This window comes from Schistocerca americana, chromosome 8 (genome assembly GCF_021461395.2).
Source record: "Schistocerca americana isolate TAMUIC-IGC-003095 chromosome 8, iqSchAmer2.1, whole genome shotgun sequence".
Taxonomy (NCBI): Eukaryota; Metazoa; Arthropoda; class Insecta; order Orthoptera; family Acrididae; genus Schistocerca; species Schistocerca americana.
In genome coordinates, this window is record NC_060126.1 from 377,123,915 (window position 1) to 377,260,510 (window position 136,596).

At 41.1% G+C, this 136,596-nt stretch overlaps 1 protein-coding gene across 1 annotated transcript; it reads left to right on the forward strand.

Annotated features, from left to right (window-relative positions):
- Window positions 1-82,526: 82,526 nt before the first annotated feature.
- Window positions 82,527-121,454, forward strand: LOC124545865 (sentrin-specific protease 1-like; the record flags this gene model as incomplete). Its single annotated transcript, XM_047124824.1, has 7 exons — window positions 82,527-82,577; window positions 90,468-90,635; window positions 90,725-90,847; window positions 90,929-91,066; window positions 98,596-98,733; window positions 120,944-121,030; window positions 121,293-121,454. Coding segments are annotated over 7 exons (867 nt in total), but the record flags the coding sequence as incomplete, so codon positions are not given.
- Between the last annotated feature and the right edge of the window lie 15,142 nt (window positions 121,455-136,596).

Here is a 136,596-nt window from a genome sequence, read left to right on the forward strand (position 1 = left end):
GAGCTCCCAATCACTAATAAACCCCTCCCCCCTGTGTGCCTGCTCGGACCTTGCTGAAGGAGTGGCCAGGTGATCACTCACAGGCAGAGCGGGCGATGCCACGCAGCCAGCCTCCACATTGACCTTCCACCTCATGCGATGCAAACGCCGCTGAGCCCGCCACTCCACTTGGGGAGAGGGTGGCCCAACCGCGACCAGTACCCGTGGAGATGTCTTGACAGCAGGGACCGTGGGTGAAGCATGTAACACCTGGGGTGTACCGTGCAACGCACCAGACTCCCCACTGCCGCCACACTCCGAGGCAGTAGTCTGAAGACGGCTGACCGCGGCATCAGCACGTTCAGCTGTTCGCGAACAGTGGCCAGCACCTCCTGTGTCCGTACACAGCAGTCACACATCCTATCCATCCTATGAAATCAACAATTTACTGTAGAGAGGTAAGTAATCAACTTTTAACTAGAGTGCTAATTCACAAAGGCGGCTGATAGCTGACTAAACTGTGGTTACTAGACACTTCTTGTTGGACGCAATGAAAATAAGCACTAACTGTCTCTGGACTGTATTCAAAACAAACACGAAATCTGTGGAACACTATTACTAGTACTCGAAAATTAAAACTTTCTAAAAGCAAAAACACACGGAAAAAGAAGTGACAAGTAAGAAAAACACATTTAATACTTAAATTTACGTATCTTGCTCCACAGGAGATGTGAAGTAGACGGCAGTTAGGACGATGATAAAAAGATACACATTTTGGACATCACACGTTGTTAAAAAAATCGGGCAAAAAATGGCGCACTCTAGCGCCATCGTATGAAATTACATAAGTATGACTTACCAACAGCATTAAACCAAGAGAAATATAACGAAATGTACGATAGCGGTAATAGTTTACCGGAAAGTGTAATGTAAAGAAAATTACACGATAAAATACGCAGCATTTTCATTGTGACGATTGACGAGTGTACAAGTGCTCAACACCAGATGGCGTCGCATATGCAAGTATGACGCCACATAGTGATCTATTATAATTGGTTGTATATACAAATATAGTACTTCGAAATGTGACACCACTCGCAATAAAAATAAGCTTGCTTGTTGATGTCAAGCGCTATACAGAGAACCAGAACAGTATGTTTACCTGCTCGTCACAAATGAAAAGTAACGTCCATAAATACTAAAACAGCTGTATGCTCTGTATGGCGTAAGTAGTGAAAGGAATTACACTTTTAGTACCGAGATGTAAGCACAGTGAAACATCTACCAGTTCTGGATGATGAGCTGTGTATATAAGCTCTAAAACAGCTACAAGCTGTAAATAGTTAGCCCACATCTAGTGGTCGTGCGGTAGCGTTCTCGCTTCCCACGCCCGGGTTCCCGGTTTCGATTCCCGGCGGGGTCAGGGATTTTCTCTGACTTGTGATGGCTGGGTGTTGTGTGATGTCCTTAGGTTAGTTAGGTTTAAGTAGTTCAAAGTCCTAGGGGACTGATGACCATAGATGTTAAGTCCCATAGTGCTCACAAGGGAACCTCCCCATCGCACCCCCCTCAGATTTAGTTATAAGTTGGCACAGTGGATAGGCCTTGAAAAACTGAACACAGATCAATTGAGAAAACAGGAAGAAGTTGTGTGGAACTGTGAAAAAATAAGCAAAATATACAAACTGAGTAGTTCATGGGAAGATATTCAACATCAAGGACACTTCGAACGCAGGAGTGCTGTGGTCTCGTGGTAACGTGAGCAGCTGCGGAACGAGAGGTTCTTGGTTCAAATCTACTATCGAGTGAAAAGTTTAATTTTTTATTTTCAGTTTATGTGATAAACTCTTATGTTTTCATCACTTTTTTGGGAGTGATTATCACATCCACAAAAAAACCTAAATCGGGCAAGGTAGAAGAATCTTTTTACCGATTCGCCAAGTGTACAAGTTAGGTGGGTCGACAACATATGCCTGTCATGTGACGCACATGCCGTCACTAGTGTCGTATAGAATATATCAGACATGTTTTCCTGTGGAGGAATCGGTTGACTTATGACCTTGCGATCAAATGTTTTCGGTTCCCATTGGAGAGGCACGTCCTTTCGTCTACTAATCGCATGGTTTTGCGATGCGGTCGCAAAACACAGACACTAAACTTATTACAGTGAACAGAGACGTCAATGAACGAACGGACAGATAATAACTATGCAAAAATAAAGAAAGTAAAATTTTCACTCGAGGGAAGACATGAACCAAAGACCTCTTGCTCTGCAGCTGCTCACGCTACCACGGGACCACGGCGCTACTGAGCTCACATTGTCATGATGTTGCCTATGTGGCCCATGGACTACTCAGTTTGTATATGTTGCTTATTTTTTCACAGTTCCACATAACTTCTTCCTGTTTTCTCAATTGATCCGTGTTCAGTTTATCAAGGCCTATCCACTGTGCCAACTTATAACTAAATCTGAGGGGGGTGAGATCGGGAGGTTACCTTGTCAGAGCCATTTGAACCATTTTTTTTTTTTGTAAATAGTTACAAGGAAATAAACATCTAGAGCCGACATATTAGCATAACAAAACAGTAAATTCTCTGCCTGCACAAAGTAAAAACTAGCGTACATCAGCGCTAAAGCAGTTAGATGCACTCAATGGCGTAAAAGATTTACATTCGCAGTGCCGAAATACCAGCACAATAAAGCAAAATATAACATGTTCATGAGAATGAGTATAATCATAATGAGCAAGCATTGAGGTGCTATCAAGAGTAATCCTCAGAGCAGTTACTGTGTAGTATTTTGTTAATGCCTGACGAAACAATGTTAAAACGAGCATAGTCTCCCATACACAATTAGACACGAAAGCCAAAAACATAGTAATCTGTTATGAGCACACATATGGAGTGTAGATAATATGAAAAAGGTGAGGGGAGTGGGTGTAGTTAAAATCTTGACAAAAAGAAGGAAACGAGAATGGAGGTACGGTAGGCCTACTGACGTAAGGGAGACCAAACGAGATATCTGTATCCAATAAATCGTTGTATAATATCCACAAACCTTATACGATCAGCTGATTCACTCGCTTAGTGCGTTGTGTGTTACTCCTGTAATTTTTGTAAATTTAAAGTTCTTAAAGTACGTATAATTCTATAATTTTCGACTCAAAGTGCAAGACGGACATCACACTTTATAGCTAGCTAAGTGACATCACAGGGCAGCCCGTCCTTACAATTACGCTCGCTAAATCTAATCCCGAAGTCACGACCAGCCTGCCCCACGTACATACGATGCAGGTTTCGCATGCAACTTTGTAAACACCTGACTTTGAAAATTTATCTAAGTTTTGGTCTTCTGAGGCTTGCAAGATGGAGAAGAGTTCCTTCCATATATGGAAGTCAATTTGTACTTTGGACTTTCTGAAAGCACTAGCGATTAATTCAAAAAATTGACCGCAAAATGAGATAGAGGCATACTGAATGTTGTCATCAGTTACAACAGGGCTGAAAGTCTGCTAATGAAAAACAGCTTTGCCCATGTTAAGAATAAATACCCGTTGTCCAAACCTATTTGCACAATAACATCAACTTCCATATCTGTGCAATCGCTATCAAGGTGCAGTTTTGCTAGTCTATCAAACACTGCTTGAAAAGATGCTCGTTTCTATACACGGGGGTGGCACAAATCAGCACCCAGCACCAATGATTTTGTTTGTAGTAACAGGCTTATGAAAACTATGTGAACCAAACCCTTTACCTTCTCCTTTAATTTTCAGATCAAGTTAGTTGAGCCGTCCATTACTTTCTATTTAAAATGTAAATTGTGCGAAGGATATACATTCATCACGATGAAAATACTGTATACTTCACTTCGTAATTTTCTTTTCATTATACTTATTATTACTTTAATTACTGTTATTGTACATTTCGTTGTATTTCTCTTGGTTTAATGCTGTTGGTGATTCATACGTAATTTCATACGATGGTGCTGTAGAGCACCACGCCCACTCATGTAATGCCATCTACTCCCTGCAGGTCTGGCGTTAGAATAAGCCCATGGTATTCCTGCCTGTCGTAAGAGACAACTAAATGGAGTCTCGCGCTTTTTGTCACTATGAGTTCAGGTCCCATTCTATGGTTTGACCCGCCACTTCAAAAATTCTACAGAAGTGCGGGCCATATGGGGAAGGATGCCTTACGTGGTGCACGCGAGTGCCCTTAGATTCGATCTCCGAATCTCTTGTCATGGCTTTGCATCTCCACCTGTGATCCAACTATTTGGCGAGGACACTTACAAGGGTATGTAATTTTCTTCTGTTGTCTCCTGTCCTCTTTCGCCCCCATGACAATAATGGATTCCTTTGCATCAGATATCCCGCACAGTAGCCAGTCCGTTGTGGTGGGGCCGTCATGTACCCATTTGGTGGTAGCTCTCTGACAACACAGAGATCACACTGCTGATGGTTGAGCTGTAAACTCCCAACATATGCCAAGGAGTAGATGACTGTCCTCCTGAGGCATCAGGACTCCCGGTAACAGCCATCATGCCAGATGGCCTTTGCTGTGACTGGGTGATGCCCGTGTGGAGAGCCCCTAGTCAGAGTGGGTAGCATCAGGGCGGATGACCAGCAATGAAGCGGTTTAAGTCACCTGTTGCTGGTGACTGTATGGCACCAACAGTCTCTAAGAAGGGCCCCCCCAGGGGGTCCACAACTCTTTTGTGGATACGTGCGTGGCGAGCACGGGGCCCCGAGCCATTGCAGCCTTCTTTCTCTCCCGGGCTGCATTTCCTTTGCCTTCCCTTCCTTTCCCCTCCATGCTCCTTTCCCCTCGCCCTCTCCTCTCCCTCTATTGGTGTCCTTGCTTATGTTGGCCCCCGCTATCCTCCTGGTTCTGTTGGGTTTTACACTCCAGCTTTGTTGCGTAATCATCTCCTCCTTTTGGCATTCCTTGGTCCCCCTCTGGGGTTTGACCTCCATTACAAAATTTCTCCTCCGTAGTCTGAGCCATTTGGGGAAGAGCACCTTACCTAGTGTCTCCGACGTGCACCCTCCTAGTACATTCCACCTTTTCTTTCACGTCGTTGTCTGATGCTAGGGTGCATAGCCAGCACGGTAGCTAGCCCGTGTGGTGGGGTCGCTATGTACCCATTTGGTTGAGCCCCCTGAACACACAGGGATCACACTTCTGATACCTGAGCTGTGACCTCCTCATGCATGCCTTGGAGTGGTTGCTCATCATCCTGGAGCATCGGAACTCCCGGCAATGGCCGCCGTGCCAGACAGCCCTTGCTGTGGCTGGGTGGTGCCCGTGAGGAGAGCCCCTGATCGGAGTGGGTGGTATCAGGGCGGACACTATGCAGATGAAACGCATACGGGTCCAAAACTCTGGCCGTTCTTCTGCGGCCATCTCTCTGCGTGGAACTGATTCCTCAAGTGCTGCTTCTCTTGCCCCTTTGGCCTTCCCTTCCATGGCTACCCCCTGGGAAGAGGGTCAGGCCCATCGTCTAGGGGCAAAACCTTTCCCCCGTTATCTAGTTTGCACCAGGACTGATGGAGATACTTTCACCAGTGTCAAACCTTTATTCTTTGTGGAACACATTGAAGACAAGTTTGGCGAAGTGGACTCCCTGAGCAAGATGCGGTCGGGTTCGTTGCTGATAAAAACTGCTTCAGCTGCCCAATCTGCGGCCCTTCGTGCCTGTACCCATCTTGGCACAATTCCTGTGTCCATTACCCCTCACCAGTCTCTAAATATGGTACAAGGTGTGATTTTTCACAGGGACCTCATCCTTCAAACTGATGAGGAACTTCGGGACAATCTCGGATGGTGGGGTGTTCACTTTGTTCGGCGTGTTCAGAAGGCTCCTAAAGATAATCGTATTGATACTGGTGCCTTTATCATGGCATTTGAAGGGGAGACCCTCCCTGAGAAAGTTAAGATTATGGTCTATCGCTGTGATGTGAAGCCGTACATCCCACCTCCTATGAGGTGTTTTAAGTGCTTGCGTTTTGGCCACGTCTTCTCGCTGTTCCCAGGCCCCTCTCTGTGGTGACTGTGGACGTCCACTCCATGAGGGGAGTCCCTGTGTTCCCCCTCCTGTATGTGTAAATTGTCATGGTAGTCATTCTCCACGTTCACCAGATTGCCCAGTATATAAGAAAGAAAAAAAGATACAGGAGTATAAGTCCCTCGATCGTTTAACCTATACAGAGGCCCGTAAGAAATATGCACGACTGCACCCTGTGTCCATGACATCTAGTTACGCCTTGGTTACATCTTCACCCCTTCCTCCCCCTTCCTTACCCCCATCCCGGACCCCTCTCCTCCCCCCTTTCCCTGCGGCTCCCACACCTTCTCCTATGGGCGCTGCTCCCCCTCCCCAGTCGGAGAAGTGTCCCACTCCTTCGGCGTCTGCCGGTCAAGGGCGCCTCTCCCGGGATGCCCCTTCCCGGCACCTTCCAGGTCAAAGGTCTGTTGCCGCGTGACGACCGCGAGAGCCGCGGTCTGTCGGCCCCCAGGTCGCCCGGTCTCTTTCTGTTCCTGATCTTGCTGCAGCTGGCTCCTTTATGCCACACAGCCCTCCTCGATCTCAGCCTGAAAAGAAGAAGAAACATAAGTCCCGGGACAAAGAGCCTCTGGTGTCACCGGAGGTCCCTTCCCCGACTTCACAACTGGATTCTGACCTGTCGTTCATGGATGTCGACCCCTCCTTGTCGGTGACGGGTGGGGACCCAGCGGTATGACTGGATTTAGCGTGTTCAGCCCTCATATAAACCATCGTTCTGTGGTTCTCCAATGGAATTGTAATGGATACTATCGTCACCTTCCGGAATTGAAATCCCTTCTTTCGTCCTACTCTGCAGCTTGTGTGGTTCTCCAGGAATCTCATTTTTCTGATGCTCACTCACCGATCCTCCGTGGGTTCTGTGTGTTCTGTCGAAATCGGGTCGGACCCTTGCGGGCTTCTGTTGGCGTTTGTACGTTGGTCCGTACAGACATTGCTAGCTCGTGGATTCCTCTCCAAACTACATTGGAAGCGGTTGCTGTTAGGGTCCACTTAGACTCTGCAGTCACAGTTTGCAATTTTTATCTCCCTCCTGACAGGACTCTTACACCTGCTGCCTTAACCACCCTCCTTCAGCAACTTCCTCCTCCCTTCCTCCTCCTTGGGGATTTTAATGCTCATCATCCTTTGTGGGGCAGTGCCTTTCCATCTAGACGAGGTCTTCTTATAGACCAATTTATTGCAGACCACGACCTGTGCCTTCTTAATGATGGCTCCCCTACTCATTTCAGTGCCGGTCATGGTACCTTTTCTGCCATTGATCTTTCTCTTTCTTCTCCCTCTCTCCTCCCTTCATTACACTGGTCGCCACACGACAACCTTTGTGATAGTGACCATTTCCCGTTGATTATCACGCTCCCTTCCCGCTCCCCGATGGACGGGTTACCTCGTTGGTCTTTCCACCGCGCCGATTGGCCTCTATACACTGCACAGGTCGAGTTTTCTCCCTCTTTGTCTGGTTGTATTGATGGCGTCCTACGTGACGTGTCTGACGCGATTGTTCGCGCTGCTAGCCTTGCTGTCCCGCGCTCATCTGGACCATTTCGTCGCCGGCAAGTCCCGTGGTGGAGTACGGCCATTGCCATTGCCATCCGTGATCGCCGTCGAGCTTTGCAACACTTTAAGAGGCACCCATCCATAGCCATCCTTACTACCTTTAAACGCCTCCGTGCTAAAGCCCGTTATTTAATCAAACAGGGTAAGCGGATATGTTGGGAACGATTCGTTTCTGCCCTTGGTGTTGTGTCTAGACAAGACAGCCTAGACACAATGAGAGGAAGCCGAAAGGCACGCGCTACGCTCATGCAGATGGGCGTGAGGTCTGAAACAGGATACGTAATGAATGCTATAAAGAAAAGTACGTAGCTTCTGACATACTTAACTTTAATCCATCCTTTTGGTACATCTGGAGATTGTGGCGATACAAGTGAGACTCTTTAGATACATGCAATGTTACTAATGGCGCCTTGCTAGGTCGTAGCCATTGACTTAGCTGAAAGCTATTCTAACTATCTGCTCTGCAAATGAGCGAGGCTTCGTCAGTGTAGTCGCTAGCTACGTCGTCCGTACAACTGGGGCGAGTGCTAGTCCGTATCTCGAGACCTGCCTTGTAGTGGCGCTTGGTCTGCGATCACACAGTGGCGACACGTGGGTCCGACATGTACTAGTGGACCGCGGCCGATTTAAAGCTACCACCCAGCAAGTGTGGTGTCTGGCGGTGACACCACACTCGGTTCTACTGTCCCTCTGTCACGGGTATGGGCTACACTTCGTTCTCTCCAAGGTTGCCATCGGTAGTCCACCCTCCCAGGCCTTCACCTCCCAGATGGCATTTGTACGGACCCATTAGTTCTTGCAGAACATCTTGCGACCCATTTTGCAGTGGCGTCAGCGTCAGCCTCCTATCCAGCTGCTTTCCTTCATCAAAAACAGCTGGCTGAAGCTTCCGCCTTACGTTTCACCCCTTGTGAGTCAGAATCTTACAACGAACCTTTTACTGAATGGGAATTTCTTTCTGCTCTATCTTCTTCTCATGATACGGCCCCTGGCCCAGATTCCATTCATAACCAACTGCTCCAACATCTCAGTGCTCCACAACGGCAACATCATCTTCGGGTGTTTAACCGTATCTGGCTCCAGGGTGACTTCCCTTCTCAGTGGAGGGATAGCATTGTGGTTCCTGTCCTTAAGCCTGGTAAGAACCCCCTATCTGTTGACAGCTATCGTCCAATTAGTTTGACCAATGTTGTTTGTAAGTTACTTGAACGGATGGTAGCCCGTCGGCTCAATTTGGTCCTCGAATCTTGGGATCCATTGTCGCCTTACCCGTGTGGCTTTCGAGAGGGACGGTCTTCAATCGATCATTTACTTCGCTTGGAATCTGCAGTTCGGCAGGCTTTTTCCCAGCGCCGCCATTTGGTTGCAGTGTTTTTTGACCTTTGCAAGGCCTATGACACGGCCTGGCGCCATCACATCTTACTTAACCTTCATCAGTGGGGTCTTCGGGGCCCACTCCCGATTTTTATCCGCCAGTTCCTGATCCATCGGTCATTCAGAGTTCGAGTTGGTACTGCTTTTAGTTCTCCACAGACCCAGGAGACAGGCATCCCACAGGGTTCTGTCTTGAGTGTCCTTCTTTTCCTCATTGTTCTCGATGGACTTGTGGCCTCTGTCGGACCCTTGGTCGCCCCTGCCCTGTATGTGGATGATTTCTGCATTTGGGTTAGTTCCTCCTCGATGGCATCTGCAGAGTGGCAGCTCCAGGTAGCTATATGGTGTGCCTCTGCATGGACCCTCTCACACGGGTTTCAATTCTCTCCTTTAAAATCGCGAGTGGTCCACTTCTGTCGCCGTACTACGATCCGCCCTGATCCAGAGCTCTATCTCGCTCCACAACGATTGCCTGTGGTCCCACAGTTTCGTTTCGTGGGTCTTCTTTTCGACAACAAGCTCACTTGGCTGCCCCATACCAGACTCCTGAAGGTAGGATGTTTCCGTAAACTCAATGTCCTTAACTTCCTTGCCAACTCCTCTTGGGGTGTGGACCGTTCCCTCCTCCTCTGTCTTTATCGTGCTCTAGTTCTGTCTCGCTTGGACTATGGTTGTCAAGTTTATGGTTCAGCTGCTCCTTCCACACTGCACGTGCTGGATCCAGTCCACCATCGTGGTATCCATTTGGCCACCAGTGCCTTCCCTACTAGCCCTGTTGATAGTCTCCTGGTTGAAGCTGGGATCCCCCCCCCCCCCCCTTTCTGTTCGGCGGTCCCAGCTTCTGGTGTCTTATGCACTCACTATCCATTCCTCTCCCACTCATCCTTCCTATTCTATCCTGTTCCCAGACCATGGACGTCACCCACCCGACTCCCGCCCTCGGGCGGGTTTACCGGTTGGGCTGCGCCTTGCGTCTCTTTGCCGCGATTTTCAGCTTCCTTCTTTGTCCTGTCTTCCTCGCTCCCTCCCCTCCACTCCTCCTTGGTTAGTTCCTCGGCCTCGACTTCAGATGGATCTCCGCCGTGCTCCGAAAGATTCCATCCCCCCAGTGGTGTTCCGTTCCTTCTTCCGCCAAATTTTATGGGAGTTTCGGGATGCTGTTGTTTTTTACACTGATGGCTCTTAATCTGCTGATCGTGTTGGGTATGCCTTCACGTCCTCTGTTGGAACAGAAAGTCATCTGCTGTCACCTACATGTGGGGTGTTTACTGCGGAATTGATGGCAGTTTCCCAGGCCCTTACCTTTATTAAACAGTCCCAACACAACTGCGTTTTGTTATGCATGGACTCGATGAGTGGCCTTCTTGCTATTGACCGGTGTTTTTCGCGCCATCCCTTGGTCTCTGCCATCCATGACCATCTCACTGATATTCACCGTGCTGCTTGTTCTATTGACTTCCTTTGGGTCCCTGGCCATGTGGGTATCCCGGGTAATGAGCTCGCTGATCGTTTGGCTGGGGGAGCAGTTACTTACCCCCCCGTTTTCTGTAGCCCCTCCTGCAGCGGATTTACGGCTTCACATCAAATCCCACTTCGCACAGTCATGGGCCAATTCTTGGGAGGCTACTCCCCTGTCTAATAAACTTCGTACAATTAAGGTGACACCAGGCCCGTGGCGTTCTTCCTTTCGCATCTCCCGAAAGGACTCGACCACACTGTGTCGTCTCCGCATTGGCCATACTCGGTTGACCCATGGTTTTCTTTTGCGTGATGAGCCACCCGCACTATGTGGTTGTGGAGCCTTCCAGTCAGTAGCCCACATTTTGGTTGAATGCCCCCTTCTTTTGGCTCTGCGTGCTAAGTACAGGCTCCCCCACACTTTACCTTTGATGTTGGCTGACGATTCCTGGATGGTCTCTCTGGTTCTCGGTTTCCTCCGGGAAAGTGGTTTTTATTCTCAGTTTTAAGGTTTTTAATCTCTCTCTGGTGTTGGGGCAGGGCGGTGAGTGTTTGGGTGTCTCCCACTGTAAGCAGTGTTCGGAGATTCCTGATTCACCTCCCTGACCGAATTCCTCTTTTCTTCCCCTTTTACTCTGTTTCTACCCTTTTTTTTAAGGCTTGGTTAGTCTTTCTATTCCCATACGTACTTTCTACATTATAGCAGTTGTACCTTTTAAGTCACAGGTGGTCTTGCCTATGCTGCTTCAGCATAGTGTTGGGTTCGTTCTCTTGCCGACTTCGCTCATTTTGTTTTTTACCAATGACAACATGACTGCCTTTTTACGTTTTTTCCCTTTTTCCGTTTTATTGTTCTGACTTTACTGAGTTGTCCCATTAGCGAATGGCGCATATTTGAAATAAGGGACTGATGACCTTGCTGTTTGGTCCCTTAAACCTCAACCAACCAACCATCTAAGAACGACAAGATCTAGTACAATGCCGACAGGTATGACCCTAAATCGTTTCCCTCCCTCACTACTATATGGGAGGAATGTAGAGCTACAGAACAGCGAGAGCCATATTCACCTCGGTTTTTAGTCTGTAGCAGAACCGATGGGAACTCTTTTCTACTAATGAAGCCTCAGTTTTTCGTTGAACACCTTGAGGATAAGTTTGGAGAAGTCACAGCGCTGTCATAGATGCGAAACGGCGCAGTCTTGATTCAGACAGCATACCCAGCCCAATCCCAAGCGTTACTCACCTGTGACAAGCTGGGCGATATTCCTGTTTCCTTCACTCCCAATAAAAGCCTCAACATGATCCAGAGGATCATTTTCCATCGTGACCTCCTCTTGCAGTCTGACAACAAGCTCTGCGCCAATTTAGAATGGCAGAGTGTTCATTTCATCCAGAGCATTTACAGGGGACCCAAAGACAACACAGTTGCTACAGGTGCCTTCATCTTGGCGTTTGAGGGTGACTAATTACCTGAAGAGTTCAAGGTGATGGTTTACCACTGTGACGTTAAACCATACATCCCTTCACATATGTAGTGCTTTAAGTGCAGGAAGTTCGGGCAAATGTCTTCTCGCTGCAGTTCCAGCACCACATGTTCAGACTACGTACATCCACTGCTCCCAGATACTCCCTGTGTGACACCTCACACTTGCATCAGCTGTGGAGAGTATCACTCCCCTGCTCGCCAGACTGCCCAGTACTCCAAAAGGAGTGGAAAATTATGGAATACAAGATCCTGGACCGGTTGACTTACACAGAGGCTAAATGTAAATTCGATAGATTACATCCCATTCGGTTGAAGTCGACATATGCTGCCGCTACATCACCATCACTGTCCCAAGTGCCAATGGTTCCTCACTCTGTGCCACAAACAGTGGGCCCTCTGGGCCACCAAGGTACATTCGCCCCCTTGGTGGTAGGGGGAAAATCTTCCTCCGTTGCTCCCAAAGGACGTACTTTGGGAGCAAAGGCGCCTCCCCCCCCCCCCCCCAAATGTAGGGGATATCGGTCCCCTACCCCCTGCTGGAGAAGCAAGTCTCCTTTGCCTCCACTCACGCAGAACGAGTCCCTTAGGGCTCTCTCTTCCAAGGTCTCCACCAATGCTACGGAGGACACTCACCAGTGGCTCAAGGAGCCAAAAGCTGCTGGTCAAAGAGCTTAATGCTCTTCCTCCATGCCTGAAGCTGCTTCAGAGAAACCTTCCCAGCAAGCCCCTAAAAAGAAGTGAGAGAGCAAGTAAACTCAGTAGTAGTCTGCTAAAAAAACAAGACCCTCTGATGGCCCCAAAACCACCACTCCCTATCAATTCTGCATTTGTGAATGCAGTGGAGATCTCAGCGTCCCTTGCAGACCTGGATCTCACTGATGTCTCATCCATCATACAAATGGCTACGAATACGCAGTCAGAGGCAGCAGGTGACCCTGAAGCACAACCTGCCGCCTTACACACTTCTTGCCTTCTCAGATTCATGATATCATCCTCCAGTGGAATTGTGGCGGTTTCTTCCACCACCTGGCTGAGCTATGGAAAGTGTTCAGCTTTACACCTACTTTCGGCATTGCCCTCTAGGAAACCTGGTTCCCGGCAACGCAGACCCCTGCCCTCCATGGCTATAAGGGATATTACAGGAACTGTAGCAACTATAGTAGAGTGTCAGGTGGAGTTTTGCGTCTATGTCCTGAACTCAGTATGCAGTGTAGGGGCACCTCTTCAAACTCCTCTTGAAGCTGTGGCTGTCAGGATAAGGATGACGCCGGAAATAACTGTCTGCAATGTATATCTTACTCGAGAGGGTGCATCGCCTCTGAAAGCATTGGCTGCACTGATCGATCAACTCCCTAAACCTTTCCTACTTTTAGGAGATTTTAACGCTCATAATCCCTTTTGGGGCGTCCAGTTCTTACAAGCTCAGGCAGAGATGTCGAAAATTTACTGTCGCAACTCGACCGCTGCCTCTTAAATACTGGGGCCGCCACACATTTCAGTGTGGCACATGGCACATATTCGGCCATTGACGTCTCGGTTTGCAGTCCTGGCGTTCTCCCATCTATCCACTGGAGAGCACATGACGAGCTGCGTGATAGTGACCACTTCCCCATCTTCCTGTCACTGCTCCGGCATCAGGCCCATGGACGCCTGCCCAGATGGGCTTTAAACAAGGCATACTGGGAAACTTTCACCTCTGCTGTCACCATTGAAACTCCCCCACATGATAACATCATTGTGGTGGTTGAGCAGGTAACTAGAACGATCATTTCTGCGGCGGAAAAGGCGATCCCTCAATCTTTAGGATGCCCCCAGTGAAAGACAGTCCCTTGATGGTCGCCGGAAGTCACTGAGGTAATAAAGTAGTGCCGGTGAACTCTACAGCGGCATAAGCGGCACCGATCACTGGAGCACCTGACAGCTCTGTGCCCGCATTCGCCAGCTTCTCTAAAGGTGGAAACAGGAGTGTTGGGAGAGGTACATGTCGGGCATTGGGTGCCATACGTCACCTTCCCAAGTCTGGGCAAAGATAAAACGAGTTTTTGAGTACCATACCCCAACAGGTGTTCCTTGTGTTAGCATAAGATGCGTGTTATCTACCAACACAAACGCGACTGCCGAGCACTTTGCTGAACACTATGCTCGCACCCCTGCATCGGAGAATTATCCCCCAGCCTTTCACTCTCTCAACAGTGGATAGCAGAGAAATTCCTCTCGTTCACTACACGCCACAGTGAACCCTATAACGCCTCATTTATGGAGTGGGAACTCCTCAGTGACCTTGTACATTTCCCTAACACAGCTCCTGGGCCGAATTGGCTCCACAGACAGATGATTAAACATCTCTCGTCTGACTACAAGCGACATCTCCTTGTGATTTCAACCAGATCTGGTGCGATGACGCCTTTCCATCACACTGGTGGGACAGCAACGTCACACCAGTTCTCAAACTCGGTAAGAACTCGCTTGATGTGGATAGCTATTGGCCCATCAGCCTCACCAACGTACTTTGTAAGCTGCTGGAACGTATGGTGTGTCAGTGGTTGGGCTGGGTCCTGGAGTCACGTGGCCTGCTGGCTCCGTGACAGGGTGGTTTCTGCCTGGGACGCTCTACCACTGATAATCTTGTGTCCCTCGAGTCTCCCATCCTAACAGCCTTTTCCAGAACCCTACACCTTGTTGCCATGTTTTTTTATTTACGGAGAGCATATGTCACCACCTAGCGACATCATATCCTTGGCACATAGTACTAGTGGGGTATCCAATGCCCGCTCCAGATTTTTGTCCAGAATTTCCTGTCGCTTCATACTTTACGTGTTCAAGTTGGTGCCTCCCATAGTTCTCCCCATATTCAGGAGAATGGGGTCCTGCAGGTGTCTGTATTGAGTGTCTTTTAATTTTTAGTGGCTATTAATGGTCTAGCAGCAGCTGTAGTGTGGTCTGTCTCACCCTCTCTGTATGCAGACAACTTCTGGATTTCATACTGCTCCACCAGTACTCATGTTGCTGAGCGGCGCCTACAGGGAGCCATCCAGAAGGCGCAGTCGTGGGCTCAAGCTCACAGATAGCAGATTTTGGCAGCAAAGTCGTGTGTTATGCACTTCTGTCGGCGTTGTACCGTTCATCCGGAACAACTACTTTACCTTACTGCCTCTGTAGTGAATATGTATCGATTTTTAGGACTGGTTTTCGCCGTCCAATCGACTTGCCTTCCTCACTTTCGTCAGCTTAAGTGGAAGTGCTGGCAGCACCTTAATGCCCTCCACTGCCTGAGCAACACCAACTGGGGTGCAGATCACTCTACACTGCTGCAGTTATACAGAGCCCTTGTTCAATCCCGCCTTGACTATGGGAGTCTGGTTTATGTTTCGGCAGCACCCTCAGTGTTGCGTTTACTCAACCCAGTGCACCACTGTGGTGTTTGACTAGCGGCAGGAGCTTTTAGGACCAGTCCGGTGACCAGCATACTGGTGGGTGCCCGAGTCCCTCCATTGCAGGTCAGGTGTGCAGAACTGCTCGCCAGTTACGTTGCACATGTTCATAGTTCTCCTGCACATCCGAATTACCGTCTCCTTTTCCCACCCATAGCAGTCCATCTTCCATATTGGTGGCCGAGGTCAGGGCTTCCAATTGCAGTTCACGTCTGATTCCTTCTGTCTGAACTGGAGCCCTTACCCTTACCACCTATACTCGAGGTCCAGTCACGTACACCTCCATGGTGTACATCTAGGCCTCAGCTTCACCTGGACCTTTCGCATGGCCCAAAGGACACAGTTCACCCTGCGGCCCTCCACTGCCACTTCATCTCGATTCTTCACATGTACTGAGGCCATGAAATGATTTACAGTGACGGCTCGGTGGCTGATGGCCATGTCGGCTTAGCATATGTCCAGGGAGGATATAATGAACAGTATTCCTTGCCCAATGGATGCAGTGTTTTGACTGCAGTGCTGGTGGCTATATCTCGTGTTCATGAGCACATCCTTTCATGCCCTGGGGAGTCGTTTCTTCCGTGTACAGACTCCTTGAGCAGCCTACAAACTACCCTCGTCATCCTTTGGTAGCATCCATCCAGGAGTCCATCTGGCCCTGGAATGGTTCAGTCATTCAGTGGTGTTTGTGTGAACCCCAGGACATGTCAGAATCCCTGGCAGTGAACTTGCTGACAGGCTGGACAAACAGGCTACACGGAAACCGCTTATGGAGATAACTGACCTACATTCTTTTTTATGTCACCAGGTTTTTTTGGCTTTGGGAGACAGAATGGCATAGTCTGAATATGCACAACAAATTCTGTGCCATTAAGGAGACTACGAATGTGTGGCAGTCCTTGATTAGGGCCTCTCGCAGGGACTCTGTGGTTCTCTGCCAGCTCCACATTGGCCACATTTGGGCGACCCACAGCTATTTCCTGGTCTCTGAAGACCCGCCTCAGTGTCGATGTGGCACCCAGTTCACAGTGCCCATATTCTGGTGCACTGTCCCAATTTGACTGCCATGCATTAAAGTCTTTGGTTACCAGACTCATTACCACTAATTTTATCTGACATTGCCTCACTGGCTCATTTAGTTTTACGTTTTATTTGTGAGGGTGGGTTCTATCACTAGATCTAAATTTTAGTGCATTTCCTTTGTCCCTCTGTGTCCTCCACCCTAGTGCTTTTAGGGTGGAAGTTTTGATGTGTTGCAGTGTGACTGGCTTCTCGTTTTTATTCTCATGGTCTGCCAGCCATGGTAATCTGTTTTATCATTTTAATCACTTCTACCTGTTTCTTGTGTTCCTGTGGTTTTCTTTTCCCCTTTTTTCCATTTAAGTGTTTGTTGCCCTTCTGTTGATCTTGTGATTTTTCCTTTCTCTCCATTTTGTGTTTTCAGTCTTGCTTGTTTTATTCTCACCCTTGTGGCATGGTTTTGTTCAGAACAAGGGACCAATGACATAGCTGTTAGGTCCCTTCCCCTCTCTTTTAAAACAACCAACCAACCTACCTACCAGTGCCATCTCGTGTTCAAAATTTATATCCTGCTATGATAATGGTCAGTAATCTTGTATCAGTCTTCTCAGGTCTTTCATTGTATCTTTACAATGTGTAACTACTACGTTCACTAGTACATGTAACTACTATATCATCATTGATGGGAGACTAAATGCTGATGTTCATTCCACTTCTTTATTGAAATAATCGTCCTTTTTCAAAACAATTTCTGAATTTGGCACATGGTACAAGGTTTATTACACTGTAATTGTTCTGAAGAAATATCTTTACAGTAGAGTATATGTGGAATTGGAAAGCAAAAGTAGAGAAACAAAGGAAAACTTAATTCTGCTAAAATTTTAAATTTACAGAAACTAGCAAATCCTTCCTGTCATTCAGCTTTTACCATCTTGAGAGATGTGGGTTCATATTTGGAAGTATTTGTAGTAGAATTTTGTGCAAGTTCTCCTTATTATTGTAGGGATGATTCTCGCTGATCTTGCCTCACTGTAACACAATTTTGTAACTGGATTAAGAATGCAATGAGAATGCCACTGTTAAAATGCAGATGATTGCAGATGAGTGGAAGGGAAATATTGAAGGCCTTCAAGTGGGGGAGAACTTGTCTCATAACATCTTAGAAGAAAGAAGGGGAAAAATACTGGAAGAAATGGGGATCCAGAATTAGAATCGGAATGTAAGAGAGCCGTGGAAGACTTAAGATCAGAGAAGACACTAGGGATAGATAACATTCCATTGGAATGTCCAAAATTATAGTGGAAGTGGCAACAAAATGGCTATTCATTTTGGTCTGCTGATTGCATGACCTTGATGATTGACCATCAGAATTCTGGAAGAACATCCACACACTTCTCAAGATTCCAGGAGTCAGAAAGCGTGTAAATTATTGCACAATCTGCTTAACAGCTCATGCATCAAAGTTGCTGATAAGAATGATATACAGAAGAACAGAAGAAGAAATGTGGAATCTGCTAGAAGGCAATAAATTTGCCTTTGTCAAAGGTAAAGGCACCAGAGAGGCAGTTTTGATGTTGGTATTGTTACTGTAAGTATGGCTGACATAAAATAAAGACACACAAATAGGATCTGTCAGCCTGGAAAAAGCATTAGGCCTAGTGTCAAATGGTACAAGATGTTAGAAATTCTGAGGTACATGCATACAGGGAAAGATTAGTAATACACAATATATACAAGAACCAGGAAGGAACAATAAGAGTGGAAGACCAAGAATGAAGTGATTGGATTAAAAAAGGTGTGAGGCAGGGGTTTTGTCTTTCACCCTCTACTCTTCAATCTGTACTTCAAAGAAGAAATGATGAAAATAAAACTAAAAGTGGAAGAATATCAATATGATTTGCTGATGACATTGCTAACCTCAGTGAAAGTGGAGAAGAATTACTGGATATGTTGAATGGAATGAACAGTCTGAGACCAGAATATGATTTCAGAGTAAATCGAAGGCAAAAGTAATGAGTAGTAGCAGAAATTAGAACAGTGAGAAACTTGACATCATCAGAATTTGGGATAAGAAAGTAGGTGAAGTTAAGGAATTCTCCTACTTAGGCAGCAAAAAGTTGATAATGGATGGAGTGAGGAGGACATAAACAGCAGCCTAGCACTGGTAAAAGGAGCGTTCCTGGCCAAGAGAAGTTTACATCTATCAAACATAGGCCTAAAGGTGAGGAAGCAATTTCTGAAAATGTACATGTGGAGCACAAAATTGTACAATAGTGAAGCATGGACTGTGGGAATAGTAGAATGGGAGTTGAAGTATTTGAAATATGGTGCTACAGAAGAATGATAAAAATTGGGTGAATTAATAAAGTAAAGAATGAAGTTGTTTTCTGCAGAATCTGCAAAGAACTGAATATATGATCTTTCCCGCAATTGGTAAGTGGTTTATTTTAACACGGGTAATGTACACTCCTGGAAATTGAAATAAGAACACCGTGAATTCACTGTCCCAGGAAGGGGAAACTTTATTGACACATTCCTGGGGTCAGATACATCACATGATCACACTACAGAACCACAGACACATAGACACAGGCAACAGAGCATGCACAATGTCGGCACTAGTACAGTGTATATCCACCTTTCGCAGCAATGCAGGCTGCTATTCTCCCATGGAGACGATCGTAGAGATGCTGGATGTAGTCCTGTGGAACGGCTTGCCATGCCATTTCCACCTGGTGCCTCAGTTGGACCAGCGTTCGTGCTGGACGTGCAGACCACGTGAGACGACGCTTCATCCAGTCCCAAACATGCTCAATGGGGGACAGATCCGGAGATCTTGCTGGCCAGGGTAGTTGACTTACACCTTCTAGAGCACGTTGGGTGGCACGGGATACATGCGGACATGCATTGTCCTGTTGGAACAGCAAGTTCCCTTGCCGGTCTAGGAATGGTAGAACGATGGGTTCGATGACGGTTTGGATGTACCGTGCACTATTCAGTGTCCCCTCGACGATCACCAGTGGTGTACGGCCAGTGTAGGAGATCGCTCCCCACACCATGAAGCCGGGTGTTGGCCCTGTGTGCCTCGGTCGTATGCAGTCCTGATTGTGGCACTCACCTGCACGGCGCCAAAAACGCATACGACCATCATTGGCACCAAGGCAGAAGCGACTCTCATCGCTGAAGACGACACGTCTCCATTCGTCCCTCCATTCACGCCTTTCGCGACACCACTGGAGGCGGGCTGCACGATGTTGGGGCGTGAGCGGAAGACGGCCTAACGGTGTGCGGGACCGTAGCCCAGCTTCATGGAGACGGTTGCGAATGGTCCTCGCCGATACCCCAGGAGCAACAGTGTCCCTAATTTGCTGGGAAGTGGCGGTGCGGTCCCCTACGGCACTGCGTAGGATCCTACGGTCTTGGCGTGCATCCGTGCGTCGCTGCGGTCCGGTCCCAGGTCGACGGGCACGTGCACCTTCCGCCGACCACTGGCGACAACATCGATGTACTGTGGAGACCTCACGCCCCACGTGTTGAGCAATTCGGCGGTACGTCCACCCGGCCTCCCGCATGCCCACTATACGCCCTCGCTCAAAGTCTGTCAACTGCACATACGGTTCACGTCCACGCTGTCGCGGCATGCTACCAGTGTTAAAGACTGCGATGGAGCTCCGTATGCCACGGCAAACTGGCTGACACTGACGGCGGCGGTGCACAAATGCTGCGCAGCTAGCGCCATTCGACGGCCAACACCGCGGTTCCTGGTGTGTCCGCTGTGCCGTGCGTGTGATCATTGCTTGTACAGCCCTCTCGCAGTGTCCGGAGCAAGTATGGTGGGTCTGACACACCGGTGTCAATGTGTTCTTTTTTCCATTTCCAGGAGTGTATCATGAAGCATATACCGTCCGCACTGGCAGAATGTTACGTGATACCGTGTACTTATATGTTTGTAACTATTACAGTGCCATCTATCACAAAGTGAAAAAAGTGGCCCAACTAAAACATCCATATTTCTTTACGTACTACATGCATATGTAATAAAAAAGTGGGGGGTTCCTTCTCAAAAAAAAAAAAAAAAAAAAAAAAATTTGTTGATATCCATTTGACATATGGCAGTGCCATCTAGCAGGCCAACCATAACGCCATCTGGTTTCCCCCTTCAAGATAGATGAGTTTTGTTCTTTGTAGTTTTTTCATTTGATGCTTATTTCGTGAGATATTTGGCCCGGTCACTATCAATGGACCACCCTGTATATTTACACCATGCACAAAATCTTATCATTCTTATCAACCAATCTTTATAACAAAACCATTATTCTGCTTAATTAGATTATATAATTAAATACATACATACACATAAAATAAAAGCTAGTCAGACAACTTGGTCAATTTTACTAAAACTATTAAACACCACTACTTTAGCAAAATAGCCATTGTAACTTATGGCACAGAAGTTATGTGCCTAATTAGATACTTAAATTGAAGTAGAAGTCTAGTTTTATCTAAGAATATATCTAAAAACAAAGAAGCTGTAACTTACCAAACAAAAGCATTGGTGTGTAGTTAGAGACAATCAAACACACACACACACACACACACACACACACACACACACACACACACACACACACACACAAATTTCAAGATTTCGCAACCCAAGGTTGCTTCATCAGGGAAGAGTGAAGAGGGAAAGAGAGAGACAAAAGGATGTGGGTTTTAAGGGAGAGGGTAAGGAGTCATTCCAATCCTGGGAGCAGAAAGACTTACCTTAGGGGGGAAAAAGGCATCTTTCCCTCTCCTTCCCTCTTTCCTGATGAAGCAACCTTCGGTTGCGAAAGCTTCAAATTTTTTACATGGAATGTTTCCCTCTATTATATTCATATCATTTATCTAAGAATACATTGATGATTATGAATTTTTGTTTAGAGAGATTATGACGTATAACTACAAATTTGGACAAAATTCCAGGTATCCATTAATGCTGTAGAAGCTGTTGTTTATTAGTAGACTTTTAGTTCTTTTTTAAATGTATTAATATTTCATAATTGTGACTCAATATTCAAATATGAAACTTGATGGTTTTTGATGATGCAGATACTTTGAAATATAAATATAGAAGGTAATGCCATGGTTTTTAATTCCTTAAATATACCTCTACATGTTTCTCTGTAAGCAACATCACTTACTAACTTCCCAGCTTCCTTTTGAATTTAGTAAGACTGCTTTGCAAAAGAGGAATTTTTCTAGAATACTATACCGTACCTCAATAGATTACACATGTACGTGTAATAAGCTCTTAACATTGTTTCAGTATTGCAGAAATCTAAGCAGCCTTAATATGTAACAATACATGCTTAATTATTTTGTTAAGCATGTCTACATTTTTTCCATCTTAGATGCTCATCCTCCCATAATCCTAAAAAATTTATGCAATTCTTTTGCTGAATTTGGTTATATGACCATATGAGTTTCACATTGGTCCTATTTTTGTTCCTTATATGGTTGAAGTTCATCCATACTTCTGCTGTTTTGTCTGTTATTGCTTCATCTCACAATCATTCTTCCCTTTCATAAGGAAACTGGTATCATCAGCAAATAATATAGTATCAGCTATTGAAAACTGTTGTTGTAGGTCGATAATAATGATAATAATGATGATGATATTAATAATAATAATAATAATAATAATAATAATAATAATAATAATTCCCGTGGAGGCCCGGGAAAAGAATAGGCCTCCGGTGTTCTGCCAGTCGTAAAAGGCGACGAAAAGAAAAAATCACTAATAGGGCTAACCCCCCTTTTAGTCTGATTAGTTGGTTCAGCACAGAACTAAAGAAGCCTCGGACAAGTGCTGTCATGGTCGGGGACGGCACTTGAACCCTATGTCCGCCCACAATGGTAACGACACTGCTAGCCAACTGGAAAATGATTTAAATCCAAATAGAGGTGTTTTGCAGGATATGCTTCCTGCAACCACTCTAGAAGGAAAACAAAGACAGAGGATGAGATGGTCAGATGAAGTTAACAGATACCTCATGTTCTGTTATTACCAAGCAACAAACTTAGGAACCAACACAACTGGATACAGATCCCAAGTATACACAACATTTATTACCAGATACCCAGAATTAAAATTTTTAACAGAACAATGACTAGCTGATCAGATCCGTGTAATAATCAAAAATAGCAGGACACCCCAGTCAGAATTAGAAAACATCAAACAACAAGTACAACAAATACTGGAACAAAACAATGTGCAATCAGAAGAAGAAGAAGAAGAAAATACAGTAATGGACTCAAACATCCCAGAGCAAACAAACAAAGAACAACGCACACCAATTAAACAATCAGAGGAAAACGAAATCTTAAGACAGCCACCGGAACAAGCACAAATAGAACACGAAGTGACACACATGTTAGATATAGAAGAAAAATTTCAGCTGACATATATAGAATACAAAGACACAAATACAGATACTAGACCATTCTTGCATAGACCGCCAAATAACCCACAAGTCGAAACAACAATAACAACTATCAACACAATCATACACAACAAAATACATGAAAATACAACTATGGAAGAGTTACAACTACTGGTTTATATAGGAGCACTCACTACACTAAATATTCACACTAGGCAGAGATCAGAACCAACCAACACACAGAAGAAACCCACAAAACCAGCATGGCAACACAGGCTACAGATCAGAATAGAAAAACTGAGAAAAGACATCAGACAGCTAACACAATTTATAAGAAATGAAATATCGGACAAGAAACAAAAAAGGTTAGGTAAAATCTCACAACAAGAAGCGATAGAGCAATTAGATGAAAAGAAGCAGAAATTACAAGCATTGGCCAAACGACTTAGAAGATACAAAAAAAAGTGAAAATAGAAGGAAACAAAACCAGACATTCAACACAAACTAAACGAAATTTTACCAGACAATAGATAACACACACATTAAAATAGACAATCCACCAAACATAACAGACATGGAACACTTCTGGAGCAACATATGGTCAAACCTGGTACAACATAACAGACATGCACAGTGGATACAAGCAGAAACAGACACATACAAGATGACACCACAAATGCCTGAAGTGATAATTTTGCAACATGAAGTCACCCGAGCAATTAATTCTACTCACAATTCGAAAGCCCCTGGAAAAGATAAAATAGCAAATTTCAGGCTAAAGAAATTCACCGCAACACATTCACATCTAACTAAATTATTTAACAGTTACATTGCAGACCCATACACAGTCCCTGATACACTTACACAAGGAATAACTTATCTGAAACGTAAAGATCAAGCAGACACAGAAAATTCAGCAAAATATCGCCCCATACCACGCTTACCAACAATATACAAAATATTAACTTCAGTCATTACACAGAAATTAATGACGCATACAACACAGAACAAAATTATCAATGAAGAACAAAAAGGCTGCTGCAAAGGAGCACGAGGATGTAAAGAGCAACTGATAATAGATGCATAGGTGACGTATCAAGCTAAAACTAAACAAAGGTTGCTACACTATGCATACATTGATTACTGAAAAGCTTTTGATAGTGTACCCCATTTATGGTTACTACAAATACTGGAAATATACAAAGTAGATCCTAAACTGATACAGATCCAAAACATAGTAATGAAAAATTGGAAAACCACAATTAATATCCAAACAAATTCAAATATAACATCACAGCCAATACAGATTAAGTGTGGAATACACCAAGGAGACTCATTAAGTCCTTTTTGGTTCTGCCATGCTCTGAACCCACTGTCCAACATCCTAAATAATGCAAATTATGGATATAATATTAGTGGAACATACCAACACAAAATCACACAATTGCTATGCATGGATGATCTAAAACTACTGGCAGCAACAAATCAACAACCCAACCAATTACTAAAGATGACAGAAGTATTCAGCAATGATATAAATGTGGCTTCTGGAACACATAAATGTAAGAAAAATAGCATAGTCAAGGGAAAACACACTAAACAAGAAGATTACATATTGGATAACCACAGTGAGTGCATAGAAGTGATAGAAAAAACTGATGCCTATAAATATCTAGGATACAGGCAAAAAATAGGAATAGATAATACAAATATTAAAGAAGAACTATAAGAAAAATATAGACAAAGACTAACAAAAATACTGAAAACAGAATTGACAGCAAGAAACAAGACAAAAGCTATAAATACTTATGCTATACCAATATTGACCTACTCATTTGGAGTAGTGAAATGGAGTAACACAGAACTAGAAGCACTCAATACACTTACACGATCACAATGCCACAAATATAGAATACATCACATACATTCAGCAACTGAAAGATTCACATTAAGCAGAAAGGAAGGAGGAAGGGGATTTACAGACATAAAAAACCTACATTACGGACAGGTAGACAATTTAAGAAAATTCTTTCTAGAACGAGCAGAAACTAGCAAAATACACAAAGCAATCACTCATATAAATACATCGGCTACACCATTGCAATTTCATAACCACTCCTACAACCCTTTAGATCACATAACATCAACAAATTCAAAGAAAGTAAATTGGAAAAAGAAAACACTACATGGCAAGCACCCATATCATCTAACACAGCCACACATTGATGAAGATGCATCCAACACATGGCTAAGATAAGAAAATATATACAGTGAGATGGAAGGATTCATTATTGCAATACAGCCTCAAACAATAAACACCAGATATTACAGCAAGCATATTATTAAAGATCCCAATACCACAACAGATAAGTGCAGACTTTGCAAACAGTAAATAGAAACAGTAGATCACATCACAAGCAGATGTACAATACTAGCAAATACAGAATACCGCAGAAGACATGACAATGTAGCAAAAATAATACATCAAAAATTTGCCATACAGCATAAACTAATAAAACTGGAACAGAACCATTACAACAGATAAAACACTAACACATAACAAACCTGACATCATACTCACCAATAAAAAGAAGAAATTAACACAACTAATCAAAATATCCATACCTAATACAAGAAATATACAGAAGAAAACAGGATAAAAAATTTCAAATACATTCAACTGGCTGAGGAAGTCAAGAACATGTGGCATCAGGATAAAGTTGACATTATACCAATTATACTAACAGCTGCAGGAGTCATACCACACAATATCCACCAGTACATGAACGCAATACAGCTACATCCAAACTTATATATACAACTACAGAAATCTGTAATTATTGATACCTGTTCAATTACCCGAAAGTTCCTAAATGCAATATAACATATACCGTACAGTTAAAAGGAAGTTATGCTTGATCAAGATCCATGTCACTTTTCATTTTTAACCAGACATAGCATCTGAGAAAGGAAAACTTTGAATGTCGTGTACAGTTCTGCCACTGGGCACAAGAGAAAATACGGGACAATGACAGATTTTTTGCACACATTCTGTTTAGCGACGAAGCGTCATTCACCAACAGTGGTAATGTAAACTGGCATAGTATGCACTACTGGGTAACGGAAAATCCACGATGGCTGCAACAAGTGGAACATCAGTGACCTTGGTGGGTTAATGAATGGTGTGGCAGTATGGGAGGAAGGATAATTAGCCCCCATTTTATAGATGGCAATGTAAATGGTGCAATGTATCCTAATTTCCTACATAATGTTCCACTGATGTTACTAAAAGATGTTTCACTGCATGACAGAATGGTCATGTACTTCCAACATGATGGATATCTGGCACATAGCTCGTATGCGGTTGAAGCAGTATTGAATAGCATATTTCATGACAGGTGGATTGGTCATCGAAGCACCATACTATGGCCCGCAGGTTCACCAAATCTGATGTCCACGGATTTCTTTCTGTGGGGAAAGTTGAAGGATATTTACTATTGTGATCCACCAACAATGCCTGGCAACATGCGTCAGCGCATTGTCAATCCATGTGTGAACATTATGGAAGGCGAACTACTCACTGTTGAGAGGAATGTCATTACACATATTGTCAAATGCATTGAGGTTGACAGACATCATTTTGAACATTTATTGCATTAATGTGGTATTTACAGGTAATCATGCTGTAACAGCATGTGTTATCAGAAATGATAAGTTCACAAAGGTACATGTATCACATTGGAACAACTGAAATAAAATGTTCAAACGTACCTATGTTCTGTATTTTAATTTAAAAAACCTACCTGTTACCAACTGTTCATCTAAAGTTGTGAGCTGTATGTTTGTGCCTATTACAGTGCCATCTATCACAAAGTGAAAAAAGTGGTCCAACTAAAACATTCATATTTCTTCACATACTACATGAATATGTAATAAAAATGGAGCTTCCTATTTTAAAAACACAGTTGATATCCGTTTGACCTATGACAGCACCATCTAGCAGGCCAACCCTAGCGCCATCTGGTTTCCCCCTTCAAGCTAGACAAGTTTCCTTCTTTGTAGTTTTCTCATTTGACACTTATTTCATGAGATATTTGGCCCGCTCACGATCAATGGACCACCCTGTATAATATTTTACACTATTTTATTTACTTTGACAAGTTCAGTATCATGAATGTGATGATATTGGTGATAAGTAAGTAAGTAAGTAAGTAAATTAATTAATTAATTAATTAATTAATTCCCTGATGTCTTAACAGATGCACTGTAATTCTTGTATCTTCATCTTGTTAGTGTTTTCCATACATACATTTTCTCACCAATTCTGTGGAGAACACACCTCATTCCTAAACTTATCAGTCCACTCAATTGTCAACCTTCTGTTACACCACATCTCAAATGCTTCAATTCTCTTGTTCTGGTTTTTCTGCAGTCCATGTTTTACTACTATACAGTGCTGCATTCCAAACGTACATTTTCACAAATTTCTTCCTCACGTTGAAGCCTGTGTTTGATACTACTAGATTACCCTTCTCTAGGAATGCCCTTTTTGCCAGTGCTACTCTGCTTCTCATGTCATTCTTGCTCCATCCATAATGGGTTACTTTTGGTTCCCAGGTACCAGAATTCCTTAACATCTTCTACTTCATGATGACAGATTCTGATAAGATTCTTGCTGTTCTCTTTCCTGCTACACTTACTTAATTTCATCTTTCTTCATTTTACTCTCAATCCATATTCCATACTCCATAGACTATTCATTCCATTCAACAGGTCATGTAATTCTTCTTCACTTTCACAGAGGATAGCAATGTCATCAGCAAATCTTATCACTGATGTCCTATCACCACAAATTTTAATCCCACTAATAAACTTTTTTCTTTGCTGTCATTGCTTATTCGATGCATATGCTGAATGGTAGAGGAAAAGGACTACATCCATGACTTGCACCCCTTTTTAATCTGATCACTTTAATCTTTGTTTTCCACTCTCATTGTTCCCTCTTGGTTGTATGTATTGTATATCACTCATTTTTTCCTATAGCTTCCCTCTATTTCTCATTATTTCAGACACCTTGTACGGTTTGATATACTTCTCCAGGCTTGCAGATCCAATGAATGTGTCTTGATTTTTCTTGTGTCTTGCTTCCATTATCAATGGCAACATCAGAACTGCCACTCTGCTGCCTTTTTCTTTCAAAAAGGCAAATTTATAATCTTTTAGTAGGTCCTCAATTTTCTTTTCTGTTCTTCCGTATATCATTTTTATCAGCAACTTCAATGTATGATCTGTAACACTGATTGCGCAGTAATTCCCACACTTGTTGGCTCTTGCAATCATCATAATTGTGTGGATGATGATTCTCCAAAAGTCTGATGCTACATTACCAGTTGCATTGTAATATTGAGTGGCACAAACGATGTGTAGAAAAATGAACTAATAGTAGCAAACAGAATGCTAAGAGGTGCACTCTGTACAACAGAGGATCAAAATGCTATTGTTGTAGGCATAACACACAGACATGACCTTACTGAATCTTCTAGTGTGAACAGAGAAATCCAAAAAGCAAACAGGGTGTATAAAAAGATCTGCAAGACCTCTTCAAATGCTTTTTTCCTCGGTATTGATGAACTTGAAAGATGGCACTGCACAACAATGGAATGCATTTAAATAAATGGGACAAATCATTTCTCAGTCAAAAGATCAAAATGTTAGTGGATAGTGTTTCTCCCAGATGTAAGAAAAGTGATCCTATTGCACTACCACTGGTAAAGGACAACTGCAAAGTATCTTTCTCCAGTTGCAGCAGTAACACATCATCAGATATCACTGAGTACAGAAAAAATGTATTGGGAGAGAAGAAGCTGTAACTATAGTTACAACAGGTAGAACACCTTATTCAGGAACTAAGATAATAGAAACAACAAAGGTGGCAGCATATTCAGCAAAAAGTGTACCAACAGGTGATCCAGCTGTCCATTCAGCAGCAATATTTGAACTACCTACAGTGGGAACTCAGCCACTTAGATCATGTCATGAACAAGAAGAAAAGAGACCTCCAAGAGTAGAAGCAGTATCAAGTGTAGCGGGCAAACGGAAAACTGTACCTCCATTACGTCTAAATGATTTTTTAGTAGAAGGCAGCAAGGGGAAGAAGCCCATAAGATGAATAGTGCATGAGATTTAATAGCCTCTCAGCAAAATAGTGCATCTGTAAAGAAAGACAGGTTTGATTTTATAATCTGTTATCTTAACATTGAAGTAGTAAGGGATAAAGAATTTATTGTCAATGACTTTGGATTAGAAAATAAGTTTGATATCTTTTGTTTAAGTGAACACTGGGCTAGTGAGAGTGAACTTACATTTATTAAATTTGATAATTATAATCTAGCCAGTAGATACTGCAGAAAATTGCATTTAAGAGGTGGTGTGGCAATCTATGTTAACAAGTCACTTAGCGGCACAGTCAATAGATTACATCTAGATTTTCTGTGTGATGAATAAAACTTTGAAGCTGCTGGTATAGTAATAGACAGTTTTAAGTTAGTTGTAATTTTCCCTGTACAGGTCACCCAAGGGTATAACCAATGTATTTTTAGAAAAAATTGAACTGCTGTTACATGTACTTACAGATACTAGATGGATACATTATGATATTGTGATAGGTGGAGATGTGAATGCTGATTTTGATGTTACAACACAAAAACATACTGTCACTGAACTCCAAAACCTACTAAGACAGTACAACTTACTTTCAATCAATAACAAGCCTACAAGAGAACATGCATGTCTTAACAATATTTTTTGTAAATTTTAAAACAGAAGAATCATGTTGTGTGACAGTATTTCCATATTCTGATCATGATTCAGTATCTTTAAATTATACAAATAGGTTCCCTCTTGATAAGAGTAATGTAAATAAGCCTGTCTCACAAGTTGTGGTCACTAGAGCAGTCACAGATGAGAAAATTGACAAGTTTCATATGTCCTTTTCTAACAGAGATTGTTTTGGCCTGTGTTATGATAACACACATTATACTCTAAGCAATTATCTGCCAGCAAAGGTACTATTTGATAGGTTTCTTAAAGCATTTTTGGGACACTTTAATGACTGCATTCCAATAAAGAAATGCTAAGTAACTGACAGAGTCCTAAAAGCAAAAGCTCCAAATAGACAAAATACATGGTATACAAAACAGCTGTCTACTATGAAAAATCAAGTTATGTTGTTGTAAAATATTTATGAAAATCTGAAAGCCAACCATGCTAAATCAGCCTATGTTAGATCTAGGAATGAGTACAAAAAAGCAAATGTGGAAGCCAAACAAGCGCACAATCTCAGAAGTATTGAGAAATCGACCAATAAGTGCAAAGCAGCATGGACACTAATAAACAGTGTCGCCAAAAATAAAAGAAGTGATAAAATTAGTATCTCTCCCCAGGAACTTAATGACTCTTTTATTAAATCAGTTGAGGAAGTAGGAAGTGCAATAATTAAACCCGAAATCAGCTCATCACAGTTACTGTCAAAAAATGTTGCTAGGTCATCAACAAACACAAGTACTTTCAATTTCTCTGAGGTCTCACCTGGTTGTGTGTTAAGAAAAGAGAAGTAGTTAAAATCATCAACAGTGTAGACATATATGACGTGTCTTGTAACAGGCTGAAGAAATTAATAGACTGTATAGTTTATCCCCTAACATTTTGTATAAACAAATATGTACTGGAGGGGTTTTTCCCAGATGAGCTTAAATTGTCTAGGACTGTTCCATTACATAAAAAAGGAGATAAACATTCTGTCGCAAGTTACAGGCCAATATCCATAGTCCCAGTTTTTTCAAAAGTTCTAGAATGCATAATTTACCAACAATTATCTGTTTACTTTGATAACATAGGATTGATAAGTGGATCACAGTATGGCTTTAGGAAAAACCTGTCAACCATTGATGCCATAGACAATGTTGATAAATACATCCATCAAGTATTTGAAGATAAATGCCTTGCTCAAGTGACTTTCCGTGACCTAAGCAAAGCCTTTGACTGTGTAGACCGTCCACTACTACTCGAAAAAAATGGACATTTATGGTGTTAAAGATCACATTTACAAAACCGTAAGTAAGCTGTCTGTGTTGGGAAAGATATGTCCAGTATAGAACAAGTTAAGGTACGTGTCCTGAAGGGATCCATGCTGGGCCCATTCTTTTTCCTAGTAATGATAAATGACCTGCCATCATTTATTAAATCCAGAACAGTACTCTATGCTGATGATACAACGTTTTTGAACAGCAGTAATGATCTTAATATCCTTAAAACATCTGTTGCAGAGACAATTGAGCAAGCTTCACTCTGGTTTAAGGCAAATGGGTTCTTTCTTGATGAAAGCAAAACCCAGCAGATGGTATTTAGTTTAAAAGACAAGTTCCCATCAGATGATTCTAGTTGTGTTAAATTTTGGGGGTTATATTTGGATGATAACTGCCTTGGAATCCACATATTAAGTGTATTAGTGGAAAATTGTCTAGGGTAATATATTTATTCAGGTAGTGAAGGGAGACGAAAATTTAATAGTCATGGGCGACTGGAATTCAAGAGTAGGGAAGGGGAGAGAAGGGAACATAGTAGGTGAATATGGATTGGGGCTAAGAAAGAAAAGAGGAAGCAGCCTGGTAAAATTTTGCACAGAGCACAACTTAATCATAGCTAACACTTGGTTTAAGAATCATGAAAGAAGGTTGTATTCATGGAAGAACCCTGGAGATACTAAAAGGTATTGGATAGCTTATATTATGGTAAGACAGAGATTTAGGAACCAGGTATTAAATTGTAAGACATTTCCAGGGGCAGATGTGGACTCTGACCACAATCTATTGGTTATGAACTGTAGATTAAAACTGAAGAAACTGCAAAAAGGTGGGAATTTAAGGAGATGGGATCTGGATAAAATGACTAAACCAGAGGTTGTACAGAGTTTCAGTGATAGCATAAGGGAATAATTGACAGTATTGGGGGAAAGTAGTACAGTAGAAGAAGAATGAGTAGCTCTGAGGGATGAAGTAGTGAAGGCAGCAGAGGATCAAATAGGTGAAAAGACGAGGGTTAGTAGAAGCCCTTGGGTAACAGAAGAAATATTGAATTTAATTGATGAAAGGAGAAAATATAAAAATGCAGTAAATGAAGCAGGCAAAAAGGAACACAAACGTCTCAAAAATGATATTGACAGGAAGTGCAAAATGGCTAAGCAGGGATGGCTAGAGGATAAATGAAAGGATGTAGAGGCTTATCTCACTAGGGGTAAGATAGATACTGCCTACAGGAAAATTAAAGAGACCTTTGGAGAAAGGAGAACCACTTGCACGAATATCAAGAGCTTTGATGGAAACCCAGTTCTAAGCAAAGAAGGGAAAGCAGAAAGGTAGAAGGAGTGCATAGAGGGCCTATACAAGGCGATGTACTTGAGGACAGTATTATGGAAATGGAAGAGGATGTAGATGAAGATGAAATGAGAGATATGATACTGCGTGAAGAGTTTGACAGAACACTGAAAGATCTGAGTCGAAACAAAGCCCCCAGAGCAGACAACATTCCATTAGAACTACTGACAGCCTTGGGAGAGCCAGTCCTGACAATACTCTACCATCTGGTGAGCAAGATGTATGAGGCAGACGAAATACCCTCAGACTTCAAGAAGAATATAATAATTCCAATATCAAATAAAGCAGGTGCTGACAGATGTGAAAATTAACGAACTATCAGTCTAATAAGTCACGGCTGCAAAATAGTAACATGAATTCTTTACAGACAAATGGAAAAACCGATAGAAGCTGACCTTGGGGAAGATCAGTTTGGATTCCGTATAAATGCTGGAACACGTGAGGCAATATTGACCCTACGCCTTATCATAGAAGAAAGATTACGGAAAAGTAAACCTACATTTCTAGCATTTGTAGACTTACAGAAAGCTTTTGACAATGTTGATTGGAATACTCCCTTTCAAATTCTGAAGGTGGCAGGGGTAAAATACAGGGAGCGAAAGGCTATTTACAATTTGTACAGAAAGCGGGTGGCAGTTATAAGAGTCGAGGGGTATGAAAGGAAAGCAGTGGTTGGGAAGGGAATGAGACAGGGTTGTAGCCTAGCCCCGATGTTATTCAATCTGTATATTTAGAAAGCAATAAAGGAAACAAAAGAAAATTTCGGAGTAGGTATTAAAATCCATGGAAAAGAAATAAAAACTTTGAGGTTCACCGATGACATTGTAATTCTGTCAGAGACAGCAAAGGACTTGGAAGAGCAGTTGAACGGAATGGACAGTGTCTTGAAAGGACGGTATAAGATGAACATCAACAAAAGCAAATCGAGGATAATGGAATGTAGTCTAATGAAATTGGGCAATGCTGCGGGAATTACATTAGGAAATGAGACACGTAAAGTAGTAAATGAGTTTTGCTATTTGGGGAGAAAAATAACTGATGATGGTCAAAGTAGAAAGGATACAAAATGTAGACTTGCAATGGCATGGAAAGCGTTTCTGAAGAAGAAAAATTTGTTAACATCGAGTATAGATTGAAATGTCAGGAAGTCGTTTCTGAAAGTATTTGTATGGAGTGTAGCCATGTATGGAAGTGAAACATGGATGATAAATAGTTTGGACAAGAAGAGAATAGAAGCTTTCGAAATATGGTGCTACAGAAGAATGCTGAAGATTAGATGGGTAGATCATATAACTAATGAGGAGGTATTGAATAAGATTGGAGAGAAGTTTGTGGCACAACTTGACTAGAAGAAGGGATTGGTTGATAGGACATGTTCTGAGGCATCAAGGGATCACCAATTTAGTATTGGAGCGCAGCGTGGAGGGTAAAAATCATAGAGGGAGACCAAGAGATAAATATACTAAGCAGATTCAGAAGAATGTAGGCTGCATTAGGTACTGGGAGATGAAGAAGCTTGCACAGGATAGAGTAGCATGGAGAGCTGCATCAAACCAGTGTCAGGACTGAAGACCACAATAACAACAACAATATATTTGTTAAGGCGATTAATGCACTCTGTACCTAAAAATTATGTTTGAGGATCTTACTACTCATTTTTCCAAAGCATCATACCCTATGGTATTATTTTATGGGGAAACTCCACTTGTGTGCATGATATACTATTGCTGCAAAAGATAGCTACTAGGATAATGACAGGCTCATCATACAAGGCTCACTGTAAACCTTTTGTTTACTCAACAAAAAATCGTGACAGTGATAAATGTATAAATTTATTATGTTTTAATCTACACAAAAAAAAACAACTTACCTAAAGTAAAATGCAGGGCAAATATACATTGTTACAGCTCTAGGACAAACAGCTGTATCTACACACCCTACCACAGACTGTCAAAATCAGTTAAGTTATGGACTTATGGGCCACAAATTATTTAACCAACTTCCACAAGCTATACAAAATTCACCAGAGCAACAATACAAACAAATACTCTATGACTGGTTAGTTGTAAGCCCATTCTACAATATAAAAAATTTCATGACCTGTGATATTAAACTGTAATGTTAATGACAATTCTGTTCTTTTATAGCATGTACTGTATTGTATTATATGTATGACTTTGTCTATTGCTGTAATGGCTTAAAGACAATAAAATTATTATTATTATTATTATTATTATTATTATTATAGTCTCATACACTCTGCACACAAACAAGAATAGTTGTTTTGTTGCTACCTGCCCCAGTGATTTTAGAAATTCTGATGGAATATTATCTAAACCTTCTGCCCTATTTGATAAGTTGTCCAAAGCTTTTTTAAATTCTGATGGTAATACTGGATCCCCTACCTGTTTCTCTTCTGCCAAGTTTCTGCTATCTCCTCTGCATTTAACAGTGGAATTACCATTGCACTCTAATGTTACCATCCTTGCTTTTAATTTCACCAAAGCTTGTTTTAGGTTTACTGTATACTGAGTCAGCCCTCTTGACAATAACTTTTTTCTCTATTTCTTAACATTTTTCATGTAGCCATTTCACCTTAGCTTCCCTGCATTTCCCAAGTGACTCATATTTCTACATTGCTGAATTGCCCAGAACATTTTTGTACTTCCTTCTTCAGTCAATCAACTGAAGTATTCCTTTTGTTATCCATGATTTCCTCACAATTTTCTTCCTTATGACTGCGCTGTTTATTCTTCCTTATATCTGTGTTGTTTTTCCTTCCTTACACCCATTTTGTTTTTTCTTCCTTATACCCATATTGTTTTTTCTTCCTTATACCCATATTGTTTTTTTCTTCCCAAATTCTGCCCTTTTTAGATACCTCCATTCCTTCTCAGCTGAACTGCCTACATTGCCACAGTAACTACAGTCTCAGAGAAATTCAAACACAGCTCTTCATTTCTTAGTACTACCACATCCCGCTTCTTTGCCCATTGATTTTTTCCTAACTACTCTCTTAAACTTCAGCCTGTTCTTCATAATTCCTAAATTATTCTCTGAAGTTACATTTTGTCCTGAGCATGCCTTAAAATCCAGTATCCCATTTTGGACACTCTGCCTAACCACAAAGTAATCTAAGTGAAACCTCTCCACATCTCCCAGCCTTTTCCAAGTATACCACCTCTTCTGTTTCTTGAGCAGAGTATTTACTACTACTACTACTACTACTACTACTCCACCACCACCACTACTATCACCACCTGAAATTTATTGGAGAACTCAGTCATTCTCTTCTCTCATCCCTACAACCAAACTCGTATTTTCCTGTAACCCTGTCTTCTAGCTCTTCCCCTACAACTGCATTCCAGTCTCCTGTAACTATTAAATTTTCATCTCCTTGTAAGTACAGAATTACCTACTCAGTATCCTCATATACTTTCTCTATCTCTTCATCTTCTGCTTGTGACATCAGCATGTATGGCTAAACTATTGTTGTCAGTGTTGGTTTGCTGTTGATTCTGATAACAACCCTATCACTGAACTGTTCACAGTAATTCATTCTGCCCTACTTTCCTATTAAAAAATGAATCCTCCACCAATTACACCATTTTATGCTGCTATTGATATTACCCCAAATCCATCTGACCAGGAATCCTTGTCATCTTTCCATTTCACTTCACTGACCCCCACTATATCTAGATTGAGCCTTTGTATTTCCCTTTTCATATTTTCTAGCTTCCCTACCATGTTCAGACTATTGACATTCCACATTCTGACTCATAGAATGTTATCGTTTTGTTGTTTGTTTGATTTTTTTCTCTTGGTCACCACCTCCTTGGCAGTGCCCTCTCGGAGAGCCAAATGGGGTACTATTCTGTAATCTTTTGCCATTGTAGAGACTTTTGCAGTTATAGGCCACATGCCCTGTGGATACATGTTATGTACCTTTAATACTTGCATTCTACAGCCAAGTACCACTGATCATTGCATATTCCTCCACTTTTTAGGGGAAGAGAGCGCACTGCATTGTAGTCTGCTCCTGTGCCCTCTTTGACAAGACTGTTGGCAGACTGAGGGTGACTTCCTATGCCAGATGTCTTTGACTGCAATTGCTGATAATTTCTATTCCAAATTTAAGCAATGGTTGACTAGTAATCAAAAGGACCTCAGTCCTAGGTTTGAATTCAAAGACACTACACCTACAGCACAAGTGACCTCTACCATCTGTATGTTATATCATCTTATTATGTCTTTTTTTATGGGGTTCTGTAGCTTACAGCCATACATTGGTCATGTTAAAATTCTATAATATGAAAACGGAATTGTCTTCATTAAAAAACTTAATTTTTTGCCAGTAGTATTTTGAATTAATGGCACAACTCCAGTAATAAATATAGACTTTGAACAGAAGTCTGTAGCTAAGGTAGATTTTTCAAAATTTTTAGGTGTGTCCATTGATGATTGGTTAAACTGGAAGCAACACATTGATCGTCTGTGAAACGTCTGAGTTCAGCTACGTATGCTATTAGGGTTATCGCAAATTTTGGTGATAAAAATCTCAGTAAATTAGCTTACTATGCCTACTTTCATTCACTGCTTTCGTATGGCATCATATTCTGGGGTAATTCATCGTTGAGTAGAAAAGTATTCATTGCTCAAAAACGTGTAATCAGAATAATTGCTGGAGCTCACCCATGGTCATTCTGCAGACATCTATTTAAGGATCTAGGGATCCTCACAGTAACCTCACAGTATATATATTCACTTATGAAATTTGTTGTTAATAATCCAACCCAGTTCAAAAGTAATAGCAGTGTGCATAGCTATAACACCAGGAGAAAGGATGATCTTCACTATGCAGGGTTAAATCTGACTTTGGCACAGAAAGGGGTAAATTATGCTGCCACAAAAGTCTTTGGTCACCTACCAAACAGCATCAAAGGCCTGACAGATAGCCAACTAACATTTAAAAGTAAATTAAGAGAATTTCTAGATGACAACTCCTTCTACTCATTGGCTGAATTTTTAGATATAAATTTGAAAAAAAAAAAAGAAAAAAAACTTAAACATTAGTGTCATGCAATATTTTGTGTAATGTAATATCTTGTACAGACATTTTTTATTAACCTGACATGTTCCACATCATTACGAAGTGTTGTATTCATGATCTATGGAACGAGTATTAATCTAATCTCTAATCTAATCTGTAAATAAAAAGGTAGACTGAAAACTCTTGTTACACAATGTAAGCTTGTAAAGTAGTGGTTCCTTATTTTCAGGTTGTAGAATCTTGCCACTAGTAATATTTAAGATAAAACAAGTTACAACTGTGGTCTTCATCCTGAACTGCAAAAGAAAAAAAAAAGCTTGAAAGTACCATGGAGTATTAACAAAACCATGCAATCAACTGCTTCAGGAAACTCCTGCAAAACTTTGTTTACATAGCTGTAAATTCTTCCACTGCATTTTTTGTATATTCTAGAAGGAATATTATTTGCTAGAGGATACCTTAGAAGGAACCAGGTAACTTGCATTTACTTACTAAAAATCTTCCTTTCCAGAATGAATGAAGAAAAACTATGATATACACATTTAACTTACGTAACACTTAGACAAAACTGACCTATTAGAAAAAGGGAAAAAAGCTTTATAGAAATTTAATGGTATAAATTTTAAAAATGACTCATTTTAAAGTAGCTTCCATTAAGTACATGCTACAAAAATGCAAGATATTCCTTTGCATTATGAAACAAAACTGAAAATTTGATCACTAGTAACTTAAGTGCAAACCATAATGGAAAACAGAGGAATGTATGGTATGTGAACATTGTCTGTAAAAGCACATTGACTATGTGACTGATTACTTAAAAACTTTATGAATTGTTAACTGTAGGAATATTTAACAGCATCTTGTTGCTAGACATGGTGTGTCAAAAAAAAATTTTTATAATGTTCTCATAGGAAAATCTTCACCACTTCCACACATTAAGCCAAACATCTGTCATCACATAATAACATGATGTTACACTGTACATGTTGCACAACAAAGAATGGTACAATATATAGGTAGTTCAGTACCAAAAGATTCTTTTGTCCTTGACATCTTAATTCCTATTTTGAGGACTGCCATGTGAAGCACAAGTACTTAGGAAATACATGTGTATAAACAGCATTGTTTCAGTGATAAATGAGTATTAGTAATTATTTTGGTACCCTGTCTTACACTACATTTTTAACTTGCAAATTTTTGCAGATAATTGAAAGAAAACCCACTCGTGAAAATTATGATTGGAGATTCATCACAAAATGAGTCTGCAGTTATCATCATTGACCTCACAGATGAAAATCTTGGTTCTGGTAGACTTCGTGAAGATGTCAGTTTGGTTTCTGGTAAGGAAGGTTATAATACATCTTTGATATTTGAACTTGTGATGTTTGCCTGCTTTACTACTCCATTGATGATTCTCAGTGTCAACATACTGTGTTGCTATAACGGCTGTAAAATGGGGGCGTGAAACTCCAACACTGACTGCTTTAAATAATGTAGCCGACAGTTGTGCAGTTGCTTTTTGCAGTTCTTTACTTTCATTGTGCACAACTCCTCCCTGCCCCGCCACCCTACAGTGGCGAATTGTATCAATTATAAACGATTACGTGCTCAGTGTCGTCGTATTATCAAAGAAAGCAAGAAAGCCAGCTGGGCTGCTTTCACAAGCACCTTCAACAGTTTTACTCCTTCTTCTGTTGTCTGGGGTAGCCTGCGCCGGCTATCTGGCACTAAGGTCCACTCACCAGTTTCTGGCTTGAAGGTCGCGAATGACGTCCTTGTGGCCCCTGAGGCTGTCTCCAATGCCTTCGGCCGCTTTTTCGCAGAGGTTTCGAGCTCCGCTCATTACCACCCTGCCTTCCTCCCCCGCAAACAGGCAGAGGAGGCTAGGCCACCTAACTTCCGCTCCTCGAATTGTGAAAGTTATAATGCCCCATTCACCATGCGGGAACTCGAAAACGCACTTGGCCGATCACGGTCCTCTGCTCCAGGGCCAGATTCTATTCATATTCAGATGCTGAAGAACCTTTCTCCTGCGGGTAAAGGTTTTCTTCTTCGTACATACAATCGAATCTGGATTGAGGGACATGTTCCCGCATGCTGGCGCGAGTCTATTGTTGTCCCGATTCCTAAGCCGGGGAAGGACAAGCACTTGCCTTCCAGTTATCGACCTATCTCGCTTGCCAGCTGTGTCTGTAAAGTGATGGAGCGAATGGTTAACTCTCGATTGGTTTGGCTGCTCGAGTCTCGACGCCTACTTACCAATGTACAATGTGGATTTCGTAGGCGCCGCTCTGCTGTTGACCATCTGGTTACCTTGTCGACCTTCATTATGAATAACTTCTTGCGGAAGCGCCCGACCGCGGCTGTGTTCTTTGATTTGGAGAAGGCTTACGACACCTGTTGGAAGGCGGGCATCCTCCGCACCATGCATACATGGGGCCTTCGCGGTCGCCTCCCTCTTTTTATTCGTTCCTTTTTAATGGATCGACAGTTCATTGTACGTGTGGGTTCTGTCCTGTCCGACACCTTTCGCCAGGAGAATGGGGTGCCACAGGGCTCAGTTTTGAGCGTCGCTCTCTTCGCCATCGCGATCAATCCAATAATGGATTGCCTCCCAGCTGATGTATCAGGCTCCCTTTTCGTGGACGATTTTACCATCTATTGCAGCGCGCAGTGTACACGTGTCCTGGAGCGCTGTCTTCAGCGTTCTCTTGACCGTATTTACTCCTGGAGTGTCGCCAATGGCTTCCGTTTTTCTGCCGAGAAGACGGTCTGTATTAACTTCTGGCGATACAAAGAGTTTCTCCCACCGTCCTTAAGACTCGGTCCCGTTGCTCTCCCAATCGTGGAGACAACCAAATTTTTAGGCCTTACATTTGACAGGAAACTTAGCTGGTCTCCACATGTGTCATATTTGGCCGCCCGTTGTACCCGTTCTTTAAATGTCCTCCGTGTTCTCAGTGGTCTGTCGTGGGGAGCGGATCGAACCGTCCTACTTCGTCTATATCGGTCGATCGTCCGCTCCAAGCTGGATTATGGGAGCTTCATATACTCCTCTGCACGGCCATCCATCTTACGCCGCCTCAACTCCATACAACATCGGGGTTTACGACTTGCGATCGGAGCATTTTATACCAGTCCCGTAGAGAGTCTTCATGCTGACGCTGGTGAATTGCCACTCACCTACCGGCGCGATATACTGCTTTGTCGGTATGCCTGTCGGCTACTGTCAATGCCCGACCATCCGTCTTATCGTTCCTTTTTTGACGACTCTCTTGACCGTCAATACGGGTTGTATGTCTCTGCCCTGCTACCCCCTGGCGTTCGCTTTCGTCGCCTCCTTCAACACCTTACTTTTTCCCTCCCTGCAACCTTTCGAGTGGGCGAGAGCCGCACGCCACCTTGGCTCCAGGCTCAGGTCCGCGTTCACCTTGACCTCAGCTCGCTCCCAAAAGAGGTCACCCCCGATTTGGTCTACCACTCCCGTTTTTTGGAACTTCGTTTGAAGTTCATCGACATGACTTTCATTTATACAGATGGCTCTAAGACCAATGACGGGGTCGGGTGTTCCTTTATTGTCGAGGCACAAAGTTTCAAATACCGGCTCCATGGCCATTGTTCGGTCTTCACAGCTGAGCTCTTTGCCCTCTACCAGGCTGTTCTTTACATCTGCCGCCACCGACATTCTGCTTATGTCATCTGCTCAGATTCCCTGAGCGCCATCCAGAGCCTCAGTGATCCGTACCCGGTTCACCCTTTCGTACACCGGATCCAACGCTCTCTTCAGCAGCTGGTGGACTTCGGTTCTCCAGTTAGCTTTATGTGGGTTCCGGGCCATGTCGGTATCCCTGGGAACGAAGCTGCAGATGCCGCGGCCAAGGCTGCGGTCCTCCAGCCTCGAACAGCTTCTTGTTGCGTCCCTTCGTCCGATTTTAGCAGGGTGATTTGTCGGCGCATCTTATCTCTGTGGCATGCCGATTGGGCTGCACTTACCGACAACAAGCTTCGGGCCTTAAAACCTCTTCCTGTGGCTTGGACGTCCTCCTCACGCCCTTCTCGGCGGGAGGAGGTCGTTTTAGCCCGGTTAAGAATTGGACACTGCCGGTTCAGCCATCGCCATCTGCTGACGGCTGCGCCGGCGCCGTTCTGCCCATGTGGGCACTTGCTGACGGTTAGACACATTTTAATGTCCTGTCCAGATCTTAACACACTGCGCCTCGATCTTAACCTGCCAAATACTTTCGATGCCATTTTAGCGGATGACCCACGAGCAGTTGCTCGTGTTCTTCGTTTTATCAATTTGACACACCTCGCTAAGGACATTTGATGATGCTGTTTTTTAATCCTATGCCTGTCAGTCTGTCTTTTATCGTGTTTTCCCTTTTAGTTGTTGTGGTCAACTTGTGCCTCGCGGTGCATTCTTAGAGTAGTCAGGGCGCTAATGACCATTGAAGTTGTGCGCCCTAAAACCACAAAAAAAAAAAAAATCCTCCCTGCCCCTCCCCTCCCCCCTCCCCCTCCCCCCCCCCTCCCCCCCCCCCCTCCGCCCCCTCAATAATACAGTCACATGGCCAGTTCACTACTGGTTAACTTTTGATAAACCTCATTAATAGTTTGCAGGCAAACATCAGCATACTGCTAAAGTAGTTTACTGTTGTATATCTATGAGCAGTAAAAACCTAACCACCAGTTCAAAGTTCTTGCAGAATAATATGGCACATATTGAAAACACACTGTCATTGTTTAAACACATGGCCTGTCTGTCTTACACTTATTTTGCAGTTAAGCTGATGCGTTGTTGTTGACCTAACCAGCACAGGTCTCTTTTCTGAAAATCGCCCGTGGAATGACTGTCTTGGGACCAAACATCAGGCCTTTGTATATTATCAAAATAATAGGCACTGAAACTATACATTGTTCAATGTTAAAGTTAAAGAAATTACAGCTGAAACAACTTCATTCACTTAACTGAATACATAGAAGAATTCTGTCTTTTTAACAGTTTCTTCTACTACGAGGGTTAAGCCGTATTATTTGTTTAAATCATGAAATTAACAGATATAGTTATGCAAACAATACTTTTGACAAAACTGGTAATTACTTTGGAATTAAGTGCTGGCTTTGCTAACGTGTTTTCGAATAGAGCCAGGTAAATATTCAAAGAACACCAGTGTTTCTTCTTCTAAATATTTATAATTAGTAGAGAATTTATACCTGTTTGTAAGTCAACAATAGAGTTTGTATGAAACAATTACTGATTTCATCCTATAACAAAAGATACTAACTAGGAATAGTCAAAATAAATTAGGAAATTGATGACACACACAAAACTAGATCTGGTGTTGTATTCTTTAAAACTGAGGGCCAACCTTTCTCTTTTATGAAACTGTAGATTATACTCGTGTATGTTAATGGTAATTAGTTGAAAGTGAAAAAAAACGAATTTAAGGAGGCATGTGACAAAACAAGAGGGGCAGTTAAAATATCTCTGCTTGCATCGTCATATCGCCTCCTCATTTGATTGATCAGACAGATATTGTCAATAGCTAACTGGGCAATTCAGTGATCATAAGTGACCCCAGATGTGTTGGCTTTAACAATCTACACACACACACACACACACACACACACACACACACACACACACACACACACACACACACACCAATCTTATCAAAACTACACTAATTTTTTTTTTTTTTTTTTTTTTTTTTTTTTTTTTTTTTCCAAATTTATACACATATGAACTGGCCATATGAAAATCTCCATACAAAATATTTACATACAGTGTATTGTACAATTGTACAAAATATCCACAAGTTATATTTTTGATAAAATTTAAGCATCTTTATTGTAAGTGATGTCCTTTTTGGGTAAACTAGGATTACGTTCTAAGATTCATATCAGTTTATACAAGTCCTGTGTTGCTTAAACAAATAAATCCTCATGGGTTGCAGAAAGTTAAATTACACTGCACATTTCAGTTCACTTTTTAGACAGAACATTTCTCTTGCTCAGTGTTTAGTATTTTTCACAAGCACTTTCACTCTTTTAATGATTTTTTACCCATTTCCTCATCAAGTTGTCCATGCCTTCAACAGATCCAAGTGGCAGGTAGAAAGGAAATGCACTGTCAGTTCCCTTGGAGGTGGCTCTCCTCTGCCACATGAAGAAATCAGACAAAATACCTTACTTTAGTACACTCACTTTTACTTCTAAATATAAGGAAAAAATGTTTAACACTAATGCCAAATAATGCTCATTACTTGATAAGTAAATACATTACATAGTCCTCATAACATCACAATAATTTGCACTAAAATTGACCATAGGACGTAAGGTGGGGACTAGTAAAAATTTAAAATCAAGTCCCATTACACTACAAAACATTACCCTAGGTTATAGCCCTGTCTGAAACTGGTTAAACTTGAAAGATTTGGGTCTCTTTCGCATTTGCAAAATAGCAGAAACTCAAGATGTGCAGTAGTATAGATTTACTAATCATTACTATGGAAAAAGAACAGTCACTATCACACAACTTAATTATTACACGAATCAAAATTAAGGGAGTGGAAGTTGTACCAAATCATTGCCCCACTTCTCTATTCAACTCTGAGCACTACTCTCACTCAACCATTAAATTATATCCTCACAAAATCATGAAATGTTACCAAATAGTTTACCTGTCAGAATATTCACATCATTCTAGCATCATAGTTATCAATTAATCAGCAAAATTATTGTTGTTCATCCCAGTATTACCACTTTAAGCTCATAATTCCTCAGAATACAAACAGAAATTTGCAGATAACCTCTTGAGCCAATGATGCAGAATTATATGACTTGTACCTCATTAGAATTTTACTCTTTCAGTTAAGCTCTCATTCCCAACTGCACTGTCATGAATTGCACAATATACACAGTACCCAATCAAAAATTAATCATCAGTACAGTTACGCCACATTTGTTTGTATACAGTTACCTTTTCCATATCTCAATCATGTCTGTCAGCTCCATTATTTTACTTACTTTTCTTATCTTGTTAGCTAGTGGAGTGCATTCTCAAAAAATATCCCTACTACAGAGACCTTCTCCCCCATGCATGCTGACAACTTTAATTCTCTGTTTACCATACCTCTTTGTTTGACAGAAAGTCTTTAACCCTCACTTTACCAAGCGAGGTATTCTGACTTCCCCAGGTTGATTTTTTTCCCTATAATAATGTTATCTGAAGGGCCACATGCCTGTGGTTTCATGACTTGGTATTAAAATGATTGACGTTGAATTAACACTCACGACTGTCTAATTTTTTTGGCTTTATCATTGTTACTCAAGTCATTTATTGGTGGGATTGTGAGAGTACCCCACTTGGTATGAAATGTCTTATTTTTCTTATTTTGGGAAATATATCTGTCATTCATTTTCTTTGTTGAGTTTTGCCATAGATCCAATGTTTGTTATTGTTGCTGGTTACTATTGTTGAGTTGTATTTGACATTCACTGTTGAGCTGACATTACACGAGTCAGTATTTCATCTGCAAGTAAGGATGTACAAAGGACTTTCTAGCGAAGAGATTAAGGAAATTCTATACAATTCTGATGTCAGTGATGATAAAAAGGAATGGGACATTGATAATGAACTGAATGAATATATGGAACCTCTTGACAAAGACCATATCATAGCATCAGATGAAGCTGATGATGAAACATCAGAAGACACTACACATTCACATGAACAAGTAGAAGTAGAAGTAGAAGTAGAAGTAGAAGAAGTAGAAGAAGTAGAAGAAGTAGTAGAAGTAGTAGTAGAAGTAGTAGTAGAAGTAGTAGAAGTAGTAGAGTAGTAGTAGTAGTAGTAGTAGAAGTAGAAGTAGAAGTAGAAGTAGTAGTAGAAGTAGAAGTAGAAGTAGTAGTAGAAGTAGAAGTAGTAGTAGAAGTAGAAGTAGTAGTAGTAGAAGTAGAAGTAGAAGTAGTAGAAGTAGAAGTAGTAGTAGTAGAAGTAGAAGTAGTAGAAGTAGAGGTAGAAGTAGTAGAAGTAGAGGTAGAAGTAGTAGAAGTAGAGGTAGAAGTAGTAGAAGTAGAGGTAGAAGTAGTAGAAGTAGAGGTAGAAGTAGTAGAAGTAGAGGTAGAAGTAGAGGTAGAGGTAGAAGTAGAGGTAGAGGTAGAAGTAGTAGTAGAGGTAGAAGTAGAAGTAGAAGTAGTAGTAGAGGTAGAAGTAGAAGTAGTAGTAGAAGTAGAAGTAGAAGTAGAAGTAGAAGTAGTAGTAGAAGTAGAAGTAGAAGTAGAAGTAGAAGTAGTAGTAGAAGTAGTAGTAGAAGTAGAAGTAGTAGTAGAAGTTGTTTCTAGAAGTGGACTACAATTTTCCAGTAAACCACCAAAAGATGGCCAGTGTCAACGTCGCAACATTTTGAACATAACACTTGGCCCAGTGAATGATGCAGAAACAATCAAAACAATAACAGAGTCATTTTTATTATTTATCTTACAGGAAATCGTGAGAACCATTGTAGAAGAAACGAACAGAGAAGCCAAACAAGTAATTTCTTTGTGGAATGTATCTCATTCTTCAAACAAAACGACATGGAGAGATATAAATGCAACTGAAGTGTACGCTATATTAGCAGTTCTAATAGGAGCTGGTCGAAATCATGGGCATCACACAAGTGCTTCCGATTTGTGGGGAGGTAATGTTGCCTTTCGGCAACCATTTTTTTCTGCTGCCATGTCAAGAAATTGATTCTTGCGATTTGACAACAGTCACACAAACGCACAGAGAATTAAAGAAGCCAAGGACAAGCTACAAGCCAACAGGGTAGTGTTCGACAAATTTCAATCTAACTTGTGCAAGAACTTCTATCCTTATGAATACGTAACTATTGATGAGCGATTAGCAACGTACCGAGGAAACTGCCCTTTTAGGGTTTATATGAAGAGCAAGCCTGGCAAGTATGGCATTAAAATTTTTGTTTGTGCTGATGTGAAGACATCTTATCACAGATCAAAATTTACACAGGAATGGTAGACAATACTTGGGAAGTGAATCAAAGACAGAGAGTTGTTTTGGATCTGATGGAACCATTCCTTAATAACAGTCATGGTGTAACAACTGATAATTTTTTCACCAGTTTTCCATTGGCTGCTGAACTACTAAAATGATACGCAACATTGATTGCGTTCCAATAATAAAGAAATTCTGAAGGAATTCTTGCCAAAAAGAAAGAGAGAAGTTCACTCTTCAATGTTTGGTTTCACAAATGACTTGACCCTAGTTTCCTATGTTCCAAAGAAGGGAAAGGCAGTAATACTACTCTCTACTCAGCATAATGAGAGACAAGTGAATGGTGAAGAAAGTGAACACAAACCCAAAATCATACTGCACTACAACAAAACCAAAGATGCTATAGAAAATGGGGACAAAATGACAAGAGAATACAGTTGTGTTAGAGGAACGAGGCAGTGGCCACTAAGAATCTTCATGGAAATGATAGATATTTCAGCACTGAATGCATTTATTCTGTACACTCAAAGATTTCATGAATGGCAGAAGAATAATTGAAGCCAATGTAAACTCTTCTTGACTGAACTGGCATTTGTACTCAGCAAAGGCAACATTGAAGAAAGAGCCAAAAATATCAATGGTCTTCATAAAGATGTACAAGATGCACTGAAAGCTTGTGGTATTGCAATTCCTACCTCAGGGATCCAGACCCAGTGTTCCAAGTTACCAACACCACAACGATGTCGAGATTGCAAGAGAAATGGTCAGAAAACAAGATTTTGTTGTGTAATGTGCAAGAAACCTGTTTGTAATATACGCAGAGAAGAAACTGTTACCATGAAGTGCATGCAGTGCAAAAATGTACTTGACTGAAAAGTTGAAAAAAGTCTTGTGTTATTTTACTGCAGTGACTGTTGAGGTACATAGATTATTAATTTTCTGTTCGTTGAGTACTGAATTTAGTGAAAGATATAAAAATTTTTTTGTACTTTGTATCTGTGATCTGATTAAATATTTCTAATAACCTGAAAAGCTGTTTTTCAATACTAAATAAAACAATTCAAAGGAAATAATGAAATCTGAGAACAAATATTACAATAAAACACAAAAATCTTTTGGGGTAGTCCAAATACCCCGCTTGGTAAAACAGAGGTGTGAAAAAGGTTGGTAACAGGAGAGTTAACCATGGTACCACCTTACTTCCTTACATCTTCTTACTCCCTTACTTGTCACTAACATAACCTAATATAACAACACCAGAGAAGGAAAGTTGCTACTCACCATATAGTGAAGATGCTGAGTTGCAATAGGCACAACAAAAAGATTCACACAATTATGAAAAATGAGACAGACAGATGGGGTAAGCATTATCACCACATAATGAATCCAACACAGAATGTTGAACCCCTACTTGTTTGTAGGTCTTACTTCTGGTTCAATGCACATTATAGCAAGTTCCTCATCTCTTTTTACAGGAAAACCTTTGCTACCCACATCATCATTCAACATTTCGGTGTAATTAGTAATTACACTCATCTTACTGCTATCATTTACATTACCCTTACCTGTGATTTACAGCACATTTATATACAAGGGGCTATTCATCACTACCTGCTCTAGTGCAAGCCAAAACTGGAGCATTATCTAGTTTAAATGGTTTGATACAGAATTAAAATCATCTCCTCCATTTCTGTTACTTAAATTTCTCGTAACTATTCTGGCTATCCTCCACCCAACCATTCCTTAAATTTCTACTGTAATTAGTCCAGTTCATACTGTTTACCTGAAATTCTCTCCCTGATTTTGATGACTATAATCAGTCTTCCACTGAGGGCTTCACCCTCTCCACTTTATGAACATAATTCAAGAAATCACTCATATTATCTCTAGGGGCAGGTAAAAGCAATTATCTAACTTTCTGAGGAAATTTAGTCTCTAAACCGAAAATTATTGATTCACTACCTAGCTCTTTGTCCAGATATTTCAGTTTGTTTATCCAAAGCTGACAGAAACCTTTCACGGTACACTTCCTAGAGACAAATCTCTCTCCTCCTCAAAATTCACTCAAAATTCCCTGCTGCTTCTCTTTGGACCAATATTCATCTAAAAATGCTTTCTCAAAGCTTTGCCATGAAGTACAGCTATCAGATACCTGAGCTGCCCAGCCATAAGTGCCCCCTTTCAAAAACCTCTCACAAATCACATTTTCTCTTTGTCATTCCATGTTTCAGGCAAATCATTAAATTCCCTAATGAAATCCAATGGATGCAGTTCCCCATATGGTTGAAAATTATTAAATTTCTGTTTGGGACACTACATACTCTACGGTTTAGATTTTGTACCTCTCCCATCTTTGTCTCTATTTCAGCAAATTTTGAATTTACATTTTTATTTATTTTACCAGTTTTTCCTCTACCACTACTGCACCCTTGGTTTACACCTCCGTTTCAAAATCATTATTAATCTGATTGATTTGGTTCTCAAGTTTAACCCTGTTTTCAGCACAAAATTTCCTGGCAGCTTTGACATCTTTACACTGTTTTTCGTAAGCCTCCATGCTCCTACAAGTGTCTTCACAAAGCTTCTTTCTTTCTTCTACACACTTACTACTAACTAATATTAATTTCTCATTAGTGTTATGTTCTACTTTCTTTCTTTATCTTTTCATCACAATCTTTAGCTACTGCCTCAACCTTGTTATTTAACAAGCTGCCTACCTGAATCTCCTTTATAATTTGTTTCTTCAGTTCATCCTTAAAGCTAACCATGTCAGCTCTAAAGCTATCAGTTTACTTTACCACTCTATTAATGTCTTCTTTCATACTACTTTCCACCCTACTAATGTCTTATTTTGTATGCATACTACTCACAATTTACCTTGACATCACTTCCAGTTTTTGGTCTGCCATAACCTGTTGCCCTTTCTGACTTTTGCTACTAGATTCCTCCCTGTTAACCTGAACGATCTCATCCAGTTCAGTACTGTTTTCATCCATTTCACTCACATCGCCGTACAGTGTAGATGACACTTTTATCATCTCATTTAAAATAGGACTTTTGTCCCCATCATTCAAAGTTACATTCATGTCTGATTTATAATCACTATCATCTACAGAATCAGTCCCCTGCTGTCCCTTGTCTCCCATCTCACTATCTCATTCATTAATGCCACTCATTCTGTATCACTCAATACAAAATAGCTTTTGCTATGAAGTTACCTTATTCTTATTCACTTGTCTGCTGCTGCTGTTGCTGTTGCTGCTGCTGTTATCGCTGTTGCTGCTGCTGTTATCTCGATTCATCATCTGAACAGCTGTTACAAGTTGCAGTTTTCTCAGTGAGTCCTCTTGATTATCCCAGTTGGCTGTGCTGATCGGCTGCTCCTGTACTCAATAGCTGCTTCCATAGAACCTGCTTGCTGATCGGCTGCTGTCCTATTGTGGCCATGAAACCCAAGTGCTGATTGGCTGTTGCACCTCCTTTGTTAAAATCACTGCACTGTAAACTGCTCTTGAGTGCACTGTTCAAAGTTCGCAAGTCCTAGTTTATTGTTCCCACATACAATAATCCTCACCCGCAAGGACACCGTATGTGATGTTCACCTCCCTTATTACTCTGTTGGTAGTCCTTAGTGTCAATGTACCGTGTTGATATACTGGCTGAAAAATAGGGGACTGAAAGTCAGCACTGGCTCCTTTAAATGATGCAGCTGACAGTTGCATAGTTGCTTTTCACAGTTCTTTACTTCCACTGTTCACAACCCCCCTCCCCCCTCCTCCAAATAATACAGAGTCACGTGGTTAGTTCTCTTTTGGTTAACTTTTGATAAGCCTCATTAATAGTTCACAGGCAAACATCAACATACTGCTACAATAGTTTACTGTGGTATATATATATATATAAGCAGTATTAACCTAACCACACAGTTTACAATTATTGCAGAATTATATCGTATGTATTGAACAAACACTGTCATTGTTTTAACACATGGCCTATTTGTCGTATACTTACTTCACAGTTAAGTTGATGCATTGTTGTTGACCTAACCAGCATGGTCTCTTGTCTGAAAATCAGCTGTGGACTGACTGTTTTGGGATCAAAAATCAGTCTTTACAGAAATTACAACTGAAACTACTTCATTAAATTAACTGAATACATAGAAAATTTTTGTCTTTTTAACAGTTTCTTCTACTACAAGCATTAAGCCATATTATTTGTTTAAATCACACAATTAACAGATATAGTTATGCAAACAATACTTTTGACAAAACTGGTAATTACTTTGGAATTAAGGGCTGACTTTGCTAACATGTTTTCAAATAGAGCCAAATAAATACTTCAAGAATGCCAGTGTTTGTTTTTTAAAATGTTTATAATTAGTACAGAATTTGTATTTGTCCATAAGTCAACAATAGAATTTAAGTTACAAAACAATTACTGATTTCATCCTACAACGAAAGATACTATCTAGGAATAGTCAAAATAAATTAGGAAACTGATTATGTACACAAAACTAGATCTGGTGTTTTATTCTTTAAAACAGAGGGCCAACATTTCCTTTTATGAAAATGCAGATTATACTCACTTCTGTTAATGGTAACTAGTTAAAAGGGAAAAAACAAATTTAAGGAGGCAGATGGTAAAACAAGAGGAGAAGTAAAAATATCCCAGCTTGCTTTGTCACAAACCTCGGTTAATCAGTTTACTCAACTCTCTCCCCAAAACTATTCAGCCTGGTGAAAAAAGTCACAATGCTCATTGACTAAAAGAAGTTCTTTTCAGAAAGTAATTATTCTTCACATTAACAAATGAGGACCTAACACTTTTAATGTGCTAAGTACTATTTCAAAAAATAGCATTTTATTCAGTGTATTGGTGTTATGTCTATGCAAGAATACTGTACGAAAAGCACTTTATCACAAATTCTGTGTAACTACTTTAAGTGGCAGCTAATACATGATGTAGGTGCAGTCTACACGACATTCATCAGTCTAAAATTGTCTCATAATTAAAGGTGAGTTGCAGTAACCAAACAAACTTGTGCACTATTCTTTTACTATTCTAATCAGTGCCAAGTTACAGCATTTTACTGCCTTGTCTTATTACTCTTGATGCTTCTGCTGTGTTGTGAATGTGTGTTTGCTATGGAAGAAAATATTATGCACAATAATGGCTATAAATGTTGTGGTTCTGTGAATATTAGATAAAAAATTGCTTGAGTTAGAGGTGTCGAATAGACTAAAAGTTCTGGGTAGACAGTTCCACCAAAATAAAGATTAATAAAGGTAGCTTTTTTTTACAGACCATGACTGTTATCTGGCTTGGAAACAGTGCTACAATATCTTGTAGTGATCCGTGCCATTCATGGAGTGGTGTGTATCACATATATCAAATATAGAGCTCAGAGTAAAGATGTGCATGATCACAATTAGTTTGCAAACATCAGACAACATGCTGTGGAAAAGTATTACTCAACAGGTTGGAGTCTACCTTCTGGAGAGCAGTAGTAATCTCTGTGGAGCATTGAGGAAAGCTGCAGCTCGGGTACCACAGAAAATTTCTGGTACCAAGGAAGACAGATATGATGTATATAAGTTCTTGATATATACCATTCACAGAATGTTAATGAGAGCTCTTTGACTCAGTAATATTAGGTCCTTCCCATGTAACATGTAACGTTTTGTGTAAGTTTGTGACAATATATAGTGTTAATTGGAAACAATCTACACTTGATTTGAGTAGAGAAGCAGTTTTTTATGTTATAGTAATTTCATTTATAGAAATGTGGATGGAAGAAAGTAGTTTGATAGTGAGGAAGAACAGGGCAAGGGAATAGATAGACCCTGAAGTAAATCACAAGTGTTGTATGTACAGAAAAGTTCTTCTTCACATGTGGTACTTACTCATACAAATGAATATGAAATAAAAAGCCTACTGTGATTTCAGTGTTTCTTTATATATCCACACCACTCAAAGCAGTGTTGAGACAATGGTGTTACATCTAGCTGCATAGAGTAATAGGATTAGAAAATGTGTTGCTCACACGGTCAAAGCATTGCCACACTAGCTAAATGCAGCAGTTATCGGCCACTAATAAACACTCCAGTGTCACAGAGTGAATAACAAGAAATGATGTGTGCAGGGTTAACAAAAGAATATTTTATTTTCAAATAAAATATACCGTACCTCTAATATTGAAAATGTGTCGCTGGTATATCCTTTAGGATACCATATGTGTACAACATTATTGCAGGAGTCCTACTGACTGAAGGCAACAGCACAGGGCATATTTTTAATGGGTTTGGTTCAAATACTGCTAGTCACAAGGAGGCACACTGCTAAATATGAAAATAATGAGGAAAGCTGCCACAAAGCAAGTAGTGTATGTAAGGTTCCAATTGGACATACTACGTTTGTTTTAATAAAACCAACTCCTGTGTTAATACTTCTGTGTACACATTCATGACAACAGTAAGGCAACAAGGTGAGTATGGTAGGAGGGTGAAGGGTCATGTGTAACAATTAATGCAGTGAAACCCCCCTTTTTTGTGTTTTCATGTGGTCCAGACTTCAAAAACATACAATGCAGGAAAATGCAGAATCAAGCAAATGTTAAAACCCCTTAAAATCCGAGCAAAAACAAATATATTTGGATTAAAAAAACACAGTTCTCTCAAATACATTGCATAAAATCTGTATAAGTGGAGGAAATCAAATGTACAATACAATTTTCATACAGTAGTTTGTGGTAATGAATTTCATCAGTTCTTAAACAATTACAGATGTAACAGCAAGTAAAAACTCATCAATAAATTGAAATTGGAATCGGGGGTACTAGGTAATACTTACTTTCTGACACTAAGACCACAAATTATCAATGGAAACATGCATCATTGAGAGATCTCTCTTTCGAGCTACCCCATAAAGAAGCAAAAATTGATGAACATGGTGAGTTAAACTGAAAACAGTGAAGTATGGTGAAAGGCACCAGAAACTAACATTTGGGAGTGTGTTTTCCTTCTGTAGCCAATGACTGTGTAGTATACTCTGGTGATGCAAAGACAGTGACCTCTAGTGTATTGCTTGTAAACTTTTCCTTGGTCATTGTGATGAGTCGCAAAATTGGAGCATTCTGCAGTTCTGCCAACATGTGCCATTTGTATTTTGAATTTGATATTTGCTGTAGTGTAAACACAGCAGGTTTTGTAAGAGCACATATATACACACAAGTTTTTCTTTTCATGTGGTACTTATTCATACAAATGAACATGAAATAAAGTTAAGCTTGCTGTGATTTCAGTGTTTCTTTGTCCCAATAATCTGTTATGTTTACAACAATCTGTCTGCTATCACAGTACATTGAACACCATGGAGGACTGTGTTAGATACGAACACGGCGTCAAATAACTGTTCACTGGTTGTGCTCTGTTAATTGTGGTGTGACACATAGCACAAGGAGTAGCCTGTGTTGGCTGCAGTCAGTAGAGGCACGAAATGTTGCAAATTTTGTTGACAGGCTCAGAGCATAACCACTGTTAATAAAATTATTGTACAGTAGTGAAGGATGTATGAAGCATAACTATATAAATTATACCCAAGTGGAAGCTGTGGGCACTCCATTTGCTATACACTGGTAAATCAACTGTACTTGGAACAAGCCACCAAGTAAGCTTGCTGTTGATCACTCTGTATGCTAGAATCCACTGCATTACCATGACATCACCATGCTGTTCTGCAATTGGCTCCAGGAAGAAAACAAACATTCGAGATGTTTCATCCAGCAGTTTTCAATGTATTTCACAGTCTTCAGTTTATTTCACCATGTAGGATACAAATTTTTGCTACTTTTGAGGTGAAAGAACCATCAAAATTGTGGTTTCAATGTGTAATTTGTGACAGTAGTATGTTAGGAAATGGACCCTCAGTTACATCATACAGCATTAGCAAAAGTTAGTCTTTTCAATTATGTGCCCTACTCTGTTACTAGTGACAAAACCCAAATTTTTTCCCCTAATAGGTCTATTACATGAAATAAAATTTTGAAATTTCTTTCTTGTTTGTTTATGGATTTGCAATTTGGTTATGTCAGTTGACATTATGAGAGCTGGTAAAATTGTTACCTATGAGGAGAAGAATGAAATTGTCTCACCAACTTTGATTTATAGCTTCTGTGCTTGTTTATGCTTCATAATCCAGTGCTTTAGAAATTTCAAATGTTGCTTAGGCTAGGGTCTGTCAGCTTACTACGTAGTTAGCCAAACAAAGTGGTGAGCTCATTTTACAAGAGATAGTGTGGTGGGGTGGCTGTGATGACTGTTGGGTGACATACTAGGAGAGACCAAAAAAAGGAAAATTCATTATAACATCTTTGTTTCTTAATATTTTTACACCAAATTTTGATCGGCTTCAAAGAATTATCCATTAACCACAATGAACTTCCTCATACGATCCTTCCATTGTTCAAAACAATTTTTAAATTTATTTATCAGGATACTCTTTATGCCTTGGACAGTGAGTTGGGGGGGGGGGGGGGGGGGGTTGTGTGTGAACAATTGGTGTCATGTCGGTTTTGGTCAAAAACTGCTTTGCGGGGAGAGAATGGTGTCGGAGGGTGCATTGCCATGGTGGAAGAACCAGTCACCTGTGTGCCAATAACCTGACCTTTTCTTCCGGATACTCTCCCTCAATCTTTTCAAAATCTCCCAGTTTGACCTGGGGGGGGGGGGGGATGAATTCTGTATGCAGAAAACCTCTGCAATCAAAGAAATAAACGAGCATTTTCTTGAGGTCGGACTGCACTTTGCGAGCTTTTTTCAGATGAGGAGAGCCACTTGTCTTCCACTGGCTCGATTGCTGCTTTTTTTGGGGGGGCAAGATTCATCACCAGCAATCCCCTCGGAAAAAATTTCAGGGTCCTCTTTGAGCTGATTTTGAAGCTCAAAACATGCCTGAAGGTGATGCTCCCTTTGCTCTTCTTTGAGAAGGTGAGGGACAAACTTGTCTGCAGCCCTTCTCAGGTGCAAATCTTCAGATAAAATCCTCTGAATAGAATTCCATGATATTCCTGGCACCTCACGGAGCTGCTCAATGATTCAGTGATGGTCTTCATGAACGAGGGCTTTGATTTTGTAGATGTTTTCATCATTTCTTGACATTGAGGGGTGTCCCAAATGGGGTTGGTCTTCAGTTGACATTTTTCCATCTTTAAAATGTGGTAACGACTCTTAGACTCTGGTATTACTTAGGGCAACAGCCCCACCCGTAAGCACTCTTAAACATTACAATAGTTTCAAAAAGAAAAAAAGAAATAAAGAAATAAAAAGAAAAAGAAGCCTCGTGTGCAAACCAATGCACTCACAGCAACACAACGTAACACACTGACTCAGGTGGTGTGACTGTAATGGATACCTGATTGAATAGTGGCTTTCCCCACTCCCCCTCCCCACTGCAGCCTAGTTCCCTTTACTTTTTGATCCCCCCTCACAATAAGTTGCCAGCCAACAAGAGTTCACTAGCTGGAAATGACCAATGTTTCCATATTCTTTGAGACTTGGTATCTGAATCTGAAAGGTTGACAATTGATATTGTTGTTGTTTACTATACAAAAGAAAAGATGGTGGATGGGCCCCTTCATCAGATATTGGCTGGGTCTGGGACATTTAGCATCAACTGCCACATTTTTCCATTACTACTGCAACTCAGTAGCAGTTGCATCATAATTGTGTGGTGAAGGTAAATGTTGCAAGTTCTGTTGGCAATACTGATAGTGGATTACATCAGCATTTACTCTATCATATCTCCCTTCTCGACAATGGGCTAAAATAGTCCCTTAATGCCACCACCAGTGGTGTTGTGAACCATCTGTCTCTTGTGCCACTTGCCAGACGGAGTGGCCGAGCGGTTCTAGGCGCTACAGTCTGGAACCGCACGACCACTACCGTTGCAGGTTCAAATCCTGCCACGGGCATGGATGTGTGTGATGTCCTTAGGTTAGTTAGGTTTAAGTAGTTCTAAGTTCTAGGGGACTGATGACCTCAGCAGTTAAGTCCCATAGTGCTCAGAGCCATTTGAACCATCTTGTGCCACTTACAATTCATTCCCTCACATTAAGTGTCAAGAGGAAGAAAACAAACGAAGTCAAGTGAATCATTCAGTAATAACATAGAACTGAGGTAAACTTCACTGGGAAGCAATGTAAAACAGGGAAGTTTTAGCATTGATCTTATGGGTTCCTCACAAGGGCTGCTAATTTGTGGTGAAGAATCACAAAAAACTTAAAATTGGAGAATGTAAAATTGAAATTCCACTGTATAATATGTTTATTCTGTGTACTGAAATGTTAAAACATTACTATGATCTAACTGGAAACAGACAAAATGTCATGACTTAGAGTGGCAACTGCTGTGGACAAAACAGAAACAGTGTGTGAAACACACACAGTGTCTCTCTCCCAAGAGTTATCAGATGATTTTTCTCTTCTGTTCCTACAGATATTTGCAAATTCTTTTTGCAGTGTGTAGTGAGAGTTAGCCAAAACAGGTACTGCTCACCATGTTTTTCATGTGATGCTCAGTCTCTACAGAAATTGTCAGTTTGTTTCCTGTTATGGCCAAAATAACTTCTAAAGCAGAATTTTGTGTGCCCATTCAATAGAGCAGTCCCACATTAGTTGAGTTCAATATTTGTTTTAGCAAGATGGATTGACAGATCAAGTAAAACATGAAGAATAGCTGGTTCTCCAGCAGTTATACAGGGTGTTTCAAAAATGACCAATATATTTGAAATGGCAATAAAAACTAAACGAGCAGCGATAGAAATACACCGTTTGTTGCAATATGCTTGGGACGACAGTACATTTTCAGGCAGACAAACTTTCGAAATTACAGTAGTTACAATTTTCAACAACAGATGGCGCTGCAGTCTGGGAAACTCTATAGTACGATATTTTCCACATATCCACCATGCATAGCAATAATATGGCGTAGTCTCTGAATGAAATTACCTGAAACCTTTGACAACGTGTCTGGCGGAATGGCTTCACATGCAGATGAGATGTACTGCTTCAGCTGTTCAATTGTTTCTGGATTCTGGCGGTACACCTGGTCTTTCAAGTGTCCCCACAGAAAGAAGTCACAGGGGTTCATGTCTGGCGAATAGGGAGGCCAATCCACGCCGCCTCCTGTATGTTTCGGATAGCCCAAAGCAATCACACGATCATCGAAATATTCATTCAGGAAATTAAAGACGTCGGCCGTGCGATGTGGCCGGGCACCATCTTGCATAAACCACGAGGTGTTCGCAGTGTCATCTAAGGCAGTTTGTACCACCACAAATTCATGAAGAATGTCCAGATAGCGTGATGCAGTAATCGTTTCGGATCTGAAAAATGGGCCAATGATTCCTTTGGAAGAAATGACGGCCCAGACCAGTACTTTTTGAGGACGCAGGGACAATGGGACTGCAACATGGGGCTTTTCGGTTCCCCATATGCACCAGTTCTGTTTATTGACGAAGCCGTCCAGGTAAAAATAAGCTTCGTCAGTAAACCAAATGCTGCCCACATGCATATCGCCGTCATCAATCCTGTGCACTATATCATTAGTGAATGTCTCTCGTGCAGCAATGGTAGCGGCGCTGAGGGGTTGCCGCGTTTGAATTTTGTATGGATAGAGGTGTAAACTCTGGCGCATGAGACGATACGTGGACATTGGCGTCATTTGGACGGAAACCCGAGGCCGCTGTTGGATCACCTGCTACACTAGCTGCGCGTTGCCCTCTGTGGTTGCCGTACGCGGTCACCCTACCTTTCCAGCACGTTCATCCGTCACGTTCCCAGTCCGTTGAAATTTTTCAAACAGATCCTTTATTGTATCGCTTTTTGGTCCTTTGGTTACATTAAACCTCCGTTGAAAACTTCGTCTTGTTGCAACAACACTGTGTTCTAGGCAGTGGAATTCCAACACCAGAAAAATCCTCTGTTCTAAGGAATAAACCATGTTGTCTACAGCACACTTGCACATTGTGAACAGCACACGCTTACAGCAGAAAGACAACGTACAGAATGGCGCACCCACAGACTGCGTTGTCTTCTATATCTTTCACATCACTTGCAGCGGCATCTGTTGTTGAAAATTGTAACTACTGTAATTTCGAAAGTTTGTCCGCCTGAAAATGTACTGTTGTCCTAAGCATATTGCAACAAACGGTGTATTTCTATCGCTGCTCATTTAGTTTTTATTGCCAATTCAAATATACCGGTCATTTTTGAAACACCCTGTAACACCCTACAGGCATATGGTGACTGCTACCACCATGCAGCAGCATGCTTTTCATTTTCTGCTGGAATGCTGGTTATTCATTGTGTTTTACTGTCCCTGTTAATTCATAACAATAAAATGAATATCACACTAGACTAATTTGGGGCACCTATGTTGGCTAATCATGTAAAATTCTGTTTTAAAAATCATTTTGTTCGTAACAGAAAACAAACCAATGCCTTCCATATGCACTGGGCATCGTGTGACAGATGTGATAAGCAGTATTTGTTTGGGCTGCTGCTTCATGTTGGTTGAAAGCTGTCAAACATGCTGCCAGATATCAAGGATTTCCTTCAGCTGACTTGACTGTAGAAGTGCCATAGTAGTAGCAAATAAATGTTTGAAGACTTAATGCAATATGACTATTTTTCGTGTGACTCAGTGATTGACATCATATCTCCTCAATTGTGTGTGCTACCATGGTACAGTTTGTAGGCACATTTAATAGAGTATGTGGATACTGTCTGTGAAATTTATTGCAAATAGTTTTAGTTGCAGCCAGTAATAAATTTGCATGTCACGCTTGATGGGGGCAATTTTTCACAGATGTCATTATTTATGAAGTCTCTATCTTCTGAAATATAATTGATAGATGCTTCTTTCCCCACATCAATTTTTGCCCAACAGTAGGGGATCTATGTACAAAGTTTGGTTGAAATTGGTCAAGTGGTTAAGGAGGTACGGAAAATGCATATGCATATGCATGTGCACGCTCCCCCATCCCCCCCTCGCCCCATGTGTGTGCACCCTTCATCACCGGGGACTGATGACCTCAGATGTTAAGTCCCATAGTGCTCAGAGCCATTTGAACCTTCATCACCTTTCAAAACAACAGTTATGTGGCACAAATTTGAATTAACTCCCTTGGAGCTGTGCACATCAAAATAATATTCAGTTAACTAGAAGACTGAGAAACTGTAAATATTGTAAGGAAAGGTAAAACTGCCAAAGACTTCATTAGGACACAGCTTTTGGTACATAAAGATACTCCACAGTTGTCTCCCGACAAAATAAGATATGAAGAATATGCTTCCATACATACCACAAATGCACCAACAGTTTTGATTTCCATAATAGCACAGCAAATTGATGTTCCTTAATATACTTCCTGTTTATCCCAAAACAAAACCAGACATTTTTTTTTTCCTTGATACTTGCTATATCGTGATGTTCATGTGGAACATACCACATATAGTGTAAGTCTCGCACTTCACTGTAGTATTATATCCATGTGGAATGTAGTCCATTTAGTCTAAATAAAATGATGTGTAAGACACTTTCTGCATTTATATTTTCCATTGTTCTCTGATAGTGTGTTTATTTTTTGATGTAGGCTTCCCAGATGTTAAAGGATTAATGCTGTAAAGACCCAAAAAGCTTTGTTTCTTCATTACAGCTTACACGGTACATTTGTAAAGTATCTCACTGTTATTGAAGTAAAATTAATTACAATGGAAGTATCAGGTGTAATCAGCACTTACTGCACCAATTGTAGCTGTCCCTAGCAGTAATTGTGAATGTTGGTGAGCCTTACAGATAGTGATATAGTAATGATTAGGACAGGGAACAGGTATAACCTGATGATTATTTGTTCCACTTAGCTGTACATGCCTATTATTAAACATGTTTGTGAGTCTTGGTGTTACAACCTGTTAAACACAAATGTAGATGACAATACACACATTGGGTAAGTGACAAAGTTGGCTGTTGAACAACATGAATCTTCTGTATCCCAGATGAAATTTTTAGGGCATCAAAAGCATCACAATCAACTGGAAAATGTAGCTTTCTTCCAGGCATTCTTGAGCACATTGTTGAATATGCAGGCATTGAACTGATGATGATGGGTAAGTGAATGAAGGTTGATGATAGGGTTAACACTGTGAAGTTCAGTATCATTGTGGTTGAGTGAAATTTGCTCATAAAAATGTTTAGCAAACTTTTTCCACTGGCAAAAAAACTATACATCCAAAGGTTGAGCAAGGGATGCAGCATCATATGGAATGGTAGTCCCCATATGTGTTTATCTGGAATTATGAACAGACCCTGTGAATGGAGTGAAAATGTATCCAGAACCAGACCAACATTTTGTTCCAACATTGGGGGAGAGCCAGCTGTTATGCCAGTATTCAAGAATATGCTTGTTCACTTCACCAGATTTTGAAACCAGTATGCATACAATTAGTAGCTGATCATTTTCTTTTGCACATGGGGACAAAACGTACCACTTGGTTCACGGAAGATAAGGAGTAGTGGAGAAAGAAGACTACCGTCTGTGGAAATAATGTAATGTTCCAGATGCTGAATGCACCCTGACAATCATGTCTACTTCACCCATTGCGTGTAGTGTGTGGTCTCTGTGAAAGTCATAATTAAATTCAGACTAGTCAGTATTTAGAATCTCAGCTGCTAAATAATTAGGAATGGTAGGGTCCATGAATTCAATACCGAATGCAATTGCAGAATTCTGTACTACTTCTTGCACTTGAGAATGTTTGTACAATACAAATGGTGTAACTTTGTAACTCATAGTCTTGAGAACTGCCTTAAAATTCTACACCCTAGCAGATTCAGTTCTGAAATCAATCATCCAAATGCCCTAGCTGCTGTGAATTCCCACTATCTTATATGAATGTCATGCACAACCATGGTATTAACCCTTGCGTCTTGGAAAGTAGACGAAACATACTCCGATATGACTGCAAGTTTCTCATGTTTTGGTCCTTGTTTTTCAGAATATCTTTTATAATGAGATATATTTCCTGTCCTTCACCTTCTGAAGTTATGCATTAATGTTTTCAATTACCAGTCTTTATTTTTTGCTTGAGTTACTTTCTTGGAGAAATTGAAAAGAGCATAGTTATTAGCTGCATCAGTAAAAAGATCATAAATTGGTTTGATGTCGTTAATGTCCTTGGAAGGCATTTGCTCCAGTTCTTCACTCTTGAGGACTTCAGTGACAATGGCAGCTTAAAGTTTCTTAATCTAACTGAAGATAGTGTGTGCAATGTCCCTTTTCTCTTCATGTACTTCACATGATGAAGATGGCAATTCAGTCTGGTGTAAAACCTTTAGTATCTAGTTTGTGTCAATTCTCAGTGTGCATAATAAAAATGCAAATACAAAATGTCCACTTACAGTTCACCATTTCACTTACACACAACTATTGTAGAGTCAGAATATACTTTTCTTGCATTGCCAAGGTACTATGTTGCCACATGTATGAATTACCTGCAACTGAGCTTACATTATGAACAAGTTAGGATTGGTAGCTAAAATGTGCATTACTGACATCTAGCATATCAGTTATGGCTGCATCAGCTTCCATGGCCTATAAATGAACATCATAAAATTAGCAGAAAAACTAATACCTCAAATGTGCAAAATCCATAGTTCATTCCAAATAGTAGCAAAAGCAGCCACTTCTAGGGCAGAAATTATTCATGATTGTCTCAATTGATTTCTAAAATTCTACTGTACTGCAGATTTTGCACTGGCAAGGTTTTCTACATGCATTTAGTTCAGTTCAGTCTCTGAATTTTTCTTTACCCAAAAACTCAAAAATGTAGTTCATCACACATTGTTGAACTTCAACTACTCCAGTCAACTATAAAATAGAGAAGGTCTGAAGAAACGCACTGCATCTACTAACAGAACATGTAATGTTTTGTAAGAGTAGTATTATGTATGACATAAAAGTTCTGTAAGCATTGTTTCTCCACTCTGAAGGGGACGATTTTTATGGCTATTTTTGTTCGTATCCAGTAAGATTTTCTGCACAGTTACTCATTTCTATAAAACACTGTTAATTTTCTTTGCAATGTGGCATTATTTTAGTGTACGAACAGAAATGTTTTGGGCGAAAATGGCGGCTTCCATCATGAACTGTTCAATTGAGTATGTATATATCCAGTGCATGGTTAACTATTCTTCTAAACTTCATAGTTCCTCTACATGCTCCTGTCCTTTGCTGAAAGCATCTATTTCCTCATTGACATATGACACTACTGCTTTTCTGTACAGTTTACTGAACATATAAATATTTATACTTCTTTTAGTAGCCCTTTGTACTTTGATGATGCTTATTACCACAACCACCTCATGGTCACTAGTTCTAGTTTTTATGAGGGTGTCTTCAAAGAGTTCATGTGTGTACATTGCCATTAGATCCATTATGTTTCATCATGAGTGGGGTTGTGAGCTTTCTATTCTAAGTAGTTTGTTTTCTTGTCACACACACCCCCAACTAATTGGTCATTGGCTGATTAAACTCTCCCATGATCATTACAGTATGACTGGGGAACTTAAGTGTTAGCAAGCTGAGGTTTTCTCTAAAGGTTTTAAATTACACCAGCAGGTGAGTCTGGTGGATGACTGAAGGACCCAGTTACAGTTTTATGACCACTCCTAGCACTGAGTCTTGCCCAAACAGTCTCACATGCAGCTTTTGTTTGTATTTCAGTGGATCAGTGGATTTGAGTTTCTTGCATACTGAAAAAAATAAACCACCTCCATTTCCCATTACTCTGCCTTTCTGATGTATGCTTAAATTTTCTCCAAAAATATCACAGCTGCTAACTTCATGTTTTGACCATTTTTCTGTACCTGGTATTATGTGAGTGCCACAGCTTCTCAGGAGCACTTAAAAAAACAACTTTTTGAACCCCCACACACAATGAACTACTGATTTAGCAGCCTCTGCTCTGATAGGTGGAGCATCAGACCCATTTAAGGCAACCCTACAGTTCTCAGCCCTATGGTGCATGTCCAGGAAGTTGCAGCCTAGTTTGTCACCAAACTTTCAAAGTCACTGGTTCAGTCCCTCAACTTGACTCAAAATCAAGGACCCATGATCAGTTCTGGAGGCAATGCTTTACATCATGAGCTCTGCTGAAACTCTATGTTAATGGCTGGTCTCCTCAGCCTTCTCTACCAGTTGCTGAAATGATCAAAGTATGACCTCAGGAACTAGACAGCAAGCATGTCTTGTTTCAAAGTGTACCACAATCTGCAGTTGGTTGAACCCTCTTTCCTCAGTGGCTGTCAGAATAGCATCTTCACCATCTTGAATGAGGCCCAGAGGTACACACGTGGAATGCACCTGGTGTCCCTTCTTATCCCTTGCTGCCATTCCCCTAAGGGTTACCATTATTTGCCATATGTTTAAACTGCGTATGTTTAATAGGCCCCTACCCTTCTGTATTTGCCTTCTCTTTAGACAGGACACAGCAGGTTTCCCAACAGTTGAAGGGAGCCATTGGCTCAGTTTTGGTGAAAGACAGCATCTCAAACTTGTTGGCTTAGGGGGATTGGTGTAACAAGCTGGGTTCTGCTCGATCACCATCCCCGCTGTACAGGGCACTTAGCCCTACCACTACATGTCACTCACATTCAAGTGGATGAGTAATGATAGATCCCATACTTATTGCAAAGTAGACAGGATCCATGAGGATAGTAGTTGAGGTATCTTCAGCACCAGTACCACAGGTTCTTGTGAGCTATACCATTACACCAGTTTGCAGTAGCTGCTAATTGCTTGCTGGTAGTCAGGGTGATTTCCTGCTCCTTATAAACATCAATCAGCTCATCCCGTAATCAAGAATATCATTCACAGTGAGGCTGCATTGTGGCTGGTGAAGTGTTCTATATGACAGTAATCAAGATTTTAAATTAAACCTGCTGATTTTCTTTTTACCTGTTCAGCTAGTAATATTACTAGTTCTCTTTAAGAACTGTAACAGTCAGTGCATGTAAACAGGCTTTTATTGCAACAAAAGAAAATGTATGGTAAAAATTACTAACTTCCTAAAACTTCTTGAGGTTATAGTTGCTAACAAACTCAAAAATAATATTAATTTGCAATAAATATAGATAATATACACTCCTCTTGAAAGGGGGAATTATATATAACATATTGTTAGTTATAATATGCACTGCAGTAAGTATATGACAAATGCTGATTTTCTACAAAATAAAATGTGCACATAACAGTTGCAACTTTTGAAAATTCTCAGAAATGTGCACATATTCATGTTAACAATAATAGACTGTCATTGTGGGTGAAGTATTCTTGTACAGTAACTGTAAATTACAAGCACTGATTTGCTACAAAGTAGGATTAAGCTATCTGAAATATCCATAACCAACAAAAATGTTCAAAAACATACTTTCATAAACATTTGAAAACTTTTTCAGGTACCGGTAATCATACAATGAAGTTAGGGAACAATTGGTTTTGAACAATGATAGGCCAAATGTTGTTGAAAATTTCTAAACAAGCTCAATTTACGTTATGCGTGCAATTGACCCTGATAAGTGTTTATTGCAGCACTTGAAGATGTTAGAAATTTGCAGGATCAGTATATCATGGTACTGGTGCACCCAAGTTTCAACACAACCAATGAAAAACAAAGAAGAAGTGATGTGAACAGCAAAATATTTGAACCTAGAATTTAGAATCAGTGTATGAATATAGCACAAACTTCCTCATACACAGGACAATTTGGAAGCAAAGAAATGTGTGAATTGCATGGATTTATTTTACTTACCTGAATTTGTGACAACTCCTACATTGGCATTCTGAAGATATACATTGGAATCTGTTTATCTAAGTCAAAATTCTGAAAAATTAGTCTTCTGCATGGAACAGCTAACAATGCAGTGATGTCAGATCATTAAATAAACATATTTGATATTGTCCTAATATAAAAAGATGTACTGCATACATATGAATAGAAATGTGCTTATCTTTGACTGAATAACTACCATATCAGTCACTTAAGATACAAAGTGTTTGTGTAAACCTTGCCAAATTTAGTTCTTGCAGCATGATATGTTCAAAATCCCTGAATCAGTTACATAAATAAATGAAAATTTTAGAATATCCCCTATTCTCCAATAAATTTCTGTGGCTGCCCATGTTTTGCTGTAGAAACACTTGTGTCTAAGCTGTTAGTCTGCCATGAATTCAAATGCCTTGTAATTTTTATGTTGAATGTGCATATGGTACTATGTCAAATGGCACTGACATACAGAAACTACTGCAATCTAATTGAGCCCCCCACCTTGTTCATGCCTTATTACTAGTAATTTTGACTAGTTTCCTCTCATTATTGTTTTAGGCTACTTGAGTTACTGGTATACATTCATAAGTGGAAATAAATGCTTTAGTGTGTGTTTCCAGTGTTGAACTTATTTGAATGGTTGTTCTTCACTCTGAAGCAGATGAAGAGCAGCTGGAAAAGAAAACAGCCAATGCCTTCTACAGGAGGAAGCGTCATAAGCTATTCAGGAAGTCTGAAAACCCACTCGTCCACACTGGATGCATATCTAATGAGTAAGTGAAGTTGTTCCATCTTTTGTTAGTGTGACAATCTAATACTAGCCTCAAACAGACCTATCTCTAAATGTAAATCTATTCTGTAATCTCTAGGCAAAAAAGAGAGGAATTAGTAATTAATGTCTACTGAAAAACTTACGTAGAGATGGCAGCACCATCTCCATAGTAATTATATTTATAATTAAATTTAACATCATTGGCATTTGATAAATTTAATCTAAAATAATAAGTTTATCACCAACAAGAAAAATTATTTGACAAATTCTGCACACTCATTTACAGATCATGACCTCATTAGAGGCATGTCACAAACAAAGAGCAAGTTTCTAAAACAAGTAGTTAGACAGGGCACTGTATTTAAGGTAAAGCTCTACCTGTCTTAAAATATTTTCATTCTCTGGTGCCTTATAATAAACAAATTTATTATAACCTACTAGTTACGGTGGTGGTGGTAATAATACATGAAGTAAATTTGTAATTTTATTGTTTACTCCACAGTACCAAATCCCAAAACCATATGCTTGTGGGAAAGATCCAGGTGGGTTACTCATGACTGAAAAATTGAGACATAAAATATGGAAAATGTACACTTCACTGCCTGGTAGCTATGAATAGAAAATAAGATGGTGCCTACAGTGACAGAGTGAATTGCTGCAACAATAGTCATGCAGCAGAGAACTGAGTTGCTGACCAGTAGTTCTGCTATATTAGTTAACCCAATTGCTACTGGTTGCCTCACATTCATTACATAACTTATGGCATTTTTGCCACCTCATTTGGAAGACTTCCTTTGTTGGGAAAATGTGTTGCATTGAATGGTGAATATATGCATAATGAACACCATAAAAAATTTTCATGGTCATATCTAGAGCTTTCTGAGGTGATGATTAAAACTGTGACTACCTCTCAATTAATTATCTCAACAGTTGCAAGGCGTAGTTATGCATTCCACAAATTTTGGTAGCAATACCTGGTTTGGAAAACCATTTCTCCATATTTTTAGTGTAGGTATTTGTGTAATTAGTGCAATATTACCAACGTTCTACGCTCTTTGACAATTTTTTTTCTTTGTAAGGCTTTAATAGTTCCTGATCATGATGTTAATGTAGCTGTTACGGAATAGACTGCTATGAGATAACTGTGCGTTCTGCTTGTACTTCAAGTGTGATGTCTTGTTTCATGTAGTTTCCCCCTTCAACAGCAGTGCTTATTTTTTCAGTTTTTGTAAGGTTTTGTTTAGTAATAATAACCTCAACAAGAGTTTGAGACTCGGTTTCCTAGGTAGCTTCAGGAAATCATTAAGTTTTAAACACAAGTTTGTAACACTTCCTGGCAGATTAAAATTGTGCCAGACAGGGACTCTCACCCAGAACTTTGTCTTTTGTGGTCATTGCTCTTATGGACCTAGCCATCCATACACAACTCAAGACTTTGTTCTAGTAGTTCTAGTCCTGAAACACATTCAGAAATTCTCAGAAGTTTGTTAAGTAGGAGAGAATTACTAGTGGAAGTGGAGTTGTGAGGGTGGATCATCATTTGTACATTGGTAGCTCAGTCATCAACAGTGTGACTTGGGAGTGGCAAGTTCTCAGGTTCAGCTCTTTGTCTGGCAGAGTTTTATTCTACCAGGATTTTAGTAGTATGTTTCATCAATCAGTCACTTCCTTGGATATTAAAGGTGTTAATCACTTAAGTTCTTTCTGGGGAACTTGTTGCCCTGTAATATTTCATATTTGATATTAAAACATGGAATTCGAGAACTTAATTTCAAGATAAGCCCTAATTGTTTACTGCTCAGTGAAGCAATGTGCTAGTCAAAATGTGACACCACTTCGTGTACTGTTCTTGGGTATGTGATGAATTAGTTGCTGTCTGTAAACAGCTGGTAATTGCTGTGACCTCTTTCGAATGATTTGGAGCTGCCAAGCCACTGAAAATTAGATACTTAAGATAACCAAGATATCACAAGTGCTGTCATTGAGTGAGGTGGTGCAACGGAACAACAGTGGATGCATATTTCAGCCAAATACAAGTTCAAATCTCTGTCCACCTAGTCAAACTTACGTCTTCCATAATTTTCTTAAATTGCTTAACATGAATGCTGAAATTATTATTATTTGGAAAGGACATTGCTTATTACCTTCCTCCACCCAAGCTTGTGCCCACTATAAAGGCATCATCATTGATGAGACAATAAATCCTAACCTGCCTTCCTTCTTTCCAAGCAGTATCCTCCATCTCCTATCTAGGAAACAGAGGATCTATGACCACTCATCAGACTGCCCATGAGTGGCATCTCAGTGGATTGTTTAGGGTTACATGTGAGTCAGGAACTGTGAAGAACTCTGGGTGATACACCCATCAGTCTTAAAACCAGTTAGAAGTGCTGTCTCAGGATCGAACTGAAACCCAATCAGTGACACACACCTCACCTGCTAGGAAGCCTACTGTGTCCCATCATTGGAAAAAAAGTGCAAGAAGGTAGGGCTTTGTTAATCAATGGCTATGAGAATATATGGCAAATAGCAAGGTAAATGGTGTTACAGATTAGGAATGCTTGCCTTGTGCACTCAGTCTGAACACCTGGGAGCCTTTTTCAACATATATGATAGCATGTTTCAGCTTCCATTATGAGAAAAGTATGCAGTGAGGTACAGATTGTGATGTATGTTGATACAAGTAATTCCTTTTGTCTGGGCTCAGAAGACATGCTTGGATCAATCCAGTGACTTGAACAGAAGGTTGAGAAGACAGACTTTGTTCATAAAGTTTTAATGAAACACAGAATCTGTAATACTGCACTGAGAATAGATCTTGGTCCCCTGGCTTCCATTCAGGTGGAAAGCTTGGACCAAGCTAGGTTGTGACTTCGTACATTAGCACAATAAGTTTAAAGATGTAGTTTCCCCAAATTGCCTCAGTGGTGTATTCCATGTAAGGAGCTGTTACCAAGGTAGATGCATCTATGTAGATGCATTGAAGAGTCTTAGTTTAAGCAGTTCTCCTCCAGTCCAGACAGCTTGTAGGAGATGAAGTGTTAGTGTGAGATCCAAAGAAATGCAAACATGAATCATACTTAGTGACATAACTTTTTGACAAATATGTGTCGCATAACTTTTTAATTGATAGTGCAGTTTTAAGTTTGAAATTTACTGCATATAATATTCAGCTGTTTATTTTTCCTTCACAAAACTGGGGTATCTGTCTGCTGATTGCTGGCCTGGATAGTGGCGTGTAATGTCAGGACTTAATTTCCAGAATGAAAGACATAAGAAACACTCTTCCATTTGAACTTGTCAATATATTAGGAAAGTAATTGACATTACAAATTATAAATAAAACTTTCAACTTTTAACACATCATAAAATAACAGAAAAACTAAGTAAAACAGGTCACACATTTATACACAGTATATTATAGTAAACTAGTTGCATGGCTGCCTCTGCAGCTCTGACGGACACTGATAATGTTCTTGAATGAGCTGTATTGTTCTTTCTGTGAAATAAATGGATTTACAATTATGAATTACTGACTTACATGCATGCAGTGTTATATATGAATCTAGTTTAAACTGTTCGTGTGTAAAGCCAAATGAGTTATAAATGACTGGTGTCAACCTATTTCTGGATACAGGGGAAAGTACCATGGATGATGTGACATTTTTTCAGAGGCTGACCACATCCATAACTCATCAGATGAGGCAGGTTATTGCTGATAATTTGGGTGGGCCTCATACTAGCCTCATCCCTGATGAAACTTTACATTGTTCACATTATTTCACTTAAACATATTTGTTACAACAGTATGTTTGTTACTTGGAAATCTACATGACATCATTGGACTTCACATTTTATTTACTGAATTCCTTCTAACTAACACTTAATACACACAAATTTGAAAAAGTCATTTTGAGTAGTAATAGGAATGGTGTCCTAATATGAGACAGTTGGAGAAAACACTTAATATTAACCACTATAAGAACAGCTAAACCCAAAAATAATCATGTCTTTCTTAAATCCTCTCCAACATTTTCTGCATTTATTATGCAAAAGAAGTGCAGTCAGGGCATCCAAAGTCTCTTTCTAATGTCAACATTTCACTTCTATCATGTTTGATGCTATTAAAGCTTTAATCTCTTTGAACTGTGTCAAGATGTTGATAACTATTCAAGTTTCAGAACACACTGATTTTTAATAGATCAGGCGGCTCCTGGTGTCGCTTGCTGATTTTGGAAGCTCACTGGATACCAATATTAGACTCACATATACTCTGCTGTTTGCATCTTTTATGTCAAACTCCTGGTGTATTGCAATCTTATTGTATCTTAAGTATATGCTTGTTATGTGGGAGTTTTCCAAAGACTATTAATTACATTTTCCACTGTTGCTGCGCCCACATAGGATACACTACTACTACTACTACTAGTAGTAGTAGTAGTAGTAGTAGTAGTAATAGTAGTATGGTGTTCTGCCTTATGGGATGTCTTGTCATGGGTTAAGCCACTTCCACTTTCGTCTGTCCGTAGCCAGTCTTTTCATTTCTGAATATTTGTCTCCTTTGATATTGTCCAACCTACTTTGTGGACCACTAAACAAAGATCGGAGGAAAAGACTTGCCAAATGTTACATCTAGAGTGTTGCACTTGTGGCGTAGAGTGCCATAAATATTGATATTTGTTCAGTGTATAAGTGTGCTATCTTTGAGGAGGGGACTTTGGGAGGATGTTGGCCGCTAAAAGCAGTTAGCCTTCGGACTGGTATCTGTGTAGGAGAGAAGTGCTAATAAATCTGTATCTCAGAGAATTCTAGTTGTTTACCTACAACTATATCCTCTTCCCTCACACTGTATGGTGTGGAGACCTTGAGGAAGGGTGAAGAAAGAAGATTGGAGGCACTAGAGATGTGGATATGGAGAAGAATGGAAAAAGTGAAATGGGAAGACTGAGTAAGGAATGAAGAAGCGTTAAGAAGAGTTGGAGAAGAAAGAAACATGCTGACAGTCATCAGAAAGAGAAAATGGAACTGGATTGGACATTATTTGAGGAGGGACTGTTTATTGAAGGAAGGAATAGAAGAAATGGTGGAGAGAGAAAGGGGAAGAGGAAAAAGGGGAAGAGGAAAAAGGAGATATCAAATGCACTCCAAATAACCGCATCATGATAAATGAGGTTGCTACTTGATATGGATTATTTTTCCACCAGGTTTCTATTTATTAGGGATCATGTGTTTTAAATAATTCCATGAATTCCATACAAGTGGCTATCTTATGTGGGGGACAGGGAAATAAACAGATGAGGTGGACATGGTTTTGTCTTCCTTTGTCTACCACGCAAATGTGCTATGGTGCCCATCAAATGTTGGCACAACAGGGTCACCACCAGATAGGTTCAGAGTCCACAAAACTGTTAAACCACTTAGTGAAAATATGAGTCTGAATCCAGTTGCTATGCTGCCAAGATGAAGTAACCTGAATATGAGATACAAAGTCCTGATATGTGATACTGTCATGTATTAGGATACCTATGATATTGCTTACTAGGAATAACCCATCTTATACTAGAAATACAGCTTTATAGTTATGCTGTTCGGTTTGAAGGCAATGCATTATAATGTATAAAAGCATACTTCTTGAAGAACATAATTGTATGAATATTGCTGTATCAACTAATCATCTTCAGATGTTAGTCATAAAAGCATACACTTTCAAAAAAATTTGAAATTCAACACTTTTAAAATAAAGGCATCTCCACAAAATCTGGCTCTGTAATGGTCTTATTGCACTGCTGTATGCCTCTGGTGTTGTGAGAACTAAGCTTTGGTACTTCCCAACAGAGCTGAACACTTACTTTGGCCAATATCAAGCTTTCACACATAAGCTAACTCTCCTGTAACAGACATCTCTCCACTGTATTCAAAATTGTATTTAGTAATTACAGTATCTTTTCTTTAAATAAAAGAGAAAGTCTAATCGAAACATGTTCATTTTATCCAGTTAAATTCTAGTCACAGTATGAAAGAGTAGTGCATTCCATCATCTGGCATCTAAAGGTTCATATCCAGATATTAACAACATAACTGAATTCCATTTTCCTTGCAAATTATAGAGAAAGAAAATAGACTTTGGATTGGAGAAAGATATTCTAGTCTCATTTTGTCCATTGGAAGATAATGCAGTTTTGTACCTGGTTATCTCTTTCCAATCATATGCACATTCAGCCAGGTTTTAATAAATATTGTGACAGGATTTGAACATCCTATTCAGACCCATTATATTGGATAGTTAAACTTATTTTTCCCAGCATATTAGTAAATTTATGTAAAGACCAAAATTTATGAGCTGCTCATTGAACATTTGTTTGTTCAATTTTATCTTACTTATTACTACTGCTGCATCTGCATTCTCATTCTGTCTGCTACCTCTGTGTACATCTCTGTGCACAAAGAGAAAACTTTGTCTTTAGCAACTTAATCTGGGCCTGACTGTTGACAAACTTGAGTGTGTTCATGAATTTATGTTCTCAAATGAACAGGCAAAAGGAGTGCTGTAGAACTTGGCACATACGTTTGAATGTGTAATTTGACAAAAAGTACATCATTAACTAGTTTCATTCATGTCAAAGAACTGAATCATTATTCGGTTAGTTACTCTTTTCTACATTTGAAATGCAAGCTTCATAAAAGATAAGATTTTTCTGGAAGTCCAGTTGATCTAAACCCATTTCTCCTCAACATAATTCTTTTCTCTCACTCCTATAAAACTTGGCTGAATTTCATTTAAAACTGTGGGAAATTTTTGATACAGTTTTTCTAGCATGCACTACAATAGTTCTCCAAAAATGTACTAACAGTATGCATCTGAGTTGTACTTATCAAAACAAGAGAAGCTACCACAGAAAGGCCTTTAGCACCTACTACAATGAGGCACATAAAAATATTGGCCAGATGGCAAAACTGAACTCTGATTCAATGAGTGATGGCCATGCTCAGTGTTTGAGTGCTACTTACGTAGTTCCACTAACACCTCCTTCAGACCAAATCTATTACTGAAACTTCCTGGCAGATTAAAATTGTGTGTCAGACCAAGACTCCAACGCGGCACCTTTGCCTTTTGTGGGCAATGAGCTACAAAAGCATGACTTATGACCCATCTGCACAGCTTCACTTCCTCAAGTATCTTGTCTCCTACCTTCCCAACTTCACAGAATGTTTTTGCAAACCAGTATCCTTTCTTCCAGGAGTGCTAGTCTTGCAAGATTCACAGAAGAGCTTCTGCGAAGTTGGGAGAGTAGGAGATGAGGTACTAGCAGAAGTAAAGCTGTAAGGATAGGTCATGAGTCACGCTTGGGTAGCTCAGTCAGTAGAGCACTTACCTGCAAAAGTCAAAAGTTCAGAGTTCAAGTCTATCTGGCACACAGTTTTAATCTGCCAGGAATTTTCATATCGATGCACACTCTGCTGCAGAGGCAAAATTTCATTCTCGACATATGTCAGTCAATTTACTGTATACACTACATGATTTAAAGTATATAGATACCCCCAAAAACACAATTTCATATTAGGTGCATTGTGCTGTCACCTACTGCCAGATACTCCTTAGTAGTCATTAGACATTGTGAGAGAGCAGAATGGGGCCCTCTGTGGAACTCACAAACTTCGAACGTTATAAAGTGATTGGGTGTCACTTGTTTCATAAGTCTGTATGCGAGATTTACACTCTCCTAAACTTACCTAATTCCACTTTTCTGATGTGATAGTGAAGTGGAAACATGAAGGGACATGTACAGCACAAAAGCATACAGGTCGACCTTGTCTGCTGACTGACAGAGACTGCCAACAATTGCAGAGAGTCGTAATGGGTAATAGGCAGACATCCATCCAGACCATCACACAGGAATTCGAAACTGAATCAGGATCCACTGCAAGTACTATGACAGTTAGACAGGAGGGGAGAGAACTTGGGCTTCATGGTTCAGCGGCTGCTCATAAGCCACACATCATGCTGGTAAATGCCTCGCTTGGTGTAAGGAGCGTAAACATTGGATGATTGAACAGTGGAAAATCATTGTGTGAAGTGGCAAATCATGCTACACCATGTGGCAATCCGATGGCAGGGTGTGGGTATGGCGAATGCCCGGTGAACGTCATCTGCCAGCATGTGTAGTGCCAACAGTAAAACTCGGAGGCATGATGTTATGGTGTGGTTGTGTTTTTTATGTTGTTTTGCAAGGCACTATCACAACACAGGTCTGCATTGATGTTTTAAGCACATTTATGTTTCACATTGTTGGAAAGCTACTCAGGGATGGCGATTGCATCTTTCAACACAATCGAGCACCTCTTCATAATGCACGGCTTGCTGTGGAGTGGTTACATGACAATAACATCCCTGTAATGGACTGCCCTGTACAGAGTGCTGACCTGAATCCTATAGAACACCTTTGGGATGTTTTGGAACGCCGACTTCATGCCAGATCTCACTGACCGATGTTGGTACCTCTCCTCAGTGCAGCACTCTTTGAAGAATGGACTGCCATTCATTGAGAAACCTTTCAGCACCTGACTGAATGAGTTCCTGTGAGAGTGGAAGTTGTCGTCAAGGCTAAGGGTGGGCCAACATTGTATTGAATTCCAGCATTACTGAACATGTAAGCCATTTTCAGCCAAGTGTCCAGATATTTTGATCACATAGTGTATTTCAAGGTGATGTGTGTGGTATGTTTTGCTAGTATGATCATATTTTGCCGCTATAACAAAATGTGGGCATTAATGGATCAAAAGTGTCGCCACAGATTTTGACGCAGCTGTACATGTCGAGAATGCCTAATGTGAGACTTTGCATTTTCTGTGTGAACAGTTTTGTTTACTGATTACTTTTTTATTGGGGGTAGCTTTGTGGTGTGTCACAAATTGAAAATTTGTAAATTCACTGCCTCTGTCACACAACATAGTGGCAACATGTCAAACAACTTTCCTTTTTTTTAATCCGGTTACAGCATTCCACATTCAATTTGTCAAAATTATCCAAGAAAATCTGTTTCTTATAAATAGTTTTAACACAAATGCATCACAAAAGTCCTTTCTAATCTCTTTAGTTGCTGAATTCTTTCTTAATTGTAGCGGCAAGACAGGAGACAGGGGGCAGAAGGGATGATGGTTCACTGACCTTGCCAGGCCAGAATGGTGAGGGCAGGGTGTTGGCTGCAGACAAGGGATAACATAGCTCAGAAGCCACGCAATGTGAGGAATCCTGCAAAGTGAGAACATGAACGTCCTGTAGAATTGTCCACAATGACGCAGAAACAGCAGCTGCTGGAAGAAAGCTCGACACAGGAGCAATGTAGCACAAAAACACAATAGATGCAAGTGTTGGATCACCTTGTTGCAACTCTGTGGCCAGGCTTCGAATCGTACCCCATGTGTGTGGCAATTCAGCAGAGGCACCACCAATGCGGGCCTCATTCTGTGTGCAGAGCTCGTAGATTTGCGGGCTAATGTCCAGCAAATCAGAGAGCTGTGTAGTAATACACTTAAGCAGAGATGCACTTGGGGAAAGCACAGCCAAGGAGGTGGAGAGCAAAGTCATGCTGATCCAGTAACCAGCACAGGCGGAACAGCTGGTGCCATTAAGAAAGTGGGTAGAAGGCGATCATGTTGTGACCACAGAGTGACGGTCATGAAAACTGGTGTGGTCAAGGTGAACAGGGTGGGGAGGGAGGGGGGGGGGGAGGAGGAATGTTGTGACATTAGGCATATAAGAATGTGTGACTCCTTGCATTGGTATGTTTGAATTACAGTTCTCAAACATCATCGGCACATCAAACCAAACTGAAGGAGACTGCATAGCTGAGGGGGAAACCACAACGTCCTTCACTGGGTTATCGTTCAGTGTCACTGGGCGATGTACACTGTCCATGTTGTTGTGGCCTTTGTTGAGCTGCTATGCATGAAGGTGGCCATGTTGAGCCGGTTAAGGTTAGGTGGCCGCCGGTGTGGCTAGGCATAAATAATTGTTCACTTTTAACCAAATGCACATTACGTACACTTGTAAATGTGCAAGAACAGTTAATAGGGTGTGAGGCACCAGCACACAAAGACACTGGTAGATTCATTGTTACAAAGACAATGTGGGCTGGCACACAAAGTCTGTTAATGTTGAAAAGCAGCACAAAATAACTTGCAAACACACTAAGATGATGTCAGGGTCACCACTGTGGCTATTAGGTGTGTTAGGGTGGTAATAACACACTTTAGACATCAAATATATACATTTATTTAGCACAGAAATAAGCAAATACAACATGGCAGTACAAATGTAGCACGCCAAGAGAGCATAGACAAAGATAAATCAAAGATGATGGAGTCCAAAGATATGGACTTTACACCAGAGGTGCCACACTTTCTTTATTACCAGCTTGAAACCAGATAGAAAATTCGTTTACTCAGCTATTTTGTGTATATATAAAGAGTACATGAACATATTATATCTCATGGCAGTCATTGTGTATGTATGTGCATATAAAGTAATCCCCATGAGACCAAAAGTTTGTTCCATCTCCCTGAAAATGAACCTGCATTCATAAAAACAATACACTAATTAAAAACAAAAAATACTTAGAGACCATATGCCATATCTACTAGACTAATTAAATACTGCCTACAGTTGATGGTAAAGCCACTGATTTTTCTCATAACTGTAGCCATGGAGTAAGGAATATTCCCAACATCTTTAAAAAAGAGTAAAGTGACCACTATTTTCAAAGAAGGTAGCAAGGAAGATCCAGAAAATTACTGACCAATAATTATTACACTTGTCTTATTCAAAGTAACAGAATGTGTAATTAAAGACAGATAGTAAATTTGTAGAAAAATGTAATACTTTCAATGATACCCAGTATGGGGTTAGGAATGGTAGATCCATCAATACACCAACAGATGAATTTATACTGTGTGTAACTAAGGCATTATATGAACAAAAGTAAATTTGTGGTATGATTCTGAACCTTTCAAAAGCTTTTAATTTTGTATGTCACAACATACTATTAGAAAAGCTTAAGTGCTACGGTATAAGGGGGAAAGCAGCCAATATCACAAAATCATTTGTGCAAAATAGAAAACAGTGTCTGAAAATAAAATAAAACAAAACATGATTAATACTATCACAAATGTCTACTCAAATTCTGAGTTCATTAAATATGAATTGCCTCAATGGTCAGTGCTGAATCCACTACTTCTTATCTTATATGTAAATGATACGTCCAAAATAGTGGGTGGAAATGATGTAATGTATGCAGATGACACTTCATTTGTTTTAAGCAGTATTCCAACACTAATTAAAAACAAAAAATATTTAGAGTATATGGTATATCTACTAGACTAATTAAATACTCTCTGTAGCAAACTTCTCTAAATATGGAAAGTGGAAACAATTTTTTGAGATGAAATAATCCTTTTATGAATGAATGTAAATAATACTACACACATGGAAATAGAAGCAAACAAAACACATAATGTGCACAATAGTACTGTGAAGCTTGGAGACTTGAATCAAAGAGACAGAACCTTATAAATTCCTTGGCATGATAGTGGATAGGTACTTTACATGGGAAAGTGTATGAATATTATTTTGTAATAAAATAGTTTCAGGTACATTTCTTGACTTAATTCCTTTGGACACTATGGGGGCTTAAGGCATCCAGGAGAACTCACCCTCCGTCTCTGTCTTTGGCTATTTGCGCCAACTCTGCCCAGGTCTTGCCAACTCTTTTTGCTTCCCCTTCCAATGTCCTCTTCTATGTACCCCTAGGTCTCCTCCTCTTCCTTGTTCCCTGTGGATTCCATTCCAATGCTTTTTTCTCAATGGCTCCATCTGGTTTTCTCAACGTGTGCACCAACTAGCCCCACTTTCTCTCTCATATTTGGTCTTCTATAGGTATCTGGTTTGTTATTTGCCAGAGCTCCTCATCTCACATTTTTTTATGGCCACCAGATATTCATCATGCATTGGAGACATCTATTATTGAAGCTTTGTAACTAGGGTGTTATCTTTTTCTCCATTTTACAGCTTCCACTGGCACTGGCATTTGTATTAAAAATACGAATTTTTGTTTTGTACCTGATATTTCTATTTTGTCATATAGGATACAATTGTATGAAGGCAGCATTTGCATTTTAATGAGGTTTTTCATGACATCTCCAGCTCCACCATCTTATGTCATTATACTACCTAGATACAGGAAGGAGTTGACAGTCTCCACCCGCTGCTCCCCTTTTAACAGTGGCACTTTGGCACCTCCATGTTCCCTGAATTTACTATCATTTCCTTTGTTTTGTCTATATTTATCTTGAGGCCAGCAGTCTCTGCTTCTTCCTTCAAGTTTAATTTAGCTTGCATATCAGTCAGCCTTTGAGCTAATGAAACTATATCATGTACAAAGTCCAAATCCTCCAGACACTCATGGATCCCCAATTGGATTCCTTGTCTCCTGTCTGCTGTGACTCTTCTCATAACTGAGTTTAGAACAAGTAAAATAAATGTTGGTGATAAAATGCAATCCTGCTGGACTCCAGTTGCTACATTTATGGGCTCTGTCATATTTCCCTTGTGGAGTACACAAAATTTGTAGCCATCATATAGATCTTTTATGATATTTAAGATTTTCTGTGGTATACCATACTTACACAACACCTACCAGCACACTTTGTTCCACAGAATCAAAGGCCTTTTGAAAATCAATGAATGCCAGGTACATGGTTGAGCTCTGGTGCTATGTTGTCTAGGTCTGGAGCCTTTGCATTCATTAGGGTTTTCAAAGCAATCTTTACTTTGTCCATTGTGGGGCACTGCAGATTTATATCTTGGTCTTCTTTGACTTCCTCTGGAACATCTATTTCCTGTTCCTCTTGGTTGTCTTCCCAATTTAACAGTTCCTAGAAGTGCTCCTCCCATCTCTGTAGCTGTGCCTGTTGACATGTCTGCATCTCTCCAACCTTGTTCTTAACTGGTCCTTCACGTGTGAAGTTCTTTATTGACAACTGTTCAGTTATATTGTAGAGCTCTTTCATATTTTCTTGTCTTGCTGCCTCTTCTGCTAATTTTGCTTGCTCACCTATCCATTTCCTTTTCACTTTTTTGTTTGCCTCTGTGTACTCTTTATGTGCTTCACTCTTCTGTGCTCTTGTCTTACAAAGATTTAACTTAAGTTCTAGTCCTTTTCTGTAGCTGATTTCAATTCATGTAGCATCAGAGAACCATTCCTTCCTTTGATGGACCTTAAATCCTAAGATTTTTTCTCCCACATCTAAATAACTGTCTTTGATTCTTTTCAAACCTGTTAGTTTCCTCTTCCATAAAGTTTTTTTTTTTCAGTAAGAACCTGGAATCCATTTTGTTGTTCAAGGGCAAATGTTTCTTTGACCTGTTGGTCTGTTGACCTTGCCACATCTACACTCCTGGAAATTGAAATAAGAACACCGTGAATTCATTGTCCCAGGAAGGGGAAACTTTATTGACACATTCCTGGGGTCAGATACATCACATGATCACACTGACAGAACCACAGGCACATAGACACAGGCAACAGAGTATGCACAATGTCGGCACTAGTACAGTGTATATCCACCTTTCGCAGCAATGCAGGCTGCTATTCTCCCATGGAGATGATCGTAGAGATGCTGGATGTAGTCCTGTGAAACGGCTTGCCATGCCATTTCCACCTGGCACCTCAGTTGGACCAGCGTTCGTGCTGGACGTGCAGACCGCGTGAGACGACGCTTCATCCAGTCCCAAACATGCTCAATGGGGGACAGATCCGGAGATCTTGCTGGCCAGGGTAGTTGACTTACACCTTCTAGAGCACGTTGGGTGGCACGGGATACATGCGGACGTGCATTGTCCTGTTGGAACAGCAGGTTCCCTTGCCGGTCTAGGAATGGTAGAACGATGGGTTCGATGACGGTTTGGATGTACCGTGCACTATTCAGTGTCCCCTCGACGATCACCAGTGGTGTACGGCCAGTGTAGGAGATCGCTCCCCACACCATGATGCCGGGTTTTGGCCCTATGTGCCTCGGTCGTATGCAGTCCTGATTGTGGCGCTCACCTGCACGGCGCCAAACACGCATACGACCATCATTGGCACCAAGGCAGAAGCGACTCTCATCGCTGAAGACGACACGTCTCTATTCGTCCTTCCATTCACGCCTGTCGCGACACCACTGGAGGCGGGCTGCACGATGTTGGGGCGTGAGCAGAAGACGGCCTAACGGTGTGCGGGACTGTAGCCCAGCTTCATGGAGACGGTTGCGAATGGTCCTCGCCGATACCCCAGGAGCAACAGTGTCCCTAATTTGCTGGGAAGTGGCGGTGCGGTCCCCTATGGCACTGCGTAGGATCCTACGGTCTTGGCGTGCATCCGTGCGTCGCTGCGGTCCGGTCCCAGGTCAACGGTCACGTGCACCATCCGCCGACCACTGGCGACAACATCGATGTACTGTGGAGACCTCACGCCCCACGTGTTGAGCAATTCGGCGGTACGTCCACCCGGCCTCCCGCATGCCCACTATACGCCCTCGCTCAAAGTCCGTCAACTGCACATACGGTTCACGTCCACGCTGTCGCGGCATGCTACCAGTGTTAATGACTGCGATGGAGCTCCATATGCCACGGCAAACTGGCTGACACTGACGGCGGCGGTGCACAAATGCTGCGCAGCTAGCGCCATTCGACGGCCAACACCGCGGTTCCTGGTGTGTCCACTGTGCCGTGCGTGTGATCATTGCTTGTACAGCCCTCTCGCAGTGTCCGGAGCAAGTATGGTAGGTCTGTCACACCGGTGTCAATGTGTTCTTTTTTCCATTTCCAGGAGTGTATTTTCTTGCTCTTGTGATTGAGCTTGGTTCTATTTGCCACTACCTTCAATCTGAATACCGCCAAAACTAGGTGGTGGTCACTTCCAAAGTCTGCTCCTCTTCTATTTTTTACATTTGACAGAGTGTGTCAGAACTTGCAGCTTATGGCTATGTAGTCTCTTTGGTTTTCAGTAACGTGGTCTGGAGAAACCAAAGTTATCTTATGGCAGTTATGATGTGGAAACATTGTGCCTTCAATGACTAGGTCATGTCAAGTGCACATTTCTATTAACAGTTCACCATTTGCATTTCTGACCCCCATGATATGTTCAAACCCTTCATTTTCTGAGCCAACTTTTGCATTCAAGTCACCCCTTAAAATTTTTATGTCCCTGGAATTTGTTTGTCAAAGGACTCCATTAAGTTCTGTATAAAATGCATCTTTTAACTCTCCATTAACTATTTCAGTAGGTGCATAGCATTGAATTACAGTGACATATTACACATTTGTTTTAAAGTGTGTGGTTATTATATGTTCTGAGTCTGGTTTCCACTCCAGTAAGCTCTTCTTTCTGCTTTTAGATAGTAAGAGCCCTACACCATTCTTATGCATCGCGTCCTCATCTGTCTGACCCACATACTGCAGCACTCCACCATTTTGTGTTTGAAATTCCCCAGGTTCTGGCCACCTTATTTTGCTTAGTCCCAATATATCTATTCAGTAGTTCTCCATATTTTTTTCAACCTGTCTTAGCCTTCCTGCCCCTCTCAATGTCCTTACATTCCAGAAACCAATATAGGTTTTCGTTTTCAGGCCAAAGGTCATATCCAGCTATTTCTCCTTTTAGTTTCTGTGATACGTGTTTTTTGGTAGTGCAGGTTATCAGCCCACAGTCCCTGAGTGTCCTGGTGGGGCTGCCACCTCATTGCCTGGACACTTGGCAAGGTTTTATTTCAGGGCCTTACCCCATGAACCATGGATCTTGCCGTTGGTGGGGAGGCTTGCGTGCCTCAACTATACAGATAGTCGTACCGTAGGTGCAACCACCACGGAGGGGTATCTGTTGAGAGGCCAGACAAATGTGTGGTTCCTGAAGAGGGGCAGCAGCCTTTTCAGTAGTTGCAGGGGCAACAGTCTGGATGATTGACTGATCTGGCCTTGTAACACTAACCAAAACGACCTTGCTGTGCTGCTGGTACTGCAAACGGCTGAAAGCAAGGGGAAACTACAGCCGTAATTTTTCCCGAGGGCATGCAGCTTTACTGTATGGTTAAATGATAATGGCGTCCTCTTGGGTAAAATATTCCAGAGGGAAAATAGTCCCCCACTTGGATCTCCGGGCGGGGACTACTCAAGAGGACGTCGTTATCAGGAAAAGAAAACTGGCATTCTACGGATTGGAGCGTGGAATGTCAGATCCCTTAATTGGGCAGGTAGGTTAGAAAATTTAAAAAGGGAAATGGATAGGTTAAAGTTGGATATAGTGGGAATTAGTGAAGTTTGGTGGCAGGAGGAACAAGACTTTTGGTCAGGTGAATACAGGGTTATAAATACAAAATCAAATAGGGGTAATGCAGGAGTAGGTTTAATAATGAATAAAAAAATAGGAGTGCAGGTAATCTACTACACGCATAGTGAATGCATTATTGTGGCCAAGATAGACACGAAGCCCACACGTACTACAGTAGTACAAGTTTATATGCCGACTAGCTCTGCAGATGATGAAGAAATTGATGAAATGTTTGATGAGATAAAAGAAATTATTCAGGTAGTGAAGGGAGACGAAAATTTAATAGTTATGGGTAACTGGAATTCGAGAGTAGGAAAAGGGAGAGAAGGAAACACAGTAGGTGAATATGGATTGGGGGAAAGAAATGAAAGAGGAAGCCATCTGGTAGAATTTTGCACAGAACATAACTTAATCATAGCTAACACTTGGTTCAAGAATCATGAAAGAAGGTTGTATACATGGAAGAACCCTGGAGATACTAGAAGATATCAGATAGATTATATAATGGTAAGACAGAGTTAGGAACCAGGTTTTAAATTGTAAGACATTTCCAGGGGCAGATGTGGACTCTGACCACAATCTATTGGTTATGAACTGCAGATTGAAACTGAAGAAACTGCAAAAAGATGGGAATTTAAGGAGATGGGACCTGGACAAACTGAAAGAACCAGAGGTTGTACAGAGTTCTGTACAAATTGTAATTAGCCTTTCACTTCCTGTATTTTACCCCTGCCACCTTCAGAATTTGAAAGAGAGTATTCCAATCAACATTGTCAAAAGCTTTCTCTAAGTCTACAAATGCTAGAAACATAGGTTTGCCTTTCCTTAATCTTTCTTCTAAGATAAGTCGTAGGGTCAGTATTGCCTCGTGTGTTCCAATATTTCTACGGAATCCAAACTAATCTTCCCTGAGATCGGCTTCTATCAATTTTTCCATTTGGCTGTAAAGAATTCACGTTAGTATTTTGCAACCGAGCGAGGTGGCGCAGTGGTTAGCACACTGGACTCGTATTCGGGAGGACGACGGTTCAATCCCGTCTCCGGCCATCCTGATTTAGGTTTTCCGTGATTTCCCTAAATCGTTTCAGGCAAATGCCGGGATGGTTCCTTTGAAAGGGCACGGCCGATTTCCTTCCCAATCCTTCCCTAACCCGAGCCTGCGCTCCGTCTCTAATGACCTCGTTGTCGACGGGACGTTAAACACTAACCACCACCTTAGTATTTTGCAGCTGTGACTTATTAAACTGATAGTTGGGTAATTTTCACATCTGTCAACACCTGCTTTCTTTGAGATTGGAATTATCATATTCTTCTTGAAGTCTGAGGGTATTTCGCCTGTCTCATACATCTTGCCCACCAGATGGTAGAGTTTTGTCAGGACTGGCTCTCCCAAGGCCAACAGTAGTTATAATGGAATGTTGTCTACTCCGGGGGCCTTGTTTTGACTCAGGTCTTGCAGTGCTCTGTCAAACTCTCCATGCAGTATCATATCTCCCATTTCATCTTCATCTACATCCTATTCCATTTCCATACTATTGTCTTCAAGTACATTGCCCTTGTACAGACCCTCTATATACTCCTTCCACCTTTCTGTTTTCCCTTCTTTGCTTAGAACTGCAAGTGGTTCTCCTTTATCCAAAGGTCTCTAATTTTCCTGTAGGCAGTATCTATCTTACCCCTAGTGAGATAAGCCTCTACATCTTTACATTTGTCCTCTAGCCATCCCTGCTTAGCCATTTTGCACTTCCTGTCACTCTCATTTTTGAGACGTTTGTATTCCTTTTTGCCTGCTTCATTTACTGCATTTTTATATTTTCTCCTTTCATCAATTAAATTCAATATTTCTTCTGTTACCCAAAGGTTTCTACTAGACCTCATCTTTTTACCTATTCGATCCTCTGCTGCCTTCATTATTTCATCCCTCAAAGCTACCCATTCTTCATCTACTGTATTTATTTCCCCCATTCCTGTCAATTGTTCCCTTATGCTCTCCCTGAAACTTTGTAGGAAGTCGTTTCTGAAAGTATTTGTATGGAGTGTAGCCATGTACGGAAGTGAAACATTGACGATAAATAGCTTAGACAAGAAGAGAATAGAAGCTTTCGAAAATGTGTTGCTACAGAAAAATGCTTAAGGTTAGATGGGTAGATCACATAACTAATGAGGAGGTACTGAGTAGAATTGGGGAGAAAAGGAGCTTGTGGCACAACTTGATTAGAAGAAGGGATTGGTTGGTAGGAAATGTTCTGAGACATCAAGGGATCACCAATTTAGTATTGGAGGGCAGCGTGGAAGGTAAAAATCGTAGAAGGAGACCAAGAGATGAATACACTAAGCAGATTCAGAAGGATGTAGGCTGCAGTAGCTACTGGGAGACGAAGATTGCACAGGATAGAGCAGCATGGAGAGCTGCATCAAACCAGTCTCAGGACTGAAGACCACAACAACAGCACCCCTTAGATGGCTTGTCTTCACTGTGACTACAGAGCACTATCCATACCTTCGCAGTAAGGCCTATGTGTATCACTGTTGCTTTCCATGGATCTTCCACTGTCCACATTAGGGGACTGTGCCTGCCGCCACACAATCACAGAGAGAGAAAGGAAAGGAAAAGAAAGGAGAGTATAGGATGGGACGGGACGGCACGGCATGGCACGGCACGGCACGGCGTGTTGTGAGATGCGCTTCATCAGTATCATCTATGGAGACCTGTCTGGCTTAGGAAGCCCTGGCAGTAGTTAGACTACTGCCAGTATAGCCCTCAACTTCATTGGTTCACACAAAACCCCTTGCGCACACGGGAATTGTTTCATTAAGGCAGTGTCTCCTGAGGGGGGCAAGTATATTTCTAACAAGAAAAATACTAAGGACAATAAACACACAAACACTGATAACAATGTACTTCAGGCTAATTCATCCACAGATTTTGTACGGTAACGTAGTCTGGAGAAACCCTGCAAATGTGCACATACAAATAGTACTAAAAAAAAAAAAAAGGCTGTAAGTTGCTTAGCAAAATTTTGTTCAAGATATTCCTGCAGAACTAAATTCAGAGAACTAACCATGTTAACAGTAGTGTCACTATACGTATGTGAAACAATTATCTATGTAAAAGTAACGAATTTTGCATTCTTAAACAGAGATATCGATAGCTATAACACAAGAAATAAACATGCTTATCATACTGAAGGAAATTCACTTAGATTAACTTACACAGCACCTTTAAAAGCAGGGCATCTTCTATGAAACAGTTTACCAAACTATATAAAGCAGGAAACATGTCTACTTTCAAAAATAAACAAAAATGTCATTAGATTAAAAGTTCTCCATGCAATGTTAAAGAATACATTGTAGCAAAAAATTGTTTCTTATGTAAATGTGCCAATATTTTAAAAAAATCTTTTGAAAAGTATAAAGTAATTTTAATCTATGGTCATTATGTGTGTACAGGGTGATTATAATTAAAGTTAAACTTTCAAACCACTGTAGAAATAACACGACTGGTCAGAACAACATCAAATTGCAATGGAATATTATTGGAGAAGGGGGAAAAATGTATGCCATAAGAAAAATAAATAGTTACAAAATGTAGTGATAGATGGTGCTGTAAGCATCATAATTTAATAGTAGTTGACTACAAGTGAGAAATAATGCCTAAGGTGTACATCTGATGCTAAACAAACTGTGCTACTCAATGTGCATGGGTGTACAGGTGTGATACCATTAGTTACGTAAGCCGATCCACCACTGCAAGGTCATATCACATCAGATGGGAAAAATTGGTTTTTAATTGTCCTGAGGCCAAAAACCAAATGAAAAGCATCAATCACATTGGTTTTTAATTGTCCTGTGGCCGAAAACTGCATAAAAAGTACCAATAAAATTCAAATTGGATTATTAATTTCCATGTGGCTGGTGCAAAACGTGTTCAGTATGCTGTCCACCATTTTCTTCAAGTTGAAATTGAGCAACAGAATGTTCCAGAACTGATCGAAGTGTCTCCAGGGTCATGTTCAGAATGTGTTTCACAGTATGTGCCTTCAATGCAGCTAACTTTACAATTGGAACACTGGACACAACATCTTTCAAATAGCCCCACAGCCAGAAGTCACACGGATTAAGATCAGGTGATCAGGATGGCCAGGCTGTAGGGAAATGGTGGCTGATAATTCTAGCATTTTTGAAATGGCGCTTCAGCAGCTGCTTAACTGGATTTGCAATGTGCAGAGATGTGCCATCTTGCGTAAAAATGAATCCATCCACACATCCATGTTATTGGAGAGCTGGAATGAGGCGGTTGCACGAAAGACACTCATAGTGATTACCAGTGATGGTACAGGTAACTGCACCGGAAGCACATGTCTCTTCAAATAAACATGGCCCTATGATAAAAGATGCCATAAACATGCACCACACAGTGACCTTTACAGTATGAAGTGGTACTGGTTGATCTATGCTGGATTTTCCTTTGCCCACATTTGACAATTCTGTGCATTGACATGTCCTGTCAGAAGGAAGAGTGCTTCTTCTGTCTACAAAATCTTCCACAATTAATCATTGTCCACTTCCATACAAGCAAGAAATTCTAAATCAAAGGTCTTTCTTGCTGACAGGTCAACAGGAAGCGACTCTTGCACATGGGTAAGTTTGAATAGATAGCAAAGAAGAATGTTTTGTAGGATTTTAGGTACCATGCTCACAGGTATGTCCAATGTTAGGGCAATTCTCCATGCACTACATGTTTGCACAGCACCACTCATCTCCTCCAGCATTGCTGTGGCCACTTCTTCCACTGATGTTGAATCTGTTCATTTCTTCCTTTTACCAGGTTGCACACCAAAATAGACCATCTTTTTGAATTTCCGAATCATTTTCTTCAGACCAACGGCAGTCATCAGACCAATGTCGATTTTTCAGACCCTTCAGTTTCCAGAACTTCTGCAGAGTAACTTGTGCACAGTCATCATTCTTGTAATACAGCTTTACAAGCTGAGCGCAATCCTGCATTTAGACAGTCATGGCAAATGTTGCAGATGCAATAGGAGGAAGAGCTGTGTATCTGGCATGTTTATACAAATTTCAACAATTTGAACAATTTTCACACTATTTTTTTTTCTTCTGCCATACATTTTCCCCCCTTCCCTGATAATATTCCATTGCAATTTGACGACATTGTGACTAGTGGTGTTATTTCTACAGTGTTTTGAGAGTTTAACTTTAATTATAATCACCCTGTATATCAACTTTTTAGATGCTTGTATTTTAGAGGCTATTTTTGAAGGAATCACTCATTTTACTGATATATGCATGTAGTTACGCATTCTCAAAACTAGTAAATTTGCAAAAATTATGTAAACTTGTCTAATACTATTCTACTTAATGGTCCGGGGACATAAGTTTATTTATTTATCAATAAACACACTCAAGCAGTCTTGAAAGTACATCAGAAATCAGTTTATCCTCCCTTTTTATGTATATGACGGTGTAATCAAACTACACCCGGTTATGCTGCTATAGCAAAGTTTACATTCCCGTAAATAAATTGATCTTGCAATTAGAATATATTACAGTTTTCTGCCACAAGAAGTAATTTTTAAATTTATTACATGCCAAATGAACAGCTAGAAACTCCTCCTTCATAACAGTAAACGGCTTTCCATGCTTCTGTAGTGCCTCATATCCAAAGGCTCTTGCCCTGTGTTCTATATATTTATCTACAGTTCCCTTATTGTGGAACAAATGAGACTCCAACCCATTGCACTGCTGTGAGTCATGACACAGAATGGTTCAGTCAGGTCTGTGCAAAAATTTTACTTTCGTATATAATTCTATTAACCATGCCAAATACTGCTTGGTAATGTTTGTTTGAAACCCAGATGGAGGTTTCTTTTAAAAGGTTCTTTAAACAAGCTGTGTTTAAAACTAATATACTGATGAACTTCCTATGGAACCCATAAAGCCAATAAAATGGTTTCAACTGCTTCTTTGCTTTTGGAACAGGAAATTTTGTGAGGGTTTAAACTTTTTTCTTGTCAGGCAAAATTCCTTCTTCAGTAATACTGCACCCAAAAGATAAAAGTTGCACTCTTTCAATGACATACACCCCTCCCCCTCACCTTAATTTCTTATGTAATTCCCCCAAACTTCCCCAGATTCTGTCAATAATTGAAACCTTAGCATCAGCAACATAGTGTTAACATACCCAAATGTTTCCTCCCCAAGACAAAAGATAATTCGTGAACAAACTTGGCTGTAGGCTAAAAGGTACAAATGTAGTATTGGAGCAGCTTTGGTGTATATAAATGCAGCATACTTTCTGGAATTCTGTTGAAGTGGTATTTGATGGAAACTGGAAGTAAATTTTGAACAGGTTACTAATTTTATATATCCTGAACTGGTTACTAATTTTATGTATCCAAATGTTTGTGAACACTTCATTATTGTTTTCTGTGTCATCTGTCGCTTTTCAAACACTTCCTTGTCTTGAATCCAATACCAATCTTAACCCACCATCTACTCTTGACACAACCACCAGTCGGCTATTGTATTCAGTGCCACTCTTCCCAGTTACTCACCAACTCTCCATTTTTTATATTTCCCTCTGTGCTGTCACCCTCTTTGTGAATGGTACCTCAAAGTTTAATGAAAAATTGTTCAAGTGGTTACAGTTTTAGCTTACATTCATAATTTTTACTGTTCCGGCTTCTTGTCAAAAACAGTCTACAACAGTTCCCTTAATTGTAGTTTGGTTAGGACTAAACTTTTCTGCTTCCTCCAATTTAGCTTTATCTAAGTGACCTTGCTGTTTATCAATAGATTCTTCCCCATTATAGTCACCACCAGAGTATCATCTCTCATCAGCAAAAGTTATCCCCATGCCCACCCAATTTGTTATTGGTTTTGGTACAGTTTTAAATAATCAGTCATGTTTTTGAAGAAATTCTGCTTCTTGAGTTAGTGAATACCATGAAATCCTACTTCAGTCCTCATGAACACCCTTTTGCAAACATTACATCCCCAACAGAAAAGCATAAAAGTAACTTTACTTTACAAGCTTACTATATTTACCAGTTGTTCCCCTCATTTTCACTCCTACCACAGGCAGTTTTGAAATCAAGACTGTTTCATTTTCTCTCTTATTTTCTGAGAAATTCCACTGATAGGACAACCACATCAAGTAAATAATTTCCTTCCAATTTTCAGTTTTTGCATAAATGTACTGATTTACATGTAAATCATATTCCTCATTCTTGGATGGCAGACTTTGGTCCATTGTTAGACTGCTAGGAAAATGCAATATTTCTGCAAAGGAGTTTACTTAGAAAACACATGTATGGCCCATCAAAGACTATTGCTAAGGTGCAAGAGACCCATATCAAATAGATCTAACACATGTTGTTGGACATAAACAAAAGAGGGCAGTGTGAATGAGCTTAAGTTTGACCAATCAACATTTGTCATTTAAATTACGGAAAAATCTGAACCAGGAGATTCTTGAACACAGATATCTATCTCATGAAAGGCAACATAAAACTTGCAATATATGGGTAACTGTCTTAGTAAATACAAACACCTCAAGTGTTAATGGAATAGGCAAATACTTGATCCCTTTTATTTAGTGTCCAGTAGTAAAAACTGCAGTTCAGTACCTGCAGCTAAGTGGAACCTGCTTTTTGTATAGGTGTATGCACACAGATTTGTCCTCATAATGTGGAAATCCACAAAGTAGATTAGACTGATCATCAGAGATTGTCCATATATCTGATTTCATTTTATTATGGAATACTTATTCATGACTACAATAAATTTGCTGAAAGGTCAATAATCCTTGTTAGTATGTATGGATATCAGTGTACAGTTAGGGTGAGACACTGCTGACTTTTGTAATTCATGGGGTGTAGAAGGCACTTGTCTTATTTTCTGAATCCAATAATTTGCTTTTACAGAAATAAAATGCCTCTTTAATACCTCAGTACTGCTCTGAATCACCCCAGAAGGGTTTTTCCTCCTGTTTGCAAATTTCTTACCCATGCAAAATGAATTTCAATATGGTAGCAGAGATTTTGTTTACAGATGAATATGTATTTATTGTCCTGTAAACCAAATACTCCATTGAGAGTATTCTTTTTTGTGCATTTCAGGAATGAGTTATTTGAATTTTTTTCTGGAAAATATAAGAGCAGCTCTGAAGTTGAGCTATGCACTGAGATAAATAAGAATCTGTACACTGAAATTCTTGAAGAAAGGATATGCAACTATATGAAAATAACAGATTCTGTTTCAAAAGTTATAGTTATTGATGAAAGTGCAACAGAGTCATACCCTCAGCTGACTCAAAAAATGCAGGTAAAATTTCAGCAAACAGTTCTAAGAACTAACTTAGAAAAGGTACCTGTAATTATTATTAATCCCTATTAATCCTTTTTTCCATGCAGCAAATGGTTGCAGCAGCCCTGAGATCAGGGCCACAGTCTGAAGTTATAGTGGATGCATTCAACTTGAAAATAACAAGACATGACATTGGCACTTTAAAGAAAAAAAATTGGCTTAATTGTCAGGTGAAATATACCTTCTTGTCAATCAATACCTCCATCTTGTCATAAACTTACCCTGGATATTGAAACTGGTTCTTGTTATAGGTTATCAATTTTTACATGAGTCTGCTCACTGAGAGGGGAAAACAGAATGGATATCCATCAGTTTACACCTTCAACACTTTCTTCTTCCCAAGGCTGTACTCCAGTGGTTTTTCTGCAGTAAGGCGATGGACTCGGAAAGTAATAAAATAAATCATTACCTATAGTGCTTTCAGGGCTCGTTAGTTTGTGTTTCATGTACTTCATTGATAAGTACTTACTAAAGCTTCTTACAGAGACTGGCAAATAGTAAATGTTAAGGAAGGGAAAAAAGGACTGGCCTAGGTGATGATTATTTTGAGTTGGAAGAGTAAATTACTGAATATTGCACCCTAAAAGTACAGTAGTTATTTTGACTATTGACAATCTCATGTGAGAGGAATTTGAGATATTTTGATTTTACCATTCCAGTTACCCATAAATCATTGTAGTATGTACAATTATTGAGCTATATGAAGTAAAATTGTTATAACTCCTAAACAGTATGTGTTAGGACATTCAAAGTGCATGGTTGGCCACATGGCATGATGGGAATTATTATGCACTGTATGGTTTGATTTAGCAATGAAGCCCACTTTCATTTGAATATGTTCATCAATAAGTAAAATTAGTGCATCTGGGGGACTGAGAAACTGCATTTCATGATGCAGAAGTCTCTTCGCCCTCAATGGGTGACTGTGTGATATACAATGTCCAGTCACAGAATAATTGGTGTCATATTCTTTGATGGCATGGTAATTACTGAATGGTACATTAAGGTTTTGGAAGATGATTTCTTCCCCATTATCCAAAGTGACCCTGATTTCAACAAGATGTGGTTTATGCAAGGAGCAGCTTGATCCTATTGAAGCAGGAGTGTGTTTGATGTCCTGGAGAAGCACTATGGGGACCGTATTCTAGCTCTGTAGTACCCAGAGGCCACTGGCATGAACCTCAATTGGCCGACATATTATTCAGATCTGAACACATGTGACTCCTTTTTGTGGACTTATATTAAAGACTAGGTGTACAGCAATAACCCCAAAACTATTGATGAGCTGAAAACTGCCATTCAGGTGGTCATCAGCAGCATCAATGTTCCAGTGCTTCAGTGGGTCATGCAGAATTTAACTATTCACCTGCATCACATCATCGCCAATGATGGCAGCATATCAGACATGTCGTAACCTAAATCTGAATCCAAATATTTGCATTGGCATTTACATTTGGAATAAAGTGGGGGCATGCCATATTATATAACTAATTTATGGTTTTTTCTTTCTTTTTTCCCCCTGTATAGTTCAATAATTGTCATCATGTATGTATACTTACCATTTTGAGTATTTCTATGCTACAACAAAGTTTCAGATACCACAAATGGTGCACAGGTATTTCTTTATTATACAAGCAAGTAATTACATATTAATGGTATCATGGATAGATTCATAGCCAGTCACTAAAGGAACTAAATATTTAAAAATGACTTAATTTGCAGATAGATAAAGAGCTAGAAGTTACTGTACATATTGTGTCAGATGGGGATGATTCTCATTGGCCTTGTTTATAGCTGACACACAGATTAATTTACATACACTGAACATTTTCAGTTCTGGTTGTCTTTAGGGAGTTTTGGAAGGTTACAATTTACAAATTACGAGAAAATTGTTAGACAAAAACAAGAGTTAATTGAACTTAAAATTCCTAATAGGACAAGGCTGTCTTTCAGTACTTTTTAATAACTTCTGTTCCCGGTGCATTTACAGTCTAGTGTAGTCTGTGCCTGATGACAAAATTAAATTGCTCTTTTAAGATGAAATACATATCTACCTAAAACAAATTACAATAACAAACAGTACATAAGATTTCCACCGTTGTCTAGAGTTCAGTGTGGTATTTTCCTAGTGCAATTTTTTTTAATTACTAGCCTGTAAGCATGAGGTCAGGGATTGAAACTCTTGCAGAAAAGTTTTGTTTTTAAACTCTGCCTTCTCCAAATCATTATAACATGTTGTAATCATCATAATACAAGGTATGTCCACAAAGTAAGTTCTGTTTGGTTATATAAAAGAAACATGTACAGATACAGAAAAAAAATATTTATTTTACAAACATCTAAAACTGCTAAACTACTTCTCTACATAGCTTCCAAAATTTTGTAGATACTGGTCATAGCATGGCACAAGTTTTTGTATGCCTTCTTCATAGAAGGTTACTGCCTGTGTATTCAATCAGTAATCCTCGACACTTGTGTGTATTGTGCAGCGAAATGTATAAATGGTCTCACAGTAACCAAGTTCATTGATTGTTTGGCCTCATGGTAAGAAATCAATCGGCAAAATGCCTTTTCTGTCCCAAAAATGGTGCACATGACTTTTTGAGGTGTCAAGATTTGCTTAGGCTTACACTTAATTGGGGATAATGTGTGCCTCCATTCCGTTGATTGCCGTTTTCTTTCAGCGGCGTCAAACGATACCCAAGTTTCATCCCCCTGACTATCAGAGAAAGAAAACCATTGCCTTCTTCATTGAAGTGTGTCAAAAACTGAAGTGCACTGCCATCTCTTGTTTTTTGTGTTGTTCTGTAAGAATTTTGGGTACCCAATGCTAGTAAAGTATTCAAAATTCCAGTTTTTCAGTAACAATTTCGTGAATTAGTGATCATGAGATTTGCACAACTTCCATAGCAAGGGCACTAAGTATAAACTTAACAGTTGTGCTTAATCTTCTCTTTAATTGTGTGAACCAGTTCATCAGTAACCACAGATGGGTGTCCACTTTGTTCTTCATCGTACACTTGATCATGTCCTTCATTGAACAGTCTGACCCATCTTCTAACCATTGAATCACTCATAGCATTTTGTCCATAAACCTCACAGATTTTCTGAAGATTTTCCTTTGGTTTAACTTTCTTTGCATTTAGAAAACGAATCATAGATCTGATTTCACATGCTGTGGCATTTTCAATTATGGTTGACTTTACAAAGAAGCACTGCAAAGCACACGTCAGCAGCAGCAATCTGAAAATGATGTACATGTTTTCTCCTTGAGTCAGAGTAACTGCTGCACATGCTCGGAACTAAGATTGTAGCGCTGCTGCGAATAGAAATAGAAATGGAACTGACTTTGTGGATGACCCTCATATATTGCTAATGAAAGAACTTTTCTAAGCCTTAATTGTTATGAAAGACGCATTTTCCCCTTGATATGTGACTAAGTAGTTCCATTTACAAGAAATAGTCAGCTTGAGAAAAAAGCTTTTTCAGTACCTCAGTTTGTGTGTGTGTTAAATCTGATATACATTTATAGCCATTTTAAGCAAAACCAGTAAAGAAAGTTCTATGAGTTAGTGTTTTCAGGCTAATGTCAGTATACCAAGTAGTGCAATTAATAATAAATGCTGCTCTTTACACTGAGTTGACAAAGTTGTGGGATAATTACTAATTCATGTCGGACCTCCTTTTGTCCAGCATGGTGCAGCAACTTGATGTGGCACAGACTCAACAAGCAGTTGGAAGTCCCCTGTAAAGTAAAAATATAGAGCCATGCTGCTTCTATAGCCTACCACAATTGGGGAAATATTTTGTTCTGTCCCACATTTTCCATTGTTTTTGTATGTTTTGTACAGTGAAAGCATCTTCTACCAGATTTAAGACTTTTTCTATTTGGTTTAGTGCTGTTTTTTTTTCATTAGTGAACAAGAGTACCATAAGTCAGTATGTGTCTTAAGGAAATTATTAAATATACGCTCCTGGAAATTGAAATAAGAACACCGTGAATTCATTGTCCCAGGAAGGGGAAACTTTATTGACACATTCCTGGGGTCAGATACATCACATGATCACACTGACAAAACCACAGGCACATAGACACAGGCAACAGAGCATGCACAATGTCGGCACTAGTACAGTGTATATCCACCTTTCGCAGCAATGCAGGCTGCTATTCTCCCATGGAGACGATCGTAGAGATGCTGGATGTAGTCCTGTGGAACGGCTTGCCATGCCATTTCCACCTGGCGCCTCAGTTGGACCAGCGTTCATGCTGGACGTGCAGACCGCGTGAGACGACGCTTCATCCAGTCCCAAACATGCTCAATGGGGGACAGATCTGGAGATCTTGCTGGCCAGGGTAGTTGACTTACACCTTCTAGAGCACGTTGGGTGGCACGGGATACATGCGGACGTGCATTGTCCTGTTGGAACAGCAAGTTCCCTTGCCGGTCTAGGAATGGTAGAACGATGGGTTCGATGATGGTTTGGATGTACCGTGCACTATTCAGTGTCCCCTCGACGATCACCAGTGGTGTACGGCCAGTGTAGGAGATCGCTCCCCACACCATGATGCCGGGTGTTGGCCCTGTGTGCCTCGGTCGTATGCAGTCCTGATTGTGGCGCTCACCTGCACGGCGCCAAACACGCATACAACCATCATTGGCACCAAGGCAGAAGCGACAATCATCGCTGAAGACGACATGTCTCCATTCGTCCCTCCATTCACGCCTGTCGCGACACCACTGGAGGCGGGCTGCACGATGTTGGGGCGTGAGCGGAAGACGGCCTAACGGTGTGCGGGACCGTAGCCCAGCTTCATGGAGACGGTTGCGAATGGTCCTCGCCGATACCCCAGGAGCAACAGTGTCCCTAATTTGCTGGGAAGTGGCGGTGCGGTCCCCTATGGCACTGCGTAGGATCCTACGGTCCTGGCGTGCATCCGTGCGTCGCTGCGGTCCGGTCCCAGGTCGACGGGCACGTGCACCTTCCGCCGACCACTGGCGACAACATCGATGTACTGTGGAGACCTCACGCCCCACGTGTTGAGCAATTCGGCGGTACGTCCACCCGGCCTCCCGCATGTCCACTATACGCCCTCGCTCAAAGTCCGTCAACTGCACATACGGTTCACGTCCACGCTGTCGCGGCATGCTACCAGTGTTAAAGACTGCGATGGAGCTCCGTATGCCACGGCAAACTGGCTGACACTGACGGCGGCGGTGCACAAATGCTGCACAGCTAGCGCCATTCGACGGCCAACACCGCGGTTCCTGGTGTGTCCGCTGTGCCGTGCGTGTGATCATTGCTTGTACAGCCCTCTCGCAGTGTCCAGAGCAAGTATGGTGGGTCTGACACATCGGTGTCAGTGTGTTCTTTCTTCCATTACCAGGAGTGTAGTTTCAACAGTTGATTGATCTGTGTCATATTGATAAATGAACCTTTCTGAGAAAGTCTGTGAATAACTTAAGAAATTCCTCTTTCTGACCTCTAACCTTGGCTTCTTATTTGCAACCTTATAATTCTTATCTGACTGGAATATTAGGAGCAGAGGATCATGATCTGCAAAACATTCATCTGCAGTGCTTACACTACATTGGTTTCTTGAAAAATTAACTACATTATTGTCCAAACAGCCATTTCCACGTGTCGGGCTATTGTTAGTATAATATAGATTTAGGGATCTGACTAGGTTTAATAATGTTTTGTGTTGAGTTCCTCTGTGTCTAGCAAGTCAGTGTTGAAATCACCACATGTTGCTACATTTGTTTTGAGTTTTAAGATTTTTCTCATCATCTGTTCAAATTTCTCAAAAACTAAGTTAAAATCATGGTTCAAGATCTATACAAGCTAACAATTACAATAGTTTGGTCTATCAGTCTTACACAAGTAAATTCGCTCTATAATTCTGAGTGTATGAACTTACATCTATTTTAGTCGATTGTATACATTGTCTGATAAATATTGCGGCCCCTCCATTTTTTCTCTCGTTTCTACACATTATAGCTGCCAGAATGTACTCCTTAGGTATGAACAAATCTACTTGATATTCAGTAAGCCAATGTTCTGAGACACACAGTACATCACATTTTTTTTATATTACAAAAATGTTCCAACTCTTAACAGCTTGTTCCTAATGCTGCAGTGACTTCCAGGATGGTAAGTGAGCCTACTTTACATCTATTTTGTTCCCTCTCTGAGCCATTAAGATTTTGTTTTTTACTTTTGTGTGTTTTAATTTCCTCTTCAGCAAGCTTGTCATTATTTTTGGACCAAATCCTGTAAGCAGTTTCCCTGTGAAGGAACACTGAACACAATTATAAGCTTAATAACGTGTTTTTCATGAATTATTTCTTCTGTAGCCTGGTTTATATTTGTGATAAGTTCCCTTTTGCCATGCTGATTCAGGTGCATACCATGTCCAGTGAAACTGTTCCTTTCATAGCCACTAATATCTGATAATTTTACGTTTGTAAATTCAGCACAAAAATATCTCAGTTCATCATTAGTATGCCTAATTTCTGTACTTACACATGACCAATCGGGCAGGGCATACCTGAGTGGTAGAGTGGCTACAATAACATTGGTAAAGTATAAGTATTGTATTATTAAGATCAGATTCTTGATTAATCTGTTGGGATTGTTTTTGCTTACATTGTTTGCACCTCCGATTGGCACTAGACTGTCCTTTTTTGAGAGTTTAGAGCATTTATTGTTTATACCAACAGTAATTGTGTCGAAATTTGCCCCTGGTTTTACTACAATGTTACTACTTATACTGTTCCTGGCCTGCATTGACATTAGATTTGAGATGTTTTGTGCATGGCTGTCCCCAAATAATTTCACCTCATATTTCTGCGGACACTGCTGCACTTTCACAGTGGACATCTTGTATTCATTAACAATCGGCTGCCGAACAGTCCTTTTTTCACGTGGTATTTCCTAACATTCTTTAAAATCCACTGCAGTGAATTTATTGGACAGTTATTTTGCTTACCCTTTTGATTTTCTCCTGCACAATACTTGGGGAGATGATGTTTTTTGCTTGGTGCCATGTATCCATACTTGAGGTGTGGAAGTCATTCGGATGGGATTCTTTTCCACATAGTCTTTATTCTAAGACACTATATTTTTCACTGAGAGCAATGTACCTTTTGTTTAAGGCATTGATATCACTCTAAAGCACTTTTATTATTTTGTCTTTGTCCCTGACGGCATTTATGATTTCTCGTTCATGTATTTCTGTGACGCAGGTGCGGCATGTCCACGTAAAGTTGTTTGTTACAAATTCTATACACACTTTTGAGCATTTCTCGTGGAACCAGCATCAAAACTCTTTGCACTGAACTCCTTTTATCACCTTATAAGCACATGCTTTACTCTTATCACTTTTAATTGCATTTTTGCCATGACTTTTGTGACTAACAACATTAACTGGCACCATCTTGCAAGTGCAAGACCAGTAGAAGAGGGTGTTATGGATGCATGTTGCTCCAACTGCCATTCCATTTTCAGTCTGTTAATTCCCATCATGTGGCCATAATAATGTGGGAAACGTTTTCACAGGATCTCCTGAGTACAAATGACATCTCCACCAATGCACTGCCCTAGTATGCCTTGTGTATGTGATACTACTGCCATCTGTATGTGTACGTATTGCTATCCCATTACTTCATTCACCTCATTGTATAAACACTTACTTGAAATTGTTTTCCGTGTCTAGTCTTCCTTTTCATAATTATTTTATGGACATGAAATGATTAAATTTAAAATTCTCTCTGGCATTTACACTTGTTCTGAATGTACATTAGACATTAGCAGAGATCAATTTTCCATCCCCTGGTGTTTTATTTGATATGAGTCAAATCACTGTAACTGTGTCACAGAAACAAGTGACAGCTGTATTTTATTTATTTATTTTCAGATTGACATATTTGCCTATGAAATACTTATAGTACCTATTCATCTCAGTATACACTGGTGTATGGTTGCAATAAACTTCAAGAAAAAAACTATATGCTACTATGACAGTATGAACAGCAGCAATAATGTCTGTTTAAAGGTAAGTTAAATAAATTAATTCCTATGTTTCAAATTTTTTGTTTTATTTTTGTGGTCTCCTTGATACTTAAAGAAACTGAAAGAGTGGAATGAGGAATGGTGACATCAAATGAAGCAAGTTTGTTTCATTTAGTAAAAACTAATTCTTCGTAATAAAGTGGGGAAAATCCCTTTTTGTGCCTGAAAATAAACTTTTCGCCCTTTTGGGCATTTACTGAGCTATATCACTGGCACATACATTGACTTCTCTTAAGTCTTCAGGGGTTCTATGGAATGGAGTAGTAGTATATATCCAGTTATGTCTCACTTTTTGGCTCTGAAGGCACTGAGGATGGATGTCATCTTCCTCTTCAAACCCCACTTTGGTAAGTTAGTTTTCACCAGCAGCACAGTCAACTGTGCATTCTTTAATTCTTCTATCAAAATTTAATGCTTGTAGTCTCACCCTCTTGAAGCCATACTAACTTACAGGTTCCATTCTAAGCTGTGGTATTAGACTCTTCGGTGCATTAAATGTCCTGTGCTCCATGGATGATTTGCATTCATCAAATGTATGTCTGAATTCTTCACTGTACTCATGAGCTGCTGCTTGTGTAGTTGGAGCAGAAATGCCTGCCTGTCCACAACTGCAGCTCTCATCCCATTAATTACTATGTAACACGTCTAAGTATGACACCTGATCTCTTCATTTGGGTAGATTTATTCCAGAAAGAGGAGCCATACTAGCCTGGCTGTTGTTTTAAGAACAGTACTGTTTGCAGCCTGTTTAATGCACACCAAGTTTTATGAACGTTATTTCTTGCTGCAACTTTCTTGCTAGAATCATTCTTACAGGCACCAAAGTTATGTAGCACACTGTATGCAAAGAGAGGAATTTCTTTCTGTAAGTTTGAAATTTCACAGGTACAGATCTCCCTAAGGCAGCTAGCTTCCTCACTAGGAATCAAATACCTGGATATTAACATTAAAGATGTCACCCAATACATGGTTAGCACCTCAGGTTTTGGCAACTTAGGTTGCTAAAAGGTATACTTGATACTAAAAAGTGAGGAGGACATTTAAAAGGGCCATCATCATGCCATTCAGTTTCTACAAATTTCTGTAAATGCCTTGTAGCCTCAGGAATGCAGACCAAACCTGGCAATGATTTATTGGTAATATCCTGTTTAAGCTTCCTTTTTACTGTGCATATTTGGATAACATTCTAATTTTCTCCCCCTCATGGTAAGAGCACAATCTGCATCTCCAACAAGTTCATGATGTGCTTACTGATAATTGGTGACAATGGCAATGACATCATTGTTAATGATCGCAAATGAAGTTTTTCTCCACAGCCACCTTGTCAGTGCTGTTGGTATCTGCTCTGTGTCACAGTGAATAGAGTTCATTAGGCAACTGTTGCAGCTACAAGATTTCCATGAACTAAGTCATTTTCTCGGATAATTAACTTCCATTGCAACACCTCCCTAAGGTGGTCACCATACAGCTGCCACCCAAAGAAGCTCTAGCTGGCAAGAAAATAACTGGGAAGCACAGAGTAATGTGGACTCCATGTATGGAACATGCCCTTGTCAAAATTAAAGACTGTCTTGCATGTGCCATGACTTATGCACATCCTCTGCCTAATGCCCAGTTGGTGATTATGTCAGACATAAGTGACTTCATCATTGGGGTAGTTCTGAAGCAAGAAGCAGTGAGCACACAATACCCACTTAATTTTCTTTCCTGTAAACTGACAGATTCCCAGTGCAAGTGGTCTGCCTGCAACTTGAACTATTTGCAGTGTATAAGGTGGTCCACAAGTTTGAATATGGTAGGGAGGACAGACTTTGATTGTTTACACAGACTACCAACCTCTGGCAGATTAAATAACAGCCATTGGAAGGTTACTACCATTGGTGGTTCCGTCATCTAGACTGTATATGTCAGATATCACAGAGCTGAAATCATCATCACCCACTAATGGTGTTCTGAAGAGGAAGTCAAGCATGTTGTGCCCTGTAGCATGTTCCATCACTAGGTGGTCAAGTGCACTGTTTGGTAGTGACCATTCTGGTAGATAGTTGGAGATGTAAGAGTGTGCACCCTAATTGGGGGGTGGGGGGGGTGGGGGGGTGGGGGGGAGAGAGAGAGAGAGAGAGAGAGAGAGAGAGAGAGAGAGAGATATGCAGTTCCTTTCCTCAAGACTGGCAAGAATCTGTTGTTCCTTGATAGTTACCAGCCAGTTAATCTTACTAACATTCCCAGCAAGTTACTTGAATGGACGATGGCTCATCAGCTCAGTTGGGTCCTCGAATCTTTGATCCTTTTATTTTCTTTCCAGTGTGGTATCGCTCAGTGTTTTTCCCACTATCCCTTTGTCAATGCCATTGTCATGACCACCTTGCTTATTTTGGCAGTGCTGCTTGCTCGTCTGATTTCCTACAATTTCCCAACCATCCACATACCTAGGTAGTAAACTTTCTGATTATATGGCTGGAGGGTGGGGGAGTGACCATCTCTGTTTAACAAATTTTGCACAATCAAGGAGACTCCCACCATCTGGCACTCTTCCCTTCAACTCCCCTGATGGGAATGTACCATCCAGCAATTTTCGTGTCAGCTATTCTTGGTTGGGCCAGGGTTCCTTTACTCCACGAAGAGCCCCCACTGCCCTTTGCAGCTGTGTGGGGGAGGCTGACCCCTCATGGTGATCCAGATTTTTCTGTCCTGCCCCTGCCTTTTAGTACTACACAATAAATACACCCTCCCATCTACCTTGTCCTGGGTGTTAGTGGAGAACAGTTACAAGAGTTACTCTAACATGGTTAAACCTGTTCTCTGTTTTCTTCATGAAAGTGGTTTGTCCTCCCAGGTTTACATCCTTGAAATTCCCTCTGGAACGAAGTCTCTCAGTTGTCATTGGTTGTGGAGACCCTAACCTTGCCGCCACACTGACATGTTTCTCCCTTCCTTTCTCCCTGTATTTTGTCTGGCCTTTTCTAGTGTTTTGTTTTCCTTTTCCTTGTCTCTTCCTCAGCTGTTGTCATGATTATGGTACAGTGCAGGGTTGGGAAGTGCTGGTGCCAGTGCCATTGCTGGTGCCCCATACAAATTTGGTACCACTGTTTCCCTCCCCCCCACCGCCTTCCCCCAACCGCCTTCCCCCAACCGCCTTCCCCCAACCGCCTTCCCCCAACCGCCTTCCCCCAACCGCCTTCCCCCAACCGCCTTCCCCCAACCGCCTCCCCCCAACCGCCTCCCCCCAACCGCCTCCCCCCAACCGCCTCCCCCCAACCGCCTCCCCCCAACCGCCTCCCCCCAACCGCCTCCCCCCAACCGCCTCCCCCCAACTGCCTCCCCCCAACCGCCTCCCCCCAACCGCCTCCCCCCAACCGCCTCCCCCCAACCGCCTCCCCCCAACCGCCTCCCCCCAACCGCCTCCCCCCAACCGCCTCCCCCCAACCGCCTCCCCCCAACCGCCTCCCCCCAACCGCCTCCCCACAACCGCCTCCCCACAACCGCCTCCCCCCAACCGCCTCCCCCCAACCGCCTCCCCCCAACCGCCTCCCCCCAACCGCCTCCCCCCAACCGCCTCCCCCCAACCGCCTCCCCCCAACCGCCTCCCCCCAACCGCCTCCCCCCAACCGCCTCCCCCCAACCGCCTCCCCCCAACCGCCTCCCCCCAACCGCCTCCCCCCAACCGCCTCCCCCCAACCGCCTCCCCCCAACCGCCTCCCCCCAACCGCCTCCCCCCAACCGCCTCCCCCCAACCGCCTCCCCCCAACCGCCTCCCCCCAACCGCCTCCCCACAACCGCCTCCCCCCAACCGCCTCCCCCCAACCGCCTCCCCCCAACCGCCTCCCCCCAACCGCCTCCCCCCAACTGCCTCCCCCCAACCGCCTCCCCCCAACCGCCTATCCCCACACCGCCTATCCCCACACCGCCTATCCCCACACCGCCTATCCCCACACCGCCTATCCCCACACCGCCTATCCCCACACCGCCTATCCCCACACCGCCTATCCCCACACCGCCTATCCCCACACCGCCTATCCCCACACCGCCTATCCCCCCACCGCCTCCCCCCACACCGCCTATCCCCACACCGCCTATCCCCCCCACCGCCTCCCCCCACACCGCCTCCCCCCACACCGCCTCCCCCCACACCGCCTCCCCCCACACCGCCTCCCCCCACACCGCCTCCCCCCACACCGCCTCCCCCCACACCGCCTCCCCCCACACCGCCTCCCCCCACACCGCCTCCCCCCACACCGCCTCCCCCCACACCGCCTCCCCCCACACCGCCTCCCCCCACACCGCCTCCCCCCACACCGCCTCCCCCCACACCGCCTCCCCCCACACCGCCTCCCCCCACACCGCCTCCCCCCACACCGCCTCCCCCCACACCGCCTCCCCCCACACCGCCTCCTCCCCAACCCCACTGCGCCTCCCCCCCCCAACCCCACTGCGCCTCCCACCCCAACCCCACAGCGCCTCCCCCCCAACCCCACTGCGCCTCCTCCCCCCAACCCCACTGCGCCTCCTCCCCCCACTGTGCCTCCTCCTCCCCCCACTGCGCCTCCTCCCCCCCCCCCACTGCGCCTCCTCCCCCCCCACTGCGCCTCCCCCCCCCACTGCGCCTCCTCCTACCCCCACTGCGCCCCCCCGCCCTACCGCGTCTCCCCCTCCCCTCCGCGCCTCCCCCTCCCCCACCGCGCCTCCCCCTCCCCCACCGCGCCTCCCCCCCAGCCCCAGTTCCTCCCGCCCGCATACACCACCACCAGAAAGGGTCTATGCCAGCTGTTCAACTCCTCCACATACAGCATCACCATCAAGATCCCATCCCTGTCATTCAAACTGACTGGCAGTCACTGTTCAAAACTTCAGGCCCTCACAAGGACTAACATCTCAATCCATAGAACTTCTTACTGAACCCAAACTAAGAATCCCCGTCTTTTTACCTTCTTCCTAAGATCCACAAACCCAACCACTCTGGCTGTTCCATAGTTACTGGCTTCAAAGCACCCACCAAATTTATGTATGTATGTCTGTATGTCTGTCTTTGTTGACTAACACCTTCAACCTACAGTATAGAGACACCCTTCCTATATTAAAGATACCATCCATATCCTAGATCAGCTGAAATCTATACCTGTCTCATCTCCATAAAACACCTTGCTTGTCACCACTGATGCCATCTCCCTCTACACTAACATTTTCCATGTACATGGTCTGTCTGTTGCTAACATCACCTTAACCAGGACTCACCTGATTCCAAATGTAAGATGTCCTTCCTGCTGATCTTAATTAACTTCTTCTTACCAACAACTACTTTACCTTTGAGGGGCAGACAAACAAACAGGTCAGAGGCATAACCTTGGGAACCGGATTGGCTCCTTCCTATGTCATCCTTTTCATGGGTCATTTGAAAGGGACCTTCCTGAGAACCATAAGCCTTCAGTTTCTGGTTTGCTTTAGATACAGTGGTGACATCTTTGCCATATGGTGTATTGAGACTGACCTTTTAAAATTTTTTGAATCTTTCAATACTTTCTCCCAATTAAAATTTGCAGGTCCTATTCCAAATCTCTCAACACTTCCTTGCTGTTGACCTCATCCTCACTGAGGGTCAGTCATCAACTTCTGTTTGCATGAAACCTACTAAGAAACAACAGTATTTGTATTTTGACAGGTGCCTCCTGTACAGTCTTGGCATTACAGTCAAACATATTTGTTCAGATGCAGATGCTTCACAGCAACACCCCATCATTCTCACCTCAGCCTTCACTAGCATAATTACTCCACTAGTCTACATCTAAATGTATGTAGATAGTCCACAAATCACATTTAAGGGCCTGGCAGAGTGTTCATCAATTGAGCTTCACAATAAATCTCTATTATTCAAATCTCATACAGTGCATGGAATAAAAAATATCTACATCTTTCAGTTTGAGCTCTGATTCCCCTTATATGGTGATTGTTTCTCCCTATGTAGGTCAGCATCAACAAAATATTTTCACATTTGGAGGAGAAAGTTGGTGATAGAAATTTCATGAGAAGAGTCTGCTGCAATGAAAAACACATTTGTTTTAATGATGTCCACCCCAAATCCTGGATCATTTCAGTGACACTCTCTCCCCTGTTTTACAGTGATACAAAATGTGCTGCCCTTCTTTGAACTTTCTCAATGTACTCCATCAATTCTATCTGTTACGGATCCTCATGTGGATGACCTCACACTTTTCATTATTTAGCATCAGTTGCCAATTTTCACGCCATACAGATATCTTTCCTAAATAGTTTTGAAATTTGTTTTTATCTTCTGATGACTTCAATAAAAGACAGCATCATCTGCAAACAACCTAAGACGGCTGCTCAGATTGTCTCCTAAATCGTTTATATACATAAGGAACAGCCAGATATCTATTAACACTACCTTGGGGAATGCTATAAATAACTTCTCTTTTACTGAATGACTTTCCATCAAGTACTGTGAACTGTGATCTCTCTGACAGGAAATCATGAATCCAGTCACATAACTGAGATAATATTCAATAAGCAAGCAATTTCACTACGAACCGCTTGTGTGGTACAGTGTCAAAAGACTTCTGGAAATCAGGAAACATGGAATAAATTTGAAATACCTTGTCTATAGCACTCAACACTTTGTTTGAGTGAAGACCTAGTTGTATTTCAGATGAATCATGGCTATTTCAGAAACATATTTTTCTGGGCCATCACATCTAGTCCTGGTACTGCTGTCCCTAACAAACAACAACTTGCAAGTATACCTCTCACCACTCACCACTCAGTATTATACTGGTTTTAAATGTATTAATCAGCTCCTTCAACAAGGCTATGACATGCTAAAATCATGCCCTGAAATGAGGTCCATTATTTTTGACAGTTTGCCCACACACCTAGAATAACTTTTTGTTGACGCACCCCCGCCACAAAAACAATCACCACTGTCCTGTCTTGCTGAGACCCTATGCCGCTTCAGCACCCATTTCCCTATCCCACAGCTCTTGTGACTGTCCCCAATGTAAGACTTGCCCTCCGCATGCTCCTACCACCACCTTTACCAGCCCTGTAACTGGAAAACCATAATCTATCACAGGGAAAGCCATCTGTGAAATGACACATTGTGTACCAGCTGTTGTGTAAACTCTTTTAGTGACTACTGCGAAGTTATCAATTAGGATTAATTTGCAGAGATGAAATATCATGTTGCAGAGCATGCTCTACTACATGACAGTCATAACTTTGGTGCCTGTTTCACCACACGTTTCTGTATTCTTCCACCAGACATGACTTTTTCAGAACTCTGTAAGTGAGAACTGGTGTTGCAATATTCGCTTGGTTTTTGTCACCTACCTGGCTTTAATTTACATTAATTGCTTTCCTTGGTCTTAGCATTTGTTCTCAGTGACTGTTCTCTTCTTCATTCCCTTTCAGGTTTCTACATATTTTTATTTCTGATTTGTGTATTTACCTCCACCTCCTCCCCCCACCCTCTACCACTGCCACATATAATGCGTTTAGCTTTCAGCTCTTTTTTAACTCTTGCACAAAGTTTTGTCACTAGTCTCTGTCCTGTGTATTACCCGTTCTTTCATCTTTAAGCTCTCAGGATTTCAAATCTTAGTTGGTGCAGCCCCCAACAGTTCCATCCTGTCTGGTAAGTCTCTCTTGACCCAGAGCTCTGAGCATATTTCCACAACTGTTCCCTTTTCCTAAACCTCATCAGTCTTTTTCCCTTCATTCCTCGTCCAAACCCTTTGACCCTTCTGCCAAAAGAAAGAGCCACTGTATCCAAAATTTTGCACATTTCTTCAGTCTTTGTGTACTTTCTGTTACCACTGATTGGTAATTACATTTTTTTTATCCATCCAGTTGTATTACACAGAAGAGCCATAGAAACTTGTACACCCACCTAATATCATGTAGAGGGTCCCCGCGAGCATTCAAAAGTGCCGCAACACAATGTGGCATGGACTTGACTAATGTCTGAAGTAGTGCTGGAGGGAACTGACACAATGATTCCTGCAAGGCTGTCTATAAATCCATAGTATGAGAGGGTGGAGACCCTTTATGAACAGTGCATTGCAAGGCATCCCAGATATGCTCAATAATGTTTGTCAGGAGAGTTTGGTGGTCAGTGGAAGTCTTTAAATTCAGAAGAGTGTTCTTGGAGCTACTCTGTAGCAATTGTGGATGTATGGGATGTTGTATTGTCCTGCTGGAATTGTCCAAGTCCATCAGAATGCCCAGTGGGCATGAATGGATGCAGGTGAACCTAGACATACCAGGGCTCCCAAATCTTTCCAGCTGCATGTGCCCCACAACATTACAGAGCCTCCACCAGCTTGAACAGTCCCCTGCTGAGTGCTGGGTCCATGGAGTCATGAAGTTGTCTCCATACCCATACTCTTGGTGCAGTTTGAAACGAGACTTGTCCCACCAGGCAACATGTTTCCAGTCATTAACAGTCCAGTGTCACTGTTTACAGGCCCAGGTGAGGTGTAGAGCTTTGTGTGCACACTGATTCTTGATGGCCCAGAATTGAAATCTGCAGCAATTTGCGGGAGATGTGCACTTCTGTTATGTTGAACAATTCTCTACAGTCGTTGTTGGTCCTGTTCTTGCAGGATCTTCTTCTGGCTGTGGTGATGTTGGAGATTTGATGATTTATTGGTTTCCTGATATTCAAGGTACACTTGTGAAATGGTTGTAAGTGAAAATCCCCACTTCACCGCTAACTCTGAGGTGCTGTGTCCCATCGCTCACATGCTGACTATAAAACCGCATTCGAACTTACCTAAATCTTGATAACCTGTCATCGTAGCAGCAGTAACTGATCTTACAATTGCACCAGACACTTGAGATCTTATATAGGGATTGTCAACTAAGTGCCATATTCTGCCTGTTTCCATATTTCTGTATTTGAATATGCAAGCTGATACCAGTTTCTTTGGCACTTGAATGTATAATGAAAGTGCCTTGATTTTTCCTACATCAAGCACAGCATCAGATCTGACTATCTGGTGCCTTTACCTTTCCTCAGGCCAAACTGATCATTATCTAACAGCTCCTCAGTTTTCTTTTCCATTTGTTCTTGGTGGCAACTTTGATCCCTGAGCTGTTGGGGTTATTGAGAGATATTTCTTGCACGTGCCTGCCCTTGCTGTTTTTTGGATTGTGTTTATGATACTTCTCCTAAAATCTGATAGTATGTCTCCAGTTTTACAGAGTGTGCGAACAAACATGGTACTCCCAGGGGGCCCGCAGCTCTTTGGCGGGTCTGTGCTTAGCTACAATGGGGCCCCGGCCTCTGCAGCATGTTTATAGTCTTTCTATTCATTTCCCTTCCCTTGGGGAACAGGTCTGGGGTGTTTTTGGAAATGTTCCGCATTATCTGTAGGTGACACAACAATCTCACCTCTGTTTTTTGTTCCTTTTTTTTGTTCACCTTCTCCTGTCCTTTCTCTGCTTTGGTGTTAAAGATTCCTCTTTCCCTTCTTCTCCCCTGTGCATTCCTGAAGGTCGGACCATGCACTGACATGTAACAGCTGACTGGGTAATGGGTATTTCCCAGCCATGGGTCGATAGGTAGGGTTTGCGTGTACCCGTGGTACAGGGCAGGCCCATGGAGGGGTGATTACCTAAACTGCTACCTTCTGAAATTGCCAATTGGTCCCTCTGTCATGTGTTAAGGAGGTGTGACCCATAGTGTGAACAGTCACCTAAGGCAGGTGCACCCCTTTGTGATGGACCCCCCACTTGGAAGCAGCACACCATCGAAGTCACTGGGATTGGGGATTTCTTTGCAATGAGCCAATCATCATCTTTGCAGTCCACATCTACCAGACATAAACAGAAGGAAGCTCCTGATTCAAAGACCCTCCCAGCTGCAACATAGTTCCTCATGGTTTTGCATACTGAAGACAGTCAGTCCTTCGCAACAGTAAATCTGTTTCTTATTTAGAAAGGTGTTGATGCAATTGTCAGCCCTACAAAATCCTGCTCTTGTTTATGCAATGGCACATTGCTTTTGGGGACTACTATTGATTCTCAAGCACAACTGCTTGCTGTTTCATGTCTCCATGACTATCCTGTTCGTGTTGATGCCCATAGAACTCTGAATTATTCCCTTGGCATTATTTACCCTGTGCTGCACACTGGTCTGACCAAGGCTGACCAAGACATTGGTCTGATCAGGGTGTCATTGCCAGCCATAGAGTGATGAAAAAGATTGGTGCCTCCTTAGTGCCCACATGTGCTCTCTTTCTCACCTTTGATAGAGTGATGCTTCTGTTCGAGGTCAAAGCAGGCTATGAAGTTATCACAGTTCAAAGCGGGCTATGAAGTTATCACAGTTCAAAGCGGGCTATGAAGTTATCACAGTTCAAAGCGGGCTATGAAGTTATCACAGTTCAAAGCGGGCTATGAAGTTATCACAGTTCAAAGCAGGCTATTAAGTTATCACAGTTCAAATGTATATTCTGAACCTGATGCACTTTTACCAGTGTTGTCATTTCACCCACTCTCGAATGCTTATTCACACTCAGCCAAATGTGTAACCTGTGGTAGGGATGCGTATCAGGGCAATAGTATGTCTCCTTCTCCGTGCTGTATCAACTGCAATGGTGACCATGCCACCTCCCCTCGAGATTGTCCTGTGTATCTCAATGAGCAGGCTGTCCAGGAGATCCGGGTAAAGGAAAAATACCTTACCTGGTCTCTAGCAAGTTATTGGCTAACCACAAACCCTGCATTCTACCATCTGTCACCTGCACTACTGTTCTTGCTATCTCTTGCTCCTTGAAGGACATTGTCACACAGACATGCAACCTCAGATTCAGCACTGTTGTGAAATCATCCAGTGTCATGGTAGCATCACCGTCTCCTCATCCAGCTGTTTAATAAGCCATCAAACTGTCACCTCATAGGAAGAAGTCAGCAGCTATACAACCAGCAGGCCTGAAAGGACAGAAGGAATTCTCCTGTGAAGACTTCCTACATCCCTTCAACCAACCTGAGTCTTTCTCTGCTAACCAGAGATGCTCAAAGAAGTCAAACAAAAGCAAATGGTCGTCTCCTTCACCAACTTGGAGATTCTTTTTGACAGTGTCACCACGTGATACCCTCACCTGGCCAAATCCATGTCATTGATGTGCACCACTAACCATTTTCTGTGCTGGGCTCTGCAGGTCAACAGCAGAAGAAAGCCGACACTTCTGTAGACCTCATGGAGCAGGATCCTCCAGCCTCTGTGCCCTGTAGGAGTGAATCTTCAAGGGCTGGCACTCAGCAGCTGCTTCCTTCAGGAATTTTTTAAAGACCAAGTTTTCAATGTATGTATGGGTTCTGCCTTGCTGGAAACCTTTATCCAGGAAAACAGTGTGCATCAAGGTTTCGTTGTGAGCATCTTCTCTTTGCTATCACCATTAACCGTATAATGGCCTGTCTCCTGCTGGGCATGTCTTGTTCCCCTTTTGTTGACAATTTTGCCATCTCTTGCAGTTCTCCATGGACTTGCCACATTGAATGGCAGCTTCAGCAATGTCTCGATTGTCTTTACTCGTAGAGCATCAACAACTGCTTCAGTTTTTCCACCAACAAAACCATTTTTATGAATTTCTGGTGGTGCAATTGGTTTCTTCCACTGTCTTTACATCTTAAGTCACTTTCTCTCCTTTCATTAAATTCCTGTGGCTCATGCTTGAAGGGAAACTTCCTTGGTCCTCCCACATGTCTTACCTGGCAGCCCACTGTATGTAGCCCCTCAGTGTCCTTCGGGTACTCAATGGTACTTTCTATGGTGCAGATTGAACCACCCTCCTCCATATGTATTGGTACCTTGTCCATTCAAAACTAACTATGGGTGTTTCATTTATGTACCTGCACATTCGTCCCTGTTATGCTGTCTCGATACTATCCACCATCATGGCATCCATTTGGCCTCTGGCACCTTCTACACTATTCCGGTTGAGTGTCTGTATGCAGAAGCTGCTGAACTACCACTATCTTACTGCTGTGACTTTCTCCTCGGCAGATATGCATGCCATTTTTTGCCATGTATGGCCACTGATCCTATGCTGCCTCCTTTGATGACTCCTTTGATTGCCAGTATAGGGCACTTTCCTCTAACTTCATGCTCCCTGCAACTTCCCAGTGGGTGTGAACCCTTCACCACCTTTTCTTCATGTGGCAGCCTGTGTTCACTTTGGCCTTCATTTGCTTCCTAAGGACACTACTCCAACCTCGCTCTATTTCCTTCAGTTTCATGGCCTTCACATAAAACTTCGCAATAGTACCTTTGTGTACACTGATGGCTCTCAGACTGACTGTGGTGTCAGTTGTCTCTTTGTCACTAATGCCAACGTTTTTCAATATTGGCTTCTGGACCACTGCACAGTATTTGCAGCAGAGCTCTTTGCCCTGTATCAGGACATGCAGTACATCCGGTGGGTTTTTCAATTGTGTGATCTGCTCACTCTCTCTCAAAACCCTTCAAAGACTCTTTGTGCTGCACACTGTCCATCCCTTAGTACAACAGGTCCTGGAAAGTTGTCACTTGCTCACTCTTGATGGCACCACTGAGATGTTTATGTGTGTTCCTGGTCACATTGGTCTGACAGGGAGTGAGGCTGCTGATGCTGCTACCAAGAATGCTGTCCTCGTTCCTCAGTCCTCTAGTTTTTACATTCCCTCCAATGATCTCTGTGTTGCTGTCTGTCAGCAGGTGGTGTCACTTTGGCATCACCATTGGTCCTCCCATCACAGGAACAAGCTCTAGGTTATTAAGCCTCTCCCAGCACATAGGATGACTTCCTCGTGGCCCACTCACTGTGAGGAGATAATTTTAATTAGGTTGTGTATTGGGCACTGTCTTTTTGGCCGTCGCCACTTGTTAAGTTTTGCTCTCCCACCACTTTGTGCACATTGTGCCCAACTTTTAACTGTCCATGATTTCCTGATGGAATGCCCTTCTTTTAACAGCTTACATTCCGATTTGCATTTACCGTCTGAGTTACATGCATTTTAGGGAATGATGCATGGGCTGTCGACTGTGTTCTACTTTATATCCATCATAGCAGTAAGGCCAAGGCAATTTAATTTTTAGTTCTGGACCTCTGTTTCTCTTTAACATATTTTATAGACCTTTCTCCATGTCCCTGTTTTTTAACTGTCTTCTCTTCCATCGATTGAGATTGACGTGTAGCCGTATTTAACCCCTCCCTTTGTCTTCTTGTTCTATAGTTTCGAGATGGGTGCAATTGTTTTTGTGCCCTAAAACAAAAACAAAACCAAACAAACTTGTTCATTCAGTTGCCAGTTATTTTATAATCTTCAGGGGAATATTATATGTGTCTTCTGCTTTCTTTTACTGCAGATTTTCCAAAGCTGTGTTAATCTCTGACTCTAATATGGGATCCCCTATGTCCTCCATATCAACTCTCATTTCTTCTTCTATCATGCCATCAAACAGTTTCTCTTCCTCTTAGTGTCCTTCATGCACTCTTTACACCTATTCACTCTCTCATCTGCATTGATAAATGGAATTCTCCCAACACTCTTCATGTTGATGCCTTTTGCTTTTAGTTTCACCCAAGATTGTTTCTACTTTCCTATGTGCTGAATCAGTTTTTTATGATGGTTTCTTTTTTTTTTTTACATTCTTCCGGCAAAAATTTTGCTTCCCTGAACTTTCTATTTTTTACTCCCTAATGAAATACTGTTGGATTCCTTACTTCTAAAATAAAATTTGAATTTCCTTCTTTCATTGATTATTTGAAGTATTCCCGCTATTAATAAATACTTCTTCGCAGTTAATTTCCTTGAACCTATATTTGTCTGTCCAACATCTGTGATTTTTCTTTCTAGAGATAGCCATTCGTGTTCTTTATTACTTTGTTTATCTATTACTTTATTATTATTTTATTACTATATCTTCGTCATTAACCAGCCATGGCTGGACAGACTGTGTCACAAATACAATGTTTATCAACTAACATTTATACAACACCATATAAAAAATTTATATTACAAATAAAAGAAAATATTTATGCAGTGCACAGAAACACATAGAACATAGAAAAAATGAAACATAACTAAACAGGAAAGTAAAACTTTATAGCAGCAAATGAAAATACCATAAAGCAAAATGTTTACAAGACCATGTAGATCACACACACAAAGTTTCATTTTGGTAAAATATGTACTTTAAGTAAAACACAAAATTAAATGTGCAGTTAACTGAGAACATAAAAAGGAGGTTAAATTTAGGCAAAACTATATATAAAACATAACAATATTTATTATTTTGTCCATTCACTAGAACCACTGTTGAAAACCTCTTCCAAGGAATATAGTGGATGTTGTTTCAAGTCCTGAGCAATTTTTTTCGAAATAATTCAGGTGGCTGGGATTTCATTTCTGGAGGCAGTTGATGTACAATCATTTTTAGGGTGACTGTTGGAAAGCTGTCTTGTGTACTTGATAGGCAACACCTTGGCACTTCAATGTTCCACTTACAGCGAGTGTCATGATTATGTATTTCTTGTCTTATGCTAAAATTCCTTTGATTTTCATTTATATAACTGAGGCAGAAAAACACATACTGATAAAAATAGTCATTACGCCTAGCCTGGTGAAAATAGGCTTACAGTGGTCCAGTCTTTTGCTAGAGGATATGATCCTGATGGCTTCTAATTGTAATAGCAACACATCTTTGCTGCCTGAGGAGTGTCCCCACAACAGCAGTCCATAGCTAATGTGGCTGTGGAAGAGTGCATGGTAGACTACTGTGAGAAACAGGTCAGCTATTACCCTCTTCAGCTTCCTCAGGAGGTATATCACACGAGAAAGTTTGGTGCATACATATGCCGTGTGATCATTCACAGAGAGTTTGCTGTCGATCTTGAAGCCCAGTAGTCTGACAGTCTCCATGTTTTCTTGGTCTTCAATGTTGGTTAGATTGCATATCAAATGTTGGGTTTTTTCTTCATTGATCTTCATTTTGTTTATTATGATCCATTCTTTTATTTCTTCAAACATCAAATTTGATGCACCAAGAGCTTCTGCAGCTGTATGTCCTTTGGCAATAACACCCCTGCGGGTCCGGGGGTAAGAATAGACCCGCGGTATTCCTGCCTGTCATAAGAGGCTACTAAAAGGAGTCTCAACTGTTTCGGCCTTTAATGTGATGGTCCCCTAAGGGGTCTGACCACTCCATTTCAAAATTTTTCCATTAGTGCATAAGATTTGGGGAAGGACGCCTTACGCGATGCATTCTATATCCGTCTTGCCCTAAGATCTGTCACATTCACTATTGTCATGGAGTTGGACTTACACTGAGCTCCCGGCCACATTGGCTGCAGTGTGTTCTGGGTAGCCTACATTCCCTCCATTGTGCACATCCATCTTTGCCCTCGTGATATACATGGATATTCGACACCCGACAACCAGCACGGTAGCCAGTCCGTTGTGGTGGGGTCGTCATGTACCCTCTTGGTGGTAGCCCCCGACTACACGGGGATTGCACTGCTGATGCCTGAGCTGCTACCTCCCCGTGTATGTTGAGGAGTAGATGCCTATCCCTCTGGGGCATCAGGACTCCCAGCAAAGGCCATCCTGCCAGGTGGTCTTTGTTGTGACTGGGTGGTGCCCGTGGGAAGAGCCCCTGGTCAGAGTGGGTGGCATCAGGGTGGATGACCCACAATGAAGCGTGGTACATCATCTCTCGATGGTGGGCCTCCACCAGCAGTCTCTAAGAGATCGAGGTTTGACTTCAATGGGAAGTAATTTGATCCAAGACTATTTCCCTCCCTGGCCACTCCATGGGAGGAACGTATGGCTAAAGAAGGCAGCTTATGAAAGGGTGTCTGGTGGCGTGTGCATCTATGTCCTTCACTCTCTTCACAGCAAGTCTGTCCCTCTACAAACACCTTTAGAGGCTGTCACTGTTCAGGTGTGGATGCCACAGGCTGTTACCGTCTGCAGTCTTTACCTTCCACCGGATGGTGATATCGCGCAGCATGTCCTGGCTGCACTGATAGTCCAATTGCTGCCACCTTTCTTGTTGCTGGGCCACTTCAGTGAACATAACCCTCTGTGGGGTGGGTCAGTGGCAACAGGTCAAGGCACCACCATTGAGCGTGTATTGGCACAGCTCAATCTTTCCATTTTAAATGATGGTGCCTTTACACATTTCAGTGTGGCGCATGGCATGCACTCCGCCATTGACCTTTCGATCAGCAGCCCTAGCCTATTATTTTCTGTCCAATGGAGTGTGCATGACGACCTGTGTGGTAGTGACCACTTTCCGATCTTTCTATCACTGCCACAACGTCACTCTTCTGGGCGCCCTAGCAGATGGGCTATGAATAAGGCTGACTGGGACTTGTTCTCCTCCATTGCCGCTATTGAGCCTCTTTCTAATGAAGTCATTGATGCGGTGGTTCACTCGGTCACCACCGGCATCGTTACTGCCACAGAATCTGCCATTCCCCATTCTTCTAGGCCCCCTCGGCGGAAGACTGTGCCTTGGTGGTCGCCTGCGATCGCCGAGGCAATTAAAGATCGCCGGCGGGTGCTCCAGTGTCACAAGCGACAACCATCTTTAGAAAACCTCGTCGCCTTTAAACAGCTCCGAGCGCAGGCCCGCCGCATCATTCACCAACACAAGCAGGAGTGCTCGGAGCGGTATGTGTCCACCATTGGCCTCCATGTCTCTCCATTGCAGGCCTGGGCCAAGATTCGACACCTCTATGACTATCGGACCCCTGTCAGCATCCCTGCACTCTCACTGAATGGAGCCGTTTGTACTGACTCCGATGTAATTGCAAACCTCTTGGCGGAGCATTTTGCTCAGAGTTCCACTTCTACAACTTACCCACTGGCCTTCCACCCCATTAAAGAGTGAGTGGAATGTCGGAGCCTTTCATTTTGCACCCACCATCCTGAATCCTACAATGTTCCATTCAGTGAGTGGGAATTTCACAGTGCACTAGCTGCTTGCCCTGATACAGCTCCTGGGCCAGATCGCATCCACTGTCAGATGCTGAAACACCTTTCAGTGCACTGCCAGCAACGCCTCCTCAACCTTTACAACTGTATTTGGGTCGAGGGTGAGTTTCCATCGCAATGGCAGGAAAGCATTGTTATCCCCGTTTTGAAACCTGGCGAGAACCCTTTGGAGTTGGACAGATACTGCCCCATTAGCCACACCAACATTCTTTGCAAGTTGCTTGAACGGATGGTGAGCCGGCGGTTGAGTTGGGTACTCGAGTCTCAGGGCCTTCTGGCTCCATCTCAGGGTGGATTCCGTAAAGGCCGCTCTGCTGCCAACAGCCTGGTGAGCCTCGAGTCAGCCATCCGTACGGCCTTTGCCCGCCGGCAGCACCTGGTTGCTGTCTTTTTCAACATGCGGAAGGTGTATGATATGACATGGCGTCATCACATCCTCTCTACACTTCATGATTGGGGTCTTCGGGGTCTGCTGCCAATTTTCATTCGAAATTTTCTGTCGCATCGAACCTTCCGCATGCAAGTCGCGGCCTCCCATAGTTCCTCCTGAGTTTAGGAGAACAGGGTACCACAGTGATCTGTTTTAAATGTCTGCCTGTTTTAAATAGCAATTAACGGGCTCGCTGCGGCGGTGGGAACGTCTGTCTCAGTGTCCTTGTATGCTGACGACTTCTGCCTTTACTGTAGCTCTATTGGCATTGCAGCTGCTGAACGTCAGCTGCAGGGTGCTATCCGCAAGTCACAGGCTTGGGCTGTAGTGCATGGCTTCCAATTTTCGGCTCCCAAGACCCGCATTATGCATTTCTGCCGGCGACGCACTGTTCACCCAGAGCCGCAGCTTTATCTTGACGGCGAACTTCTTGCTGTGGTGGAGTCACATAGGTTTATGGGTGTGGTTTTTGATGCCCAGTTGACTTGGCTGCCTCATATTCGGCAGCTTAAACAGATGTGTTGGCGGCATCTAAATGCTCTGCGATGCCTGAGCCACACTCGCTGGGGCGCCTACCGATCTACCCTCTTACGGCTCTACCAGGTGTTAATCCAGTCCTGTTTGGATTATGGGAGCCTGGCTTATGGTTCAGCATCCCCTTTGGCATTGAGGGTGCTGGACCCAATCCTTCACAGTGGGATATGCCTTGCCACTGGTGCTTTCCAGACCAGCCCTGTGGACAGCATACTTGTGGAGGCAGATGTCCCTCCATTGCGATTACGGTGCCAACGTTTGCTGGCTGCTTATGCTATTCATGTTTGTAGCTTGCCCGGGCATCCTAACTATCGTCTTCTATTCCCACAGTCACTCGTCCATCTCCCAGAATGTCGGCCCCGGTTGGGTTGTACGATTGCAGTCCACACGTCAGAGAGCTTCTCTCCAGGCTTGGGGTTTTCCCTGTTCCACCTCCTTTCCAAGCCCCTCTGTGTACACACCCGTGGTGTGTGCCCCGCCCTTGCCTTCGGCTCGAATTGCTCTGACTCTAGGGGACCATTCCGAACAATGTTCATTGCCGGCTGGCTGCAGCGTTTTCACTGCTGAGCTGGTCACCATCTTTCATGCCCTAGAGTATATCCATTCCTGCTCAGGTGAATCCTTCGTTATCTGTAGCGGCTCCCTTAGCAGTTTACGAGCTATCGACCAGTGCTTCCCTCGCTCTTGTCTGGTGATGGCTGTCCAGGAGTCCCTGCATACTCTTGCCCGTTGCTACCGATCTGTGGTCTTTATGTGGACCCCTGGTCATGTCGGCATCCCAGGCAATAAACGTGTTGACTGCCTTGCCAAACAGGCCACCAGTGAACCAACCCTGGACATTGGCCTCCTGGAGAATGATTTGCGAGCATGTCTTACGCCACAAAGTTTTTGCACTATGGGATGCTGAATGGCACGGTCTGACCACCCCTAACAAACTTCATGCCGTCAAGGAGACGACGACTGTGTGGCAATCATCCCTGCGAGCCACTCGCAGGGAATCCGTTGTACTTTGCCGGCTCCGCATTGGCCACACCCGCTTGACACACAGCTTTATACTGCAACATGAGGACCCGCCTCTATGTTGATGCGGGTCAGCTTTGATGGTGGTCCACATTTTGTTGGACTGTCCACTTTTAAGTGTGCTCAGGCAGACGTTTGCACTGCCTGATACGCTCCCTGCCCTTTTAAATGATTACACTTCTATGGCGGGCTTAGTTTTGCATTTTATTCGGGCAGGGGGCTTTTATCATTTAATCTAAGTGTTTGTCCTTTTTTGTATTGACTCTGGTATTTAGCCTACGGTTTTAGACTGAATTTTTAATGTGTTTCTCAGTGGTTGGCTTTCCCTTTTTTTTGTCTCTATGGTCGGCCAACCACCGTCACACTCTGTGTGATTTTAATTCGTTTTGTCTGGTCTTTGTCTCTGTTTCTCTTGTCCTGCGTCACCTGTCATCTTTTCCTTGTTTGCTTTTATTCTCTGTGGGTGTTTTTAAGTTGTGGAGAAAGGGACCAATGACCATAGCAATCTGGTCCCTTCAATCCCCCAAACCAACCAGCCAACCAACCTTTGGCAATAAGGGCAGTGTCATCTGCAAACTGCAACATTTGACTATTACAGCTCATATCATTGACATATATGAGGAATAGGAGAGGTCCTAAGACTGATCCTTGGGGCACTCCATGTTCCAGTTTTTGTTCAAGAGAAGTGAACTGCCTACTTTGATATTCGTTTTTGCAGTATTTACAGTGCTAGAGAACAACAAACACACCTCATTCCTTTGTACTACACTGTCCCACTTCTTTTCGCATTATTATGAACTCTTCACTTTAAGTTAAGTCTACTCTCCATTATACCTAAATAGTGATATGAGTATATATCTACTATATGCCTTAAAATCTAATATCTAGTTTTGGAATCTGTCTGACCATAATGTAACCCAGCAATAACAGTTAGATGTCTTCGTGTGATTTCCAGGTAAACCACCTCCTCATGCAATTTTTGAATAGTGTATTTGCAATTACAAGCTATTTGCTACAGAATTTTATCTTTCCCATTTTGCATTTCTGGTAATGAGCCCATGTTGTAACAAAACTTGGTCTTCTATTACATCCCCCACTACAGTGTTCCAGGCACACATGATTGCTAGTATTTTATCTCCCTTTACGTTCTGAATTACACGTTCAATGTCTCATGTATTTTCTTTCTTCATCTTCTGCCTGTGATGTAAGCATATACAATAGAGCTGTGGTTGTTGATGTTGATTTGCTGGAGATTCTGATGAGAGAGATTGTATCACTGAACTGTTCATAGTAACTCAATCTTCCTGTAGCTAATGAATCATACTCCTATTACACCATATTTTACTGCTATTGATATATCCTATATTTGTCTGACCTGGAATCCTTTACTTCTTTCATTTTCCTTTTCAGATTTGCTAGCTTCCTTACCAAGTTCAAACTTCTGACATTCCACATTGCAGCAGATGGAATGTAATCTTTTTGCTGGTTATTAAATCTTTTTCACGTGAATAGTTTCCCATTTGCAATACCCTCCTACTGATCTGAATGGAGAACTAACCTGGAATATCTTTCCAGTGGGGAAATTATCATAAAACATTATCAATTACAAGCTACATTGCACATGGATACAACTGTATTTCTTAATGCAAAGGCTTCCATTTCCTTCTGCATTTTTATGTCATTGATCATTGCTCATTGTTCCACCTTTTAGGGGCATTTTTAATTTCTAGGGGTAACAGGGTGCCTAATGCCTGTCTACTCCTCCACTCACTGTGTAAAGGCCATTGGCAGGACAAAGTGATTCTTCGTTCCAGAAATCTTCAGCTGCCATTGCCAATGATTTTTATTTGAAATTGAAGCAGTGACAGGGTTCAGACCTGGGATGCAGGATGTTTCGACCATTGGTCCATTGTGAATCTGAGTAATTTTAGGAGTTGGGCCCAGAATGTCAGTGGATAAACTCATATCTGTAGAACAGGAAACAGATAGTTGAACTTACATACCATGAGGTATTAGTATAATTCCCTAATTTTCTGCAGAACAGAGTGTTTACAAAAAAAAATAATTTTTGTGTTCTATCTAATGGGACATACTACTTTTGTAATAAAACTATGACATGGACTCCCATAAGCACCAAAAACATCACTAGCTGAGTAGAATGAATTTTACACCAAGTATTCTTTAAATTTTCTCTGAGTTTTAGTGTTTGAAGAGCAAGACAATTTCTGCTGGTAGAGCATTGAAAACTTTTGTGACAGATTAAGTCATTCCTTTCTGCCCACGGGTGGAATTTGTCTGCTCAATATCTAAGTCCTGTTTGAGTGTCTAGTGATACAGACATCAATAGCATTGATCAGAGGTGTAAGCACCACTGGCAGACAGAGTAGGGGCACTGAATAAGAATATCTGTGCCATAAACAAAGGACTGGGTGTGCTGTGATGGAGGCGACTGCACAGTCACACTTTTGTATTGTTTGCTCTTACTAAAGTATTGTTCACTCACAATTGTCTCCTCTCTGTGATTGGAGCTTTCAGTACACCCATTAGGGCAATGTTCCATAACCTCATATTATTGCCATGATGTGTGCAACTGGTTTTGAAAAGAGAGCTTTTATATTAATGAAACATGAAAAAGAATGATATACCGAGACAGATTCCTACAACAGTAAATGCAACTCAGAATGAATATTGCTCTCCTCTGAGCAGCGACATTTTTTTGTTGGTGGCTGAGTACCAGAAAGATGATTCCATAAAACAGCAAAGCATGAAAATATCCTAAGTAAGCAGTTCTAATGGCAATCTTGTGTGTAAATGTTAAAATTATGTGTAAGCCCATTACTGTGCACAACTAAGAACTTACCACCCCACTTGATGTGCTTGTGGTCCATTACATTTAATATTTATGTTCTGTTCTGTGAAACATGAAATTGTGCATAAAGCAGTGTTTTTTAGACATTCAGAGCACATTCACTACAGATAAATCAGGTTCGTACTACAAATGTTGTATGGATCAGTTAAGTACAATTTATGATACCAGTAGCTTCTCATGTGGTGTGATCATAGTTAGTTCCATGAATACACAGTTGTAGTAAACTAGCTAAAATTATTTGTGAGGGCTAAAATTTCACATACAATGAGGTCTTAGCATTAAACAGTTTACATGTCCTTTAAAGAAGTTCAACAATGAAGCAAAAAATTGTAATTTTTACAGTTGTTATGGGATTACCTGAACAGTGAAAGCATGGATAAAAGGAATGATGAATTCAATTATGATGGCTGGAAAACAGAAAATGTAAAGGTATTTATCTTAGGCATACTGATACTATTTTTCAATCCTGTTACAAACCTTTAGCCACAAAATTTAAATGTCTTGCTCTAAGTAATTTTTGTCTAATATATTACATTACTGCTATTTGTATATTAAAGAAAAAATTTTCATACTCACTTCCTTATACTTTTCATTCATAAATAGCTTAAATGGAAATGGAATCTGAATGTTAACGCCACCTGTGTCATTGACTTAATCCACTTTACTGAAATGTTTCCATTTTGAATTTCAGGAAATCCCACAGCAAGTAAATACCAGTGATTGTGGTGTATTTTGTTGTGTATATTCAGACTGTATCTGTCGTAATGCTAGTTTCAAATTTTCTCAGGAAGACATGCCATATTTTAGAAAAAAAATAGTGTATGAAATACTTTCAAAAAAATTGATGACATGAAGATGATAAAACTATTGTTGCATATACTGGTAGTGCAGATGGTATTATCTTTTTAAAAAATCCCATCTAATAGAAACATAAAAGGAATTTAAAATTCTGAACATAAAATTTTAATTTTTGACTTCGTGTATGGTTGAACGTGTTGTAGGATCTGCATAGAGAAGTCTAACAGGGTGTTATGTAGTTGTGATACAACAGTGAATAGAGTATTATTTTGAATCTGTGAAATTTATTTTCCAGCTTGGATATTCATGTGTAGGGTAATGAGTAGAACTGCTGTTCATTGTTAAATTTCTTTTTATGGAGATTAAAAAGTAAACTTTGTCTGTCAACACTCTCGTGTTGTTAGGTGTAATCTCCAAAAGCGGAATTTTTTGAAGGTGGAGTTACTTTTGATGTGCCTGTGTTGCTTGAATTGGCAACTGTAATATTTGCAGCTGTCATAAGCAGCAGAGAGGTTGTTGCATTATACAAATATTCAAATGATGGCTGTAACTGAATCACTGTTAATGAATGTTAATTGGCATTAAGGGTCATTTTACAGGTTTGTATTTGTTTGCAGTTGTGTAAAAAAAATAAAATAAAAGAGATGACTGGATCATCAATAGTAGACTTAAAAACAACTCTGTTTTCCATGTAGAGTACCATTTTTTATTTTTTTGAAATGCCTGCTGGCTTTAGCTATCGTATTATATTCCTTATTTTGTTTATAATCAGCGTGAAACCATGTATAAAAATTGCACTTAAATCTAAAATGTCTAACATACAAGACATGTTTTGGTAAAAACTTGATCTCGGTCATTAGGTGGATATAATATATGGGTCAGGCCATATCACAGTATGTACACAATGTTGTATGTAATATGTGTAGCTAAGCACATTACCTTAGTGCTTCAAACACAAGAAACTGTTAAATATTCACAATAGTTTAGCAGAAACTGTTAACTGCATTGCTGGGTTCCAAAGAATATGTACTACTTTGTCTGAACCTTGTTATTGATTCTTTCTATACAGTTTTTATTAATATGTATTTATGAGTAAGAGACTAAATTTCCTGTAATGGTTCTGCTTAGATTTTGTTCGTGGTAGTGAGATGCTTTCATTTTGTGAATTATTAAGAATCAATTTGTAACAATACTGTGTACGATATGAAAAGAAAAGTTATGAACTGGTATTGAATTTTGTGTTATTACCTAAATATTTCCATTCATTTATTTAACTAAAGTATCCATAAAACCAGGAATTGATTAAGAAATATGTTTGGAGTCGTGTGGCCACCATCTTTAAGCACTGGTGACGTAAGGTTAGTAGATAAATTCAAGCTGAGCTTTTTAACTGGAAATGAAGCAGCTTCCATGAATGAAACTTTCTTATTAATTGAAAAGCTAACTTAAAACACAAAGCATATTATGGAATCTAACTAATGTATTACAATTCACATTACACAGCCTGCCTTTCACTGAGGATTATACATGCTGTCTTAAACTGATAGGTGTTTATCATTGTTCTTGTCTTACTCATCATGTAACTTCACACTTCAGTTGCATACTGAGGACAGTGTCTACTGAATCCTAAAATTCATGTGTGCCAAACATTCCATTCACCTGCAATGAACAAAACTCTGCACAAGAAGATAATTGTTCATTATTTCACAAACTACATAATTTTGTCTCTGATTTTCAGTAACAAGCCATCACATGAATAGCCATCATCCAACTGTGGCCAAATGAAAGACTGTTAGTCTATACTGCTGAAAATAATATAGTTGAATATAGTTGACTTGATTGGTGCTCTACAACCTGATCCACAAGAGTCTTAACCTTGTGTCCCAGCAATGCTCACTTGAAAATGGAGTGACTATATCTTAACAGCAGTCCAATTCCCTGAAACCACCTGTGTGTGTCTCTGACCTCCACCTACTTCCATGCTGGTGTACACCCCATATATTGTGCCTCCGTGCCTCCCGCCACTTCCCTTCCACCACTAAGCTGCTGCATGTATTCTGCATGCCATATTTCTATCTGTATTCCCTGTTGCTTCCATTATTCCCCCCCCCCCTCCCCCCCCCTCTCTCTCTCTCCCTCTCTCTCTCTCTCTCTCTCTCTCTCTCTCTCTCTCTCTCTCTCTCTGTTACAGCTTTTTCAAAATGTGTATAGTTGAGATGATATTGATATTCCGTCTGTATAGAATGCCCCATATAACTACTACAATGCTCACATGTGATATTGCAAACCTCTGGGTTCTTGGGTAAACTGACTTAGAAACTTTGTCAAAGAACTGCATCATGAAATAATTTGTAAGGATATCTCAGGCTCAGTGTAACAATAGATGTGGCTACACGGTGTGAGATATGGTAATAATGACTAGAAAAAAGGTGGTGGGGTAGCTCTGTGATATGTAACACAGTGATACAGAAAGTATTCTGGAAGCTGGTCATCAGTGATACGTGGATGAGTGTTCCTAGTCAGGTGGTATGTACAGGCTTGTTCTGTGAAGATACTACTAGCTTTCAGGGATGATGGAGAGGGGTAAATATATCAATTTCTACATCTACATCTACATCTACATTTATACTCCACAAGCCACCCAACGGTGTGTGGCGGAGGGCACTTTACGTGCCACTGTCATTACCTCCCTTTCCTGTTCCAGTCATGTATGGTTCGCGGGAAGAACAACTGTCTGAAAGCCTCCATGCGCGCTCTAATCTCTCTAATTTTACATTCGTGATCTCCTCGGGAGGTATAAGTAGGGGGAAGCAATATATTCGATACCTCATCCAGAAATGCACCCTCTTGAAACCTGGCGAGCAAGCTACACCGCGATGCAGAGCGCCTCTCTTGCAGAGTCTGCCACTTGAGTTTATTAAACATCTCCGTAACGCTATCACGGTTACCAAATAACCCTGTGACGAAACGCGCCGCTCTTCTTCGGATCTTCTCTATCTCCTCCGTCAAACCGATCTGGTATGGATCCCACACAGATGAGCAATACTCAAGTATAGGTCGAACGAGTGTTTTGTAAGCCACCTCCTTTGTTGATGGACTACATTTTCTAAGCACTCTCCCAATGAATCTCAACCTGGTACCCGCCTTACCAACAATTAATTTTATATGATCATTCCACTTCAAATCGTTCTGCACGCATACTCCCAGATATTTTACAGAAGTAACTGCTACCAGTGTTTGTTCCGCTATCATATAATCATACAATAAAGGATCCTTCTTTCTATGTATTCACAATACATTACATTTGTCTATGTTAAGGGACAGTTGCCACTCCCTGCACCAAGTGCCTATGCACTGCAGATCTTCCAGCATTTCGCTACAATTTTCTAATGCTGCAACTTCTCTGTATACTACAGCATCATCCGCAAAAAGCCGCATGGAACTTCCGACACTATCTACTAGGTCATTTATATATATTGTGAAAAGCAATGGTCCCATAACACTCCCCTGTGGCACGCCAGAGGTTACTTTAACGTCTGTAGACGTCTCTCCATTGATAACAACATGCTGTGTTCTGTTTGCTAAAAACTCTTCAATCCAGCCACACAGCTGGTCTGATATTCCGTAGGCTCTTACTTTATCAGGCGACAGTGCGGAACTGTATCGAACACCTTCCGGAAGTCAAGAAAAATAGCATCTACCTGGGAGCCTGTATTTAATATTTTCAGGGTCTCATGAACAAATAAAGCGAGTTGGGTCTCACACAATTGCTGTTTCCGGAATCCATGTTGATTCCTACATAGTAGATTCTGGGTTTCCAAAAACGACATGATACTCGAGCAAAAAACATGTTCTAAAATTCTACAATGGATCGACGTCAGAGATATAGGTCTATAGTTTTGCGCATCTCCTCGACGACCCTTCTTGAAGACTGTGACTACCTGTGCTCTTTTCCAATCATTTGGAACCCTCCATTCCTCTAGAGACTTGCGGTACACGGCTGTTAGAAGGGGGGCAAGTTCTTTCGCGTACTCTGTGTAGAATCGAATTGGTATCCCGTCAGGTCCAGTGGACTTTCTTCTATTGAGTGATTTCAGTTGCTTTTCTATTCCTTGTACACTTGTTTCGATGTCAGCCATTTTTTTGCTTGTGCGAGGATTTAGAGAAGGAACTGCAGTGCGGTCTTCCTCTGTGAAACAGCTTTGGAAAAAGGTGTTTAGTATTTCAGCTTTACGTGTGTCATCCTCTGTTTCAATGCCATCATCATCCCGGAGTGTCTGGATATGCTGTTTCGAGCCACTTACTGATTTAACGTAAGACCAGAACTTCCTAGAATTTTCTGTCAAGTCGGTACATAGAATTTTACTTTCGAATTCACTGGACGCTTCACGCATAGCCCTCCTTACGCTAACTTTGACATCGTTTAGCTTCTGTTTGTCTGAGAGGTTTTGGCTGCGTTTAAACTTGGAGTGAAGCTCTCCTTGCTTTCGCAGTAGTTTCCTAACTTTGTTGTTGTACCACAGTGGGTTTTTCCCATCCCTCACAGTTTTACTCGGCACGTACCTGTCTAAAACGCATTTTACGATTGCCTTGAACTTTTTCCATAAACACTCAACATTGTCAGTGTCGGAACAGAAATTTTCGTTTTGATCTGTTAGGTAGTCTGAAATCTGCCTTCTATTACTCTTGCTAAACAGATAAACCTTCCTCCCTTTTTTTATATTCCTATTAACTTCCATATTCAGGGATGCTGCAACAGCCTTATGATCACTGATTCCCTGTTCTGCACTTAAAGAGTCGAAAAGTTCGGGTCTGTTTGTTATCAGTAGGTCCAAGATGTTATCTCCACGAGTCGGTTCTCTGTTTAATTGCTCGAGGTAATTTTCGGATAGTGCACTCAGTATAATGTCACTCGATGCTCTGTCCCTACCACCCGTCCTAAACATCTGAGTGTCCCAGTCTATATCTGGTAAATTGAAATCTCCACCTAAGACTATAACATGCTGAGAAAATTTATGTGAAATGTATTCCAAATTTTCTCTCAGTTGTTCTGCCACTAATGCTGCTGAGTCGGGAGGTTGGTAAAAGGAGCCAATTATTAACCTAGCTCGGTTGTTGAGTGTAACCTCCACCCTTAATAATTCACAGGAACTATCCACTTCTACTTCACTACAGGATAAACTACTACTAACAGCGATGAACACTCCACCACCGGTTGCATGCAATCTATCCTTTCTAAACACTGTCTGTACCTTCGTAAAAATTTCGGCAGAATTTATCTCTGGCTTAAGCCAGCTTTCTGTATCTATAACGATTTCAGCTTCGGTGCTTTCTATCAGCGCTTGAAGTTCTAGTACTTTACCAACGCAGCTTCGAGAGTTGACAATTACAATACCGATTGCTGCTTGGTCCCCGCATGTCCTGACTTTGCCCCGCACCCGTTGAGGCTATTGCTCTTTCTGTACTTGCCCAAGGCCATCTAACCTAAAAAACCGCCCAGCCCACGCCACACAACCCCTGGTACCCGTGTAGCCGCTTGTTGCATGTAGTGGACTCCTGACCTATCCAGCGGAACCCGAAACCCCACCACCCTATGGCGCAAGTCGAGAAATCTGCAGCCCACACGGTCGCAGAACCGTCTCAGCCTCTGATTCAGACCCTCCACTCGGCTCTGTACCAAAGGTCCGCAGTCAGTCCTGTCGACGATGCTGCAGATGGTGAGCTCTGCTTTCATCCCGCTAGCAAGACTGGCAGTCTTCACCAAATCAGATAGCCGCCGGAAGCCAGAGAGGATTTCCTCCGATCCATAGCGACACACATCATTGGTGCCAACATGAGCGACCACCTGCAGATGGGTGCACCCTGTACCCTTCATGGCATCCGGAAGGACCCTTTCCACATCTGGAATGACTCCCCCCGGTATGCACACAGAGTGCACATTGGTTTTCTTCCCCTCTCTTGCTGCCATTTCCCTAAGGAGCCCCATTACGCGCCTGACGTTGGAGCTCCCAACTACCAGTAAGCCCACCCTCTGCGACCGCCCGGATCTTGCAGACTGAGGGGCAACCTATGGAACAGGACAAGCAGCCATGTCAGGCCGAAGATCAGTATCAGCCTGAGACAGAGCCTGAAACCGGTTCGTCAGACAACTGGAGAGGCCTTCCGTTCAGCCCTCCGGAATGTCTTTCACCCCCTGCCACACCTTGAGACGACCTCCCAATCTACCAGCTTTACACGTGTCATCCTCTGTTTCAATGCCATCATCATCCCGGAGTGTCTGGATATGCTGTTTTGAGGCACTTACTGATTTAACGTAAGACCAGAACTTCCTAGGATATTCTGTCAAGTCGGTACATAGAATTTTACTTTCGAATTCACTGAACGCTTCACGCATAGCCCTCCTTACGCTTACGCTTAGCCCAGAAAAAAAGTGTGTCGAAAGTTATAAGTGAAAATTGTTGTGATACTTCTGACAATGGAATACATGCACCACAACTGTTGTTGCTGATATTGTAGGGTAGGCAACTCCCAGAGGTGGTAGTATAGAGCAAAACAAGAAGAAAATCTCTAGTAAATATGGGCTTTAAAATGTATACCTTTAGAGCTATGGACACTTCTTCAGCAGAGGAAAAGTTTCACAGTAACATAGATGAAAAAGTGCTCATAGCTCTTAAGATTTGCATTTTAAAGTCCATGTTTACTAGAGATTATTTTTCTTGTTTTGGCCCATATTATCACAACTGAAAGCTGCCTACTGTACAATCAAGGCAACAACAGTACTAGTACATGTATTCCTCTGTCAGGGATATCAGAACAAGTTTTTCTCATAACTTTGGACTTAGTTGTTTCTGGACCAGGGTCCCATACCTCAAATTGATGCATTTACCCTTTTCCATCAACTCTGAAACATTCATGTCATCAAAGAATTGCCCTGTAGAATGTGAATACTGGATACGATACTTTCACATGATGATTGAGGATCCACATCTGCTTCTTATACTGTGAATCTGGATGGACTGTTTGTGGTAATGCTTGATAGGTGCTCTGTGGTGATTAGCAGTGGCCTTTTGTTGTAACGTGGAGGCTAAGGTTCTTTCCATGTTCTTAAATTGTATTTAAGTTTAGAATAAGCTGGCTGAAATAGCCACATGGTACCACCTTGCAGGCATTATCTTCCATAAAATTAAACTTTGGCCCATATTTAATATAGAAAAGCCACTCTTACAATTAATACCATTCTGTTTGAGTAAGATTCTGTCCCAGGTGAGAAAACTGAAAACTTAATACTTTGGAAGTACACTGGTATATGACAGTGTGAAACATAGCAAGTTTGATCTACTCCAACTGTTAAGATTTTGGCTCCTGTTAACATCCAATATTTTTTCTGATTATCGTATTTTCCATGGAGTAACAAAAAGTGTCACATGCGCTTCAATATTTCAATATGTTATTTAGGCAGAATTCAATTTAAATTTATCATCCAGATGACTAATTTGCATATGCTGATTTCATTAAGATATAAAGTTTTCGTTAGAATATCAGTCATTAAATGATGTGGCTAATCCATGTTATGGTAATGTCTAGTGGAAAAACATTTTGAGCTAACTGGCAGGCTCTGAAGTACTGACATGATTATCAATTTGTTGTGCATTATTTAGTGCCCTATCTTATGCAATTCACCATCATAATGGGAAAGACAATGCAAATATACAATATTACTATGACAATAAAATGAATATAATATTGCAATTTAAACTATAATACTAATATGGGTTGTATAAAACATATTGAAGTTAAGAATTAGATAACAATATCCTTGCAAATCTGAAAATGGAAATGCAAAGGTTCAATCTAGATATAGTAGGGCTCAGTGAAGTGAAATGGAAAGAGATCAAGGATTTCTGGTCAGATGAGTGTAGGATAATATCTATAGCATCAGAAAATGGTATAACAGGAGGAGGATTCATGATGAATAGGAAGATAGGGCAGAGGAAGTGTTACTGTGAACAATTCAGTGATCGGGTTGTTCTTATCACAATCTACAGCAAACCAACATTGACAATGATAGTTCAGGTATACATACTGACGTCGCAAGCTGAAGATTAAGAGATCATGTTTAGGAGGATATTGCAAGGGTAATACAGCATGTAAACGGAGATGAAAATCTAATCATCATGAGGGACTTTAATACAGTTTTAGGGGAAGGAGTAGAAGAAAACGTTGCAGTGGAGTATGGGCTTGGGATAAATAATGAGAGAGTAGAAAGCATAATTGAGTTCTGTAATAAATTACAGCTAGTAATAATGAATATTCTCTTCAAGAATCACAAGAGCTGGTAGCATACTTGGAACAGGCCAGGTAATATGAGAAGATTTCAGTTAAATTACGTAATGGTCAACAGAGATTCTGAATTCAGATACTAGTTTGTAAGGTATACCCAGGAGACGAGTAGATTGAAGTTTAAGAGGGAAATCAGGAAGAATCAATATGCAGAGAGACAGGATATGAAAATACAAAGGAATGAAGAGATACACTTGAAGATGTCTAAGGTAGTAATAAAGAACAGCTCAGAAGGCAGTACAGTTGAAGAGGAATGGACATCTCTAAAAAAAGTTATCACAGAAGTTGGAAAGAAAAACATAGGTACAAAGAAGGTAACTGTGAAGAAACCATGGGTAACAGAAGAAATACTTCAGTTGATTGATGAAACAAGTACAAAAATGTCCAGAGAAATTCAGGAATACAGATATAGGTCACTGAAGAATTGAAATAAATAGGAAGTATAGGGAAGCTGAGACAAAATGGCTGCATGAAAAATGTGAAGAAATTGAAAAACAAATGATTGTCAGAAGGAATGACTCAGCATATAGGAAATTCAAAACAACCTTGTGGTGAAATTAAAAGCAAGCATGGTGCAACATTAAGAGTGCAATGTGAATTCCACTGTTAAATGCAGAGGAGAGAGCGGGTAGATGGGAAGAGTACATTGAAGACCTCTGTGAGGGGGAAAATCTGTCTGATGTTATAGGAGAAAAGAGTTGATTTAGAAGAGAGAGAGGATCCAGCAGTAGATCAGAATGTAACCCTCGAGTGGGGGCACCATTTTTCATAACATGAGCGGGTGCACGGCGCACTTTGTACACATGAAAAGAATAGGTTCCCTTATGTTACCAAGGTAAGTCATGTATGATTAAAATCACAGTTTAAGCTTAGCTTGTTTTAAAAAAAACCTTTTAAATAAACTTGCATAATATGAGCTAAACTGCTATTTTATTAAACAATAATGAAATAAATTTTCACTATAACTCTCAGTTGCCAAGGACAGGTGTTAAAGAGACAGTAATGACTCCTTTGGAGTGTTAAGCAGTGCAGGTGCATCAGATCTTGGTCAGCTGCTTATTTGATCATTAATTGTCTTGTAGACAACTTCCTCAGTGTGCGATTATGTTGCTAGATTGTAGCTGGGGTCATTTTTTTAAACTGATAATAATTTTTTTCTTGCCTAGCTCGCTTTGTGTTTTATATTACTGCTGCTCACTTGGACGTACAACACAATTTATTGCTGTGTTACCTGAAGCAATACTGAAGGAATAGGTATAGGTTTGTGGTTGTGAAACAAAAATGGAACCGCACAAAATCATTTTATTTTTGATTGGTGCACTTTATATGCATGTGCTCCCACTTGAGGGTTAGGAGAGCTTTGTAGGACTTAAGATCAAATAAGGTAGAAGGGATAGATAACATTCCATCAGAAGTTTTAAAATCATTGGGGAAAATGGCAACAAAACTACTATTCACATTGGCGTGTATATGATATGAGTCTGGCGATATACCATCCGACTTTCGGGAAAATACCATCCACACAATTCCAGAGACTGCAAGAGTTGATAAGTGGGATAAATATCAAATGGCTCTGAGCACTATGGGACTTAACTTCTGAGGTCATCAGTCCCCTAGAACTTAGAACTACTTAAACCTAACTAACCTAAGGACATCACACACATCCATGCCCGAGGCAGGATTCGAACCTGCAACCGTAGCGCTCACGCGGTTCCAGACTGAAGCGCCTAGACCCGCATGGATAATTATTACACAATCAACTTAACAGCTCATGCATCAAAGTTGCTGACAAGTATAATATACAGAAGAATGAATACAAAAATTGAGGATCTGTTAGATGATGACCAGTTTGGCTTTAGGAAATGTAAAGGCACTAGAGAGGTATTTTTGATGTTACAGTTGATAACGGAATCAAGAGAAAAGAAAAATCAAGACACATTCATAGGATCTGTTGACCTGAAAAAAGTGTTTGACAATGTAAAACGATGCAAGATGTTCAAAATTCTAGGAAAAATAGGGGTAAGCTATAGGGAGAGATGTGTAATGTGCAATATGTACAAAGGAATAACAAGAGTGGACATCCAAGAACGAAGTGCTCAGATTAAAAAGAGTGTAAGAGATGGATGTAATCTTCACCGTTACTGTTCAGTCTGTGTGTAAAAAGAGCAATGATGGAGATAAAAGAAAGATCCAGGAGAGGAATTAAAATTCAAGGTGAAAGAATACTAGTGATATGGTTTGCTGATGACGTTGTGTCCTGAGTGAATATGGATTGAGAGTAAATGAAAGAGAGACAAACGTAATGAGATGTAGAAGAAGTGAGAAAGTAATCATCAGGATTGATGAAAACAAAGAAGGAATTCTACTACCTAGGCAGCAAAATAACCAATGATGGACAGAGGAAGGGGGGCATTTCACATAATTGTAGAAGGAAGGAATATGTGGAAAACACCAACATCTGTTAAGACATCAGAGAATGGCTCCCATGATAAAAGAGGGAGCTGTAGAGGAAGACAGAGATTGGAATAAATCCAGCAAATAATTTAGGACATAGGTTGCAAGTGATGCTGTGAGATGAAGAGGTTGGCACAGAAGAATAATTTGTGGTGGGCTGCATCAAACCAATCAGAGGACTGACGACAAAAATCTTTGATGTCATAAGAAAACCTAAAATATCAAACATGGGTGTAATTTCAACAATTGTGGCAGTTAATTTGGAGAGGCCAAAAAAAATCTGTCGACTATTAGCAAATAAAGTATGATTGGAATCCTTGACCTGGTTTTCAGCAGTTTTAAAATTGTTTTCTTCAGAACATGTAATTGAGATTGTTTCATCGCATTCTGATTAAATACATTGAATAAAGCCAAATAGCTCTTGCCATATGAGACATCCATCTTAAGAACACAAATAATCACTTGGTGTGACTTACAATTGCAGCACAATAGTATGATATATGTGCATATCACATAGCAAATGTATCATAAAAAAAACACAACTATGAAATCAATACAAGAACTAAACAGCAGAGTTGCTGTTGTAGTCATGGTACTGATTTGCATGTCAGGTAGAGACTGTGCTATTGCCATCAAAAAAGGAGACTTCTTTAGTACTGGGCAAAGGATACTTTTTCAACATACACAAAATGTTAGTTCTAAATTGCTCCAGTGGTAAAGACTGAATGTCAATAGGTAGCGCATTAAGTAGCTTTAGGGTCACCATCATGAAACTGTTTTGTATCTTGGTTACTCGACATCTTGGCTTATCTACACTGTCTATATTACAAATGCAACATTGATGAACTACATTTTTGTTTCTGTAGGTCTCATAATTTATCTGTATGTGCATGAGATAGTTGAATATATACTGACTGAAAACGTAGTCTACAGTGGTCAGTTTTTTTTTTTTTTTTTTTTTTTTTCTTGAGGAAGTGATTCTCATTACTTTCTGTTGCAATAAAAGAACATTCTTGCAGCCCACAGAATGGCACCACAGCAGCTGCCTGTAATTGATGTGGCTGTGGAATACTGCATGGTAGGCTGTCCTGATGTTATGCGTTTCAGTTTCCTCAAGAAGTACAGAACCTGTGTCAGTTTGTAACATAAGGATTTGGTATGCTATTACCAAGTTAACTTGGTATCAATGAAAAAGTTCTGAAGTTTAACAGCTGCTGTGTTACCCAGAGAGAGAGAGAGCACTGAGGCTGGATATCATCCTCGGAGTTTTTTCTCCATTAATTTTTATCATGTTCATGATACAGCAGGTCTTGGCTTTACAGAATAGGACTTGTGCTTGTTAAACACCTTGACTGACTTTCTTTCCTTTTGAGAACAGGGTTGTTTCATATGTGAATTGTAAGGTGTGCCCATTGGAGCCTGTTTCATTATCAGAAATTGGGAACAACAAAGGCCCTATCATGGATCCCTGTGAAACACTTTGTTGTAACTTCTCACCTGAGTCTGCTCCTTGCACTGATACAATCTGTTGTCTGTTGTTTAGGTAGAATCATAGAGTTTGCAGAACAAATCCTTCAATGCCATATGATTTTTACTTGCCTAGCAGGTCCTTATGTGGGATACAGTTGAATGCTTAATTGAGGTCACATAGTACCAGTGACATACTCTCCAAAACCTGACTTGCATTTGTAACTAAGTCAAATTTTGCTGTTGTCATTGACCTGCCCTTCTGAAAGCTACATTGTGCATTTAAAGGAGGTTGTTTTCTCCATAATAACTTAATAATTGATCTTCCATGATTGACTCCATCACCTTACCTAGCATTGGTCTAGTAGATAAGGTCCTGTATCTTGACACTTCACAGGGATTACCTTTTCGTAAACACACACTGTGTGTGCTACATCTAGGAAGCCTGGAAATTCTCCAGTATGGAGACAATGGTTTATTTCTCTTGTCTGATTGTGCAGTTTCATGGATTATAGTTTTTAATACAGTGTAGGATGTGCCATAAATATTGTGACTCCCTGAAGGTTTTTAGCTTTTTACAATTTTTGTGTGTCTCGGAAACATTCTCTTCCACATTACCAAGAAGTATTTATCCAAATTTCGCACTGACTGCATGACCTGTTCCAGAGCCAGAAATTTCATCTACTGTGCTTCCCACTACCTTTTTAAAATATTGATTAAATTCGTATGAACTGCAAGAATTGAAGCAAGAGGTGGACCTTTTCCTAGGTTCATTGTCCAGATTCCACATTGCACTGCAAAGATTGTGCCTTTTCAATAAATGTGGCATTGCTTTCCGTCTTTGCTTTTTCTACTTCCATTCTCCCCTAGATCATTTCAGTCTATAATAATTGCTGTACAGTCTATCCTTAATGTTAATATCCTTAGCTGGTTTTATCTTATCATTTACTGTTTGGACAACACATTCTACTTTAGCTAATCTAGAGGTATACCACCTCCTTACATCGACAATTTTCTCTCTGCAGCTTGATCTGGCAATAATTGAATGTGTCTCAGGTTTTAACGGAAAATTTTCACCAAATTTGACTTCAAGGGCCTGGAACAGGCAGCTGAATGCACTATTTGGCGCCAATTCAACAAATATTTGTTATCAGTCTATAGAAGACACCGTATCTTTGAAAACGTCAAAACTATTTTTTTAATAATAATACTATTTCTCAAGACGTAATTTGAATGACCACTGAGTGTCCATAGCTGCATGATTACTGCACTGTGATCTGCAAGTATTGGGTAAACACTTGTACTTTGTAGTCACAACTATTCAGGTTTGTTACAATTGTAGCAAGACAAACATCTCCTCTTGTTCATAGATAATTTACCACAAACAGTCCATGTAAGCTTCTCTTCATCACAACCTTCTCCAGTATGAATGTTTGATTCCCCAAATTAGCAAATTTTTTTGTACTTAGGTGCACTGACAGCTTTCCAGTCTGTTGACGAGATTTTCAAAATTGCCATAGGGGGAACAGTATGCAGAAACAACAATTAAGCTAGCATCTGGCAGCCACAAAGCAGTGAACTCTAGGTCCAAATCTACACAGAAGTTGTTGAAGTCTATTTTCTTGGCACCAACCACTGATCTTACTATTTGTATACACACCCACTACTGTGGATAGCAGTTTCTTTACACCATCACCATTTCCAGATATTCATTATACCTGTAGTTTTCTATTTCTGGTTGAGCTAACCAGTGTTCACATATACATAATACTTTTGTTCTCGCTTCCTCAATAAAGATTGATAATGTATTAAATTTTGTCCTGACACACTGCATTCTTTCAATTTTGTCATTTGCTTTTTCTCTACAATGTTCTAGGTCTTTTGATACTGCGTAAAAATCTTCCCACTCAGGCTGCTTAAGTCCTTTGTGCAAGGTCATGACTGGTTACCACATTCTTGAAATCCATCATCAGGTGAACTGTACATTGGAGGAATAATATATTTACTCTTAAGAACAATCAATCTTTAGAAATAAGTGATCATACTCACATAAAGCTGCTAAGAATATTATACTTTTTTATATTTTCAATCATTGTAGAATACAGTAACACAGTCAAGTCCCATAAATCATCATCAAAGCAAAAAAGATGAGTAACTTACTGTGAAGTGGTATTCCAACTTAAAATAATTAGGCCTCCAAAGCAACAAATAGAATAAGGGCATACCCCAGTAACTACAAAAAATGGAAGAAAGCGGAAAAACCATAGGTGCCTAACTTGAAGTAGGAACCAGAAAGAAAGAAGCAAGCAAGGACAATTACATACTGTATCCATAGACTGCTTAGGGAGGTAACATGGCATCAAACTGAGCTAAACTGGCAGAATGATATTATGAGACCTTGTGGGAAATCATGTATCTGCAAATTTACGGAAGGGCCAAGTCATATGTACCAATGAGGTGGTCAGAAAGTTGCTGTACAGTGTTACTAAACTAATGCTCCAAGAGAGGAGGTGAACATACTGATATCTAAAGCTACTGCATAAAGAATATGGTTCTCAGAACCATTAAATTACTTACATAAACAATGATAACTAGCCAACAGATTTCTATAGTGTAAACCAGTATTGCATTAAATGTTCCTTCAGGAAATTTCTACAGTTCTTCCAAAATATTAAGAGAACCGTCCTTGCTTTCTTGATACAGTATCTGAAGCTTATAATGGAGAACCATAACTGAATGCACAGTTTAACTTGGACCATTGCTTCATAGTGAGTTAATTATTTTTATTGATTTGATCATGAAATGTAGGAATTGCCTATAACTGTTTTCCTGTATTCACAATGATTTAAAAGATGATGTAAGTGTACTACTCTTAGCAACCTTAAGTGCTGACGACAACTTATTTTTGGAAACTGTTTATTCCAAAGAGAGAATAT